At 45.4% G+C, this 142,174-nt stretch overlaps 5 protein-coding genes across 22 annotated transcripts in view; 2 read left to right on the top strand and 3 right to left on the bottom strand.

Moving 5' to 3' along the window:
* Nucleotides 1–12,269, top strand: part of CASZ1 (castor zinc finger 1) — a 267,041-nt gene extending 254,772 nt beyond the window's left edge. For 6 of the 15 annotated variants that reach the window (XM_087915046.1, XM_087915042.1, XM_087915041.1 and 3 more), the window contains 8 exons: nt 608–730; nt 1,807–2,133; nt 2,829–3,027; nt 3,176–3,347; nt 6,916–7,064; nt 8,304–8,538; nt 9,350–9,640; nt 10,998–12,269. In XM_087915046.1, coding sequence (XP_087771172.1) covers nt 608–730; nt 1,807–2,133; nt 2,829–3,027; nt 3,176–3,347; nt 6,916–7,064; nt 8,304–8,538; nt 9,350–9,640; nt 10,998–12,187 — 2,686 coding nt within the window. In that variant the 3' untranslated portion in view covers nt 12,188–12,269. Of the gene's footprint in view, nt 1–607; nt 731–1,806; nt 2,138–2,828; nt 3,028–3,175; nt 3,348–6,915; nt 7,065–8,303; nt 8,539–9,349; nt 9,641–10,997 lie in introns of those variants that run through there. The other 9 variants (XM_087915048.1, XM_087915047.1, XM_026715856.2 and 6 more) reach the window with 4 other exon arrangements.
* A 17,342-nt stretch (nt 12,270–29,611) lies between these two features.
* PEX14 (peroxisomal biogenesis factor 14) lies at nt 29,612–118,213 on the bottom strand. The gene is made up of 9 exons (XM_026715802.2): nt 118,107–118,213; nt 113,574–113,621; nt 78,619–78,703; nt 48,185–48,307; nt 42,335–42,420; nt 39,496–39,598; nt 37,199–37,296; nt 34,375–34,466; nt 29,612–31,018 (listed from the first exon to the last, which is right to left on the bottom strand). Exons 1-9 carry the CDS (start codon nt 118,140–118,142, stop codon nt 30,565–30,567), a joined length of 1,125 nt encoding a protein of 374 aa, XP_026571587.2. The 5' UTR covers nt 118,143–118,213; the 3' UTR covers nt 29,612–30,564.
* Nucleotides 118,214–119,806: 1,593 nt separating this feature from the next.
* DFFA (DNA fragmentation factor subunit alpha) lies at nt 119,807–126,101 on the top strand. Of its 2 annotated transcripts, none has more exons than XM_026715880.2 (6): nt 119,807–120,133; nt 121,083–121,238; nt 121,560–121,699; nt 123,242–123,431; nt 125,084–125,244; nt 125,337–126,101. In XM_026715880.2, exons 1-6 carry the CDS (start codon nt 119,857–119,859, stop codon nt 125,541–125,543), a joined length of 1,131 nt encoding a protein of 376 aa, XP_026571665.2. In that variant the 5' UTR covers nt 119,807–119,856; the 3' UTR covers nt 125,544–126,101. The 2 variants fall into 2 exon arrangements, with proteins under 2 accessions (XP_026571665.2, XP_026571666.1); XM_026715881.2 differs by having other exon boundaries at nt 119,955–120,133; nt 125,056–125,244.
* Nucleotides 126,102–131,009: 4,908 nt separating this feature from the next.
* On the bottom strand, nt 131,010–139,099 carry CENPS (centromere protein S). The gene is made up of 5 exons (XM_026715806.2): nt 138,995–139,099; nt 137,478–137,601; nt 136,651–136,684; nt 135,170–135,236; nt 131,010–131,343 (listed from the first exon to the last, which is right to left on the bottom strand). Exons 1-5 carry the CDS (start codon nt 139,010–139,012, stop codon nt 131,185–131,187), a joined length of 402 nt encoding a protein of 133 aa, XP_026571591.1. The 5' UTR covers nt 139,013–139,099; the 3' UTR covers nt 131,010–131,184.
* Nucleotides 139,100–140,356: 1,257 nt separating this feature from the next.
* The window catches only part of PGD (phosphogluconate dehydrogenase), a 15,984-nt gene continuing 14,166 nt past the window's right edge, over nt 140,357–142,174 (bottom strand). For all 3 annotated transcript variants that reach the window (XM_026715805.2, XM_087915089.1, XM_087915088.1), the window contains exons 11-13: nt 141,786–141,885; nt 141,515–141,637; nt 140,357–140,673 (exon numbers count right to left, since the gene is read on the bottom strand). In XM_026715805.2, the coding sequence (XP_026571590.1) occupies nt 140,554–140,673; nt 141,515–141,637; nt 141,786–141,885 (343 nt within the window). In that variant the 3' untranslated portion in view covers nt 140,357–140,553. The remainder of the gene's footprint in view (nt 140,674–141,514; nt 141,638–141,785; nt 141,886–142,174) is intronic.

The following is a 142,174-nucleotide window of genomic DNA, read 5'->3' as shown; positions in this document are numbered from 1 at the left end:
GCCACGATAAGAAAAGACTAATTTTTTTTCCAAATCAGACGGAATATATATATAGAGAGAGAGAAAGAGAGAGATGGCGTTGCTTTATTTCGGTAAAAAGGACACCTTCATCTCTTGTGTTTTTCAGTATGCAAATGTATTTAAATCCAGCCAGTTCAAAGCCAAACAGTTAATTAAAAGATTGACCCTCCTAGGAAATTATAGCAGGGCTTCTTCCTTGTCCAGCAGGCCTCCTCTTTCCCCCCTCTTTGTCCCGCCGTTATCTGCCCGATCAGTCGGGGCCATTATGCTTCGCCCAAGGAGGAAGCGTCTGTCCTTGTCTCCCCATTCAAAGACGAGCCAGGAACGAAGATTTCCTGCCTGCTTGCAGAAGGATTGGAAGGGGGTCTTTAAAATGGGGAGGAGGGGGGGGACTCTGGACCAAGGGGGCAGAGGCTGCTTTGCAGGCCGGAGGGGAGGGGTTACGGGGTGGGAAGGTCTAGGTTGGGCGGAGGAAGGGCCTGAACCACCGGGGGTGGAGGGGGAAGGGTATCCAGGGTGCAAGGGCCCGCGGAGCAAGCGCTTGCGGAGTTTCAGGCTTCCTCTCCTCCTCTTCCTCCTCTGGCAGGTTTGGCACTAAGGATTTCTGCGACGCCCAATGCGACTTCCTTCACAAGATGCATTTCCACTGCGTGGTGGAAGAGTGCGGTGCGCTCTTCAGCACCGTGGATGGAGCTGTGAAGCACGCCAAGTAAGTCCCGGGCATCGCTTCCCTCGCGGCGGCTCCGTATGTGTGCGTGTGCGTGCTTTTTAAATCCTTTCCGGCCTCTGAGAAGGAAGAATGGAGGTGGCAGAGACGGTCACAGGCAGCAGGATCTGTGTGTTGGTTTAAGGAAATGTATACGGACGCCCTTTCGCTCTCAGTCATGGAAATAAAAACTCAATATACACGAACAGTAAACAAAGACGGAACCAGTTTTTTGCCCCAATTCTGCCAGGTGGGAGGCATCGGTACTGGCCTGCCTTGACCCAGACAAACCCCTGGCGCGGCTCCTTCCTTGTAAGCATTTACGCTGAAAGAGCCACCCCTCCGCTTCAGTCACCTCTCCGACCGAACTTCAGCGATCTCTTGGTCTCAGTCTTCACACCCGTGAAATGGGAACGCGAGCACCAGGCCAACAACAAAGGGCGGCTTCGTTCCATCGTGGGTGCAGGCAATGCGTTAGACAGGAACGCGGCGATATTCTCTCAGCCCGGCTTCCTGGATGGAGGATATCTAACGAAGAATTTTTCCGTGGCTGGCGTGTGATTTGGGGTTGTCGGGTGGACACACCCGTGGATCCATCTTGGGTTTTGTCACACTGACTTCCGGTGGTCTTTGTGAACTGCCGTTCCTGATTGGAGCACTAAACAAATATGAGTGTGTGTGTGTAGATGAGAGGTCCCCAAACTTGGCAACTTTTAAGACTTGTAGACTTCAACTTCCAGAATTCTTGGAGTTAAAGTCTACAAGTCTTAAAGTTGTCAAGTTTGGGGACCCCCGGTGTAGATTCAGGAGTTTTGGGCAGCCCCCTAAATTGGCAGGTGAAGCTGAGGCTCCCTGAGATGAATGTCACCCTGTAGGTCATAAAGGCATTTTTTAATTTCTGTGAAGCTGCCCAGAATCCGTCTCAGGAATTCGCCAGAAGCACCCCTGTTTAGAAACAAGCAGGAGACCACTAAGCGATGCCTAAACAGGGCGACTGAATGAGCTGCTCTAGCTGTCCTCGTCTATGACTGATGGATCTCTCTCCGTCTCTCTCTCTCTTCCCTCACTCTTCTCTGTAGTTTCCACTTCCGAACAGAAGGAGGCGCCACGAAGGGAACCTCGGAGCACACCTTCCCGACTCCGGCAGAGAACAAGACCGCCATCCCCCCTTCCTCTCCATCCGCCACATCCGCCCTTCTGGCCACTGCCTCGGCCACGGAGGGGCCCACCGCGTGTCCGGCTAGTGTGCCGTCCGCTCCCACGCTCCTGGCCTGGAAACAGCTGGCTTCTACCATGTCTCAGCTTCCCGTCTCGGGGCCCGGGCTGGCCACCTCCCCGATGGCCACCACTTCCCTGGAGAACGCCAAGCCACAGGTCAAGCCGGGCTTCCTCCAGTTCCAAGAGAAGTGAGTGGCTCTTTTGGACGGACGATGTTGGGATCCAGGGGTTGGTTGACCTGGGCTCGAGGTGTCCCTTTGGCCACTGGGATGCCCCCAACTGGCTAGGGTGCTCCGGGAGGGGAAGCCGGCAACCGTCTGTTCTGACCAAACTCCCCAAACACGACAAACCCTCTGAAGTGAACTCAAAGGATTCCTTTATTAGGAGTAGCGGCAAAAAAATTCTCTCTCAGGATAACAAATCTGTCCATCCGGAAGATAAATAATTGTCTCCCACATCTATTCATCTCTGCCCCCTGCCTTTTATCCCCAGAGTCTGGTGGGGCTTCACTAGCGGCGGTAGCTATTCCTTCCCAAGGACCGGCCCATAGATTTCCACTGCTCTCCTCTCCTCTCCACTGCTTTCTGTGCATTCACAGTCAGGCACTGGACCCGGCTGTTCCTCCTCTTCTTCATTAGCCACCTGCAGGCCTGGGAGTCTCCATCTGAGGGCTGACGGACGGCCCAGGCTCCGCCTTTGTCCCTCTGCCAGGTCCATTCCCTCTTCCCCCTCAGGGCTCCCAGGTTGCCTTGATGCTAACCCCACGCCTCCTCTTCCTCCTCCTCCTCCTCCTCTGATTTGTCTGCTGGAGGAGCCATCAGCCGACAGGCCACGACACCGTGCCTGTTAGCCTCGAAGGGCTCATTTTGGGTCTCTCCTCCAGCGATCCTTGCCTGGCCACGGACTGCAAGTACGCCAACAAATTCCACTTCCACTGTCTCTTTGGGAACTGCAAATACGTGTGCAAAACCTCGGGGAAGGCCGAGTCCCACTGCCTCGACCACATCAACCCCAACAACAACCTGGTGAACGTGCGGGATCAGTTCGCTTATTACTCCCTGCAGTGTCTCTGCCCAAACCAGGTAAGCCCCCCCACGGAGGGTCCCGGGAGAGAAAGAACAGGAGGGGCTGGGATGCAGGATCTCCTGGAACACGGGGGCCTGGAGATGGGGGGAGGGGCTTATTTCACAAGCCTGACCCTCCCTCCCTCCCTTCCTCTCCTGCCTGCAGCACTGTGAGTTCCGCATGCGGGGGCATTACCACTGCCTTCGCCCCGGCTGCTTCTTCGTGACCAACATCACCACCAAGCTGCCGTGGCACGTGAAGAAGCACGAGAAGGCTGAGCGGAGAGCCGCCAACGGTTTCAAGTACTTCACCAAGCGGGAAGAATGCGGCAGGCTGGGTAAGCGGACGGGACGGGACGGGACAGACACCCATCGATGAGCCACCGCTCGCTCGCCTTCCCTTCCAGCTTTTCCTTCGCGCAGCTTAAGCAGACCCGCTGGGTTTCCCCCCGCAACTTCTTGCTCTCAGGTTGCAAGCAATGCAGGCGTCATAAAACAAACTCGATTCCTCAAAGGCTTCATTGTATTCTAGTTTAGCCTGAATTTAGTTTGGTGGTGGAATCGTTACGAGTTCAGCCGGACGCTCGTTTTATTCAACTTGAAGTCGTCCCTTGGATCAGCTGCTCCTCCTCCTTCCCCGATAAGCAGCTGGAGCTCAAATATTAAGTATCCCGGGCTGTGACGCCGGGCAAGGCCGAGCCCGCCAGCCTGTCTTTCCTTCTGGACTGGGGCACAAACCCTTTCTTGGACCCCGTTGGCCATCGCATCCCGAGGATGGAGAAGAGAAAAGTAGGAAACCGCTCCGCCGTTCTTTGCTAGTCCTTTGTGCCGAGAGCCCGGTTTTCACAGCGAGGCTCACCCGGGACATCCTAGAATAGAAATGTATTGTTGTCCCGGGATTCCCCAGGTGGCCCTGCCTTTGACTTGGGCTTCTGCTGGCAGTGAGGGCGACCCTGCCAACTCCCCGGCGAAGCAGAGGCACATCAAAGCGCCCAACATTGCATAGAGGCAGCGGGTGTGGCTGGCAGTTGCGTTGGCCGGTCATAAAGGCGGGGCCAGGCCTCCCCCTCCTGCCCCAGTTCACTCCAAGTTTTCTCCTGCAAGGGAAAAGGAGACAGCTCATCAGGGGAGGCTCAGAGGGACCCCAAATCTTCCTTTAACCTGCCACTTCTAGATACCGCAGGGTTCCGGAAAGATGGGGTGCCCTTCGCACGCCTGGCATCCTTGCCCCCCTTCTAAACCCCACTCAAGGCTGCGGATCAGGGTTAGGATTCAAACATGTTGACGACCGGTTCTGTGGGCGTGGCTCGGTGGGCGTGGCAGGGGAAGGCTACTGCAAAATCCCCCTTCCCTCCCCCTCCCCATTGACCTGCTTTCCAGCTCCGTTCTTCCTGGGCAGGGCAACCGAAGGAAACCCAGCCGATCAGCTGGGACTCGATGGGAGGCAGAGAAGAGATACGGGGTTGGCGGGTTCTCTGAACGACTCAAAATTTCCACTCCTGGTTCTCCAGAACCGGCTGAAGGCCACCTCTGGTGGGGATGGGACACGGGTTGTGCGCGAAAGCACCCCAGATGATTCAAAAGGAGAGGAGAAGTGGAAGAAAAAGGGCTACTCCATTTTGTATTTCCCCCAAAAAACAACCCTTGGTGGTGTTGTTTTTTCTTTTGAAAACGTTTGGCTTCTCCTGCAAGAAGCTCCTTCAGTTTTTTTCTGGGGAAAACCAAAACCGAAACGAAAGAAAAGTCCGTTGGCCTTTTGGGAAAAGGAGCTTTGGGGCAACCCTGACTTTGGATGACTTGAGTGTCTGCACGTAGACTCCCATTTTGTCCTTCGTCAAGCATTTTAGCCCTGGGGATGATCCCAAGGCACAGCTTGTAACCGGGGCAACAGGACAACAAGGCCCTGGGCCAGCCCTTACCTGGTTCCTGGCTCGGGAAGGCCAAGGGGCTTGGCGGTTGGCTGCCACTGTCCGGCACATCGCCGGGCCACGCAAAACTAGCCAAGGATACCCGACCCTTGGCGGCCCCAGCGACGAGCCAGCCTGAGCTCACCTGCCTGCTGCCAATCATCTTGGACAGAGCAGAGAGCAAGAAGGATGCCAGGTTTGGGGGGGGGTGTAACCAGGGCTGGAGGGAGGGAGGGGGCATTGTGTGTGGGGGGTGGGAGGAGGAAAGGATCTCCAGAAATGCCAACCGGGCGATGCCCTTCCGGTGGCAAAGCTCAGTTGGCAGGCTAGCTTGTAAACAGACCTGCGGTCAAGCGTGGCAGGAGAGCCCTCCCTGGCTGGCAGAGCCCATGGCTTCTGCATCAATTAATTCATCTCATTGCCCCCCAAAATACACCCCCAAGTCCATCAACTATTTGGGGTGTGGTGGGGGGAACCACAGGGGCCTTTTACGCCCGCCTTTTCCCTGGCAGGTTACATTTCGAAGCAGCTCCGGCTTTCGGGTGGGCTATGATAGAGCTTGTCGTGGGGAAGGAAAAGGAGGCTGTGTGTGTGTGCGGGGGGACACACAGACGGCTGGTGCCTGTTTTTTAACCTCCGCTGCTTTTTAATTGATGGCTTTATTATGCCGCTTCTGACGAGATGTATATGGATTTTGGATTTTATTTGTGTTTTCATTGTATGTCATGCTGAGAGAGTATTTGCTATAAGGCAACTAATAAATCTTGGAAATAATTAAATAAAAGTTATAGCAGGCAGCATCCAAGAGGGCCTCTTTCTCTCTTTCTCTCCCTCCCTCCCTCCCTCCCTCCTCTCCCTCCTTCTCTCTCTCTCTCTCTCTTGTGGGAAAAGAAGGAATGCCACTTTTTAAGACGGCCCCTGGCATCGGTAATTTTCATAAATTTAAAACGGCTTTCCAATTAAACCCTTTAAAAAACTGATCCGTTTTAAATTGTCCAACCTTGCCAATTAATAAATTCAATGCAGCGGGTTTGACTTCGGTCGTTCGGTAAGTCATTTGAGTTATCTCAGAAGTGTCCCTCTCGGTTGACCTTCGCGCCCACCGCAAAGGAGACAGGCCGCGAGTGTGTGTGTGTGTGTGTGTGTGTGTGTGTGTGTGTGTGTGTGAGCGGGTGGAGACACACATGTCGCTCAGCCTGGGTCCATCTAGGGCTGGATCCCAGGTCGATCTTCCTTTCAGGGATCTCCCTGCTTTGATTTTCTCTTGCGAGGTGCGGGAGGCATCCGTCTTTGCCCCCTTCAGATGTTGGTGCAACCGTGGGGAGGCAAATTCTCAGGAGGGGGAAAGAGTTTCATTCCCAAATTGTGGAAATACCAGGTCCCAGGAAATACCAGCTGATCGTCTGGGTCTCCTTGGGTCGCCCTGCCCAGGAGAACGGAGCTGGAAAGCAGGTTAGGGGTGGGGTGGGGAGGGGTTTTAGTAGTTGTCATAAAAAGGGGGGGGGAAAGCGAAAGTACATTCCAACTCTTCTCTTTAAAAGTTTGTAACTAAACTACCAGAGCTTTTGCCCATGAATATACTTAATTGGAGAACATGATTGATGACACCCAGCCTGTGAGCGTGCTTAGTTAGAGAATCTGGTGTATGAGACACCCAGGGGGGAGGGGAGAAACAGGGTCACAGGGGACTGTAAATGACGTATTGCCAGAGTCGGCTTCCTACAGGGCCGGGCCATTACATCGCCTCTAATAAATCCTTTGAAGTTTTTTGAAGTTTGGCTCGAGAATCATGATTCAATTAGGGCGACTGCTGGCATCCTGACAGAATGGAGATTTTGCAGTAACCTTCCCCTGCCCTGCACACCAAGCCACGCCCACAAGAACTGGTAGTAAAAGAACATTTTTGGAACCCCGCCACTTTGACCCCGTCTGCTCCCCACTCCCAAGACGTTGGCTGCCATGATTGTGCGACGTGTAAATCTTTTCCCCTCCCTTCCAGGCTGCAAATACAACCAGGTCAACAGCCACTTCCACTGCATCCGCGAGGGCTGCCAGTTCTCCTTTCTGCTGAAGCATCAGATGACGTCCCACGCCCGGAAGCACATGAGGCGGATGCTGGGGAAGAACTTTGACCGCGTTCCCACTCAGGTGACTCTCCCGGAGGATTTGCTCCTCCGTCCCATGGCTTCGGGGTTTTCCGGGACAGCAGTTGGAAGCAGGAAAGCCTCGGCTGTGTGGGCCATCCAGCTCCGGCTGCCCCCGGCTTTCCACCAGCGGCTGCCCCCCCAAATTGCCCTCTAGGCCTCCTGACCCGCGTTCGAGGGGGTGGGTAGGACCAGGAGCGGCTTCTCATGTAGCGGTGAAACCTGCCAGGATCCCAGAAAACGGCTTTTGGAGGGCAGTGGACACGAGGGGTGAAGTGCTCCCCCCCAACAAAGTCCCCCATGCCTGGACCCCAACATAAGTTCTGGTTTTAACGAAATCAAATTCAATTAGAGCTCAAGAAATGAAACGTGGCTTAATGGGATTACCACCCGCGTGCGTTTACTGTCTTTTCCTTTGTGGGATATTAAAAGTCACAATTCCTCAGCGGTTTCTCACAGGCCTCTGGAGGGGCTAATACACAACCCTACTCCGAATTTCAGGAGTGCAACACAGCTCTTGGGCTTCAGGCTAAAGCTCAGGATTCTTGCTACATACTCAGCTTCTTTCCTGCATGGAAAGGGCTGCTTTTGCAGTGTAAAGGGCTGTGCAGCATCTCCTGTCTCTGTTGCTGTCTCAGTCTCTCTCTGTCTCTCTCTCTGTCTCTCGGACTGTGTCTGTCTCTCTCCCCTCCTCTCTCTCTCTCTTGGACTCTTTGTCTCGGGCTCTCTCGGGCTCTGTTTCTTTCTCTCTCCTCTCTCTCTCTGACTGTCTCTCTCTCTCTTGGACTCTCTGTCTCTCTTTCTCGGGCTCTGTGTCTCTCTCTCTCTCACTCTCTTGGACTCTGTCTCTGTCTTTCTTGGGCTCTGTCTCTCTCTCTCTCTCTCTCTGACTGTTTCTGTCTCTCTCTCTCTCCCTGTGTCTCTCTCTCTCTTGGACTGTCTCTCTCTGTCTCTGTCTCTCTCTCGGACTCTCTGTCTCTCTCGGACTGTGTCTGTCTATCTCTCTCTCTCTTGGACTTTCTGTCTATCTCTCTCTCTGTCTCTCGGACTGTCTTTGTCTCTGGTCTTTGTCTCTCTCTCTCTCACACACACACACACACCATGCAGGGCAGGAGGTTAGGATCCACCTAATGAGAGGAAGGAATGCCTGCGGCTCCTTTGCTTTCAGGAAGAGAGGCAGAAAGCAGCCAGATCCCCCACCACCACCAAAGTCACCCCTGCCCCTTCCGTTGTCTTGCTGCAGGTGGTGGGCCACACTGCTAGGAAGGACAGCCTCCCACAAGTAAGCAGCCTGGCCCCCAGCCCGGCTTCATCAGGGAATCCTGCCTCCTTTCAGGGAGCCCCCAGCTTGATGGACCCCGAGACGGAGGAGTACCTGGATTACACGGGATGCAGCCCTGGCGCCATCTCCTCAGAGTCATCGAACATGGACCGCAGCTGCTCCAGCACCCCGGTGGGCAACGAGAGCACCTCAGCAGGTGAGTGTCCTACTGCACACAAACACACACACACAAAACGCACACACACACACACATACAGCGCCCCACCTCTGGGCTGGGACTCTGCGAGAGGCTGTGCCCTCTCTGGGTCAGGCGGTCTTCTTTGTCAAACATGGAGGGCTCTTGAGTGGCCTCCCACGTGGACTCTCTCGAGGTGGGACGAGGGATTTGTGGAGGAGACACGCCAGGTTGCCTCTGAGGGCTCGGAAAAGCCAAGCTGGGCCCCCGAAGAGGCTGCCAGGGACGGAAAGTCGATGCCTTTGACTGAAAATCTCCAGCGTTGCATTGATTAACATTCACCTCCAATGAATCACTCGCAAAAGAGGCCGATGGCCCCGAGAGGCGGCTGAAGGACCTGACCTTCTGGGAGGCGGTTGGAGTGTCCATCACCACCACCCCTATCCAGGGAATGCCACGGGCCTCCCCGGATGAGCCAGGCCCAAGAAGCTGCCGGTCCTTCCCTGACTTCCCATTTGACCATTCACACACACATACACAGCCCTCTTGTCTCCCTGGAAGACCTGCTGCCTGCCTGCCCCGGTTGGGGTGGTCCAGCTGCCCTCATGGAGACCCTCTCTCTGCTGCTCTGCTGCTGTGCTGCTGCTACTCATCACCCTTCTCCATCTTCTCCTCTGCTCTGGTTCTGTCATCGTACCTGTGAACTTGTCCTCCATTTTTCATCGTGTGGCTTACACTTCTCAGGGGGTCTTATTTTGGGGGGCTGTTTCCTTTTTTTTTCCTCTGGTGGTTTTTCTTTTCCTCCTATTTTTTTCTTTCCACGTTTCTCCAGGCTGCCTGGCTGCTCTTCCTCCTCCTCCTCCTGCCGCTGCTGGTGACGATGTTAGCCACAATGCACCTCCTCCACCATCTCTGCCTCCCTCTTTCTCACAAGCCCTGCTCAGATCTCCCCTCCCCTCCCTGCCCTACCTCTTCTCTCCATCGTGTGTCTCATACTCTCTGCTAAGTGCCACCCTGGGATCCAGCAGGGGCATTGCCTTGCCCACCGCCAGCTCGACAGGGCTCTCACCCATCCTTGCCAGTCCAGTCAAAAGCGACGTCCCGCTAGTGCAGGATGCAGCAGGTAATCCGATCTCCGCTTTTTCGTAGCACTGCTCCCAATATCCCTCTCCCCCAGCATCATCGTGTCAGGGTTCCAGCAATTGCCCTAATTAAGGTACGATCCCTGAGCCAAACTTCAAAAGAATTCAAAAGATTTATTAGGAGCAACAGGTCCGGCACTAACCCATATGAAGCCAACTCCGAGACACGTGTTTTACTATCACCTATGACTTTGTTTTCCCCCCCGAGTGTGTCATATATCAGATTCTCCAAACATGTTCCCAGGGCTGGGTGTCATCAATCACATTCTCCAATGAAGGATTTTCACAGGCAGGAGATCTGGTAGCCTAGGCTACAATCTCCACAAGATAAGCGTGGAATGTACTTCTGGCCTTCATCGGCCGCACCGCTCCCTCAGGCCTTTCCCCCCTTCCTTCTTACGGCAACTTGGAAACAGGCATAGGAATGATTTACGAGTTGACACATTGGCCAGTTGTCGATAGACGTGAGGCTCTAAAAATGGCCAGCCTGTCTGTGGTATTTCCAAAATGGCAGTGGAGTAGGAAGCAGCTCTTCAAAACCTTACAAAAGGTTAGTTGAGTTGGGACCATCCAGGTCTCAGGAGGACTTCCATTCCAATAGAGGAGAATATTTGTTGCTCAGGGTTCAAACAAGACCTCCTTGGTTCTCTCTTAAGCTTGCTTGTTTTCTTGCAGACATTTCATGACCCAACTAGGTAGTATCATCAGTGCTAGTTCCAAAGGGAAAGAAAAGACAGGGAGGGAGGGAGGGAAAGAAGGAAGGAAGAGAAGAAAGAAAGAGAGAGAGAGAGAAAGAGAGGAAGGGAGGAAAGGAAGGAAGGAAGGAAGGAAGGAAGGAAAGAAAGAAAGAAAGAAAAAAAAGAAAGAAAGAAAGAAAGAAAGAAAGAAAGAAAGAAAGAAAGAAAGAAAGAAAGAAAGAAAGAAAGAAAGAAAGAATATTTGTAGCTCAGGGTTGACATGAGGAGTCCTTGGTGCTCCTTCTTGCAGATGTTTCATTACCCAACTAGCAACATCATCAGGGTTAGGAGGGAAAGGAGTTTACACTCATTTTATATTCTACTAGCACTGAACATGTTACTAGTTAGGGTCATGAAATGTGTGGAAGAAAACAAGCCAGCTCAGAGAGCCCGAAGGACCCCTGACTCCCATCCCGTAGGGGAGCCCCCCCTCCTGGGTCTCGCAAGACCACTCTGCTTAGAGATGGGACTTGGAGTGTGCTCTACCACAACCTGGCAATTAAAGCAAAAGTCCACATCACCCAACACGAGGGGGGTCTGGAAGAAAAGGGGAGTTGGCGTCTCCACAATGCCTTTATTGCCTTTTGCCTTTATTCCTCAGGGAACACCATCACCATGCCAACGGCTGCGGGGGCCAAGAAGCGCTTCTGGATCATTGAGGACATGTCCCCCTTTGGCAAGCGCCGCAAAACCCCCTCCTCCCGCAAGATGCTGGACGAGGGGATGATGCTGGAGGGCTTTCGGCGCTACGACCTGTACGAGGACTGCAAAGACGCCAACTGCCAGTTCTCCCTCAAGGTCACGCACTACCACTGCACCCGGGAGAACTGCGGGTACAAATTCTGCGGGCGCACCCACATGTACAAGCACGCCCAGCATCACGACCGGGTGGACAACCTGGTGCTGGACGACTTCAAGCGCTTCAAGTCCTCCCTCAGCTGCCACTTCCCCGACTGCCAGTTCTCCGGCAACAGCACGCACTTCCACTGCCTGCGCTGCGGTTTCCGCTGCACCGACAGCACCAAAGTGACGGCCCACCGCAAGCACCACGGCAAGCAGGACGTGATCAGCGCCGCCGGCTTCTGCCAGTTCAGCTCCAGCGTGGACTGCGAAGTGCCCGAGTGCAAATACAAACTCAAGTGCTCGCACTTCCACTGCACCTACCCCGGGTGCAAGCACACCGTGGTGGGCATGTCGCAGATGGACTCGCACAAGCGCAAGCACGAGAAGCAGGAGCGGGGGGAGCTGCCGGCCATCTCTCCGGGGCCCGAGGGTCTCCCCGCCACCCCCATGGAGTACGAGGCCCAGAGCGCTTCTGTCAACCTGGACAGCTCCCTCAACCTGAGCACAGACGCCAAGAACTCCCTCTTCTTCCTGCAGAACGCAGCAGGCGTGGGGCTCAACGACTCCATGGACCTCAGCCAGAAGCCCCTCGGGGACACAGGCAGCCTCCCTTCCGCCCCGGCAGAGAGCCAGGCCCCTGCCGCCAGCAAGCTCTTCCTGGCCAGCTGCGGCAACGTGGAAGAAGAGGATGACTCTTCCCACGATGACGATGATGAAGAGGATGAGGAAATGAACGAGGATGAGGAGGACGAGGATGAGGATGAGGACGAAGAGGAGGAGGACGAGGACGAGGAGGAAGAGGATCTGAACACCGATTCGGAAGAGTCGCTCCCCGACGCGGAGGGCCTGCCTGCAAAAGACATTAGTGAACTGCAGGAGGCCGTTTCCTCCACCGCGGATCCCAGTGACACTTCCATGCCTTCCGGCGAGCCAGCCTCAGCTCCTTAAGGAGCAGCCACACAGCAGCGGTGGGCCTGGGGGGTTTGGCCTTGGCGAGCGGAGAAAGCAAAAAAAAACAAAAAAAACAAAACCACACAAAACAAAACTGCATGAACAGGAAACCGTGCTGTGTTGAGAGGGGAGAGGCAAGAACGAAGGCTAGAATGGCCAGCAAGCAGCAAAACGGACTCCATCCCAGAAGGTGCGCGAGAGGCGGAGGGAAGCACTGATCTCTCGGACCACACGCGACACGGAGACACGATGGAGCCGGAGAGGCGGAAGCAGCAGCAGCGGCAGCAGCGGCAGGAGCAACATCCTGGGGATGGGTGGGCTGGGGTGGGGGCAGCAGGAGGACCCATCTGTTGGGGTGCACATGTTTACAGGGGGGCAGGAGGAGGAGCACGGTGGTCCCGTGATGCAGGCGGACTGACCCTCCCGCTTCTGGATGGATGTGCTCCCCGTGGCAGGAAGCGGCCTGCCCCTTCCGAGCCCACTTCGCTCCGCGGAGGCGGGAAGGCGGGACGGGTTTTTATTTTAACCCTTCGACTCCAGTGTGTGTTCATTTGTCCTCTAATACTCCTCCCATTCTCAGGGAGACGGGGGTGGGGGGGGTGGGGGGCAGGCAGCTAGCATCTGGCGGGGGATACGAGGAGGGACGAGAGCGTTAAGTCATACAAAATATAGATATATCTATATATCTATAGATGTAGATATAGATATATATATAGCGGCAAAGCCGGATTAGGTTCTGCTAAGCTGCAAAGCCGAGTCCTTTTGCCACCGGGGGTTGGGGTGGGGAATTGGGGGAATGGGGCGGGTTCCGGTATCACTTATATTCCTATTCCTTTCTCCCCCTTTTCTCCGGAGCGTCACACGAGCAGGAGAAACGGGAGTCTCAGGCAGCTGGGAATGCTTGGAACGGGGGTATTTATTATCAGTTTTGTTTGTTTGTTTTTGGAAAGAAAAGCAAAAAAAGAAAAAAAAACACCCCAAGAGGTGTGGGGGAGGGAAAAGACGAGACGCATCGATCCAGGCTGGGAATGAAATATCAGTCGTAGTAATAATGAGGATGATAATAATAAGAAGAAAAAGTTACTAATTTTTCTAAGGAGAAGAAGGAACTGCTTTATAATGTCAAGGCTCTCCCTGAAGCTGGAGGTCTCCTTCTGGTGGAGCTCTGGCTTTTTTTTTTTAGGGGAGGGGGAGGTCATTGAAGGAAAGGAGGAGCCGCTCTAAGTGGTAGGTGGGGAGAAAACAGAGCCAAGGGCTGAGCCTGGAACTCCAGCCTGCAGACAGGGAGAAGAGCTAAACCACAGGCTCCCCCAGTGACTTGAAGGGCTTTCAAGCACCAGGACCCTTGGCTCCGTTGCAGGAGACCCCGGCCCGTTTCGGCGTCTTCCCCTGAAGGCCTCAGCCACGGCAGGGCGACCTCTGGCTTGCACTTCTGGACCCGTCTGGGTCTAGCACTTATAAAGTCTTCCCAGTCCAGAATTGGGAATTGGGAAGACCAAGCGTCCCATCCCCCCACCCCAATCGGCCTGCTCTCAAAACACCGGGGGGTGGGGGTGGGGGGGAGAAAGTCCCGGCCGAGGAGTCCTGCTCAAGCCTCCCAGAAGGGAACAGATCCTGGCTTTGCCTCGGGTGCAAATGGAAAGACCTCGGAGGCAGGGGTGGGATTCTGCCGGTTCAACCTGGTTCGAGCGATCCGGTTCTCTCCGAAGATCGGCTAGCAGTGAACGGGTTCGTTCAGAAGATCCTGTGGGCCCCTGCACTGTACTGACCCTTTATCTCGTCTCAGCTGATCAGCCGAAGCGCACGGCCCACCGGAAACCGGTTGTTATACCGGCAGCGTCCCACTCTTGCTTGGAGGTCTTTCTCTTCCAATACTTGACAGCTGAGGAGGGGTTTTGTGTCCGCGGTGGCCCCTGCTCTTCCCGTGTCTTGTGCGGTTGGGCTGCAAAAAAAAAAAGGAAAAGGAAAAGGGAAGGAAAAGAGGTGGGGGTAAAGGAAAACCAGAAATCACAAAAGGGTCCCTTCCCAGTGCAAAGAAGGAGAATGTAATCCGGGAACTTTCAGTTAAATTTAAGGCTAGCAAGGAAGGAAAAAGAATGGCCAAAACCCGTTTCAGGTGTCCCAGAGAAAATGGTGGCCGTGATGTATTTCTCCTTTGTAAAAGTTGCTATTAGATATATATATATATTGAATAGAGAGAGAGAGAGAAAAGAATTGGAGAGTTATAGCTAGAACAACGAGGATCCCTTCAGATGACACTCCCGAGTATCTGGCGGGAAGTTGGCTTGAGAACCAGGCCTTTGGTTGCCTTCAAGAACTCCTGCCGCCATCCGTGTTCTCGAGAGGGCAAAAGAGATCCACCTTCCCGTGGAGCGCTCAAATCTCTTCAGAATTTCGATTTGGCAGGCCTTGAAAGAAACCAAGAGATTTTGTCATAGAGTCCGATGAGGTGGCCAACCCCCCATCCACCCCGTGGATAGTTTATTGTGTGGCTGGTCAAGACAACGCATGAGGGCAGGGGATCCCCAAACGTGGCCCCTTTAAGACTCGGAAGCCGTGCTGGCTGAGGAATTCTGGGAGTTGAAGTCCACAAGTCTTAAAATTGGCCACGGTTTGGGAAATCCCTTGCACCAGATTGGCATGAACCATTTTGGGGGAGAGGAGAGGGCAACCCTTCCCAGTTCTGACTTGCTCACGAAAGGGCGGCCTGCCAAAAGTCTCCCTCTAGTTTGGCACGGCCTGGCGGGGCTCCCAAATTCTGGCCTGGTCCCCTCTTGGCAAAGGCCATTGCATCCGAAAGGGGCACCACGATGCCAGGCGATGGCACGGCCTCCCTTCTTCCCAGGCTGGGGGGACCAAGAGTCGGAGAGCAGGGCTCCCTTGGGAGATGCTCCTCGGCCCATCCTCTTTTTTTTAAACTCCTTGGGTAGCTTCCCAAAAGGTACCGTGGGAAACCCGTTGTTTTGCGGTCACATTTCTGGAAAAGGCGTGGACTTAAGATCTCCCCTCCTCCTCCTCCCCCACCCCCACATCCCCAGGTACCTTGAGCGAGGTGGTCCTCCAAAACTTGAGTAGCACACCTGTGTGTATGTGTGTGCGGCGTGCCTGTGTGTTTACAAAACTCGGTGACTTTTACATGTTTCTCTCATGTCTTCGGCAATAAAATCTCCGGCCGCTTCCGGTCAGTGGCCTTCAGCAGCCACGGAAAAGGGAGCAAGGGAGAGGAAGAAAGGGGGGGAGGGGCAGCCCTCCGGATTCAAAAGGGAAAAGGGAGATTGGGATTCCCCCCCCCCACCTCTTTAGATCAAATCTGCGTTTTCCCGGGGAAGCAGGGGTCACCTGAATCACATCCAAACGTACCTGGAATTCCCCCTCTCTCTCCTTGGAGGCGGAGGGCTGCAGAGGCCCTAAACATTAAAATGGTCTTGCCTGGCCACCTAGGTAAACTTCCATGCCCCCCCCCCCCACCTCAATTGGACGCGGTGCATCTATCTACTCTTCCCTGTGCCTAGTTCCAGAGATTGGCGCTTTTCCTCCACTTTAAAAAAAAAAGAGGGCTTTAAAACAAAATACAGTTTTGTTTGGAAATGGTTTAATCCACACAAGTTACCTTCTTGCTGCTGCATTCTGGGTGGAGAGTCGATTTCAGGAGAAAGCACTTAATATATATATCTCTGACCCGTAGGTGTTTAGTGGGAAATGTGTAAGACCAGCAACAAGCTTGTGATAGACTCGGGCTTGGTCATGTTACAGAAAAGTTGAGGAAGAGAAGAAAAAGATAAAGAGAGAGAGAGATCCGGCAAAGGCACTGAAGTTTATTTGATATATTTTTTTCCTCCCCTCTTTTCTTAATCCGTTGTGTCACCCGGCCTTGCCTGATCTAATTTAATTGAAGCTGAAAAGATTGACTCGCTTCAGTTACGTAGTGCAGAAGTCTCCAAACTTGGCCACTTTTAAGACTGGTGGACTTCAACTCCCAGAATTCTCCAGCCACCCGTGTCTGTCTCTTTTCTCTCTTAACCTCCTAAAGTGGAGAGAGATTGCGAGAGGAAGGGATGGCTGGGGAATGCTGGGAGTTGAAGTCCACCAGTCTCCAAAAGTGGCCAAGTTTGGGGGGGGAACCCTGACGTTGTGGATGTTTTTCGGCCCTGCCGAAAAAGCTCAAACCGGTAAACAGCCAGAAGGCATTGGGGACGCCCAGAGTGGTTTTCCCCGCACGCTTGGCACATCGGCTGCTTCCAAAGTGTGCCCACAAGGCCCTGGGCATCAGTTTTTTTCCTCCCCCCTCCCCAGCCCCTCTTGAAATGGAGCCAGGAAGGTAACAGATAAATCAAGAGTTGGAAGGGACCTTGTAGGTCATCTAGTCCAACCCCCCACCCCGCCCAAGCGGGAGACCCTACACCATTTCTGACAAATGGCAGTGTTTTAAACCTGAACCGTCTCTTACCCTCCAAATCCCGAATCTTCTTATATTCTGCTTTCTGGTTGAACAGGAAAACGGTCCCCGCCACTTCTTCCCAGCTAAGAAAAGTTTTCAAAATAAAATAAAATAAAATCCCTGCCCTTCTGAAAAAGGAGAACCCATATTTTCCGGGGGAAAAGGATCCTGAGAAACACCCACATACATAAAACAGACCTAAGGGGGAAAAAAAATTTTTTTTTTTTTTGTTGAGGGAAAAGACTTCTAGCCTTTGTAAAATCCATATTGCACACTAGGACTATAAGCCATTGCTAGCTCATTTTGAATTTTAAAAAACGTGTACTTTTCTTCGGTTGTTTTTAATTATTATTATTATTATTATTATTATTTTCTCCTTTTCTTTCTGTGTGGGGGTGGGGGCAAGGGGGAGGGGGAGAAGTGATGCTTGAACTACCAGTGCGCTTTTTAAATGTTTTATAAATATGTATGTGTATATATATATATATATAAATATATATATATATAAAATATAAAATAATATGTATGCACATATATATATGTGTGTGTGTATATATATATATCTATATGTATATACCTATATATATAGATATATAGCTATATATAGGTTTTGAGACAAAAAAATAATAATGCGGAAAGTGAAAACAAAACAAAAAACCCGAAATCCTACGACAGGACGGTGTGCTCTGATTTTACTTGAATCTGGTCTTCTCAGCACCTACGTTATTAAGGACTGAATATTTTTCCACTTGAATTTAGTGCTACTAGAAATTTAATATATGTGTTTTATTTATTTGATTTTTTTTTTTTTTGCATGACTGATGCAAGGTTTGACATTTTCACTCAATAAAAACTGGAAAAAGCAAAAACTAAAAAAAACAAAAAAAGAAAACGGACAAAAAAAAAAAAAAGAAAAGCCCAGCTAATCTTTCGGCTTTCTACTTGGATTGTGGATTTTGTCTCTTTTAACTGGTGACAGGGATCCTGCCTGGCTCTCTTTTTGGGGAGGGGGATGCGTGTGTGTGTGTGCGTGTGCGTGCGGTGGGGGTGCCCTTGAAAGCCAAGCCAGCATATTATTACCCATTTCCCCTCCAATGGGAAACCCTGGGGTAGCACTTAACTTCCCCCTGAAGGAAGCGGTAGACATGGGGAGGGGGAGAAAGACCCCCCACGCCCCTTATTTCCTCCTCCAAGGCAAGTAAGAGGAATGGGGAGGGGGGGAAGGAAGCATGGAGCATTTGGGGCATCCCCCCCCCCAAAGGAGGCACACAGGGTACCCACTTCTGTCCCCACAAGGTAAGAAGTAGGAGGGGGCATCTTTGGGCACCGCTCAGCTCCCCTAAGGAGAGTGGTGGGAATAGCTAGAGGGAGAGGAGGGGGGGAGTCACTCTGCCCCCCCTCCCCCCCCCCGCAATGCTAGGGCTGGGGGAGGTGGGGTTTCCAGGACCCCACCCCCTGGGATTCCTGGGTGGTCTCCCTTCGGCCTGCCCCCTGTTGGGAAAGGCCCAGGGAGGGAGGGATCAAGTGGGGATCAGTCCTGGGTCACTTGTGCAGCTGCAGGAGATCCAGAACGGACTCCCCGCTTGATCCCTCCTCGCTGGGCCTTTCCAAAATGGGGTGGGGGGGCTGAAGGCAGGTCACCCAGGATTCCCGGGGAAACCTTTGCACTTCCTGGAAACCCCGCCCCCACCAGCCATGGCATTCTGGGGGGAGGGGCAGGGGTTTCCGGGGGTCCAAAAAAAAAAAAACCCACCTTGACCCTGGTAGGGTCAGGGCTAAATGGAGGCTGGGCTTCCGGGATTTATAGTGGTGTGGTGTGGTCTCTCTCTCCCTTTCTGCCACCCTCCCTCCTGTGTTGGGAAGGAGGGAAGAAGGGGGTCAAACTTGACCCCCTCCGCTGGGCCCTTCCCAACACGGGATGGCTGGAGGTGGACTTCAGATTCCTGTCCCCAGGAATCCTGGGAGGGCACGGCTGTCACCATCTATGACATTGCTGGGGGGTGGAAGTTGGGGGAGGACATTTTATGGCCCGCAATGCCATGGATGGAGGCGGCCAGGCTTCCAGGACCCCTAAAGGCCCCTCCTCAGGATTCCTCAGGGGGGTTGTCAGGAATCCTGAAGTCTACTTCCAGCCATCCCCGGTGTTGGGAAAGGTGCCAGGCAAGCAGGCAGGCAGAGGGGGAGTCAAGTGAGGAGGCAGCCTTGAATCCTTAATGTAGCTGCGCCAGAGTTGCCAGCTTTCCCCTCCCCCTACCTGGCTGGGCCTTCCCCACCCCTCTTACCATTGGGGTGGCTTCCTTGCTCCCCACCCAGGGACAGAAGTGTCACACATCTACGCACAACCCCTGTGCCCTGGGAAGTGAGCGAGGAGTCCCAAGGCGAGAGGCCAGCTGGTCTCCCATCAAGACTTACCTGAAGAGCCGTCCTCTCGGTTGAGCGAAGGAGCAGCGGCGTCCAGATGTGACCGTTGTTGGGGACAGGACCGAAGATGCCACCATTCCTTGCCCTCGGCTACCCCTTGTCCCCCACAGCCCAAGTTTATCAGGGCCCCAGAAGCAAAATTCCCACCCCCTCAACCCTTCCGACCACCAGTGTGTGTGCTGACTCCAACGTTGACCTCCACGTGTAGTTGTGAAGTGCGCTCTGGCGCAGATTCTCCTAAAGATAATTGGAGAGAAGCTTGGAAAATGCGCTCTTAGAACAAGGAACGGGTTTCTGGAGCAGGCCAGGTAGGCTGGGATCTGTTGTGCGTGTGTGTGTGAGGAGGCACGACTAACTAAGAAGCCTTTCACACCTTCATCATCGGTGTACCTGGCCAGAAACCTGGAAAGGATCCCAAGCAGTTGGCCTCTCTCCGATGTCTTTAGGAGAAGCCGCGAGGGGCTACAGTGTGAAGAACCGACGCCAAGCGCTTACCTCCTTTAGCCCAGCCTCAAAATTCACTGGGGGTGCCTGGGTTGTACAAAGGGGAGGAAAAAGGCAACTCAACACATACTCCTTTCGCGGAGATGAACGTCCTACCTCAACCCTTCTCCGGAATGGATTAATCTGCTATAGGGGAAGGCCATGATTCAATCACAGTCAAGCTTTATTTCAACCAAAGACAGGTTCTGTAACACTTCATAATTTCCTGTAATCATTTTTTTTTTTGCTGGTTTTAAACCGGCCCTTCAATACAAACAAGGGTAGGATTCAATCAGACATTTTAGTTTCATTCCCCGTGTCATTTTTATTCTTCCCTTCGGAAGGAGAGCGGAGAAGAAAAAAAACCTCTCATATCCATGCAAATCATGGAGACAATTGTAATTCTAGGTCTTAAAAGAAAAAGAAAAAAACTTAGTTGTTACTCTGGCTCTTATCACAAAAATCACAAGGCTTTATTTTTTTTCTTTTGGCCCCGCTGAAAATTTAGACCCAGCTGTCAATCTTATGTGACTTTGTAGGTTTCAATCTTCCACGCTTATTAGTGATAACACCCCAAAGCAGACAAAAATGCGGCTTTCGGGAGGACAAAACTCAAATACGTCCAATTTTCACGCTAGCTCTTGGTTTGCATATCAAGGTAGCTGGCCAGATTTGAGGCTGACAAAATTTATGGCTTTTGTAAAGTATTTAGACGCTACGGAAGAACGAACCGATTCTTCCAGCAAAGAGCTTTTCCATTAAACTTTCCCCTAGCAGGAAACACACACGCTGCAAAGGGGCCTCCAAAGAGGCCCGGGTCGAAATCGTTTTTATTAAAAACGGCACCACCGGGCTGAATTGTCTTCGGCTGGAACGGAATTGGACCTCTTAGCCAACGCTGCAGCCGAAAGAGGGCTGGACTCCGTAGCCCATCTCGCGGATGCAAAGGAGATCCTGCCCAGCTGCAATTTCCCCCTTTCGTATCACCCCCCTCCCATCCCGGGGGTGGCTTTGCTGTCATTTCCCAACTACTGCCCCCAAATCTCATTACCTGAAGCTACAGATGGTATATTTGTAGCCCAGGGTTGAACTGTGGGGTTCTCATTGCTCTCCCAAGCTTGGAGACATCTCGTTACCAAACTAGCTAACGACATCAGGGCCAGCCTGCAAGAAAACCACTAAGTTCAGAAGGCCCAAAGGACTCCAGATTATCTGAACTGCTGCTATCCCCATCTCAAGAGATTTGTGCCTGCCTGTAGATGCACACACACAAAAACACCTCCTCCAACCTGAGGCCAGACTGCTCAAAAGTCTTTATTTCCTTCCTTGTATGTGTGTGCGTGTGTGATAAAGACAGAAATTAAAAAGGCCTGAAAGGCAAGGTTTACCTGTCAGCTTTTACAGACCAGCTTCATTCACCATCGGGGTCCAACGTTTCCCCTTTGAGGCCAGCAAGCTTGGGGGGAAGATGAACCTCAAGAGGTGCGTTTAAATTTCATTTTTAATCCTCATGCCTACACTGAGCTCCTGGAGGGGGGAAAAAACAAGCCCTCTTCTTCATTCCCACATATCCTTGGGACTTCCTCCTGCCATCTTTAAGACGGCACAGGAACTACACATTTCTACCCCAGAGCCAGGCTGCAAGGCAAGCAAAACATCTACCAAGGAACACACACACACACACACACACACACACACACACACACACAAAATCACAACGGGGTTTGAGGAAGGTGAGTCAGCAGCCAAGGCCCAAACTGTCAGAAATCCTGGACTGAATCTACAATCTCTTTTGCCAGCCTTGGGAATCCCAGCAGGCCGAAGGCCACTGGCTTGGAGCTTCCTAAACCAACCTGCTTTCCTGCCCAAAGGTCTTCGGAGACTCTTCCAGTCTTTGCCAACCAGCGAGAGGAACTGGGGAGTTCCCCCACCCCCTACCCCCACCTTAGAAGAAGGCTGAGCAAACTCCAAGAGGCTCATAGCCCGTTTGAGGGGGGGATTCGGACTCAAAAACCAAGGTGGTTTCTCTGTATTCAGTGTAGAGAAAAGGAAAGTCCTACACTTAGACAAGAAAAACCAAAAGGACACTTATAGACTGGGTGAAACCAGGCTCAATAGCAGTAACTGTGAGAGGAATCTTGGAGTCTTGGTGAACAACCAACTAAATAGGAGCCAGCAGTGTGTAGCAGCCGCCAAAAAAGCCAATGCAATCCTAAATTGCATTAACAGACGGATACAATTGAGATCAGGGGAGGTACTAATACCACTCTATAAAGCCTTAGTAAGACCACGCTTAGAGTTCTGCATCTAGTTTTGGTTACCACACTATAAAAAAGATGTTGAGACTCTAGAAAAAGTGCAGAGAAGAGCAACCAGGATGATGAGGGGACTGGAGGCTAAAACATACGATGAACGGTTGCAGGAACTGGGCCTGGCTAGTCTAGGGAAGAGAAGGACCAGGGGAGACAGGAGAGCAGCCTTCCAAGATTTGAGGGGCTGCCCCAGAGAGGAGAAAGGGGGTCAAGCTATTTTCCAAGACACCTGAAGGCCAGACAAGGAATAATGGATGGAAACTGATCAGGGAGAGATTCAACCTGGAAATAAGGAGAAACTTTCTAACAGTGAGAATAATCAACCCAGGAAACAAAAATTGCCCTCGGAAGTTGTGGGAGCTTCATCCCTGGAGGCTTTCAAGAAGAGACTGGACTGCCCTCTGTCAGAAATGGTGTAGGGTTTCCCACTTGGGCGGGGGGCTGGACTAAATGACCTATAAGGTCCCTTCCAATTCTGATTATCTGTTATCTGCCAGATGGGCTTTCCTTGTCTTTGAACAGTGAGCTGCCTTCTGTTACCCAGAATAGCTGACTACAATCTAAATAAAACACACACAGAGAGAAAGCTAGAAAGAGAGAGAGAGGCAAAGCCAAGCCTCTCCCAACTTTCCTGCCCAAATGTTATTTGCCACAGGAGATTGGATTAATTGCTATTTGCAAACTTGCATAGCGGGGCAGAACACAATTAATTAGTTGACAATTACAGCTTTGGAGGGGCCGTGCGATGTCCCTCGCCCCACCAAGCTTTGGAGGAAGCCAGCTCCTGACCAACCAACCAACCAACCAACCCCCACTCCCCCAAAAACGATGAGTCCGCTAGAAAAGGCGAGGAAGGCCTTCCTGCGGAGAGTTTATTATACACGCCATTTTTATCCCCCGACTGTCGAAATTCGGATTAACTCGGAGTGAATCGCAGGCCTCTGGGACTCAGAGCGACTGGGCCGCACGCAAATTGAATTTAAGCGGTCCACCCATCCATTCCTAGCAGTCTGGATAAACCTAACGCAGGGAACTCGACAGAAAGCCTGCTTCGGTCCTAGCCGTAAGTTTCTTGGAAAGGGTTACTAATTGTGGCAGAACAGCAAATATTTTTAAAAGCATGTAAATCTTTTTTAAGCTCAATTCATCAAAAGCACCTTTTTTTAATCCAGTTAAAAGGCTTTTTAATTGATGATCTTTTTAATTGATGATCTGTGCCGTTGCTACCAAAGGCTTCTTGTACCTTCCTGGGGGATTAAGTCCACTTTCGTGAAGTTGCTTCTGAGTAAAAAAAAAAAAAAAAAAAACCCTGCAAAGAGCAGCCTCCTCTCTGACCCAAACAGGCAGGCTCTACTCGCCAGTTTTGGGGGGTGGGGAAAATGAGAGAAAGGGACAAAGGAGAGCTGAGCGTTCGAATTTACCCAAACTCAGATTCCTTCCCAGGCCACCGATTTGCTTCTGTGCCAATAACAGGCGCACACACACACACACACACACACACACATGCAATTCCTTCCTCTTCCCAGTTCTGGCCCTTTGCTGGAATTTCAATGGGCGTGCTTGGCTTGGGAGAAGAATTGCACCAGCCAGATGCTTTGCCACTTTGCTTTCTTGCCAAAAGAAGGCGTTAGGCAATGTGTGTGTGTGTGTGTGTGTGTGTGTTTGCATGCACACAAAGGCCACGAAGGAAGCTCCCAGCCACACCTTAGAGGTGCAGGGCGATCCAGCTGGGGTTGAGGGCAGGGCACTTGTCAAGCATCTTGCTTGGCACAGGCTGCTCCTACACCCACGCCAGGCAAGGCGATGCGTTTTGTAACACCCTGGGAACCAAGAGAGGCTGTTGGGGCGCAAGGCATCGTCTCCAGAAGGAAACCCCCCCCCCCTGCCCTTGGCCAGGAAGGGGGCTTGGCTCACACCTTCAAGGAGTGAAAAGGGAAGTGGGGACGAAGCCCAAAGTTTGCCACCAAAGGTAAAAGAAATGAACTTGTGCATTGTTTCGTGTGGCACCTCTACAAAGGCAGGCGTGGTAGAACATTTCTAAATCTTTCTCGGAAAATTTCTAGGAACTTGGCTTCAGTCACCCCTTTCCTGCCTACCTACCTGGGTGTGAGGAGGGAACTACCCAAAGTCTACCACTCACCTGGCCTTTGCCGGAGACTCCTCCCTCGCGGTTCCTGCTCTGGATTTGGGGACCTGGAGAAATCTGTGGGGCCCAGACAAACAACTATTGCCACCCTCTGTAGCACCTGCCAAGGGGGTGGTGCGAACGGATCAGAATGCAGTTAGCTTTCAAATGAGACCTTTTTAAAAAACTGAATATCAGAAGGCAATTCTGACGTAGAAACACAATAAACTAATTGTGCCAATGCAACATTTGGTTGAGGGGAAAAAAAAAATTAAACCCAGAGGGGGGGGATTAGGCCCCCATTTGAAAATGGCCCAAACTGACTCAGAGCTAGCTGCTTTCTTCCGATGACAGAAAGTTAAAACTCGTGGAAACGACCTGGGGAAGCTGGCATCGGAGGGCACTGCGTTCGAATAATTTCAAAGTTTGATCTGCAGGTGGTTTGGGAGAAAAACAACCACAACCAAGGCTTGAGAAATTTCTGCGTAAAGACAAATCAATTGTCTCCTTGGGGGCAACTTGGAAAAAAAGCCAACTGAAATTAGCAAAAACTTCGGGAGCACTCAGCTGGACTGGAACGACTAAATCATCCCACCTTGAAAAATCTTTCTGCAGGATGCTATAAAGAGAGGGCAATCCTGAAAAGAGTCCAGGGTGATTTTACAGAAAATAATCCCTCTTTCTTGTATTAAACGAGCCATTTCATCAAACGTCTAAGGAGCTCTGTTCTCACCGTGAATTTTATGCCACGGAGACCCGGAAGCTGACTGTGTGTATGGCTCAGGAACGTCTTGCTTTGGGCGACTTTCCCTCAAGAAAATCCGGGCTGAGAAAAGACTGCACGGGCCACCCCCAAACTCAAGCAAAAGTTGGGGGCCCTTCCTGGCAACATATCCTATCCTATCCAATTCTTATTCCATTCCATTCCATTGCACTCTACTTTACTTCTATTCTACTCTGCTCTAATTCTACTCTATACTCTACTCCTACTCCTACTTCTAATTCTCTTCTCTTCTATTCAGACAGGGTGCCAGGTAGCAGATGGGCTAAGATCTGCCACCCAAGTGTGGAAAAACCAGGACCCCTCCCAGGGGTCCTGAAAGATTGTAAGCCTCCGTCCAGACTGACTTGATCTCCCTTGCCATTGCCATTGCCATTCCAATCCAATTCTATATTCTATTCTATACTCCATTGTATTCTATTCTCTTTCTTCTATTCTATTCCTAGTCTATTCTATATCAACACATCTGAAGGGCAGGTTTTCAAGGCCAGGCAAACTCCTCAAGTCCCAGCATGAAAGGCGGAAGAGGGGAAAGGACAGTTCTCCCTCTTCCTCTTTGGCGGGGGAGAAACGAAAGAAATTAAGCCACCCAAAGAAACAGGAGGATTTTGAGTCAACAGCCAGAGATCCCCCAAGAGGCCAGCCCCATCTTTTTGGGGATGACACAGGGCTCACCGTCTCCCCTTGCCCAAAATGCCACCTCTGAGCACCAGGAACAAATCTTCCCGGAATTCACGGTTAAAAAAATGGAAGAAACGGGGCAGGGCAACCACTCCAGCCTGTGAAGGGTGTTATGGGGTGCCACCCGGGCATGGAGAGGGGGAGGGAGGAGGCCTGGGCCGCACGACTGTCTCTTTGAGCCCCCATGAATTTAAATCCCTCCGCAGGACGCCCGCTCGGTCGGAGAGGAAGGACGGGAGGGTCGGTGCCCACGATGCCAGCAAAGCCTCTGAGCTTCTCGTGCCCAGAAGGAGAGCTGCGAAACGACCGAAATAAAGCCTTGCCGAGAAAATACGGGATAATCTCCTTTTCTAGAAGAGCCCTCGAGTGAGCGAGCGAGCTTCTGCCCCATTTCAAATATTTTTACCTTATTTGGGTGACAGATATTATTTTTCTAAGGAAAGGGAGAAAAAAAGAGCTGGACTTTCTCTTCCAGCCTGGCTACGGCCTCCTCCTTTCTCCTCCTCCGATTTCAAGGGGAAGGGAAGATTTCATTCAGGAGGGAAGGTCCCTGACCCTCCCTACCCCAGTTACGTATTAAAGGCAGCAGGCTGAAATCCAACTGATGCAGCCCTGAGGCCATGGCCGGACTGAAGTTTGCCATGGGCAGCTATCAAAGGTGCAGGGACACAGAGCACGTTTCTCCCTCCTTCCTCTCAGAGAACATCACACAGCCAAGCGGGGAGGCTCACCGTTTAAAACCAAAACAACCAAAACAACACAACGTTCAAAACCTGGCACAGCACCGCAGCCACACCTGGGGCTCGCAAACGTTACAACCTAAAGCCTGGCTGATGGACTTGTGTTTGTGGGTAGGTAAAACACACAAACACCCCATAAGAGTCAAGCAAGCGACACTTTGTAGAGCTGGCTTTGTTTCACAAAACCTCCCCCAACAAACTTGTGTGGTTTGGGCTTATAGCATAATTGTATCCACACGGTTTATCTGGGGCTTATCAACCATGGTTTATCGTTTCACCTCTCACGGCCTTAAAAGGCCGATTTTTGTCCCCCAAAAAGTAGACAGAGGGAATCCCAAGCAGGGATACAGAACTGCTGAGAGGCGAGTAACCAGCATTGGTCCTGGGGGCAAATTAAACTCAAGTTTAATCGATTCAAATGAGCCGGTCACTGTTTTTTCAGCCCCCAAACCTACCTCACAAGGTGGTTTGTTAGAGATAAAAAAAAAAAAAAACAGGAAAAGAGAGCGCTCAGCAAGTGGCTTTGAGCCCCTCAAGGAAGGGCAGCCTATAAGTCAACCGATGAAGATTTACAAGCCAAACGAACACCCCCCCAAATGCAAGAGTTTCTAGTTGGAAACAAAGCTGAGTGTTTTGTTATTATTATTATTATTATTTTGCCTGCAATGTAAACGGTTGCCTTTCCGGCTGACCACTTCCCCATCTGCGGTTTGACCTGACTTAAGAAAATGCTTCACTTTCCAGCGTGACATTCAAGGCTCTGCTTTAGGAAAGGGGAAATATTTTTATAAATAAAAATATCCCAATTGCACAGGTTTGTTTTCCAAGCCCAATAATTACGGCAGGGCCCCTTCCTAAATTTTTTTTATATATAAATATATATATATGTTTTACAATGAACGAAAGAAAACAGCCGACATGCAAGCAGCCAGAGCAAAGGCTGACTTTGGATTTAAAAATTTAAAAAATAATAATCCAAAATCAGAAACGAAGATGAGCAAAACATAGATGGCCTGGAGATTTTAATAATTCATCCAAAGGGCAGCCTGTGCCTTAAACTGGTCTTAAATTGGGGGAGGTGGAGAGATACAGGCCAATCTCTCACCCCCTCCAAAAAAAAAAGCCCCGTTCAGCTGGATCTTTTAATAAGCCACCAAGGGGGGAAAAAGCAACAACAACAGAGATTATCAAGTTCAACGATCTGAGTTTGCCCTCCACTTCCAAACTCTCCCTTTTTGCTCCTTCATTTTTCACCTGGACTGGACTGTTTCTTCTTCTTTTTTGGGGGTGACGCCTAATCTCTCCCTGCGCTTGAACCTGTTGTTTGTATCTGACAAGGATTCTCGGCTAAGCGGGGAGGTGAAGAAGAGAGGAGCGGGGGGGGGGAAACGTGCTTCCCGAGCCCTGTTCAAAAAAAAAAGAGAGAAAAAAGATTTGCCCTCTTTTAGCAAAATGTTTAACGTTCCTCGTGAACATGAGAGAGAGAGAGAGAGAGCAAGAGGGGGGAAATTGCCTGCCTTTTCATCCATTTAAGGAAGGAGAAATCACCACATTCAATAACAGGTCTAAATACAGTAGTGGGACAATCTCTTCTTTCTTGCCTTCTTTCTCTCTCTCTCTCTCTCTTGCACGTGTTCCCCCTCCAGTACCAGACTTGGGGCTGGCAGGGACAGGGGAATAACAGGCAGGGACACCCCTCTTTTCTCTCTCTCTCTCTTTCTCTCTCTCTCTCTCTCTCTCTCCGTGCAGGAGTAGTTCTGCAGAAGGAGGAGAGCACCTCACCTAGGCGGCCCCGTCCCGAGACCGAGCACAGTTTGCAAGAAGGGATTCATAAAATGATCCTGCCTTGCCCCAGCCAGCTATCTACAGGACTCGGAGATATCCAGAGCTTGGCCCGACAAGGCGGTTTCGGGGGAGAAAACCGTGGGGAACTAACTCCCCGGTGCTCGTATCTGCCGGAGGTCAAAGCAAGGCAGCTGCGAGATCAATGCTCCGGGATCAAACCGGCTGCAAGTATAATTCGAAGTGGGGGAAGGAAAATTAAAATAAATTTGGCCATTATTCTACCTGCCTTTGTGTGTGTGTGTGTGTGTGTGTGTGTGTGTGTGAGGGGTGTCTCTGTTTTTAAAGGATTTCCCCCCCTAAGTAATGATTGGACCTATTAAGTTGTGCCATCTCAGCAGAGGCTGGCTCCTAGTTGGTATTTTTTTTTGTGTGTGTTTTTTTTTTAAAAAATATGCTTCCCGCAATCTCCTAGCCAGAAATTTGCTTTTTGCAATTCAATCGGTTAGATGAGGAGCTGTGTGGTATAGGGCCTCCTTCCTTGTACATAGTTGCACAGGCAGGCAGGCAGGCACAGGCACAGGCACACGCACACACACAGACAGAGGGGATTTCATTTCCCCTTGCAGACATCTTCGTTGCTATGATAAATTTAAATAGAATCACCTTTGGGCTCCCCAACAGGTAAACTGGGTACTTTGCTTTTTAGAGAGTTAAAAAAGGGAATCCGCTTTACAGACAAATTTAAGAAGCCACCTGCAGCCTAAACCACAATTTAACAAACAGGTGAGTGAGTGGATGATGGCAGAGTTGACTTTGGTTCACCAACTAAGCAAGATTCTAAAATGGGCAAACTTACAATGACGGCTGGGTATGAAATGGGAACCAAGTCGCCACCTGGCAGACCAACACACATCAACCTGGTTAATTTAAAAGCCCCCACCCCCCCCTTTTTAATAGCAAAAAAAAAAAAAGCAAAAAATCCCAAATTCTTTGTCCCAGGTGAGAATAAGAGCTGTCTGTTCTCACAAGCTGACCCTTGGGGGGGGTGGGGGGGTGGAGGGAACCCTGATTTACGCCGCCTCGTTTTCTACGATCATCCAGAACCAGAAGAAAAGGAACCACAGAGTTAAAGGAGAAATAGCAAAAGAGAAGGTCTCTGTAAAGGAAGAGGGAGGAATTCCGGCTGTTGAGACTAAAATAATTGGTTTGCTTTCTGACGGATCCAACAGCGACACAATCCCACCTCCCCCAAGATCCCAAGTCCGTTTGCTCCTTTTCTCAAGTGAAAACAGTCAATAACTAAAGAAAGATAGAAAGAAAGAGGGAGGGAGGGAGGGAGAGAGAGAGAAGAAGGAAAAAAGAAAGAAGAAAAAAGAGAGAGGGAGGGAGGGAGAAGAAAAAAGCAAGGAAGAAAGGAGTGAGAGAGAGAGAAGAAAGGAGGGAGAGAGAGAAGAAAGGAGGGAAAGAGAGAAGAAAGAAAAAGAAAGCAAGAAAGAAAGGAGAAGACAGAAAAAAAGAAAAGAAGGAAAGAGAGGGAGGGAGGGAGGGAAGGAGAGAAGGAAGGAAGGAAGGAAATAAAAGAAAAGAAAAAAGAAAAGAGAAGAGAAGAAAAAGAAAGGAAGGCAGAGATAGACCAGCCACCACCGAGCGTGAAACAGTGTCAACTCATATTTATTACAATTATATACAGTCGTATTTTATACTGGAATCCTATACATGATCACACAGATGAGCATGTTTCGCTGGGCCCTCCTGCCGAGGGCGAAGAGCAATAAGAGGAGGCCCGCGATGTTTGTCACTGGTTTCGAGGGCTCTTTTAATGACGGGAACGGAAACCAACACCGCGGCGACACCTGAGGACACGACGCCAGAAAACTGGGGTTTCTCAAGCCCGCTTTCTTTCCTCCACCCAACCGGGCCAAAGATGGGAGGGTGGGAGGAGGAGGGGGAGGGTCTCACACACACGGGGACCCCTCCCCATCAACGAGGAAGATGGACCTAGCTCCACTGGGGGAACCGTGCCAAGCGGGGGTCTCCCTGGGCAAGAAGGGCATCCGTGGAGAGCGGCAGGCAGAGCTTCTGAGGGCGGAAAAAGCAAGAGGGGGAGAGAAAGGGGTGCAAGAAAGAGGGGGAAAGGGAGGGGAGGGTTGTCTTGCGCCTGAAATCCCCAAGCTGCCTCTCGGGCACCAGCAACCTTTCCGCAAGAGTCATCGGCAAAGCCAGGCAGAATGCAATAAATAAAGAGGGGGTTGAGGAAGACCAGAAGCCCCCGCCCCCGAGATGAAGGACAGGTGGGGGAATGAGGATCCCCACCCGCCAATGGAAATGTTTGTGCTTGCAGCTGGATGGGTGGGAGTCAGTTTGGGGACGGGGGGCGGATGGGCGGAGCGGCTGGGCCCACGGACGGAGGTCCGGTTGCCGAAGGAGAGCGAGAGGAGACCCGGACGGGAATGGGGGGGAAGCGGGGAGAGGCGGGAGGGAGAGGTAGGGCCCGTCACCTGCTTGGCGGGGTGAGATCGGGCGAACCACAGAAGTGAGGCAAGGGGACGATCGGAGCCTTGGCGAAGAAAGATCGAGATGGGGGGGAGAACGGTGGGAGCGCCCCGAGCTAGTCAATTTCGTTCTCGTTGCTGGCACCTTCGGGCCTCCGAAGCTTCTCCACCTGTTCGTTTATCTGCCCGTCGCCTCCTCGCCGATCCTCTGTCTGGACATCCTCCTCGTCCGGGCGATTGTCCTCTTCCTCCTCCTCCTCTTCCTCCTCTATACGGGCCTGCTCCTCCCGCTTCTCCTCTTCCCCTTGTACCTCCATCCGTACCTGGCCCGTCAGGTCGATCACGGGCTCCCCTTCTTCCGCGGGGCTCAAGAGGTGGCAACCCACCTTGGTCCCTTCGGGGCTGTGGCTCTCCTTGACGGGCGAAGGTGAGTTGGACTCGTTGCTGACCGGAGAGATATCACTGCTGGTGTTGTGGTTGTTGGTCACCGGGTTGGAAGGGGAAGTGGGCTTCACTGGCATTTGCCAGGAGAGGATTTTGGGGGCTGATGGCGAGGGAGGAAACTGTCTCCTGGAGGAGAAAGGGGAGGAAAAAGCTTATTTGTTTGAAGACAGAGAAGGAAAAAAAAATTTCTGGGAGGGACACTATTCAGTTACTCCAATCCAATTACTGCAATAGGAAGTCATCTCAGGGTCAACTACACACACACACACACATTTCTTTCTACAGCTTCCAGGGAAGGACGTCTTAAGGGCATTCAATCACATTCTAGAATCACATATGTACAAAACTGGAAAAACTGAAAAGTATGCCTACAGATGAAAAGGTATTAAAAACAACATTAGAATGTGCCGAAATGGACAGGTTAATGATGGAAATTAAGGATAAAGAAGAAACAGTATTATTTAACATGGGATCTACTGTACAAATGGTTAGAAAACAGATACAGAGATCAGTAACTCTATAATGGAAAAAGAATAACAAAATAGAAGTAAATACATATATAGAGATATAGATAAGTATATATGCTATAAGTAATATTACTAATGGATTGTATTTGACTACAGATTATTGTCAACTCATAAAACATTCCTGTGTCTGTTTTAGTAGTTGTCATTAAAAAAAAAGGGTGGGCTGGGGGAATCGGGAAGAGCAGTTGAAAGCGGAAGTACATTCCAACTCTCATCTTTAAAAGATTGTAACTCAAATACCGGAGCTTTTGCCTGCGAATATACTTAATTGCAGAATGTGATTGATGACACCCAGCCCGTGAAGGTGCTCAATGGGAGAACCTGATTGATGACACACCCAGGTGGGAGGCGGGAAACAGGGTCAGAGGGGACTGTAAATGACCTAGGCCAGAGTTGGCTTCATACAGGGCAGGGCCAGTATGTCGCCTCTAATGAATCCTTTGAAGTTTTTTTGAAGTTTGGCTCGAGAATCATGATTTAATTAGGGCGATTGCTGGAATCCTGACAATTATAGTCTATCGAGTGACTAGAGGTGAAGACTATATGGTATAACTATGAGAACAACGGTTGTTTAATTATGATGTAAAATAGTATGTATATTCAAAAGGAATTACATTGTATAATTATGAGAAAAATGGTAACAAATCAGGGTGTATAAAATTATGTCTATTTAAATGGGATTTGATACAACAGCACACTGGCATTTGCAGAAATGGAAACGTGAATGTAATAAACAAAAATATTTTTTTTTAAAAAAAAATGCAATATTGGAAAGCCCGCCACTGTATTAGTGTAACTCTTCTCTTGCAGTGAGTGGGCTCACGTTACAAGACAGGATTCGTCTCAGGGCATCCAGCCTTTTTTTTCTAACTGACCTTGGAGCGGTTCCATTCCTCAAGCAGGAATATTTATTTTTCCTGCTCCGGGATTCCCTGGAATTTCTGGGCATCACCCCAAAACTGTCCCCATGTCAGAATACTCTCCCCCCTCCCCCCATGCTTGACCCCTGAACCCCTCCTGATCCCCCCTCTGGGACTCCCCGTCCTCTGCCTGCGAAGAAGCAACGGCCACCACCACCCCCCATCCTTCATCGGTGTCGTCAATGCTATCAGAAATTCAATTTAGAGACTTTTTTTCTCGCATCCCGTGACACGGGCTCCTGGCATGGCAGCGAGGGAGGGCCGGGAGCCCTCTGTTTATTTATTTTAAGAAAATATATTTTCCAAGAGCACTTATCTCCCCGGCTGCATTAGCACAACAGCGCACATCCCCCGGTCCCACTAACAATAAATGAATTTCTCCTTAATGACAAGATGTCCTCCCGCGGACACACAGATACAGCACGGCTGCCCTTGTGCTAGCTCGCCTTGACGCTTCCAGCAAGGACTGAATATTGAAATGGGGGAGGGGGGGGGATTTTGTGGTGGGAAGGGAGAGGGGGGGGGGCTTGTCTCAGGGGCCCCTCTCTTCTCCCCACAGCTCATCAGCGCCACCTTCCCCTCTGAGGGAGTCGGTGTGATAGAAGAATTTGGCAAATAACAAAGGAGCCCTTTTCTGCTCTCCCCAAATACTACGGTGTCCCGAACGCCTTGGAGGTGCTACTTTCATTTTCAGCCTTTTAAGAAACCGCACTGCAGTTTTTCAGAGTGTCAGGTGGTCCTTGCACAGCAAAATGCACCTCGGATGTGGAAAAAAAATAATAATAATTGAGACAAGCCACAAGTGAAGCACCTCCATAGTTGGACATGAGTCCTGGTCCTCCACGGCTCCCATTGTCAGCCTGGGATTCACTCTTCAGCATGATAGGAGCAAATCTCATTCATTACTTTAATTAGAGGGAAACTATGAGTGGAGGGGTCCCTGAGGATCATCTACTCTAGCCTAAACTCCCAGTTGATTAAATCGAGCGCTGTAACATTCGCTGGTTCCGCTGGCCTCCTTGTTCCTTGTAGGGCTACTGGTGTCTATGGGTCGCTCACATTGCTTAAATTCCTTTGCAAGGTGGCTGTCCCCACGTCTTGGGGCACAGAGTTCCGTGGGCAAATTCTGTGCCCTGGACAGGAGCCCTTGCTCGCGTCAAACTAGAAGGTTCCTTCGGTGAAAAATCAACCTTATTCAGTTCTCCTGACAGCTAGAAGAATTTAATCAGGGGAACAGCCTGCCTCCAGAAGCTGTAGATGCTCCAGCACTGGAGGTTTTTAAGCAGAGATTGGATAACCATCTGTCTGAAAGGGTATATAGTTTCCAGCCCGAGAAGGGGGTTGGACTAGAAGACCTCCAAGGACCCTTCCAATGCTGTTATTCTATTCTATTCTATTCTATTCTATTCTATTCTATTCTATTCTAATCTATTCTATTCTATTCTATTCTATTCTATTCTATTCTTCAGTCCTCTTTCTCTTCTGTTCTGTTCTGTTCCGTTCCGTTCCGTTCCGCTCCATTCCATTCCTATTATAAGGCAACTACTTTTGTACATCTGTGTTGTGACCTGCATCTAATTTGTTTTAAAGCTGTTCCATTTCCAAAGGACAGACCATTTTAATTTCACCTCCTGGGGATTCTAGGAGGACCCCCAAAGCTGAATATATATCTAAAATAACCGGATGCATAAATGACCCCGAGAGCCTCTCGTAAACTGCGTAAAGCCGCTGAATCGGTAGCCCCCCCAAACCCGAATGGTGGATGACAGGCCAGCCCCATTGGCTGCTGCGAAGAGATTGTGTGGAAGGATTCAGAGGAGAGAAACAGGCAGACGGTCGAAGGGAACCTCTGAGTTGTGTTTTCAAAGGTTGAAGCCAGAGGAATCTGTATTTTGTTTTAGCTAGGTCGAGATGTGGCTCTATTACCTGGTCCTCATTTTCGTAGGCAACAAAATTTCATTTTAATGTATGCTGATTTAGTGTACATTCAAAGTGACAATAGCAGTTATTCTAAAAAGGTCCTTTTATTTCCTACCTGTTCAGGAGAAGCCCTTTTAACGAGTAGATCTCCGACTTCAGCTCACTGATACTCTGAGATTCCAAAATCCAGTTGGTCGATGTAGTGGCCTAAGAGGCAAAACAGTGGCTGGAGTCAAAACTCAGGCGTTGCATAATTCGACGTACCTCTGGACCTCTGATCTATCCATCAACCACACCAGCTCATTAGAATCTCAAGGTCCAGAACAGTTTAAGTAATGACCACTAAGATGATTAAGGACCTGGAGGCAAAAACGTATGAAGAACAGTTGCAGGATTTGGGTTTGGCTAGTCTAAAGGAAAGAAGAATTAGGGACGACGTGGTAGCAATCTTAGTAGTATTTGAGAAGTTGCACCAGAGGGCAGGACAGGAAATAATAGATGGAAACTAATCCAGGAGAGAAGCAACCTAGAATTAAAGAAATTTCCTGCTAGTTACAACAATTTAACCAGTGGAACCGCTTGCTTCCAGAAATCGTGGGTGCTCCACCACTGGATGTTTTTTCAGAAGAGTTTAGGCAAAGGCCGTCAAATTTGGCACGTTTAAGACTTGTGGACTTCAACTCCCAGAATTCCTGAGCTGACATGACTGGAGGAGGAATTCTGGGGGTTGAAGTCCACAAGTCCTAAAGCTGCCAAGTTTGAAGACCCCCCTAGTATCGGGTCTCCTGCTTCAGCAGGGGGACTAGAGGACCTCCAAGGTCCCTTCCACGTTAGGGTTTGCGGCAGAAATTCAAGTCCAGAAAACACACAGGTGACGGATTCAGCAGGATCATGAACCGGGGGCAGGCCTGAATTAGCAGGAGGTGCCATGGGAGGCAGGGCGCACCCGCCTGAAAAAAAAAAAAGCACCGCTCTGTAGGCCAAATGGAATTGGGATTTCCAAGCAGGGCTTCCACTTTGCGGGTTGCCGCTTGTACGGTTTAAACAGCTGGGCTCCAAGGTCTGGCGTTGACACAGCTGGCAAAGCAGGCCCAGATGTGGTTCCCCAGGGAATGCCAGATCTCCCCCACTCCGAGCCACCGTTTTGGCTCTCCCGGCGCTTTGAAAGCCTACGAAAGTACACGAAGGGGAGAGAGAGCGCTTTCCAACCGGCTGGGCTGCCAAGGCGCATCTGCTGCCAGATGCAGAGGATTTCAGAAAGAAAGCCTGAACATCTGGGCCTTTTTAAAGACAGCCTCTTTTAAACATAACAGGGAAACCAACCCAGCAGACGCAGACACACACACACACACACACACACACACACACACTGAGTGGAAAATGCATGTCTGGAGCCTGGCCTTCACCCCTTCTCCTTCACCTCCCCGCTTTAAAAACAAAAAACAAAACTGGGTGTAGATTTCTTTTAATTGCTTCAAGCCTCTCTCTCTCTCTCTCTTTTTAATGCTTACAACCTGCCGCTAATAAGCGGATAGAAAAACTTAACATTGCAGCTGAGAAAACTCTTATTTTCCCCCGTTTGTTTTTGACTCTGCAGTTGATGAGTTCAGCCAAGTCTCTTCCTCGATTTCTCTCTCTCTCTCTCTCTGTAGAAAGTTTTTGATCGGTGCTGCTATATTAAGATGTGTGTGTTTGTGTATTTAAAAAAATAACACCGGGGAGGGGGCAAGTCTTTTGAACTTTTCCCCATCCTTGAAGCCCCCCTGCCTTTTCCTTAAAGCATGACATGTGCTCTTAATAGTAATACTTCAGACCCAAATCCTGTTTCCTGCCTGGCTGCAGGCCACCCAAGACAGCTAAAAGAGGGCACGAAATGAAACACGAATGGGGTGGTGGTGGTTTCCTGGCCTGGGGTGTACCCCACCGCCTGGTGTACCCCCTCCGCCCCACGGACCGTCTCCTAAACGATGGAGGTAAGGCAGGGGGTCAGCAACCTGCTGTCAGGATCCCAGCAGTTCTCCCCATTTAAATCATGAGTCTCTAACCAAACTTCCAAAACTTTAAAGAAGATTTATTAGAAGTAAACATGTCCGGCACTGCCTTGGTGTAGCCGACTCTGAGGCGCATAATTCATTGTCACCCTTGACCCAGAATTTCCCCCACCCCTGGTGTATCCTCATTCATATTCTCCAATGGGAGACCGCCATAGCCCAAAGTCAACAATCATGTTCTCCAGTTAGAATGTTCCCCGACAGAAACTTCGGTCACCTAGTTACTATCTTTGAAAACATTTATGGAATGCAGTTTCAGGTGGCAAGCTGTCGCGCTGCTCTTTCAAACCCCTTTTCCCCCTCCCTCCCTTTCTGATGGCAACTCTAAAAGACCATAGAAATATTTTATGACTCGACACCTGTGGCTCTGGAGCCGCATGTGGCTCTTTCATCCCTCTGCTAGGGCTCCCTGTCACCGGTCGGCTCCACAATTCATTGGGCTTTTCAGTTAGGACAGGTAGAGGAAAAAGGACGCCGCGCTAGGAGGAGACTCTATGGTTGGGGGGAACTGCCATAGAGTCTGGTCAGCTCCAGATTCCAGAAGGTCCTCTGGTTAGGACCTTTGTGGTTCTGGGAGTGTTTAAGGTTGCCGACTCCTGAGGTAAGGGGACCACTTAAGTCACTTTTTGGCCGTTTCTCCATTAAAACCCATTCACCGATCCCTTGAGATTTTTTTTTCAGTCGGCGCTGGCAGTGAGCTAGACTGCTCTTGAACATGGAGGCTCCGTTCAGCCTTTCTGGTACAGGGCTGTCAATGGAGAATTCATTGGGGGGGAGGGGGCTTTTCCAGACATCTGATTGGGATTTGGGAGTGGGGGGAGAGGAAAGGCTCACAAAACTTTAGGTAACTTGCTGGAAAGATTGTACGGGCGTCGAAAAGCGAGATACCTTGGAGGTAGCCAGTTCTTGGGTTAACTCCTGGATTTTCTGCTGCTGTTGAACGAGCAGCTCCTGGACGGAGGCTAAAGTGGTCTGGAGCTGAGTCACTGCATAAGGAAAGAGGGAAAGGATGATTAAATCAGGAGAGGCACAAAAGGAAAAAAGAACAAGAGAGTCTCCTCGAACGCAGAGCGGCAGATCTCCGCATTTCTCGCCCGGTCTGATTTATTTCCCAGCTTCCACTTCCTCTAACTGCTTATAATTTATCTGAGCTCAGGGTAACCTACCTGCGCTGTATCGTCCCTACTTTATCTCCCCTTTGTAAAGGTGTCTATAGCTCACAGGGTATCCGTCTGAAACCTCTCCCTTCTAATTAGGACCGCCTGTGATTTGCACGGCTTCTCTGAATGGGTGCAGCGTCAGGGTAATTTATCTGCCTCCAGGGCAGGGAAGGAAAAACACTCTCGCTGGCTGCCCAGGGAGGAAGCTGGGGCCAAAACCCAGCAGAATCCGGGCCTCACTGGAGGGCGGAGATCCCCTGAAGACACAGCAGGATCTGTCTTCCTCACCCCCCAGAAAGGCCAAGGAGATCTTTCCAGAGGTTTGCTAGTTTCTTTCCGTCCTTCCTTCCTCCCTCTTTCCATGCCTTCCTTGCCCTTCCTTGTGTCCATCATGGCTGCATCTCTCCTATCCAAGTTTCATGAGCTGGCAATGGGACAACTGATCCTTCCTTCCTTCCTTCCTTCCTTCCTTCCTTCCTCCCTCCCTCCCTCCCTCCCTCCCTTATATCCGTCATGGCTGCATCTACATCCTATCCAAGCTTCATGAGCTGACAGTGGGACATTTGACCTTTCCTTTTCTTTCCTTTCCTTTCCTTTCCTTTCCTTTCCTTTCCTTTCCTTTCCTTACCTTCCCTTCCCTTCCCTTCCCTTCCCTTCCCTCCTTCCTTCCATCTGTCATGGCTACATCTTTCCTATCAAAATTTCATGAGCTGGCAATGGGACAACTGATCCTTCCTTCCTTCCTTCCTTCCTTCCTTCCTTCCTTCCTTCCTTCCTTCCTTCCTTCCTTCCTTCCTTCCTTCCTTCCTTCCTTCCTCCCTCCCTCCCTCCATTCCTTCCTTCCTTATGTCCGTCATGGCTGCATCTACATCCTATCCAAGCTTCAAGAGCTGACACAGTGGGACATTTGACCTTCCCTTCCCTCCCCTCCCCGATGGAAGACATGAACTATGTTTCTATCACCTGTTCAACTCTGCCTCTCTCCTCCAATCTCTCAGGTGCTCTTCCACCCCCTCCTCAGGTGGCTTCCCAGGCTGGCTGGGGAATTCTGGGAGTTGAAGTCTACCCATCACCAAGCTGCCCAGGTTGATGCTGCAGTGGGGGGGGGCCTCCAGTGCTGTGCGTTACAACGCAACGCCATCGGGGGAAGCGCGTGTCCAATTCTGCCAAGTTGGACCAAGGACGATCCCCAACATTGGGGCGAAAACTCTCATTTGGAGAAAAAGGGAGCTTTGTGGGTAAGAGGGGAGGATCTGGTTCAAAACTGTAATTCGGGAGTTCCGGTCCAATAACGAGGCTTGGAAGAGAAAACACTCCAGCAGGATGACAGAAGCAGCTAATCTAGGACCATCTCATGGGGCAGGGATAATAAACAGTGTCCTATAGAATCAATAACAGAGAAAGCTGAAGGGGTCAGGTGAAGCCTCATAATTGCAGACATTCCTGACCCTCGCTGAATTCTTGGAAGGAAAAATGTGACTTGAGAAGAGGGGGAAAAAGGTGCCGTTTTCATTATATCAATACATCTATATGAGCGTGTCTCTCTGTGTGTGCGTGTGCGTGTGTGTCTCTGTGTGTGTGTGAGAGAGAGAGAGAGAGAGAGAGAGAGAAACCAAAACACCCGACCCCAAAGAAAATACTCCAAGAAGCAGAAATTAAAAATGAACTTTAGAGCCCCTTCGAAAGGCTGTCATTTTATTCCCCTTATTAATATTCTGAGGTTGGGAGCCTTTCGGTAAAAACATAATTAATTGAGGCTGCGCCGACAGTAAACAAGCAATTTCAAATTAAACCGAAATGACGGCGGCTTCATTTGCAAATGTGAACAGATTTCTCAGAGCAGATAAATGAAGTCGCCACATAAAGTGAGGAGGGGTGTGTGTGTGGGGGGGTGGGGAGAAAGGTTGGGAAGAAAGGAAGGAAGGAAGGAAGGCAGGCAAGGGAGGTGGCGGGGGGGGGCGGGGGGGCAGACGCCGGGAGAGGGGCTGTGAGGGGCAGGAGCTGATGGGATCATTAATCTCTTACCTGTCTGCGTCACGCTGCCACTCATTTCGGAGATGCTTGACTCGATCCGCTGCAACTGTTTCCTGTCTTCCTTGCCTCCCACGATCAGGGGAAGGAAATATTTCTGCAGAGAAGGGGGGTGGGGGGGGGGAGAGAGACGAGGGTGGGTGGGTGCAAACAGGAGTCCTTTCAAAGTTCAGACCGGGCTAACCAAATCCCTAAATCGATGGGAGGAGGAGGAGGAGGAGGCAGGCAGGTTGCCTAAGTATATTACACCCCACGCGTTTTGTCCGGCTTCACCCCGGTGGGCAGAGGGGTAGAAGCATCAGCGCTAGCACTTAAGACCTGGCGGCCCTCTCTAAGCGGTTGACGGTGTCAGCCTTTTTGCCCCCGGCAGTCTGAGTCCCCATTTTACCTACCCCGGAAGGATGGAAGGCCGAGTCAACCTTGAGCTGGTCAGGATCGAACTGCTGGCAAGTGGGCAGAGTTAGCCTGCAATACTGCATTCTAACCACTGGGAGGGAGGGAAGGAAGGAGTGGGAAGAGGAAGGAAGGAAGGAATGGGAAAAGGAAGGAAGGAAGGAAGGAGTGGGAAAAGGAAGGAAGGAATGGGAAAAGGAAGGAAGGAATGGGAAAAGGAAGGAAGGAAGGAAGGAAGGAGTGGGAAGAGGAAGGAAGGAAGGAATGGGAAGAGGAAGGAAGGAAGGAAGGAAGGAGGGAGGGAGGGAGGGAGGGAGGGAGGAAGGAAGGAAGGAAGGAAGGAAGGAAGGAAGGAAGGAGTGGGAAAAGGAAGGAAGGAAGGAAGGAGTGGAAAGAGGAAGGAAGGAAGGAATGGGAAGAGGAAGGAAGGAATGGGAAAAGGAAGGAAGGAAGGAAGGAAGGAATGGGAAAAGGAAGGAAGGAAAAGGAAGGAAGGAAGGAAGGAAGGAAGGGGAAAAGGAAGGAAGGAAAATAGTAATACACTTACAAGACTTATATACCACTTCCCAGTGCTTCGCAGCTCTCTCTAAGCGGTTTACAGAGTCAGCCTTTTGCCCCTTAACAACCCAGGTCCTCATTTTACCGACCTCAGAAAGCTGATGTGACTGAAGCCACAATTAAGCACGCTGATTTGTGACACCTCGGTCATGGTGCCAAATCCCAGTTGGCTTTGAACTCAAGGTAACACATCCCATACTGGTTTTTTTTTCCCTCCATTCATGTTTTATTGGCTGAGTTCAAGCACCAACATATAAAAGCCACCGCAAAGTTCCTTAACTGAGGTTTTTTGTATGATATTTATGCGAAGATACACCGTTTTGAGTAACAGACAATTAAATCCTGACTTCAGAAGGCTCCCAGATTTTTTTTTTCCTCTGCTTTTATTTCTCCTCTTGTGCCAACTGCAACAAGCCAAAATGCCGCAGTGGGTTAGTTTCTCAACAACGCCAAATCTATGGCAAGTTGCTCTGAAATAAACACTAGGCTAATTTTAAAGGCAGCCAGGGGAGGGTATGTTCTTCATAAGGGTCTCTGCCCCACTGGGAATTTCAGCTCAGCTGTGCCAGCATTCACCCCCTCGCCCCTCACCAATAACGCCTGGATAATTTAGTTCAGAAAGCGAGCGGTTTAGTTCTTCATTCTAGAGCTATCCTCATTTTATAAAGGACATTAAAAAGTACAGATGTACAAAGAGTGTTTTAAAGGTAATTCTTCAAGAGACTTTACTATGTTAAAACAAAAACAAAAAACGCACACCAAATGGAAGTGCCCAAGGCTAGGAAATACGTTCTCCACTTTTAATAATACAGCTATTTGGTCTCTGCTTGTGTGTATGAATTTGCATAGCCCTTAACACTTCATGAATGGAAATGGGGAGGGAGGGGGGGGGGAATTCCTTTTACTCCACCACACGGGCACTGCAAAAGAGGGCATTGATTTGGCGGCGTGTGTTCCCGAGAGCGTGCAACATGCAAACAGGTACCAGGTCACCCAAAACTGAAAGCGATAACGCTGCCAAAGGAGAGGATTTGACTTGTGGAATAGCGTCTTATATCTTCGGCTGATCAATACAGAGGCGTATTTGGGAAGGTCTGCCAGTACGCTCCATAGAAACAGGAAAGAACCAGGTCCACATTTCCCCGAAAATAAGACCCTGTCTTATATATATATATATATATTTTTGGGCCACCAAAAAAGGCACCAGGTCTTATTTTCGGGGGATGTCATCCATTGACTAAACTCACTTGCGTGTGTCGCCCCCGGCCTCCATTTGCTGTCAGAGGCCTTCAGGAACTACTACTTCTGTGACCAGTAAGGCTTCCCTGGAGGCCTCTGGAGCCGATAACAGCTCTGGATCGACCCTGAGCTTTGTTCTCAGCTACAGAGGCCTTCAGGAAAGACTTGCTGGCTGCAGAAGAAATGGGCTGGCAAGGCAGGTGTCGGGGTGTGTGAGGCCTGGCTACAACTGCCCGAAGGTAAGTAGTAAGGCAGCTCCACCCCACCCGAGCCTAATTTTTACCCGTCCACTTTGAAGTGGGTGGGATCTTAATTAGGGCTTATTTTGGAGGGGTAGGGCTTATATTGGGCGCACGTGTAAAAAAATCAAGTTAGGGCTTACTTTCAGGGTAGGTCGTATTTCTGGGGAAATAAGGTACTCGGCTCCTGGCCCAGCCCTTCAATTACGACAAGAAGGAAAGACTTCCATCTTTACAGGAGAGGACGACAGGGGAGCGAGGATGGCAATGACTGCGAACGTGTCTCGCGAAGAGGCCCGTCATTTGGCGCCGCTTAGTCAGGAGGGTGGAACGAAAAACCCACTCGGAGGAGCTGGGGTGAAGGTTCGCTTTTGCACCACCCTGTGGAAATCAGAACCGCTTACCTTGTAAAGCTGGTGGAAACCGATTGCAATGCCAGTCATAATAATTGCTAGGGCACCATAATCTCTCCATCTGGAGCTCGGGGGACCTGAGGAGGAAAAGCAGGCAAACAAAGAAAGAAAGAAATATATCAGAGGCGGGGAAAGTGTCTTCAGAAAGGGGCCTAGGTATCTTCCTCGACCCCTTAAATGTTTAAATCTTCCCCTTAAGGAGGGATAGAAATATCTTAAGATTATCATCAGGAAAGCTGGAGACCCGAGGAGGGGGAAAAAAAACAGGGATGTGTCAACTTACAACCTAATTAATTTAGGAATTAATTTTCGCACGGAGGACGGTCGCAGCATCTCCATGGTCGCGCAATCAAAATCCGGGGGCTTGGCGTGTATTTACAGCGGTTGCGCTGTCCCGGGATCATGGGATCACCAGGAGGAGACCTTCCCGGCTGGCTTTGGGACGAGCAAAACCCAGGATGGAGGAATGGGGAAGATTCCCCTTCATGATGGCGTGGTTCACTTAACCAAGGGCAGGGATCCGCTCAACCACGGTGGGGGGGTGAAAGAGGCTATAAAACAGGGCAAAACTCACTTAGCAAACGCTGAACAACTGGAATTTGGAACTCCCTTATAGTTGGAAGCAGGAGTGGGCTTCCAAAATTTTAGCAATGGGTTCTCGGCCTGGTTGCTGGGTGGGTGGGGCCTAGTCAACCTCCTGCATCACAGGGGGGCGGGGGGGGGCTTCCCTCGAGCCTCTGGGGGGGCAAAAACAGCCTTCCTGGGCTCCGGCGGCTCTCTGGAAGACAGAACCTGTTTCCTGCCTTCCCAAACTTCTGCGAGGCCCGGTTTTTACCCTCCCCGAGCCTCCACGCGCACCCTACACTTACCTCCCTCCCAAACGGGCCCCAAGGGGACTCCTGGGAGGGGAGGGGTGGGCGGGGCCCAGCCAGGAGTGGGGTTTGGGGGTTCTCTGAACTGCGCAGAATCTTAGCTGGGGGCTGTACTGAACCCCTTGCAAACCCCCAGCAGCCCCACCCACCCCGGTTGTCAGTCGAGGGTTACCTGTCTTCCCATCCCTGTCTTTGGTTGCTAACATCTACCTCAATCCGGGTCAAGCGAAGGGTGGGTGTGTGTGACTCCTGACCGTCACAGAAGTTTGATATCTCTACGCAGGCGATAATTTAGGGATTCGAATTGCAGCAAAGATTGCTCCCCCACTCCACTTTCCCGATCTCTGCTGCTTTGACCTCCAGGAACACGCCCCCCCCCGGGAGACACCTGTGGGACTCCCCGCACCGCCCCACCCACGCTGGCCTCTCACCCCTTCCATCTCCCCACCTCCGTTCCCATCAGGCTCCTGCTAAGAACATTTTATTGCCCCCTGGTTTTCATTATTAATGAAAAGGGACGGGGATGATCTTTTAGAAAGTTCAGAGAGTCTATAAAGAGAAGGAGCCGAAATGCCATTTTGCGCATTTTTCGGGAGGCGTGAAACAATTTTGTCTGGTGGCGAAAAATAAAAGAGGACGAAGGAGAAAGGGAAGAAACTAATTGAAGCAGGGTGGGGATTGGGGGGGTGGGGGGGAGAGAGAGACTCTGCCATTTGCTTTCCCGGCTGCAACGGTGGGTGGGAGGAAGAAATCAAACCGGTAGCCCTGGATCGGATGCTGGGGGCTGCCCGTATAAGCCGCTCGCTGCAGGCTTTTAGAGAGGTAAAATGTAGGAGGTGAGGCTAGTTTCTGTGCCCAACTAAGCAAATCTGACTCGGTGTCACCAGGTTTTCGGATTCCCCCAAAAGAGGAAAAAAAAAAAAAAAGGCTTATTTGAATGGCAAAGTGGGCGTTTTTCATAGCTGGCAGCTGGAAGAGGGGGGTGGACTTCACCTCCCAGGATTCCCCAGCCAGTGTTGCCATCTTCGAGCCGCCAACCTTGAAAAACAGTTCACTTAGAAATGCAAGGCTTCCTTTCCGAGCTAGGAAGAAAGGCTACGTTTCCAGAGTTTCTGTCACGCCCTTGTTAGAGTCGGACTCTGAGGGAGAGGAGGAACAGATGGCAAGGAGTGGAGGTGTGGCACCGGAAGTTGTGGAGGAGGTGGGGAAGGGCAGAGGCCGGCTGGGCAGCCAGAGGAAGAACCAGGCCCATCCCCTCTGCATCCTAAGAGACACAGGGAGGAACGGAGGAGGGAACAACTTGGCTTATGAGAGAGGAAGCGGCCATGATCCCCCTCATTGGTTGCCGCTGGGGAAAATAGTATATAAGAGAGACGGTTAAAACACAGTGTTGCCAGAAGCAAAGCGTGTTTTATTCTGGGCTGAAGTTATCTTGGTTGGCGTCCTTCCAACAGACTGTGCCTTGTTATCTCCTTGAATTTGGTAATTACTTAACCTGGTCTGTTGTGGAAATTCCTTCACTGTAGTTTGTTTTGGTTTTTTATTTCACCTCTATCTGCTCATTAAGTTCGGACTGTCTTGCTTTCTTTTGAAGACTATTTTTGAGTACGTTTTATCTCCAACTGAGAATTATTGAACAGTGGGGCCAAGTTGGAGGCATTAAAGGACATTTATTTACGTTTTGTATTTTGTTATGTTTGTGTTACACTCTGGATCATCACAGTTTCAACCATGAATATCAACGCATTGGTGGGAGGGGTAAACCCTAATCCAAACAGCAACTCAGAATACTGTCAGAGGTGCCCAGGTGACCAACTTGCTTCCAAAATAATAATGCATGCACAGTGGCGTCCTTAAAGGGCCAAACGTCACCAACTCGATGCCTGCTTATAGGGCCAAGCTACTGCACTAAAAAAAAATGTGGAGACTCTAGAAAGAGTGAAGAGAAGAGCAACAAAGATGATTAGGGGACTGGAGGCTGAATATATGGAGAACGTCTGCAGGAACTGGGTATGTCTAGTTTAGTGAAGAGATGGACCACATGATAGCAGTGTTCCAATATTTGAGGGGCTGCCCCAAAGAAGAGGGTGGGGTCAAGCTATTCTCCAAAGCACCTGAAGGCAGGACAAGAAGCAACGGATGGAAACTAATCAAGGAGAGAAGCAACCAAGAACTAAGGAGGAAATTCCTCACAGTGAACACAATGAATCAGTGGAACAACCGGCCTCCAGAAGTTGTGAAGGCTCCAACACTGGAAGTTTTTAAGAGACTGGATAACGCGTTGTCTGAAGTGGTGTAAGGTATCCTGCCTAAGCAGGGGGTTGGACTAGAAGACCTCCAAGGTCCCTTCCAACTCTGTTATCCTGCCTTTTTGAGATTTAGAAAGATGATTTGCAAAAGACACCTGATGCAATCCCCGTCGGGGAAACAGCCACGAGGAAAACCGTAAAAATTCAGGTCATCTTGAGAAGGCTGAGCAGAGGCGAACACTTTTCTACACACACCTAGGCTAAGGAACTCCCCAGAATTTCTATGTAATGAAGTGGGTTGGGGGGTTGTGGGGGAGAGAAGACCATATAAATCCCATCAATCATTTAAATACTTAAAGCCATCCTTACACTGGGATGACAGTATTTCATAAATGTCGATAGCAGATATTTTTTTTTTCTCTCTCCTTGCCTCCTCCTCTTCCTTTCCTACGCCCCGCTCCAAATAAAGGGGTTCACTTTAGGAGCCTGTTGAAACTCGTCAGGTTGAGTGATGTTCCCTCCAACTAATCGCGTGTCAAATAAAAGATATTTTACGTAATAAATTACCGCTACAAGTAATTCGCTTGTCATTTATCAGTTTTATTATCAGTCAGCCCAAGTCTTGTTTCTCTATATTAATCAAAATCAAGGAGTTGAAGGTGGTGGGGGTTTTTTTGGTTTTTTTTTTTGAAAAGAAACAGTTTTGACACCTCTTGACAGAAAGGGCAGATGTGAAGAGGGGAGAATTCGCTTTGCAAGCTGGTGGCGCACATATCTTTGCACGCCCTGAGTGTGCTGGAGTGGCTAGTGAATCAGCGTCTGCTCTGGCCCCAAAGAGGGCAGGGGGTTCTAAAGGCCCTTTCTAGCTCTAGGGGGCACTGCTCATCTCCGTCACAAAGCCGAAGAGCCAGCGCTGTCCGAAGACGTCTCCGTGGTCATGTGGCTGACAGGACTGAACATCTTTGAAGATGCACGGAGCGCTGTTCCCTTCCCACCAATGGGGTCCCTATTTTTCTACTTGCATTTTTTACATGCTTTCGAACTGCTAGGTTGGCAGAAGCTGGGACCCGTAATGGGAGCTCGCTCCATTCCGCGGCGCTAAGGATTCGAACCACCAAACTGCCGACCGTTCTGATCAACAAGCTCAGCGTCTTAAGCCGCCGAGCCACCGCGTCATTTTATAGGAAGAAGCAACAAGTCACTTGTAGCTGCCAGACTTTTCACACCGCAACCCATCGTCCTTCCTGGTCCTAAAAAAACAGGGGAGCATTTGAGTCTTAAATCTAGGACAGGAACGCTTCTTGGAAATGTTTTTACTTTTGAAAGAATCAATCTTTCCTTCCATTCAAAGGTGCAGCTTTCCTTTGGAGTGAATTGTGGTGGTTTTCAGAAGTCACAAGAAATTCCAGTGTGTAAAGATCTGTTGTGCAAGTAGTCCCTGTATCAACAACTCATAAAATATTTCTATGGTCTTTTTAGAGTCGTCAACAGAAAGGGAGGGGGAAGCAGTGCGGCAGCTTGGAAACTGAACGTGCATTCCATAAATGTTTTCAAACTAGGTGACTGATGACTATTGGCTACGGAGGTGTCCTATTGGAGAATATGAATTACGATACACCCAGTGGGTGTGGGGGGGAAACCAAGGTCAAGGGTGACAATGAATGGTATGTCTTAGAGGAGTCGGCTACACCCGGGCAGTGCTGGACATGTTTACTTCTAATAAATCCTTTTGAAGTTTTGGAAGTTTGGCTAGAGACTCATGATTTAAATGGGAGTAACTGCCGGAATCCTGACTTAAAATACTTTGTTTAGTGACTGTTCAAAGTTACAACTAGTGACTTGTGACCGTTTTTCGCAGTTACGACCTCTGAAGCATCCCGATGGTCACACAATCAACATTCAGACACTTGGCAACTGCTCCATACTTATGACCACTGCGATGTCCCTTTCTGTGACAAGCAAAATCAAGGGAGAAGCAATATTCCCTTAACAATCAGGTGACTAGCTTATCAACTGCAGTGATTCAGTTAACAACTGGGGCAAGGAAGGTCTTAGAATGGGGCAAGACTCACTTAACAAATGCCAACCAAAAGGGTGGGTCGTAAATTGAGGACTGCCTGCCATTTTCAGCCAGATGAAATCCTGTCTTTCTACCTGCAGGCAGTTGGGAGGACTTGTCCAATAAGCTTTGTCGCTGATGGTATCATTGCGGCTCTACAACCGTGTGTTGAAGCAAAAGTGCGTTCTCACCGCCTTTCGCTGCTTTTGGATAAAACCCCACGGTAAGACGACGGTTTGAATGACTTTTTGGATCCAAAGGGGAGTAAACTTTACCGCACGTCTGAGTTGCTGCACACAATTAAATTCATTTCCTTCCTTTGCTCCCCAAGCACGGACAACAGCCAAGCTACGGCAAGGGGACAAAGTTATAGCTCATTTCACGACGTCTTTATTGGGGCTAATGAATTTGGTAAGGAGATTTCCCCTTTAAGCCTCTTCCTAGCATTCGGCCCGGAACAGGGAAATCGGAAGGAATTCCAACTTTGGAGAAAGGGAGAGGAAGAAGAAGAAGGTATTTTGGGATTGCCGGGAAGATATTGAGACTTTCCCTTCGATCAGAAGACAAACAGGCTCTTGGTTTTAGCCCTTTCAGACAAAATCAGAAGGCGAAATCATACCCGGGAATAAAGCGGCTGGGGGGCTTCTGGAAGGCTACTTACTGTATGATGCAAGCGGTGTGGACGGAATTGGCACCAATTGTGGGGGGAGATTGTAGGGCTGAGCTTCCTCTTTCGAGATGCCCGATTGCTGGAAGGCCAGATCTATTTCTTCATCAGTGAGACCTGGGAGTAGAAGGAAAGGAAAAAGTTTGTAGAAAATCGATCCGATTCCCGAAAGTTCTTGACTAAGGGACACAAGGTAAGATAACTCGATTGCCATTTGTTTTACTGCGAGCACACCGGCCCACGTTAAAAATGAAACGGTTGCCTGCTCTCAAAAGGAAGTGTATATTTTACCCAAAGACATACACAACCCACATATAGACATGCTATATACATAAATATATACCTGCACCATGCATATATATATAGATATTAATCACAGTCCATTTTGAAATAGTGGAAAGAAGTAACTTGAGAGGTTGATGCTATACGGAATTGTGACTGAATCTACTCACAAGGACGGAAATTAAGATTCCTCTACAGCGATTTAGCACCCCAATCCCATTTTTTTAAGAGGGAGGCGAAACCATCCATCATTCTTAGGCCAAGAATGTCTTCTCAGAAAATTTCAAGGCACTTGGGATGATCTTATTGCAGCCACACCAAAAGCAGTTAGATCACGGTTAGCTTCATTAGATACCTGAATTTATCACATTTATCTCATTGCAATTCCATGGCTCCATTATATGGTGATTTTACTCTGGTTTTATATTAATTTAATATTTTATCTCCTATGTTGTATTGTCCACATATCATCTCTAATCTCTCTCTTTCTCCCTCCTTCCCTCTCATCTTTCTCTCTGCCTGCCTGCCTGCCTGCCTGCCTGCCTGCCTGCCTGTCTATCTATCTATCTATCTATCTATCTATCTATCTATCTATCTATCTATCTATCTATCTATCTATCTATATTTCTATCTATCTATCTATCTATCTATCTATCTATCTATCTATCTATCTATCTATCTATCTATCTATCTATCTATCTATCTATCTATCTATCTATCTATCTATCTCTATCTATCTATCTATCTATCTATCTATCTATCTATCTATCTATCTATCTACCTACCTACCTACCTACCTACCTATCTAAAGATCCTCATATATAAATAAAAATCCTCACCCTCAAATGACAAAATTTCCTCTTTCTACTCATGAATGAAGGCAAATATATGTATCCCAGGATAACGTAGCAGGATCCAATCTGAGATGGTCACTGGGACCAAAGATTTAGTTTTAGAAAGCTTGGAAGACTAGTCCTGGTAACCAACTCAGATTGGATCTGGTGGGATTTCTACTGTCTAGATGTCAGAGATGTCACAAGGATATGGGACTCTCTTTCCACGAGAGCTGGAAGAACGGTTGCCAGAGGCTTCCAAAACATTTAACTGAACAGTTCATGGGACAGAATAGGGAAATTATTAAACAGCTGACTGGGAAGTAATGGTCATGAATTACAGTTCAACGCAAACACGAATGAAACCAAAGAATTCACTTGTTCCTTTTTAGAGGGTTTTGAGCCACAATGTAAGACGTTGTACATCACGGGCAAAATTTGGTCCAATTTATAGCTGGGCATCTTTCATGTATCTACTCTACCTTCTCTCCTCCAAGCTAAATATATCCGATTCCCTTATCGGAATTCAGTTCTGTTCTCTTCACCATTTGAATCCCCTTCGCTATGAAAATCCCTAGAAAAAATTCCTGGAAACCGTAGCAAACTATTTCAGGAAACAAGTGCTACCCCTGAATTTTGGATTCGCAGGGACAGGATGGGCAAACATATAATCTTTCACACTGCTGCAATTTAACCTTAAGCGATTGGCATATTAGTCTTCACTGCCACTTTCTGAATGTGGCTCATTCAATTTCCTTAATTTATCTTTGCCTTTAATGGCTGCTTTTGAAGTAGTTTTTCTATTGCGTTTCCCCCATTCTTAGTCTTGGGAAAAAAAATATAAACAACTGGGGGAGAAAAATATGCACCATCAACTGCAAATGTGGCTCATTTTAATCCGTAATGGGGTGGTGAAAAACCCAACAACAACTTGAGAGTGGGGAGAAAACTAACAATAATGTAGGAAAATAGACAGCGAAACAAAAAGCTAATTATTGGGTTAGACGACTAATTAGTCTAGATTGTTTCTGGAGATGGGAATAATTTGCTTCATTTTATGACAAATGCCGAAATAAAAAGGCAAATGGGAAAACAGGTCTGGCTATGATTAGAAACAACTGGGACATAGAGCCCTGAAGAATAAAACTGAAACAGACCGGAGGAAACGGGGCTCAAAAGTTTCAGAAATTAGATTGACGTGTCACGGTTTGGAAAACTCTCACTTGGGTCATCCTGCCCGGGACATCTCCCTGTCTGCTACAGTCAGAACATCTGGGAGAAATTTGGCCAACAAGAAAGAGAGAAGGGGGAAAAAGAAAGTAAGGGCACCAGCTGCTGACCAGCACATGTAAAGGAAGTCCTACAGCTGGGCTGGTTTAAACAAAAAGAAAAAGGCGAAGACACACGTTACAAATGAAAAGATAAATGTGGTTTATTTGTCCTGCGCACGAAGGTCCCTCACCATCGGTTTACAGGAAAACGTTGCAATGAAAGAAAAACCGCAAAAATGAAATACAAGCAGAGTTGGGGGAACGAAAACGGGATCCCAGGTTAGGTTGGAGACTCGGCAATGAAAATTAAGAGGGTTGGCCAAAACAGCAAGTTAACCAAGTTAGTTAAGATGAACAAACTAGTTCCAGCAATTCCTGGGTTCGCACGTAGAACTGCCTTCTTAGGTTCATGAGGTGGCAGGGGAACTTGAAAAAACCAAAGCCAAACAACAGATTCCTCGTGAAAATTAAGCATAAACAGGATTACCATAGGCACGTGCAAGCTTTAATCCCAGCCCTTAAACGCTAACTCAGATTTCCACATACATTCAGCCCTGTCAAGATTCAGCACCCTTCCCGTGATGCTTCAGATGTGATTTGGAGGAAGTGCTTCAGAAGGAATGGGACTATAGACACAAATCTTCCGTGGCTCATTAAAGCAGTCATTTTTAATCTTCCGGATACAGCTGCTTTAATGAAACGGTCCAGATACAGCTGCTTTAATGAGATGTTGCGGGAAACAAAATAGACTCAACATGTCAGACTTCCACAGTTTCAAGACTATACATTCATCATTTTCCTTGTACTTAAAGCAACTGGGAGGACTTTGCCAACTGGAGATAAGGGGTTAAGTAGTTAAATGGAACTGTTTTCTATTGCTGACTGGCCAGGCACTATGGTATTTGTAGTCCCAACCTGTCTGGAGAGGGGATGCTGAGATAGGAAAGGCTGTTTATTGGAGCGAGGTCTTCCACCTGTCATTAAGAGGGAAAGAATCTGCTCATTGTTATTAAGAAGCCATTTCGGTTTTATTTGCAATTCCCTCATCACAAAGCCCATCGTAAAGATGGAATAATTAAAAAGTTCCCAACCAAAAGCCCACTTCCCATTCAGAAAAAGCATTTGTGATAAATATTATCATTAAAGATTGCTCAACAAACCACAGAGAGATCCTTTGCTCCCGAGATCTCCCAAACTGGAAAATCAGGAAAAAAAAATACCCATTGTTAGTCATCCCTCCTCCTAGCTCAATTCACATCCTGTTCAGAGGGGATCAAGAGATAAATCTTTATTTCTGTGCATTAATCTGGTCATATTAACTGGCAACAATGGGATTAGTCAAAGCACTGTGGCTTTTATTGGGGATTCTCTTAAAATCTATGTATCCATGTATCTCTCTATCTATGTATCCATGTATCTCTCTCTCTCTCTGTGTATGTGTGTGTGTGTGTATGTATATATGTATGTGTGTGTGTGTGTGTGTGTGTGTGTGTGTGTGTGTGTATATATACACATATATATACACATATATACACACATACACACATATATATATATATATATATACCATACATATATATGGTATTCAGCTTTGTTTGGGTATTTTCCCACGTCATTATAGTTGTGCTTTTAAAGCTACAACTTTAAAAGCACAACTATAATGACGTGGGAAAATACCCAAAGCTGAATACCATACATATAAATACCCATGAAAACTTAAGATGTATGTATGTATGTATGTATGTATGTTGTGGCTCCGATTCCTGAGCCTGTGCTGTCAGAGGAAGAGGACTTGGAAGATGAGGAGGAGGAACTGGGAATGCCTTCCTCCCCAGGACCTTCCTCTCTGGCAATGCCTTCCTCCCTGATAATGCCTCAGGTTTCATCGGACAGCCGAGAGGAACAGCCTGAGATTAATCAGGAGGAAGGCATATCGGAGCAGCCCCTGACAGGGAGTCAAGAGGAAGAACGTTGGCTTGATCCTAGGCAGCGTCGTAGGGAGAAATGTGAGCAGCAACGTAGGAGGCGTGGGAGGGTCAGAGAGTGAGCTGAGTCATTGAGCCACACCCCACAGGGGGTAAAAGTGGGTGTGTTGTCGGCTGGAACTTTGTACGGGACAAAGTTTGATCTTACTTCAGGCTTTTCTTTGTGAATGATTCTTGCGGTCTGCCTTGTAATTCTCTGTAAGTAGCCTTTTACTTGTTATCAATTCGGACTTGGCAGGCAGAGCGTGTTGGAATGCCAAGGACATTATCAGTTCCAAAGAATTAACTCTGTGAAGTCCGAGTCACTTGCCTGCCTGTGTTTGTGTGAGTTTGTACTCTTTCATCTTTTGAGAAAGAAGAAAGGTGAGACAGAACATATATACGTGTGTGTTTTCGTAAGTTTTCGCGGGTATTTATATGTATGGTATTCAGCTTTGTTCGGGTATTTTCCCACGTCATTATAGTTGTGCTTTTAAATTTGTAGCAACGTTTCGGCAGAATCTCATCTGCCATCATCAGGCTTCTGTACTGTGTTCGCCTGTGAGTCAGACTTTCACAGCCGTTTCTGTTTTAAATTTGGTGCTGGCTTACTGCTGTGCCAGAATGGTTTTTTCTTCATCCTGATTTCTTCATCTCAAACCCCCGCAAACTTTAACTTTAAACTATCCACCATTGACCTCACCCCATTCCTAAGAGGTCTGTAAGGGGCGTGCATAAGTGCAGCATCGTGCCTACTGTCGCTGTCCTATTGTCCCCATTGATTCGTACCTATTCGCTGTATTCTTACTCATGTTTATGCTTTTTTTAAAAAAAAAAATCATTTATTTATTTTCAAAATACACGTGTATTAACATTTAACAGTTCTGTGCCAAGCGTTACATTTTATTTACAATTCTATTTCCTATCAAATCTTTCTTTTTTCTAAACATATATATATATAACATTTCCAACACTTCATAAAACTCCGATTCCTCTTTGCCTTTTAGTTTTCTCATAAGCCTGCCCATCTCGGCACAATCAAGTATTTTACTGATTACCATGGTTTCAGAAGGTGTGTCATTTACTTTCCAGCTTTGGGCCTAGGCGATTCTCGCCGCTGTTATTAGGTGTTGAACAATGTATTGGGCGGATTTCTCCAGATTTCCTTTAATCATTCCCAGTAAGAAGTTTTCTGGCTTGAATTCAGTGTTGTACCCTGTGATTTCTCTTATCCATCTCCTCACTTTTTTCCCCAGTACTTTTTGGCCTTGGGGCATTGCCATCACATATGGTAGTATGGGCCATCTACGAGCTTACATTTCCAGCACTGTGGATTCATATTCGGGTGTCTTCCTGGCCAATCTCGTTGGGAGTTAAATGCCAACTATGAAACATCTGGATAAGATTTTCTTTGTAACGCTGTTGATAATGTTAAGTTGCAGTTCATGCTTATGCTTATACCCATTATCCTGTAAGCGACTGACAAATCAAATAAATAAATAAATTCCCAACGAGCTTTGACTTTCTCCCTTCTGTCTCATCCTCTCCCCGTGAAGCCCCCCCCCCCAGTCTCCTGCAGAAGACCTCGATCCCTCCCCCCCTTCTGCCAAAGGTTAAAAGGAACAATACAGAAAAGCTGCCAATTTTGGCCTTGAAAGGCTCTCTCACACGAAGCCTTTTTCTCTGCCTTGTTTACCATCTACCCCTTGACTAATGCAGACTTTTTTCTTTCTTCCTTTTTTTTTTGTTTTTAAATAATCTCATGCAAATTAGACACACACTTCCTTCCAGTTGATTGCTATCTGCAAGGAATAATATAACCACCAGGACTGAGTCGGGGGAGAAAGACGGAGAGGAAAACAGGACGTGATTTCCACCCCACCCAACCTCCGACCCCTCCCTGGCTCAGTCTCTCCATCCATCTATCTTTTCTTCTCGCAAGATGCCGGGCTATGGACGGAGCGGCTTTTGCCCTCCCAGCACCTGGAAAATATTTGTTTTATTTTATTTTTCCCCACCGCGGAGGTGGCTGCTCGTGCACGCGCCATTTGCATAAAGGAGGCTGGAGCTGAGCAGCCTGGCCGTCTTTCGAGAAGTTGGCTGTCCCCACCAGACCGCTTCCTTTAAACCACAGGTGCCCCAGGAATGACATAAATGCCAGGTTCATAAAAAGCAGCCGCCAGAAAGCAGAAAGGCTGGGGAAAGCTTCAGGACGCATACAAATAAAAAATAAATGGAGCCCAAAGAACAACAGAACAGAATAACGGAGTTGGAAGGGACCTTGGAGGTCTTCTAGTCCAACCCTCCCTGCTTAGGCAGGATACCTTACACCACTTCAGACAAAGGGTTGTCCAGACTCCTCTTAAAAGCTTCCAGTGTTAGAGCATTCACAATTTCTGGAGGGAAGTTTTTTTTTCCACTGATTAATTGTTCTCACTGTAGGGGAATTCCTTCTTTCAGGTTGCTTCTCTCTTTAGTTTCCACCCGTTGCTTCTTGTCTGGCCTTCTGTGCCTTGGAGAATAGCTTGACTCCCTCTTCTTTGGGGCAGCCCCTGAGACATTGGGACACTGCGATCACGCCACCCCCGGTCCTTCTTTTCAATTAAGTGTTAGAATAAAGAATAACAGAGCTGGAAGGGACCTTGGAGGTCTTCTAGTCCAACCCCCTGCTTAGGCAGGAAACCCGACACCTCTTCAGACAAACATCTTTTTTAAAACTTCCAGTCTTGGAGCATTCACACAACCTCTGGAGGCGAGTTACTCAATTCTTTTCCTGGCTTTGATGCCTGGCTGGCTGGTGCCAGTCTGACTCTTTGCAGACGAATCTCACTGGAAATGGGAATAGGTATGTTTGAGAAAACAACGGCCTGTCACTCACCGTCTCTCCCACTCAGGCGCTTTTCAAGAGCCGTCAGCAAACTTCTCACCAATTCCTGTTTGGCACCGATTCGGCTACCGTTGTGTGCTTTCAAGGCCTGCCTAAGAGGCATCCTGGAACACCGTGTCAGCTCCGGGTTCTTTAGCGAGCAATCCCCTCCGTTTGTTTTCTTAGAAGTTCCAATTCCCTGGCTTATTTTTTTTTTCTCGTTTGTTTGTTTTAAAACCATTTAAACACACACACACACACACATCATGGAGCTTTTTACCATTTCAGGGCTGATTAATCAAGATGTTTGAGAGTTGTGGCTCAGGCTTGTGCACGAGAAGCACTGGAGACCTTTCTCTGGGCAGAGAGCGCCCGTTCCCAAACCGAGACCAGGATCCCCCCACTAGGGATGGCTGTCTCTGGGAGAAGGGGCTGCCTTTGCTGCGATCTTGACCTTCCCGTATCAAAAGGACAAGCCCTCTCTGCCCTTGGGAAGGAGGACAACCGAAAGGGCAGGTGGGCTTTTTGTATTTAGGACGCATGAAATTGGAGCACACAGATTGGAGAGCATTTTGGAGTGTGTGTGTGTGTCTGTGTGTCTGCATGCATGCTTGTGTGTATGGAACAGCCTTGCACTTGAGCAATGAATGGGCGGCTCCTGTTCCAAAAACTACAACTGAGAGCAGTGCCCAGATTTATAACTAAACGGGATCTCTTTTCATTGACCCTGGAATAAAAACATGGTTGAAAGCGTCCCTTTTGACGCCTAATCCCCTTTCTCATCATCATTTAACTTGCCCAGGGTGGTGGTGATGGAGTCTGGGCCACTGAATGGAGCTAGCAGAGTGTTTTAATGGCCGGATGTCCTTCCTGTCACCAATGTGGAGTTTTGTTCAGCAGATACACTCTATTTGTGCCCAGAGAGAGAGAGAGAGAGAGAGAAATAGCTGCCTCTACCTAGGATCGAACTCACAGCCTACGGATTGTGAGGCGAGAGCACCACCTCTAGGCCACAGCACCACCCTTTGTCAATTAAAAGCTGTGATTTAACACGGGGGCACAGTCAAGGCTTTTGTGGGAGGCTTATGATCTTTGGGGATGTCAGCTTCGCACCTCTAATGGACTCGCGTTTGTGGGAGTTTTGGATCAATTCTTGATTTGCATTTTTTAATATTTTTTTTTGGTCCTCTTCAGCCCTTGGTTTTTGGTGTAGATTAAAAGGAGATGGCCTCCAGTCAAGATCGAGTCCCAGCGGCTATACGGACGGGGCAGAGGTAAGGAAATCCCCCCCTGCTTCTTTCTGTTTGATTTTTCCCCAGTGCTGGTCTGCATTTCTGGATTTCCTGGTGGTCTCCGCTCCACCAGGCCTTGATAGGGTAGGAATAGGTATCTCCACTGGCCGCGGCCAATTTGGAGACCTTCACAGGTGGATATTGCAGCCGTTTCCATGCAAACTGGTAATTAATTGGGCAATTTTTACCCCCATTTTGGATTCTGCCCGATTCTCTACCGCATTATTAAATCACAGCAGTACCCACGGTGCTCTTCTCTGCCCTGCCTATAAAGAAAAAGGGGGAAAGTCTTTTGAGTTTGTTTGTTTTTTAGATCTCCTATTGATGATGTGCTACAGGGAACCTCTCGGGTTCAAAATTTGCTCAGCTGAAGAAGCAAAATCCACCAACCCCCCATGGCTAGGGGAGGGATTCAGATGGAACAATATTGCATTCCACCCATTTCCTAGGTAGGTAGGTATGTATGTATGTGTATATATAAAAGTGAAATACCACTCACACATCGTTACAAAATCTCCAGAACCGCAAAACCTACAAACTTAAAATTTGGCACCTATGTTCCTCTTGGCTTCTAGGTGCTCACTAAGAAATGATTTTTCAAAATGACCATCAGAGCATTTAGAGTATTTCCTATATTATTATTATTATTATTATTATTATTATTATTATTATTATTATTATTATTATTATTAACACGCTCTGATGCTAAGGAGTTCTACTCCCCCTCCCCACCTGAAAAGAAACCTGTTCCAAATGCAAAACACAAGCAGAGGAGAGGAGTTTCAGTTTCACACCACCAAGCAGCTTTAGTACAGAACAGTTGAGCTAAGCCACGCCCAGGCTCCTTGCTGTCTCCTTCTTGCTCGCCCAGCAAATACTCTTTCAGTTTCCAAGTTTCCAGCAAATACTCTTTCAGTTTGAGAGCCCTCAACTCTCCCACACCCTGACAGGACGCTAGCCAGATGAACACCGATGGATGCTGGTAAGCAAAGGCACATATATATATATTTTACTTTATTTTCCTCCCAAAAAACTAAGACCCACCGCATCATTTCGTAGGGAAGCACGGGTGCCGAGCTAGGAAATAAATAAGCAAGCAAACAGAGGAACGTGCAGAATTCAATTAAAAACAACTGGCAGGAATCCTCTCACGCTGGCCGAGTTTTCAAAGTATGTGATCCAAGGAAGCCAAGGTCTAGGGGGTGAAGAGACTGTCAAATATCCCCTTTGCCGTAGTTAGACGGAACACCCCCCCCCCAAAAAAAATAATGGATACCTGAAGAAAAGGCCCCCCGTCTTTCAAAACTGCAGCCCCTCCCCTTGTCCTAGAAGAGGGGCAGGCTGGAAAAGGGCCACCAACAAATAAAACCAGTGAGCCAGCCACCCCCCCCAAAAGACCCAGGCGAGAGGGCTTAAAAGGAAAAGAAAGAAGGTGGAATTTGGAGAGGGGGGGGTCAAAAAGAAGGACCTTGGCTTGGGGTGGGGCGCTGTTGTTATTATGAAGAGGATAAATAAATAAAATTAGCATTTTCAGGCTGGGAGTGGGGTGAGGAGGACGGGCATCGGGAGCACATCTCTCTCTCTCTCTCTCTCTCTCTCTCTCCCTCTCTCTCTCCCTGCCTCCACCCCAGCCGGGCGCTGGTGCCACCTTCTCCCGCAACCCGAACCTCGCAACTATTAAAAGTCGCCGGGTGACCCCGAGACCCCTATTTCCCAGAGCCTTGTATAAAATTGAATTTTTTAAACATAAATTACACGTAATGACGACACTGTAAAAACTAACAGTAATGGAAAGCTGTGCTGTATTTCATTAGCCTGTATTATTCCGTGCCACCTGATCCAAGCGGATCTTGTTTATGAGTTAGTGTGTTAGCAGGACGCCGATGGAAGCATTCGCTCCGACCTTGCGCTTCTCATTGGGGCATGAAATTACGACGCCAGCACCTTGATATTACGGCCATAAATACAGTAAACTGCAAATTTAAGCCAACGGCTCCTATTGTCTCTGAACATAAAGCTGATCGGTATTTATTTAAAAGGAGAATGAAAAAAAAAATATTATATATCACCTTGTTTATGGGTTGGGTGACCCTCTTCCACATCTACCCCGCAACACCCTTTTGCTTCGCCTACCCACCCCTCTCCAATCAACCTTATTTTGCTCTCCTGGAATTTAATTGTTCACTGGCGGTCTTTAATTAAAAGCAGTTTTTTTAAAAAAATTATTTTAAAAAGGGACCACGAAAGGGAACCCAACTTTTTCAGGAAATGCATCCCTTCGGCAGGGGGTAACCACTTCGCGGCTCAATCGAAAACATTCAGGAACTGACTTTAAAATATTTGACCCCCCTTTCTCCCCCCACCCAGAACCCCCCCCCCAGAACCCTCCCTCTGTTGCTTTCGCGCAGATGCCCCCCCAGCAAAAAGCTGTGGAAACAAAGTCTTAATTAAGAGTTCTCCAACAATCAGCATTTAAAATTTAGTTATTGGAGGAGTGAAAATGTGGCTGCTAGCAGCAGCACAACTCGGGGAGTCCCTTTGTTTGATTTATAGCTGGAGGGAAACTGGAAAGGAAAAAAAACATTGCAAAGAACTTCTGAATTATCCCTACATTGAATGCACCCGAAAGATATGGGGAACAGGCCTCGTGCCACGTTTTGGAGCCTGGTTGCAAAAAAAGAAAAAAGGTTAAATCAATAGAACCGCTGCGTTTTTGATCCATTTCGTGGCTTGGCAGAACCACAAGGCACGGAACACAAACTATGAAGACTATATTACTAACCAGGTCTGCATTTGAACCCCTTCCCCCCAAAAAATAATCCTATACCTGCTAAGCCTTTTTTGGGGGAGCGAAAGGAGCCAATGAGAAAGCATTCGCACACGGTTATCAGAGTGGCGACAAGCCATTCATCCACTGGCAGAAATGAACCTCTCATACTGGGAAGGAAGGCAGGAGATGTGTACGACCTGTGTGTCACAAACTGTTATTTTAATTTTCTAGATTACAGAGCCACTGTAACCAAAGGAAAAAAACAAACAAACAAACAAGAGGGTAAATTTGTTGTTGTTGTTTTAAGAGAAAAAAAATATACCCCCACATCAATAAAAGGGAATGTTTGCAGCTCGCGGTGGAAATTTAGGGGTCCTTGGTGCTCTCCGAGCTTGGCTGCTTTCTTGCGGGCATTTTGTTACCCAAACCAGGTTAATACTACTAGCACTGATGACGTTACCTAGTTTGGGTCACGAAACGTCGGCAAGAAAACAAACCGAGCTCGGAGACCACCGAGGACCCGTTCCACCCCACACACACACACACACACACAAAAAAGCATTTTTAGAAAAGGCAGTCAGGGAAACAGGAGTGCAGATGGCACTTCTTGTATAATGTCCATCTCTCGGCTGTGCCCTAAGAGCGCGCTCGCCTCAATTACATTAAATGTAGCAAGGGGAGGGGAGAGGAGGGGAGGAGAAGGAGAGAAAAAAAAAAAAAAAACCTCAACACAAAGGCAAAAGGACATTGGGATATCACAAACCGTAACATGGCATAAATCACAACATTACAAGCCCGGTGCAAAATAATATATTTCCTCGGCGCTTTAAAAGGCGAAGGAGTTGCGGTTCCTGCTTGTTGGGGGAGGTCAGATTCTACCTCCCCCACCACCACCACTCCCCCCAATAAGCTGGATGCGAGGAGAATCCTTGGGGTGTTGGAAATGAGCCACTTGTGAGAGGGAGGAAGAGATGGACCCCTTTTCCCACGCCCAGAGACTGGGCATTTCTGGGCGAACCTATTAGCACCCAGGAAGGGGAGGAAGCGCCCTTGGCAAGTGGATGGCAAAAGACTAGCCCTGTTCGGGGGCAAATACGGCTACTATGGGAAGATCAAAGGAGCATTATTATTGTTGTTGTTGTTATCTCTTTTATTCATTAAAAATGAAACTCAGTCAACTGAATATTATTTAAAACTGTATCACAAATATCATTGACTGGCGCAGATGGTTGATACGGGTTGCTGCCCTCCTCCTCCTCCTCCTCTTTTTCTTCTTCTTCTTCCTCCTCCTCCTCTTTTTCTTCCACTTTTTTCCTTTTCCTCCTCTTGTTCTTCCTCCTCCTCTTCTTTTCTTCCTCCTCTTCCTCCTCTTTTCTTCTTCCTCCTTTCTTCTTCTTCCTCCTCCTCCTCCTCCCTTTCTTCTTCTTCTTCTTCTTCTTCTTCTTCTTCTTCTTCTTCTTCTTCTTCTTCTTCTTCTTCTTCTTCTTCTTCTTCTTCTTCTTCTCCTCTTCTTCCTCCTCTTCCTCTTCCCCCCTCTTCTTCTTCCTTCTTTATATTATTATTGTTGTTGTTGTTGTTGTTATTTCCTCTCCTGCGTTTTGCAGGAATGAGGAAGGCAACAATTGGGATCGAAACTGAGAAAACGTGAAGTGCCAACATTTCTTTTGAAGGAAAAGGCTGTTTAAACAAAGGGAGAGGCTATCATCTGATATATATTTAGTAGATCCACAGAGCAGAATCGACTCTCGACTTCCCAGCCCACCGTCCTTCCTCCTGAGCTACGGGGGGGGCTAAAAAGAGAAGCAAACACGCTGTGTTTGAGTAGTCAAGTCTGACCGAAAGTTTCATCATGGGCCTCGCAGGATTCGCGCTGAATGCGGGCGCTGCCAGTCCAATTCTCCAGGGCTGAGCTTGGCACAACAGCCACAAGTCTTGGGGGGATTGTTAATGGTATTATTCTCTACATCCCCATCCCAAAGGGGAAAAAAGGGGGGGAGGGGGACCTTGGCGTGGGCTAAAAAGCCGCTGTTTGGGGAGAAGGGGCTTTTTTAAAATCATGACACCGAAAAGATGATGGATGAGTTTTCTAGAAGACTTTAAATATTACGTACTCTTTAGATGGGGATTGCCTGGGAAATTGGGGTCTCCTTCTCCAAGATCTATCCGGGGCAGCGTAATTCCAATGTCCAAAATTTGTTCCTTGTCTCAGTATCTTCCCTGGACACAAAAGGGAACGGTGGATTTCGCCGTTGCTACTTATGATTGGCAAATAACACCAAGTTTTGGGATTGGGCAGGTCTGACGCCCCCACTACCTTTTCAACCTCCTGCAGATGGAAATTTCAGACACAGACGTTCAAAACGTTTTGTTTTTTTTTAAAACACGGTGCGTCAAATCTATAGGCTTGGGTCAAATTCACACAGCCTTGAAAGCTTGTTACTTACAGTTTTCGACAAAGAAGTATTTGGAATACAAATCTACCATTTCTTGCGACCCCTGTAGCTCCGAAGAACAGAGGGCAGGAGGGAAAAGAAGAAAAAGTGGGGAAGAGGTGTGAAAACAAAAACCTGTGACGCTCATACTTTCTGTAATGATAAGTGAATCAAATATAAGGCCCGGGATTTCACAAATTTATGGGAATTTATGTGAATAGGCAAATCTTAAGTATGACATCTATGGAGTGCAGAAACTCAGCTGGGCCAGGATGAAAACATTGGCCTTAGAGCTCTCCTGGTTGAGGCAAGGGGTTGGTCCCTTCCACGTTTGTTAGTCTGCACCTTGTATTCTTTTTCAGGATGTCTCAAATGGGAGAAAGACAGCTCTTTATGGTGTTTTAGCTGGATTTTTATTTTACTTTTTTACAGAAAGCCTAATCCTGTTCTCTCTCTCTCTCTCTCTCTCTCTCTCTCCTTTCTCTCTGCTTATTTGCCTTAAAAATCCCCTGTTAAGTAACACCCACTGCTTTTTCGTAGAGCAATATTCTACAGGGAGTCCTCGACTTATGATCACAATTGAGCCCAAAACTTCTGTAAAGTGAGACAATTAAGTGACTTTTGCCCGTTTTACGACTTTTCTTGCCACGGTTGTGAAGTGAATCAAACGGCGGTTTGACAACCTGGTTGTTAAGTGACCTGGTTGTTAAGTGAATCTGGCTCCCCCACTGATTTTGCTTTGTGAGGAGGTCGCCAAAGGGAATCACGTTGTAAGTATGAATCAATCACCGACGCCTGAATTTTTAGCCACGGTGATCCTAGAGATGGCTCCCCTGGTCACAAATGTGTGAAAAGCGGTCGTAAGTCGCTTTTTTTTTCAGCGCCATCGTGACTTTGGCTGCTAAACGTACCGCTGTCACTTGAGGACCACCTGTATTTACAACCCGAAGAGTCCCTGAGCTTTAAAAACGCCGGGAACGGAAACCGATCCGTCATCTGTTCTTTTCGACGGTTTTGTTTTACTCGCTGGCATTTTCTGATGCAAGACAGGCCAAACAACAGGAACAAAGTATACGGTACTGAGGCTGGTGCAAAAAGAAGAAGAAGAGGCTAAAACTCCAGGGTATTCTAAATAAACACCTTCTCCCCGCCCCCCGCCCCCGCTGCCAACCCCTCAACATAGACGCCCGTCTTTTTAGCCGACACAGAATTTGCACCTCGCAAACAAATTATTTAACTGCTCTTATTCCCCTGGAGGATTTGCAGCGATCGTCTGAAGAACGCAGCTCATCTCTCGCCTCGATGCAACCACGTTGATAGGTTAAATGCCGCCGTTTAATTACAGTAATGGAAGCTGCTATTTTTTTGGTTCTTATAAACATAGCTTCTCTCTCTTTTTTTTTCCTTTCTTTTTTTCTTTCTTTCTTTTTTTTTCTTTTTAAAGTCAAAACCACAAAATCAGATTTTGCCTGACTAAATATATATTAGCAGGGTACCTGTGCTACTGTGGTCGGGCTTAGTTTTTGGGGAGGAAAATAAGGGGCGGGGGGGAATTCTGCCTCTGCCTACATCCATTGGTATTCATCTGGCTAGTGTCCTGTCAGTTTGTGAGAATTGAGGGCTGTTTGGAAACCGAAACCGTATTTGCTGTGTGAGCAAGGAGACAGCAAGGAGCCTGGGTGTGGCTTAGCTCAATTGTTCTGTACTAAAGCTGCTTGGTGCTGTGAAACTGAAACTCCTCTCCTCTGCTTGTGTTTTGCATTTGGAAGAGATTTCTTTTCAGGTGGGAAGGGGGAGTAGAACTCCTTAGCATCAGAGCGTGTTAATAATAATAATAATAATAATAATAATAATAATAATAATAATAATAATAATAATAATAATAATAATAATAATAATATACAAAATATTAATGGCTCTGATAGTCATTTGGAAAAATCCTTTCTTAGTGAGCACCTAGAAGCCAAGAGGAACATACATGCTGAATTTCAAGTTTGTAGACTTTATGGTTCTGGAGATTTTGTGACGATGCGTGAGTGGTATTTCAGTTTTATATATACATAGGAGGAGGAGGAGGAGGAGGAGGAGGAGGAGGAGAAGGAGGAGAAGGAGAAGGAGAAGAAGAAGAAGAAGAAGAAGAAGAAGAAGAAGAAGAAGAAGAAGAAGAAGAAGAAGAAGAAGAAGAAGAAGAAGAAGAAGAAGAAGAAGAAGAAGAAACAACAACAACAACAACCTCATTTTTGTATTACTAAGTTTCAGTGGGTTGCTGGCGGTTCAGGAATGCAAAGCAGGATCACACGCGAGAGGAGGAGGATGACAAAGGAAGATTTTTAAAATGCCAAATGGGTGACTGGGGATAAAAGTTGTGGGGAAATGACACTAAATGCCAAACAACTGTGAGTTCTTGCCCTTTTTTAAAAAAATCCAGGGAGATTAATCTACTTTATAAATGCCCAGAGCAAAGGCTCCACACTTTTAGAAAAAGCAAAAAGTTCATTCCCTTGGCTACAAGGCGGTGCTTAAATGAAAGACAGCCCCTCAAAACCCCATTTCTGTTTATGTCTGTCTCTCTCACACACATAATCACACCAACAACTGAAAGATTAGCTTTCTCACAGAGATGGGTCAGTGGACATGGAATCTCCCCATGTAGAGATTAAGATTAAAAATCAGGTGCAGGCTTAAAACAGTTCAATTTAGTGACTGCTCAAAGCTACAACGGCACTGGAAAAAAACGACCGTTTTTTACACTTACGACTGTTGCAAACCCCCCACGGTCACGGGATCAGAATTTGGAGGCTTGGTGACTGTTTCGTATTTACGACGGTTGCAGTGTCCCGGGGTCATTTGACCTCCTTTGGCGACTTTCTGAGGAGCAAAGTCAATGGGAAAGGTGGATTCACGTCACGACCGCGCGACTAACTGAACGACTGCCAACGATTCATTTAGCAAGCGTGGCAAGAAAGGCCGTAAAAAATGGAGGAAAGCTCACTTCGCAAACATTTCACTTAGCAACATACATTTGGGGCTCCCTGTGTTGGCTGGGCCACTTCTCTCATGCCCTCTCGGCACAGCTGGCCGGTTGAGTCCCGGCGACTCTGTGCATCGCCCACAACTGCACGACTGCAACTTTGAACGGGGCTCTTGATTCGAAATCCGCCCCAAGCCCCTCTGAGTTGGGTCGCAGCCTCCTTTCTCCACACTGGAGAATAAACGGACCAGTTTCCAATGACATATGGGTGTGTGGATTTTGGAAGGGTCTCTGTTAGCTAAGGTTGAAGTTGATTTAGCGCCCCCCACCCTCTTTCCCCTCGCCCCACCTGCCACGCAGCCCTGTGGATGGATCTTGACTGTTGAGAACTACTTCCTTCTGGAAGAGCAATCAAGTGTCCATCTTTTCAAGAATATCCATCCATTCTTGACATACACACACACACACACACATACACACACCGTCTGCAGAATCCCCAGGTTTGTGCTGACCAAGAATTCTGGGAGTCCAAATCTTTTAACATTTGGGGATGGTACCCGGATGGAGGAGGATGCGCGAGAGAAACTTTTATGCCTCCTTTAGAATTTTAAGCAGCGTTGTCAACACCTTGATGGCCTCTCCTTGCTCCGTTTGTGTCTAAGCAAGAGAAGAGTCTCACATCACAGAGCTGACGTTTACTGGTAACTGGGAAAAAAAACCACAAGATTTGTTCTTTTTTTTTTTTAATTTGCTCAGCGGTCCTCGCGCAATGAAGTCCCTTGGTAGCAAAAAACGATCCCCAACTGGCGCCTCTCGTCTTCCCCTTGCAACGACGTTGACCTTTAAGGTGAGGGAGGTCACGCCGTCGACGGGAGACAAATTTAATTTTGTTTATCACCATAAAAAGGGAGCGGGTTTTTTTTTTTTTTTTTTTTGCACGCGGACACCGAGGGGACATGAATATTGCCGGTCAGGTGGGAATGAAGCAAGAGACCAGCCAGGCGCGCATAGTACTTAAAAGAAATTCAATCAGCCAGTGCTAATGCGTAAGGTCAGCCACGCACATCGGGGAAGTGGGGGGAAGAATCTGATAGAGGACAGCATTTTTTTTTAATATAACCCATGTATTTGCAACAAAAAATAATAAAATAAAAAGTTCTAGGAAATTGTAATGCAATTGCCTGGGGAAGATCGGAGCACGCCCCTTACTGTTTTAGATGACTTGCACAAACGTGTATTTTTGCAGAGTGCAACTAAGTCTTTCATCAGGTGCACGGAGCAGGAAAAACTCTTTACAAAGCTGCGCGCGGGGGGAGGAATAGAGATATAAGTGGATTAGCGCCCTCTTTTTCTCCACGCCCAGCGGACTTTTTGCAAAGGGCACCAAACGTGGAAAGAACCACGTTTCACGTTAGTGTGTGGAATCAGACAACAGCCAAACTTTCACCGAAAATACAGAATTGTGGCGTACTTTGGGGTCAGGGATGTCAACTCAACATCTCTCTTACCTGCTCTTAGAAACAAGAAGAAAAAATGGGAGGGGTCTTTTAAGAGCCAGACTGTTAGATTTAGGAAGCGGGGTCGGTCAGCCTGTCCATACCAAATAATGCTTCTGCCAAATAAGGATTGCGATGAAAGAAAGGACCAGCTCTCGGCAGTCTCTGATCAATTTATTTTCTTTTTAAAGAAAACTCCTTCCTGTTTTAATTCGTTATTTCCTCCCACCCACATTTGCAGAAAGGAAGGGTGGCGGGGGAGGAATGATAAAAAGGTCTTGGAAAATCACGTGTTGTTTCTTTCCTCGTCCATCCGGAAAGGCAACAACAACAACAACAACAACAACAATAATACCCCGATTCTACAAAAAACCACCCTACTTGGAACGGCTTATATCCTCCGACGCTACCTGAACCGTTCCTAGGTCCTTAGTTAGGACTTGAGATGTTGAGCTACCAACCAGCCCCAAAGGCTTTGAATCTCACTAAAGATTAACCAATAATGATAATGATAGTAATAGTAGTAATAGTGATAATAATAGTGATAATAATAGTGATAATAATAATAATAATAATAATAATAATAATAATAATAATAATAATGGCATTGACAAATTTGCCATGGGTCAATTGCAGAAGGCAGCTTGACGTGGGACAGCTTCCATCCTGTGGCGAGAGCTGTAACACCATCAAACATCCAGATTTGCCTATCCCAGGTCCTTGGTAAGGACTCGATAGGCAGACAAAAATAACAAACCCAGTCTGAATAGCCGACTGACTGTGCGATGAATAATAATAATAATAATAATAATAATAATAATAATAATAATAACGACGACAACCCCTGCCTTTTCACTCAAATAACATAAACTTGGCTTGACAACCCAAACTTTGGAGACAAAACCTCCTTCTGCCTAAGTCCCCCTCTCTCTTCCTCCCTCCCGCTTTTTCTCCTGTCAACAACAGTACAATTTTGCCTCTTGACACCTAGCCACGGAAACCACAAAACAGCGAGAAGAGAAGCGCGAGCTGGCCAAGGCCAGGCCGAGGGTGGTTTATGACGCCAAGCCAAACCCTTCGGTTCCCAACACCGCAGCAGCGGAGGGAATGCTTTGGCGGACGGGAGAGGGCAAACGCTTGAGAGATTTAACTTGTTCCTCCAAAGAATCGGGGCGGTAGGGTGGCGCGATGGCTGTGATGGGAAAGCAATCCCGTGTCTTGTGGTGAGGGTGGGTCAGCGTGGGAAGAAAGGCGCCGAGGGCAGGGGAAAGAGATCTGCAGAATGGGCTGGAGTAGAACAATTCTGTCCCTCGGGGTGGCTGTGGAAGGAGGCTTAAGAGTTCGAATCGTGACTTGTGTAGCTCGGCTGCAGAGGAGGGGGCGTTAAGAGCACAGAAGAGATTCACAGAAAGGAATCCTAAGAACGGCAAATGGGGCCTTGAAAGATTGAAGCAGGAAAACCAGGGGAGGGGTCTACCGTTCTTAATAGGACTCAACGCCTTCAATTATGGAGAGGAGCCTTGGAGGGTCTTCATAAAACTATTAGAGGAGAGCAGGGGGGCCGTTCCTTAGACTGTCCTTTCCTTGGAGACCACCCACTCAAGAGAGAGAGTTTAATGCAATGCTTTGACACTTAAGAGGACTGAAAGTTAGCAAAGAGCCGTTATCACCTCTTTCTCTCTCCCTCTCTCTCCCCCCCCCCTCTCTCTCTCTCACACACACACACAGAAAAGATGACTTAAAAGAAGATGCTCAGGTTTTTTTCATGGATATTTAAAGGCCCGCTCTTTTGCAAAAAAAAAAAGAAGACGACAATTTTTGCCAGAAGTCTTTTTTAAAATGAGTAAGGCAGTGCTCACAGATGCTCTCCTTCTCCCCCGTTGTCTCTCTCGGCCACACACATATTGAACCGGACTCCCACGATGAGCTGAGCCGTTGTGTGGTTTTTAGCTGGTTTGGCTTAGCACGCTTCCACGAGCCCAACGCCTGCCGCCTGCACACCACGCTTGGTGGTGGAGCGTCTTGTGCGAGCCCAAGCCAACTGTGCGGCTTAGCCAACATGCCATGGTTAATCGAATCCTTCCTTAATGGGAGCCACACGTGCCTCCTTGGCAGGCTTAGCTACTGAAATCCTCTCTAAAGCACGTCAAAAGTTTAAGAGGACTTTGCTGACTTCCCAGGGGGATGGTCTCCCAGCGGGCTGGCCTTACCTTCGTGTAGCTTGCTTTGTGCCAGACCTGGCTAAGGTTTCACACACACAAACACCCTTTGACTCTGTCTTTGGAAGGCAAGCCCTTCCATTCGCAGCATTGCAGTCAAGAGTGCTCATTTAGGAAAAGGTTAGTAGTAACTATGAATGCTTCGTGTTTTCTGCTGGCTGTGTAATATTTGGAAAACACCTTTAGCATTTGAAGAGTGATTTTGTTTGTGTGTTTTAACTCCTTTCTAATAAAAAAATATTAGGGGTAACGAATAGGAAGGAAGGAAAGAAGGAATCAATCTCCATGCAGGCAGGATTCATTCGAGGCCTTTTACGTTTTTCATTTTGGGTTACAGATGTTTTGTGGCACCCTGTGCTATTTGGGACCACAACCAAGGTGTGACTGAATGCCTCTACCTGGAGTGAAAAGTCACAACGGGCACAGAAATCCAGCACATCGTGGAGCCTTTATTTTTGCTTTCTTTCTAGATTCCAAAGAGTTCAGTTCCATTAGGACTTGGCATGGTGCGGTTTTCCTTTTTTCCTCGCCTAACACCACCCGCCACTTCCTTATTCCTGGGCAGCTGATGTGAAATCTCAGTGGCTCCTCCCAGAATGCTGGTCCAGCTGGAGAGCCATTATATTACTTCAATACGTAAGTTTTTTAAAAAAAGAAGAAACTATATCTCTCCCCAAACCCAAGAGAGTCGAAGAAGCGAGTCGTGGACTTGTTGAATTTTTGTTTCTACTCCTGGCTGTTTCTACCTTCTCCTCCTGCTTCCTTTCCAGGGGTGAGAGAGAATCCTTTCTGTTTCCCAGTCTAAACAAATGTACATCCTGAAGGTTATGGAGGTTCTTAGTTTAAAATAAAATAATAATAGAAAAGGAAAAGAAAGAAAGGAAAGGAAAGGAAGGGAAGGGAAGGGAAGGGAAGGGAAGGAAAGGAAAGGAAAGGAAAGGAAAGGAAAGGAAAGGAAAGGAAAGGAAAGGAAAGGAAAGGAAAGGAAAGGAAAGGAAAGGAAAAGAAAGAGGAAAAAAGGAAAGGGAAGGGGAATCCACGCAATGCATAGCAGCTGAACAAGACGGCGTGGCTAAAATGGACAAGATGGCAAGAGACCTGCCTTTTTATGGTCAAACTCTGAAGACTTTTAAGACACACTTAAAGACTAAAAGGGCTAAAAGTCACAACCAATGAAGTTTTTGGATGAGAACGGAAACATTTTCTTCTTCTTCCTCAAGAAAAAAATAGTCCAGTTATTTAAAAAAATAATAATAGAAAAGCACCTTTTGAAACAACTATGACTGTTGAATTGACAACTGAGAATCTCCATAGACATTGAGCTAAAAGAAACACTTTTTGGAGGACAGGAATTCCCTCGCCCTGGCTGCTTCACTCACGGTATTTCTCTAGACCCCTAACCCTATTCAGAAGCCCCGAATGGCCCCTGACCAGGAGTAGCTTGGAAGGAGGGTCTTCCTGGGTTCTGGGCTGCTACGGAAAGGAAGGTGCTGTTTGATCTCATCCACCGGAGCTTTGCATCCACCCCCATTCTTCTCAGAAGCAGCAGCTTAACAAGTATCAAGAACCTTGTGGTTACGGAATGGAATGGAATGGAATGGAATGGAATAGAATAGAATAGAATAGAATAGAATAGAATAGAATAGAATAGAATAGAATAGAATAGAATAGAATAGAACAGGAGAAAGAGAATAGAATGAGATAGAATAGAATGAGAAAGAATAGAATAGAATGAGAAAGAATAGAATAGAATAAAATAAGAATAGAATGAGAAAGAATAGAAGAATAGAATAGGATAGGATAGGATAGGATAGGATAGGATAGGATAGGATAGATAGATAGAACAGAATAGGAGAAAGAGAATAGAATAAGAATAGAATAGAATGAGAAAGAATAGAACGAGAAAAAATAGAGTAGAATAGAATAGAATTCTTTATTGGCCGAGTGTGATTGGACACACAAGGAATTTGTCTTGGTGCAAATGCTCTCAATGTCCATAAAAGAAAAGAGACATTCATCAAGAGTCAAGAATCATAAGATACAACACTTAGCGATAGTCACAGGTTAGTAATAAGCAATCAAATCATACTAGGGAACAAATAAAACAATATAAATCATAAAGATACAAGCAACATGGTTATAGTCATAAGTGGCAAGAGATAGGTACTAGGAAGAATGAAAAGAATAATAGTAATACAGTCTTAGTAAACAGTTTGACAGTGTTGTGGGAATTGTTTCTTTCGCAGAGTGATGGCATTCGGGGAAAAACTGTCCTTGTGTCTGCTGGTTGTTCTGCTGTGCAGGGCTCTATAGCCTCATTTTGAGGGTAGGAGTTGAAACAGTTCTATGTCCAGGATGTGAGGGGTCTGTAGATACGATATGCTTCATTTTAGTGGGGCTTTTCCTGCAAAGAATGCAGGCACCTGGCCTTTATTTTGCATGCAGGGGGGGAAGAAAAGAAAAAAAAAAAGAGTGAAAAAAAAAGGCACAAATCTCCCCGTGACGCTCCCCAAAAATTAATTACGAAGCTGAAGGTGGAAAATTAATTTTAGAAATGCAAGAGGCCAACTCTCCCACCACGGCCGCCATTTCCTCCTCCTCCTCCTCGCCCTCCCCCCTCTACTTGTCCTTCACCCTCAACACCAGCGGCAGGACGCCTGGCGGGAGCCCTCGTTTTCATTTCCATCCGAAGGGGTGCAATCTCCAAGCCCTCCAGTCGATAACCTGGCCATCGGAACAAGCTCTGTAATTAAAAGGTCGGTGACCTGGAAAAGCAGGAGTCCTCCGCTTGCCGGGGCTTCTCAGCCGGGGATGGAGCTATTAAATTAAGGCGGTTATGAAATCAATGCTAAAAAAGCTTTCACAGTAACAAGTTTCCATTCAAGGGCATCTAAACGGCCGGGTGAAATGGAGTTAAGTTATGAAGAAGGAGGGAAGTAATGAGGGTTGGGCGCTTCAATCGGAATCTGAATTGGAAGCCTCTGGGCCTAGGCGTCCAACCTCCCTTTTGATGTTATATATTACCAGGGTGAGTCGTTTTGAGGAGCCCCGTACGAGGCGAAGCCGCAACTACAGCACCATTCTCACAATATTTTAAGACGCGGGTTGGGAGCTGAGTCTGTCATTATAACCACAGCCACCAGCCGGACTCCCTAGATGTAGAAACGCTCAGGGTCTGCAGAATTTCAACTTGGGAAGGGATATAGAAAAGGATAACAGAGTTGGAAGGAAGGTTGGAGGTCATCCAGTCCAACCCCCTGCCCTAGGCAGGAAACCCTACACCACTTCAGACAAAGGGTTATCCAATTTCTTGTTAAAAACTTCCAGTGTGGGAGCATTTACAACTTCTGGAGGCCAGTTGTTCCACTGATTCATTGTTCTAACTGTCAGGAAATTCCTCCTTAATTCTAAGTTGCTTCTCTCCTTGATTAGTTTCCACCTGTTGCTTCTTGTCCTGACTTCAGGTGCTTTGGAAAATAGCTTGACTCCCTTTTTTGGGGGGCAGCCCCTGAGATATTGGGACCCTGCTATCATGTCTCTCTTAGTCCTTCTTTTTATCAGACTAGACATATCCAGTTCTTCACATGTTTTAGCCTCCAGTCCTCTAACCCTCTTTGCATTGCTCTTCTCTGCACTCTTTCCAGCGTCTCCACGTCTTTTTATTTCTTTGCCTCTTGCTCAGTTCCGAGGTTATTCCCTTCAAAAACGAAGCGAGCATCCAAAGTGTGATATAATATACTCTCCTGGTACAGAAAGCGAGAAATGAAGAGAAGGGAACGTGCGCTCACCCATAAAAGATTTATTTTAAAAAGAGTCCTGCTTATAATGTCTACTTGGCCCCAATATACACCATTTATTCATTTTAAAAAAAATGTCGCAGCGGTGCAGAGCCTGGCCGAAGCAGAAAGGTTTGTGCTGGGGCAGATTTCAAAGAGGTTTCCATATTTGGGGGCTCTGAATTGATGGCACCTCTAAAAAATGGCTTTTTTTAAAGAATACTTCCGATTCGACTGAACCTCAAGGACTGAAGATCAGCGACGTTTCAGGACCGGAAATGTTAACAAAATACGGCACGGCGCCAAGCATGGCTTTCTTCCAAGCCAGCGTCCCCAGGACATCTCCGCCCCATCTTCCCGCTGCTCTCCGTCACAAGAGGAACATACTAAATGGGGAAAACTTTTGGGGGGCTGTTTTATTCTGACAAAATTGGCATCGGGCGGCGGAAGGGAGGTTGGGGGGGTGAAAGAAACCAAGCAAATCTTTCCCAAGCCTTTCACGACGCTTTTCAATCATTTTGAGGGGATGATTTGGGAGGGGAGACGTGGGGGGGGAATGGATACTTATTCCAAACATGAACTGCTCCCAATAATTAAAAAGGAGGCAAAATGCATTAGGTAATGCCAGAAGCAGAGACATGGTGGCTCAGGGGCTAAGACGCTGAGTTTGTCAATCAGAAAGGTCGGCAGTTTGGCGGTTCGAATCCCTAGCATTGCCGCGTAACAGAGCGAGCTCCCGTCACTTGTCCCAGCTTCTGCTAACCCAGCAGTTCAAAAGCACGTAAAAAAAAAATGCAAGTAGAAAAATAGAGACCTCTATTTTGGTGGGAAGGTAATCAAGGCGTTCCGTGCGCCTTTGGGGTTTAGTCATGACCCCGGGGACGTCTTTGGACAGCGTCGGCTCTTCAGCTTTCTAATGGAGATGAGCACCGCCCCCTAGAGCCGGGAACGAGTAGCACGCAGGTGCGAGGGGAAGCTTTGCTTTTTACCTTTAATGCTGGAAGAGAATTCATTCCTGAATCGGTAGCTGAACTATGCCAATGGTCCGCTCTCCTTTGGGTCTACCCGGAAGCTGAGGTTGAGGCTGTCATTGCCTTCAATGACTTAATGGCCAGACAAAAGTCCCCAAGGCCCAGGGGGCAACTGAACCACGGGGAGAGCTTCCGTCCCGCCTCCTCGGTCTCTTTCAGCAAATTAGGTAATGAACCAGATTAATGAAGCCAGCAGCCAGAAGGGCACGATTACCCTTGGCCTCCTACACATCTTCCCCAATAAGAGCCGGCTAATCCATCGGGAACCGTTTGCTCCGGCTATTACCCGCCTGACTCTTAGGTCTTCCAGGCCCTCCTGAGGATCCACATCACACATTTCCTTTCCATTTGGGCTTTAAATTCTAGCTGGAGGAGAGGCCCTGTGGGGAGGGGAGAGCCCACAAAAGACAGGAAGTGTGGGCGGGGTCGAGAGCCACTGAGGGTGTCCGCATTGGGGATTTATTCCCAAAGAATGCCCACCTGGAGAAAGGCCAAAATAGACAGGTGTGGTCAACGGGCAAAGTGATATTGTGGTCATTTGGCAGCCTGGACTCTGGGCAACTGTGCCCCCCCACCCCCGACCACCTGTGGACTTCAACTCTGGCTCAGGAATTCTGGGAGTTGAAGTCCACAGGTGTTTAAGGGGCCAAAGCTCCTCGCCCCCGTTCTAAAGTGAACCACAGGACTGAGGATGGCGAGTGGGACCTCGCCAAAATGTCGCCAAGATACTCTTAATCTTACACAGGAAAAGACCTGAACACACCTAGACCGACCTACCTACCTACCTACCTACATACATACATACATACATATATATATACCACGTATATATATACACCACACACACACATATATATATACCACATTAACACTTCGTAGGTACTAGGTGGACTCCCTCCCCATCTATTTTAATTAAAGCAACTCCCCGCCAACCCTGTTACACTGCACGGGGATTTCTGCAGGCCCCATCCCTGGAGGCAAAAGCGATTGTAAAAGTTCTGGCTTCATTTCCACGTTGATGCTCTTTTCTTCTACTCTTTAAAGAGGATGATGACCTCTTGTGAACGATAAGCCCAAAACGGCAGCTGAAACAAAAAGGGGGGAGGGGATGCATCGAACAGGATTAGGGGAGCTTTTTTCTTCTTTTCTTTCTTTGATAGTCATTAGCCCAGTCATTCGTTCATTCATTCTTCTTCTTCTTCTTGGGCCCTATTCATCATCGGACATTGGCGATCCTGTTGGCCACCCTATTTTTATCCACAGCCACAAGGAAAAAAGTGCCGCTGAGTTTCGTCCAAACCGGTCCCTTCAATTTTGAAGACACAATGTTCTTCTTCTTGCCTGGACCTCGTTTTCCTGCAATTTTTCCCTGGAGGATTAAGTGATGGATGCCGTATTTTTCAGGGTGTCGCATGCACAGGTCCGAAATATTGTAACTTCTAGCTTTTTACTGGGTTTTATTTCTCTTGGCTTTCCCAGGTGGATGATCCACCTCCTCATTTCTGATTTGGTCAACCTGACTTATACGTCACAGCTGCCTGTAAATCCACATTTCAAATGCTTCTCTAGTCTCTTCAAGTGGCTTTCCGTCAAGAATTCAATTAGAAACTTTTAATTGGGTCTCTGGTCTCTTTTCGATGCCGATTGGTCTCTCCCCCGCTAAGCCCACTTTTCCCAGTCAGAGATTTATTAAAATTAAACCATCGATCAGAAAAGAGCTGGAAGGGGCCTTGGAGGTCTTCTAGTCCAACTTCTTGCTCAAGCAGGAGCCCCTGGAATTAGTTTCCATCTGTTGTTTCTTGTCCTGACCTCTTGTGTTTGGAAAATAAGTGGACCCACTTCTCTTCTTTGGGGCAGCCCCTCAAATACTGGAATGCTTTCATGTCACCTTCTTTTCTCTAGACTGGCCCTGCGCAATTCCTGCAACCGCTCTTCGTATGTTTTAGTCTCCGGGTCTTTAATCATCTTAGTTTAGGGGTGTCCAACTCGATTTCGTTGAGGGCCACATCAGGGTTGTGGCTTGAGCTCTGTGGGCCAGGGTGGACGTGGACTGCTTGACGTCGCTCATGTCAAGGTGGCGAGCGCTCTGCATACAAAAACGGGCTCCCTGCGCTCCATTTCAACTGCGACAGCTTACTGCAACCCTCTGCCAGCGAAAACGGAGCCCCGTTTTTGCTGGCAGAGGCATCACGGGTTTGTCCTTTGCTGTTTCCAGTCTATCCCTGTGGGCCAGGTCTAAGCACCCCGTGGGCTGTCCCCAGATCCCGGCCCTCGAGTTTTACTGTCTTCGTTGCTCTTCTCTGTGCTTTTTCCAAAGTCTCAACATCTTTCTTTAAATAATACAGTGACCAAACCTGGATGCAGTATTCCAGGTATGATTTTACTAACGCTTTCTAAAGCGGTGCTAATACTGCTTTATAAACAGATTACGTGGAGCTCAGGGGTTGGTTTTTTTTTTCTTAAAATCACACACACACACACACACACACACACACACAGAGCATCCATGAAGCTGGTGGCAGGGGAATGCGACCCAAAACTTGGAGACGTTTGTCTCTAAATTGCTTTTAAATACCTTGCGCTTATGAAATCCTAGCCCCGTCCACGCTCAAATTGAAGCACTGAGGGGAATGGAGGAATGAAACGTAAGGAATAATAACTGGTCCTTTTGCCGAGATGTAAAGATAGTTTTATAATAGGGCATATGATTTCAGCGTCGGGGGGTGGAGAGAAAGGGAGTGTCAAAGGATCTCTTGGTAAGTATAGATTTTGCATCAGGTTACCGTAGGCAATCAGTATAGCTTTTAGGTTCAGCTTTCCTCTGCTTCATTGCTTCGATGATAGAGTAGAAATCCCAAAGCGTTTATGATTAATTACTCCCCGTGGATCCACATATTTCAAAGGAAAAAAAGAGAGAGAGAGAAAGAGAAAAAGAGAGAGAGAAGGCTATATGGCAAGGAAGAAGATCTGAAAAGTTGAAGAGCTTCAAAGGCCTAAATTTTGGAATGCAGAGACGAGGTTGAAGGCAGAGGAGAGAATTTTATACAAATTGTTAAGCACAACAGCCTGGCTACAAACTAACCTGTGGACGGACACACACAAATGAATTCCCCCAAAGGTGTTGCTCCTAAAAAAGCACAATCTTTGTGAGAACGCAATGCAAAAGTTGGGCGATGTTGAGGGAGGTGTGCGGCCTCCACGACGCAGCGCTTTAGTATTTGCTAGCCAGATTTGCAGTGCTGGTTGTCACATTTTCACAAGAATGTAAAGGAAACTGGCACGACGGAGCAATCGGGACACGGAGGATCTAGAAATCCTAATTTTCTGAAGAATGTTCCACAGAACTGGGTATCTGTAGCCCGAAGGAAGGACTAAGGGAGATGTTCTTGTTTTCAACCATCTCAAAAAGGGAGTTTACCTCTGGGTGGTACTGTCTCAGATATTGCCGGTGTGTGTGTGTGTGTGTGTGTGTGTGTGTGTGTCGTGTGACCTCAGGGCTCCCATGCCAATATTTGTGGCTGGTCACAATTATACAGGTGCAGGTAAGTGTGAATAAATACACCCTTTTTCACGAAGGAAACTAGCATCGCAGAGCATCTCGGCTGGGTATGGGAATTTTTCTTTCAAACGTTTTTCAAACTTTCTACACTGTTTCTACATGAGCCTCGGTGGCGCAATGGTTAGAGTGCAGTACTGCAGGCTACTTCTGCTGCCTGCCGATTGCCTGCAATTTGGCAGTTCGAATCCCACCAGGCTCAAGGTGGACTCAGCCTTCCGTCCTTCCGAGGAGGGTAAAGTGAGGACCCAAAATTGTTGGGTGCAAGAGGCTGACTCTGTAAACCACTTAGAGAGGGCTGGAAATCATTGTGAAACGGTATATAAATGCTATTGTTATTGATGTTTTCCTTCCTTCCTCTTCTCTCCTTCCTTTCCTTCCTTCCTCCCTCCCTCCTAGTGGCTAGAATGCAGTATTGCAGGCTGACTCTGCCCACTGCCAGCAGTTCAATCCTGACCAACTGGCTCAAGGTTGAACTCAGCCTTCTGTACTTCCGAGGTGGGTAAAATGAGGAGCCAAATTGTTGAGGGCAAGAGGCTGACTCTGAAAACCGCTTAGAGAGGGCTGGGAAGCACTGTGAAGTGGTATTTAAGTCCAAAGTGCTATTGCTATTGCTACATTGAGTGGGGTTTTAAAGAAAAACAGAAATATTCAACCGTACCAGTCCATACAGAAACCGCTTTTTGCAACAGTACAGTTAAGAAGATATAGGATTTATAACCTCTGTGAAGGTCTACTCTTTAAACCACCAAACAAAACTCACCTGGATTCTTGAGCTAACAATTTTAAAACTTCAGATGGACCCTTGAAGCTTTAGTGTCATTTTTTTTTTTAAAAAAAAAAGGCAATTCATTTAACCTTATGTTCAACAGATATCTTGCAAAGCCATGAACTGAGAAACTTCCACTTGCTAGAAACGATGATGGATTTATCAAGATGTAGATCTTTGTCTCTAAAAGAGCTCAGCCGTCAATTGCTTGCCCTTTCTGACTGTGAAAGGCAGAGTGACCCCAAATTTAACCCCGGTCTGCTACTGTCTATCTTGCACCCTTGCCTTTTACCAAATGGCTTCGCTCTCTTCTGAAGTCCCCGGCCGTTTCATCTGGCCGGCCTACAGTGAATGCCGTGAATGACTTAGAACCAAGCAAAGGAAGCCCTTCCATCGTCTGAAAGAAGCTGGCAGTTCAGAAGTTTGCAATACAAGCCATTTGAATGGGTCTCGTTTCGCTGGCTTTCGCCCTGGCTCGCCTAGGATCGGTAAATGTTCCCGTGCTTTTAAAATCTTTCACAGTTCAAGAGGGCAGCAGAAGGGAAGTGGTGGGGGAGCCAATGTGACAATTTACAAGGGAAAAAGCTGAAGAGGAGGGAAGAAAGGAGGGAGAGGAGGGAGGGAGGGAGGGAGGGAGGGAGGAAGGAAGGAAGGAAGGAAGGAAGGAAGGAAGGAAGGAAGGAAGGAAGGAAGGAAGGAAGGAAGGAAGGAAGGAAGGAAGGGAGGGAGGGAAGGAAGGTGGGAAGGAAGGAGGTTGGTTGGAAGGAAGGAGGGAGGGAGGGAAGGAAGGTGGAAAGGAAGGAAGGAGGGAGGGTGGGAAGGAAGGAAGGAAGGAAGGGAGGAAGGGAGGAAGGAGGACCCAGATGGAGAATTAATTGTTCAGATTGCATATTGCAATACCTTTTTTCTTCAGAAATGTTCTTCTGTTTGCAAGGGGGCTTTGGCGAACTCGGGGGTTTTGTAAAAACTTCACCGCTGTGGCAATCTGCAGAAGGTGGAGAAAAGAAAAAGAGAAATTTAAAACAGGGTTCATCAGAATTCAGATTCCAACCCAAGCGCGCTCTCAATGTTTTTACTCCAAATACCTGGCTACCAGTAAATTTAAGTATATCAGTAATTTAATTTTGAGGCAGATCTATTATCAGAGAGTTCCCAAAGGACATCTTTTGTGCTGTACAGCAGAGGTGTTGGAAAATGTGAATATAAACAATCAAGGAAAGAGGAAATGGAGGAGGGATGCGAAGCAACCATACTTACCGTAGGCAGCATTAAAAAAAAATAAAGAGAGCAATTTGTTGGCCACTAAAAGTCTAACGATCTAGAAAAATGGATATTTAACCATTCCAAAATGCTAAGATGAGCGCAGTTAAAATGGATTTCTTCAAACAACAAAAAAAAGGAGAGTAAGGTAGCTAAAGGCAGGAGCAAAAAAAAAAAAGCAAGGCAACATTTGACCTTTATTTCAGCCTCTCCGGTTTCTATCATTCTACACTGAGATCTTATACTCATTGCAAGAGTTTATGATCTGTTCTTCTCTTCTGCAAAAAAATATACACCCGGGGAATTGCTGCACGGCTTGCTTTGAAGGGAAAAGCTGGCCCAAACCCTGTTTCGATCGCTCAGAAACCACCTTCTTCAATCTGGCTTCCTTCCGACACGCTGAATTAAACACCTATTATCCCAAATCACACAGGATAAAAAATGGCCTAAAGTCGCTTTGTTAATTAGTACACGTTTTTTTTTTCTAAGGGCCCAAAAGCGGCATGGAAAGTATGTTTTAGCATGTTCAGAAAAACAGGTGGTGATGAAACGGGGCTAGTTTTCGGCCTGCAAAGCTTGCAGAAGCCTTCCTCAAGCCTTTGGGAGGCTGAAAATCAGCTGTGAGGCACAGTGCAGGTAGGCGGGTGGCAGGGGGTAGGTGGATTGCACGCGCATGCGTAGGGGGCAGGGGGGGGCACACAATGCCTTCTGGGTGCTGGCACATGAGTGCAAGTGTGCAAGCGCGTGCACAATTTTTGGCACAGGAGCCGAAAAAGGTTAGCCACCACTGCCTTAGGGTGATGGTATTGTCTCTTCCCAGAAGCCAACTGTGGATCATCAAGTGATCAGCTCCATCCTGACTGTAGATCGGCCTTGACTTCCAATTTTGGGCCCTGTCCTGTATCAGCCTTGGAAGGCATTTTTTAGTTGGGAGCTTTGAGGCTGCCACATTCAGTGCCTGGGAAATTGGGAGGGGGGATTTCATAGTGAGTAGAAGATTAGAGACAACAACATTCTTTCTCAGAGTCAAGGACAAGTCGCCCTGTACCTGGAGGGGAATGTCTGGAGCAGGGATCCCCAAACTTGGCAACTTTAAGGCTTGTGGACTTCAACTCCCAACTTCAATTCTGGGAGTTGAAGTCCACAAGTCTTAAAGTTGCCAAGTTTGGAGATCTCTGGTCTGGAGGAATGTCTCCAGTTGGGACGAAGATTTGATTGGGCCATGTGATGGACTGATGGGTGCAGGTGATGGATCTTTGATTTCTCTTTTGGGAAGGGAAAACCCAAAATGCTGAGATTTGGGTTTTCCCAGATGTGCCAAGAGAACAACGCTAATAAAATGGAACTGTGAGGAAAGGCTTGTTTCGGAGTTTATTGGGTTGGAGTTGGTTAGTTGGAAAGTTGACATTAACCTGAATCTGAGCGTTCTAGGTTTTCCCTCATCAAAAGAACTTTCTAAGAAAGATGGGTTTGGGAGACTTTGAGGTGGGGGGAGAGAAAACTCAACCCAGATGTTTTGCCGTAACTCAAGGGAACGTTGGCCTTCACCTGGTTTTCCAGAGATGCATCTTAGGTCAAAGAGTAAAAGTTTTGATGGCTTTTAATGGCTCTTTTGATGTACTCCTTGCGCATTCCATCAATGTTGTGTATGCATGTACAACAAACACCACTCCCCCATCTTAAATGGCATCTCTTATTTCTTTAAATACATTAATCAGTCTTGTGTAGGCAAAACTGATCCATTGGACAATGCAATAAACATGAATTATCATCTATCCAACATGCATAATGGCTTAAAAAAACATAATAGCAGGTGTAGTTTAAATGATTAGCTATTACACCTGCGGTGCGTCTGATTCAATTGGGGGAAATCATCTTTAATAGGTTAAAAGGTTTAGATCAACGGGCCTCTCCCTTAAAGTGGCTGTAGAGAGGGTATGATGGAGTATGCTGTCATTACTAATTCATTTTTTAAAAAAAGCATGGGGGGAAATATAGCAAGGAACAGCATTATAAGAGCCAATCTAATTTAGACATCAGGTAAAGCAGAGGAACACCTTTTTAAAAAGCATGATAAATGAATTTGAGAGGGGAGATGAAATTCATATCTCTTCTTTCTTTTTTTTTCTTTTCTTTTTTTAATTTTTAACGGGAAATTTGACCGAGTCCCAGCATACTTGGAATTGAAGAGAAAAAAAGAAGAAGGGGAAGAGGTGGGAAGAGAGAAAGAGAGAGAAATCCCGTCTCTTTAAAGTTTAGCCTTCCATCATTTCAAATCATAAAATAATATGAAGCCACCAACAAGCCCACCTCCCCGCGACACATAAAGCGCCTCTCTGATCTTGTTTATGCCTCCTCGTTGATCTGCCTCGCTGGAAATGCCAGCGATGGGGAAATTGCACATTTAAGCGGCAACGGGTATCGCTGCACAAAAGGCAGAAGGATAAACAGTACAAATTAATAACCTGCGGGGGGAAGGAAAAAAAAAAAGTGCTGAACCGGAGAGATGTCCGAATAAGCAGATACGGAGATGTGCCAGCGTATCAAAAGCGACTTTGCTTCCGTATTAATCACCGGCTCGTCCTCGAACTTTTTGATGGGCCTTGTTCTTTCGCAGCTGAAGGGGAGGGGGGAGAAGACCGAGACCAAAATGCTTGTTCAGACTTGGCAGGAGAAGGCAAACTTTCAAAAAAAAAAAAACAGGGGGGGAGGAAGCCTCCCCATTTGTACAGCTTCATTAACTTAAGTTTAACACTCCTTGGCTTGAGAGCAACAACATTTACGGACTATCAACCATTAAGGGATCATCGAATAAGGCCAGGCAGAGATTCCCAACTTTTATGGGCCACTGGGGGAGTGTGGTGATGGGGGGATAAGAAAGCCATTGTCCAGTTGGACGCGGTCCTAACCCTCCTTAATCAAACCCTCTTTCTTGTATTGTAAGAGTGGGAATGAATGGCCCAAAGAGGCGTATTTCCCCAACCTCGTTTAGGAGAACATAATCCCCAGAGTAGTGAAAACAGAGGCAAATTTTACAAGCAGGATGCCTGCACGGATGCTATGATGGGATAACCTTCCAAGTTTTCATCCTGGTACCTACCGTCTTTCCCCAAAAATACGACCCTGTCTTATATATATATATTTTTTGCCACCAAAAAAGGCACCAGGTCTTATTTTCGGGAGATGTCATCCACTGACTAACCTCACATCACCCCTGGCCTCCTTTTCGCTGTCAGAGGCCTTCAGGAACTTCTTCTTCTGAGGCCAGCAAGGGTTTACTTCAAGCTCAGGATCGATCCTGAGCTTTGTTCTCAGCTACAGAGGCCTTCAGGAAAGCCTTGCCGGCTGCAGAAGAAATGGGCCGGCAAGGCAGGTGTCGAGGTGTGCGAGGCCTGGCTACAACTGTCCTAAGTTAAGTAGTAGGGCAGCTCCACCCCACCACAGCTTAATTTTTACTCGTGCAATCTGGAGTGAGCGAGATCTTAATTAGGGCTTATTTTTGGGGAGGGGGCAGCATGTGTAAAAATCAAGCTAGGACTTACTTTCAGGGCAGGTCATATTTTCGGGGAAATAGGGTATAAGAAAGCCTATCTCAGTATCTGGCCAATATCCCCAAGACTTCCACAGGGAACGATTTGCTATCTCTTGTTGCTTTCAGATGGTTGCATGGCATGCCTTGAAAGGAGATTTTGCAAATATCCAATGGACCACGGCTTTAGTCCTTGTGAGTTGGGCCACGACTACACGGTCTCACCCGTCATCCCTTCTACAGCTCTGTCTACACTAAAATCGAGGGAAGACTCCAGAGATCAACAATCCTACGAGGTCAAAGGTTGAATGGATAAACTACTCCCTGGTGGATGCAATTCCAACTTGGGGGCGGGAAGAGTCTTGATCATGCTTTCTTTTAAACTTAGAAATCATCCGTAAGCAATCCGTTTTAACACTGGTTCCATCCACGCAATTCTTTTGGATGCCTTTTCTTGTTTGTTGTTACATATTGTTACTAATTTCATTTTTTTTTTAAAAAAAATCCTATGCATTTTTGTTACCATCTGCAGACACAACAATAAATGGGTACATTGATCCAAATGGCATTTTTTTCTGGGGCATTGGGATTAAAAGTTTTTGCAGTTATGGCAAGGATAAAATATTCTTTTCTCAGAAGGCAGATAAATAAACTTGTTCCCACCCTCCACTCTAGATTCTTCAGGTGTTCTGTATCAAATGAATTTACCTGGGTCCTTTTGGGAGACTGGAGGAAACATTCCTTATTTTTACCACTAAAATTCATACAGTGCCCGGAGTCATGGTGGAAATTTATCCTGAAATATGTTTTATAGGGTATTAAGTCCCCCAACTTTTTAAAATGGACTTTTCCAAGGTTTGTTTGTTCATCACATTGATACAACAGTTCATTTCTGGGCAGGGTACATTGAAATCCAGCCATACAAACCAACATTAAAAGTTGTATCATAATAAAAACATTGGATTGGATTGGATTGGAATAGAATGGAATAGAATAGAATGTAGGATAGGATAGGATAGGATAGAATTGATGAGTTGGAAGGGATTTTGGAGGTCTTCTAGTCCAACCCTCTGCTTAGGTAGGAAGCCTTATACCATTTCAGACAAACAGTTATCCAATCTCTTCTTTAAAACTTCCAGTGTTGAAGCATTTATAACTTCTGGAGGCAACTTGTTCCATTGATTAATTGTTCTAACTGTCAGGAAATTTCATTAACAGCTGCAAAGAATATTATAACTTGATATTCTTTTATTTGTACAGCTTAAGGAATGGCTATACAAAATACCTTTATGGTCACTCTTTAAATGCCTTAAAGTCTCTAAAAAGGTTTTATCAGGCAGACAAGCTCACTGCTAACTAACTCACACACAGCCTACACAGAGATTACAACTGATCTTAAAGCTTACACAGAACCCTTGGATGTCTAAACGGCTTTGCTGACCTAAAATTGAAGGAAGAGAAATTTTTCTGCCCCAAATTCACAATGTTATTTCTGATCAGCAGGCTGAGAGCTCAGCTTTGATTTCACACACACACACACAGGATTGTGGTGGGGTGGGGGGAACGGCAGAGAGGTTATCTTGAAGGGAAGAAGCACAGTGCAAAAGATCTACTTCCCAATAAAGCCATTCTATCAAAAAATGAAATCGCTCCATTAACAAGAGCTAAATTATTTAAAAGGTCTCCTCCATCATCTTTTTGCTAAAGGCCTATTGATTGAAAATGACATTACAAAATTATAGCAAAGAAAGAAGGAGGGATCCTCCTGCTACTAGACACAACTTCTACAGAGATATCCTTGGCTGCTATATCTGCAACACACAAAAACACACCCATTATCTATAGCCTCAAATTTCTAGGGACAATGAAAATACAGTGGGTATGAGGGATTTTGTCACGGTTATCTTAAAATCGTTACCGGCTATCCATTCTCTGGAAAAATCAGTACTCAAACATTATCTGACTCCGCTTCCTAGACCAAACCAATACGCCGACGTTGTTTTCAACCCAGAAATTAACCCTTTTGCTCAAGTTCATGCAAATACAGTGAAATATGAAATAGCCGCACAGGCTGAATACGTCAACTATCTTCAACTTCCCCAATACAGAAATAAAAGATCACAAGTCATCAGCCTTGGCCTGCTGTGGGAAAGGAGCTTCTAGATTGAGAGCTGCTAAGGCTTTCGCGTGAATTAAAGTGCAGTCACAAACTTTGTCACCAGGTTTTCATTCTGAAGAGTCGTCAGCTGTGAGATCTAAGGGCCCCCAAATCCTTCAAGGATATTCCTGGAAAGCTAAGAGTCCAGTCTTAATCCGAGACTACAGCCATTACATCACCTCCTTTGTTATCTGTGGATCTAATTCAGTTTCTAACTATATATAGCTGAAGTGAGAGAAAACCGTCTACCGTATTTCCCCGAAAATAACTTTCTGACTTATAATATTTTTGCCACCAAAAAAAGGCACCAGATCTTATTTTCGAGGAATGTCATCCACTGACTAACCTCACTTGCGCGTATCACTCCTGGCCTCCTTTTAGCTGTCAAAGACCTTCAAGAACTTCTTCTGTGGCTGCCAAAGCTTTCCCGAAGGTCTCTGCAACCGATAACTGAGCTCTGGATCGATCCAGAGCTTTCTTATCAGCAACAGAGGCCTTCAGCAAAGCCTTGCCGGCCTGGCTGGCTGCAGAAGACATGGTCCAGCGAGGCAGGTGTTGGGGTGTCTGAGACCTGGCTACAACTACCCAAAGGTAAGTAATAGGACAACTCCACCTTAGCTTATTTTTTTACCTATGCAATCTGGAGTGGGCAGGATCTTAATTAGGGCTTATTTTGGGGGGTAGGGCTTATATTGGGCACATGTGGAAAAATCAAGCTAGGTTTTACTTTCAGGGTAGGTCGTATTTTTTGGGAAACAGGGTAGCTCTGTAGCTTGTAGTCTATTCGGTTCAGAATTAACCACTGTATCCATTCTTGTGTTTCTCTGAATATCAGGGCACCGTCAAAATAAGTTACACTTAAAAACAGCTTTCAAATTCTAGACTGACATGGACTAGATGGATTAACTGACAGATCTGCTGGGATTTGAGTCAGAAGCAAAGCCCACTTCACAATGTCACCATGACCTCATGGTGAAGAGGGAGGGACACCCACTTGTTATTTTTTGGGGAGGGAAGGTGACAAAAATGTGGTGTTTTAAGCCAGGCAAGAAGGGGTGGTGGTGGAATCCCAACTCTTGTCAAGACTAGCTTGACAAATATGGTCATCAGTGGCACAAGGAAATAGTTGCAAAGCAGCTGTTAATCAGGGTAACACATTGAGGAACGCTGATGCTAGCAGTCGTGGAAAAATGCAAGAGGCTAATTATGAAACAATATATCTTGCTAAAGAGACACTGTGCCTCCAGATTCCAGATATAGCCTTTTCAGAATAAAAAATCTTGGGCTGGCTAGATTGGCACCCATTTATGTACACCGCCCTCTTTCAGATCCCTCAACCACGGGATCTCTTTTGATTCAACATTTGAGGAAGCAGGCAATTTTTTCTCCCCCCCGGTGCTTATTTGCAACTAAGACTGGAGCAGGGAAACCTGGGCTATTTCATCCTAAAACCCACCAGCTCAAAATATTAAAGTGGTTTTTTTTTTTTCCTCTTTAATCACTGGGTAGGAAAGTGCTGTTAAAAAAAAAAACAAAAAACAGTGCAGGTGTGATGAAAAAAAAACGCTGCCTGGGATGTAAGTCTACTGGTTTCCATGCTACAAAGCATCCAGGTGTTCTCTTTTGCAATACGTAAGTCACCCTACTGGTTCTGCCTCTCTTTTCTTGCAACTGGGGGAAAGGAGATTTAGGATGACTAGAAGGATTCAAGAGTATTAAAATATAAAAATTAAACATATCGGGGAGGAAGCTCGACCAAGAGCAGCCGGGAGGCACGTGCAGGCGCAGTGAGATGAGTTTGGCTAGGGCTCGCGGGCCCATACCAATGACTCCGCGAGCCACCTGTGGCAGGCGTGCCGTAGGTTCACCATCACGAGTGTAGGGTCTTGCTCGGGTGGAGGGTTGGACTAGATGACCTACAAGGTCCCTTCCAACTCCATCTGTTAATCTGACCACAATGGAATCCTGGGATTCTGGCCATGAGTCAAAGCATCATGTGACTGGACCTGAATTTTGCCACTTTTTTTTTTTTAAAGGACCACATCTGTGACAGGTAGCCATTTAAGAAAGGACCATCAACTCCTGGGGAACTGACTTTTGATAGAAAGTTCTTGACACGAGGAGGATTCTTCCTCCTAAGATCATCCTTTTGTAGAAGTGAAGGGGACCCAACCAACCTCTGTCCCGCTAAAAATGGGCCTTTTTTCTTTTCGCCAGCCAACGGTGAAGAATGAGCGTGGTTTCTTACGCCAAAGGCTGGAGAGAGAGGAGGAGTTTTGGGTGAATTGTAATAAGCCAAATAGGCTAATTAATAGTAACTCTCCTGGGTAGGATCCTCTGTATGTTTTAAGATGTTCTTTGCATCTGTAATCACCAATACTGATTCATTAGGTGTTGCCTGAAATGCGACCTGATCTTCTGTAACCTTCTGCCTCCAATCTGTTTTGAATTTCGACCTCCGTAATCCTCAGCAGGTCTTCCAGTCTCCAGAACTGATTCTAAAATGACATGACCAGATGCGTGGACCTACTGTTCTGACCTGGGCTTCCCAAAATCACGAAGCCGACTCCTTGTCTTGACAAAACCCCTTTTTATTTAGGTGACAGTGAATTCCTCACCAGCAAAGTCCCAGCAAACAGTCTTTCAAGAGATTGCACAACTACAGACCTTTATCAGGCTGGGAGAGTTGCCAGGCCGGTATCTTCAAAACGCCACGCTGTAGCAGCAATTACTTGGCAAGGAGTCAGGAACAGATCTTCACTCTAATGATCTGAACTAATTTTCTCCTGCAAACCCCACTCCCCTTTCACTCCTTTTTATTCCCTATGGGAGGGGGTATTCACCGTCCACCTGTGGCTTCACAAATCGGCCCTTGTTTCTTAATTGTTCCCTTCTTCTGGCAGCTCTGCGCATGCGCACACTGGGAAACAGGCTCCAGCTGTTCTTCTGCCCCACTGATCTCCAACTCTGAAGGCAGCTGATAACTGTCAGACGACCCTGGCCCCATCTCTGCCTTCGACACAGAGCCCTCATCAGAGCCTTCCCCAGCCTCCAGGACTGGCTCATGTTCCTCCCCAACCTCCTCACTGCCTCCAGCTCCTCTGGTTGCTGGCAGCCCACAACACCTAGAAGAATAACTATTACTGGTCTACGACCTCTCAACTCTACGTCATGGGTAAGATAATGAAGTCTACATATACAAGCTGCGGGGGGGTGGGGTGGCGGGGGAAGGCCTGGGATATCAATTTAAATACTACCATTACCCTGACTCTTTGCTGCCATCTAATAGTCGTCCCTATTTCTACAACCCAGATCTGGTGCGCGGAATATATCCGCCCTCTCCATCACCAAGCGTGTTAGCGTGCGCGCAGGGATAAACGAAGACGTTGAACCGCACTATATAAAGCAAAACGAACGCAGGAACTGAAAAATTATTTGGGACAGGGGGAAGAGTGGGATGTAAATGACGCCGTGGCGTTAGCAGCGAAAAGGGGGGAATACACCTATAAATAGCTCTGAAGAAGAGAAGGTTCATTAGTAACTGCTGAATTAGTATTCGGAGAGATGATTGCAAGAAAAGGAACAGGCTAAACAACATTAGTTAAAGAGATAGCCATAGAACATGCCAGTGGGGATTAGATTCCCTGGCTGACACCGCACCCACCCCGGCTGCATGTCCTGGGTGAATCCAGCCCCCTCCGTGGTTTGCAATCCGTGGCTTCAGAGAGCTGATCCTAACCGGTTCTCCTTAAACCTTGGGCTTAGCGCAAGGCAACTACCCACTGACGTTCATTTCAGGGAGATTTATTCCCTGCTAAGTGGGAATAGAACTACACTTTTATGGATCATGTAGTTTAAATCCACAGCAAATAGTGGCTTCAATATGTCATCTTCAAAGTGCCATAAAACTCCCTTTGTGAAAGCCAAGTGATATATCTATCAAACAATGCTTAGAGAAATGGGGCGTGTGTGTGTGTGTGTGTGTGTGTGTGTGTGTGTGTGTTTGAGAAACGGGGTTGGGTGGGTTATGAGGTGGGTGTTAACGTTGTTTGCTTTCCTGGGGTCCTTTTTCCCAACCAATAAATGTTATTAGAAGGTATTAGTGTTCGTTAGTCCTGCACACACCACCAAGCAACAGCTTCATTTTTGTTGATTGCCAGAAAACACTTTGGCTCAAGTTTTGGGGAACCAGGCCCTCTGTTAGAATAAGAGAGAGAGCTCTGAAACAGGCCAAATTCAACACTGGTCCAACAAGGAAGGAAAGAAGGAAGGAAGGAAGGAAGGAAGGAAGGAAGGAAGGAAGGAAGGAAGGAAGGAAGGAAGGAAGGAAGGAAGGAAGGAAGGAAGGAAGGAAGGAAAGGTTGGAAGGAAGGAAGGAAGGAAGGAAGGAAGGAAGGAAGGAAGGAAGGAAGGAAGGAAGGAAGGAAGGAAGGAAGGAAGGAAGGAAGGAAGGAAGGAAGGAAGGAAGGAAGGAAGGAGAGAGAGAGAAAGAAAGAAAGAAAGAAAGAAAGAAAGAAAGAAAGAAAGAAAGAAAGAAAGAAAGAAAGAAAGAAACGCTTAAAGGAGAGTCAAGAAAAGAACAATCCTTTCCAACATGGAGACAGGTAGGTGATATTTCCCAGTTAAGAATTCCAGCCTAAGGAGTGAATAACCTTGGGGCCGGCTCAGCCAAGGATATGCTGGAGACCAGAGAAAGAGCTAGTGTGCCATCTAGCTCGTGCCAGAGAGAACCGCCACGGTGCCTGCCACCCAGCCTCCATGCAAGAAAAACGCAGCCCAAATTAAGTGTTTTCACTCAGTGAAAATGAAATGTTTTTGCAAGATGAAACCGAAATAAAAAAAAATATATGTGGTTTTAGGTAATTACTAGTTGGCATTTACATATCACAGCCTAGTTCAACACCTATTCATTTTCCCCTTTTATTTTCATTTTTTTAAAAATTACTCATTAAACCCAGTGTATGACAAGGACAGGAGGTGGGGAAGGAGAAGGGGGGGGGGGATTATTCAAGTGTGTGTGTGTGTGTGTGTGTGTGTGTGTGTGAGAGAGAGAGAGAGTGGAGAGAGAGAGAGAGAGAGAGAGAGAGAGAGAGAGAGAGAGAGAGAGAGAGGCTTAAATGTAGTTATCTGCAGTCATCAGATACCACTTAACTTTTTCTGGGAATTTTGTCTGGAAAAACATAGATCGTTCCCCGTCTTCAAAAGTAAATAGACAGAAAAAAGGACATCTTAATTTGGAAAGCAGGATCCCGGTTTTCCTCGCTTTCTAAGAGTAGCTGGTTTATTTATTTATTTTAAGAAACGGGTCTTTCCTTTTCTTTTTGCCCAAGATGGTGTGACATTTAACGTATGCCATCTCATCCCCAACCGTTTTAACTTGTAATTGTTCCTCTGTTGTCTTCTTCCATCTAACTTTTCCCCCCTGACCTCAAACTAGTAGTAGGCTGTTAAAAAAACAGAAATCTAAAAAAAAAAAGACTGGATTTCTCCTCCCCCCCCTTTCCTAAATTAGAAAAAAACAAAACTGACATGCTATTTGGTGATAAACTAAAACTAGCCCGTAGCCAACTATCTAAGCCAGACTAAGTTTATCTCTTTGGCTTATTTATTTATATATTTATTTTGGCTTGTGGCAGCGATTCCCACGGGCTCTCTGGGGCGGCTTGCAAAACAGACGGTTTGAATAACACGCATTGCATGAAGCACGCCCTAACCGACATATCATCCCAGCACACCACCCACGGGGTCAGGATGAAAAGCCGATGTTCTGTCTCCACCCTGCCAATCAATCGATCCGATCAATCAATCAAGTCTCTTTTTCAGGCTCTCTCTGCCTTCTGGATTTGTCGGCCGGAGTCTTTTGCAAAGCTGCGATGCTTCACTTTGCAAAAGAGCGAAGTCTTTTTTTTTTTTTTTTCCCCACACAGCTTTTCTTGGGGCTGGGAATTAGGGATAGACAGAAAAAAATAGGACAGAAGGATAAAAGTCCCAGGCTGAATCTGAAAAAATAAATAAATTGTATTCTCAAATACTCAGCCTCTGTGCTAGGAATTTGGGGAGTTTTGCAGTCCGCGAGAATCGGGAAGACTATATTACATTTTAGATTATAATCTAGTTTTCTTCTGACTAGGCCAGCGTACCTTTTTTCTGCTATCAAGATCCTTTCAGTTACAGTGCCCTCTTCTCTGCTTTCGTTGAAAGCAACTGGGAAATATTCCGAGATGCAATTTGTCACTTTTATACAAAATAAAGACAGGTTGCCTTTTGATTTTTTTTTTTTAATCTGCTGCATAAAACATCCTTGGTAGAAATGTACAGAAGATGAAATGATGAAGTCATATATTTTAAGGCCTATTGTGCAAATATGTGGTGAGGGAATTCTAAAGCAGTGTATTATTGACCTAAGTTTCTCTTAAAACACTTTGATATATTGGGTACATCGGTTCTGACAGGGTTGGATTGCAGTGCAGTGGACCGGCTGCCGAATTCTTCAAAGAGAAACAGCAACGTTGAGGAAGACTTAAAAGTACTTCTTGGTCCTGCCAGTGGAGGAATTGGCGGAGATGCAACAGAAGGCCAAGTTAGGGGAAAGTTCATAAAATATTAGAATGATAGAAACAGGGCCTTCCAAATCTATACGCATGGCCTTGGACTTTGTGAATTTTTGTTCATTCCATAAATGTAAGTTGTTGCTCTGTAAAGCAATCTGGGGGCAGACCTAAAATATCTGGAGACCAGAGAATATCTACAGAATGCATTAAAAAACAAAACAAAACAAAACAGGATTGGACATTTTATAGAGAAAGAGCTTGTTTGAGCATATTATTAAAAGAGCAGAGAATCCATTCTGAATCCATATAGCAAGGCTGGAAAACCATGGAGAATTAACGTTATTTCTCGAGAACACCGATCAAGCGAAAGTCGGGGCTTGCGTCCCATGTTGTTTGAAGTGAGGGATCCCATAATAGGATCTCTAAGTTAAAACCGTGAAGCCTGTAATTCTATAAAAAATTGGCACTGCCAGTCTCTTCTGCTCCCCAACCACCTTGGGGTCGTGCCTTGAAATTACAGCACTTTGCAAGCCCAGGTAGATTCTAATTTCAAAGTTCTCTAGTCCTGAATGAGTGCTTGAAAAGGGCCCAAAGATTTTGGCAAAAGGCCGAAGGTAAAAGCACAGGGGAAAGATCCAACGAAGAGATCCAGTGAGAAAGATACTCTTTCGACTCCGGCCGTCGGAGGATTTAAATGACATTTATATCCCAGCGTTTCCCAAAACAATATTTGGTGACCTGAAACGGAGCCAGGAATTGGCTCACCTTGTGAGATCTAGATCTCGTTCAGCCCAACCCTGGTCTAAACTTACCATCACCGCCTATGATTTTTGGGGCACTAAGTTGCCAGCCTCAATGTCCTCACAGCCACCGGTGGACACGTTTTGTCTAGGCAAGATCCGGTCTGCGCAAATGCAACATCAAAGTAACTCCAAAAACAAGGCAAGGAACAATGAAATATTGGCTTGTAGGCTTGTCAGTCGCACCGTAAATATTCCATGAATGAATGGACTCCTTCAGCTTCCCAGGGGGGCCATCCAGCATCTTTTATGGCCATTATGCTTGACTATTTTTTTTAAAAAAAAAAAAAACCCAAAGACCTGTCATGATAACCTTACCAGGGGACGGAGTGGGGGAAAGAGAAAGGAGGGGAAGCGAGAGAGAAAGAGAGAGAGAGAATCCCATCCAAACGAAGCGAAACCAGGTTCTCTGGGGAGAAGAGGGTTGTACTATATCCTTCTTCCTTCAACTACCTCCATGGAAGCTGGAGTCCAGGGAGGGGGGGGGGGAAGAAAACTTGCTTTCTCACTGCCACCCCCAGGAAAAATGTCTGGCTGGAATCTCGGAGAGCAAACGGCTGCTCCATGCAGGTAGGACCAAACTCCATGGAATATGTGAGGAGAGGAAAACAAACACGGAAGAATGGCAAATTATGCAGGTGTCCTTCTTGTGGTGTTAATTTTACCCCTCTAGGGACAGAAAGTTGGTGTTCCTATCCTTACTTTAGTTTAATGCCTGTGGATTTTGGAGCCAGGAGTATCTGCCTTTTGTCTTAGGCAGAGAAGCGGATTTTCTTCTTGAAGGACAGGTAAAGTCCCTCCATTTCTTACATCAAGGGCCTTCAAACTTGGCAAGTTTAAGACGTCTGGACTTCAACTCCCAGAATTCCTGAGCTAAGGTGACTGGAGGAAGAGGAATTCTGGGAGTTGAAGTCCACAAGTCTTCAAGCGGTTAAGTTTGAAAACAAACCCGTGTTACATCCTTATAGAAGTAAAAAAATGTGTCTAATTTCCGATTTATCCCAACTGGTGCTCTTTAGATGCCCGGATTGGCTGAAAATTCTGGGTAGTGTAATCCCAACCTATCTGGAAGCCACTAGGTTGGGGAAGTTGGATTTTGTTGATCTCAAAGATTTAAAGCCCAGGTTTCATATAAGACGTCATGGATCTTCTCCATGTAAGATAAGTTGGGTGAAATGTGACTGGCTGGCCCGAAGTCAGATAATCCAATTCTCTGGCTGAAATGATGAAAGAGGCTAGGTTTCCCGGATGTTAGTCCGTCACCTTAACCACTATGCCATTCTGTCTTTCATCAGAAATGAGGGGGAAATCAAGGGCTGTCACTAAAGACACTCAGGAATTCTGACACAAAGAAAACTTGCCAATTGAGCTTTATAAAAACATGCTTCTTTGTAGGTTTCCCTCTCTCTCCCTCCCTCCCTCTTTTTAAAAATTTTCCTTAAACCTTGAAGTAGTCAGCACATGTCAAGCATTATTACAATTACACTTTTTCCCTACTAAAAAATTAATAACCAATTACCTTCTTTAGCGAAGGAACGGGGCGGGGTGGGGAAGAAAGCCAGTAGATTTTTACCTATTGCAAAAGCATCAGGAAAACATATCTATTGAAGAAAAAAAAAATCTCAACCTCTATAGAGGTAGTCCTCAACTTACAACTGTTCGTTTTAGTGGCCCGAGTAACAGCAGCCTTGACTGTTTTTTACGACTGTTTTTTTCCGCACGGCCAGTGCAGCATCCTCACAATCACTGGATCAAAGTTGTCCGTTGCTATGTCCCAAGCAGAGGTGAGTCTTCAGCCGGTTCTGACCAGTTCTGGAGAACCAGTAATGGAAATTTTGAGTCGTTTGGAGAACCGTCCAATCCCGCCTCTGACTGGCCCCGCCAACCCCATCTCTTCTCTGCCTCCCATCGAGTCCCAGCTGATTGGCTGGCTCTCCTTGGGTTGCCCTGCCCAGGAGAACGGAGCTGGAAAGCAGGCTAGTGGGGTGGGGGATGGAAGGGGGAATTTTCAATATCCTTCCCCTGCCACACCCACCAAGCCACGCCCAAAGAACCAATAATAATTTAAAAAAATGAATCCCACCACTGGTCCCAAGGTCATGTGATTCCTCCCTTTTGCAACTTTGGGACAAGCCGGGTTTCACTTAACAACTGGGTTACTAACTTCACAGCTGTGGAGAGGAGCGTTGTAAAATGGCAAAACTTGCTTAACAGCTGTCTAGTTCAGCAACAGAAAATTTTGGGCTCGATTGTGGTAGTAAGTCCATGACAGGAGGACTACTGGGCTGTACCATGTTTAACCAAAGATGGTGCCAACAGTTGGAAATAAAGTTTTGGAGAAACTGACTAAGTACAAGTGTGAGTAAAACAGGGTTGAATGGATCCCCATTCTTTCTACAAAAAGCAACTGAGAATAATTTCCAACCAGGTATTTAAAAAAAAGGGGTGGGGGGAGATTATAAAATACACACACACACACACACACACACACACACACACACACACAGACAAATTGGGTTTAGGCCTAAATGCAAACGTCTTCAGCTGCAAAATATATCAATCCAGTCCAGTGGTGGGCGTTCAAGATTTTTTACTACCGGTTCTGTGGGCGTGGCTTGGTGGGCGTGGCAGGGGAAGGATATACTGCAAAATCCTCATTCCCTCCCCGTCCCGCTAACCTGCTTTCCAGCTCCGTTTTCCTGGGCAGGGCGACCCAAGGAGACCCAGCCGATCAGCTGGGACTCAATGGGAGGCAGAGAAGAGATATGGGGTTGGCGGGGCCAGTTAGAGGCGGGATTGGCCGGTTCTCTGAACGACTCAAAATTTCCGCTACCGGTTCTCCAGAACTGGTCAGAACCGGCTGAAGACCCACCTCTGATCCAGCCCAACGTTTCTCTTGTTCAGGACGTGGAAAACCCAGCTCTTGAGAAGACCTGTTCCATCACAAACAGGGCACTTATGTCAGGTTTGGAAACATCTTGGCTAAGAGGTTTGCGATATTCTTTAAGAAGGAAAAAAGAAAGCAATGCGCTATCTTTTCCTTCCGAAAAAGGGCCTCGTGAAAGGCTTTTCATCCCACCCATCAATGGTAACCCAATTTGGATGCTTCCAAGCTCTCTCTGCAGGTCTGCTGAGGAAATCAACACTTTTTATCTTAAGGATTATGGATTAACTGCTTGGCTGAGTACCATAAAATAATAAATAAAATAAAATAAACACAATACAATAAAATAAAATAAAAAAATAAAATAAAATAAATAATAAAACAAAATAATCCACACCAAAGATCCTGTTCTTTGCTTTTCCAAGGCTGCCATCGCCCCCTGTTCTCCTCTGCCCAGCTCTGCCCATGTGAAGATTTATTAACATTTACAGTAAAAACAAATAATATAAATGCTCAAGTAAGAAATACAGTGAGGTAAGGGCTGCTTGGCTAGCACCATTTATCCGTGGAAATCCAATTAGCACTCAAGTGGCAAAGATACCTAGAAAAGAACTTCCAATCGAATCAAAAAACGAGACGAAAACATTAACCTGATGGCTAAAAATCCACATTTAAAACATTTAAAGTAATAAAGGCCCTTTTATTGAGTCTTTTCTATATTTCATTAGGGCTGCAATTGACCAAATGCACTTTTCTAAGGGCTGGGTTTGTTTTTCTGTGGTTTTTTTCCCCCCTTTCCCTCCATTTTTTTTTTTATAATTTGGTCTTCTAAATCTAATAGTCCACTCTTTTATTTCCTCTGTGATAGCTTAAAAGTAGAGAGAAAATGCAATTTTTGTTATCATGTTCTTTAAAGAAGAAGAAGAAGAACAAAAAAGAACCATCACGCTTCTCTCTACCAAGATGATGATGAAGATAATAATAACGATAAATAAATGAGGACGAATAATCCGAAGTACTAGTGAATAAGTAAATCATTTCTGGCTAATAAGGCCGATATTAATAACGACGGAGAAGAAGAGCTGTCACCTAATTAATGAAATCATCGTGAATTAATCGTTGGAGTTTTAGCTAAAAGGTGGGGTACAAATATGCTAATCCAATAAATCTGCGGAGCCCTTGAAATTTACATAAACTTGCATGTGAATGAGAAGCACTGAATTTTTCACATATAGGGAGAGGAGAAAATTGCTCATTCCTTCGCTCTCTCTCAGAATATATATTCTTATATATTAAAAACAATCCAGTTGGCTAATATGGCACATAGTTTAATAATCTTAGGGTTGTCTTCCATCTAAGATAGTAGATTCCTTAGCTTCTGGCAGCCTTAGAAGCCTCCCATTCCCATCTTTAGAGGTTAAGATCTGTGAACAAAGCCAAGCCCCAAGATCTACGGGCAACTGGAGAGTAGATCTTGGTGCTTTGCTCATCCTCTGCAGATGGAGAAGGGAGACCTCTATTCTCAAAGGCTGTCATAAGCCAAGGAATCTACTGCCTTAGCAGCTTCTTCTCAGTTCCCAGCCAAATATTTTCAGAAATGTGAAGACGCATGAGATTTAACCCCTTAATAGAGAGAAAGGGGAATGTTAGATAAGGGGGTGTGTGTGTGTTGGGGGTGTTAAATTTTTGCTTGCAAGGGAAAGCATAATTTCAACCTCCAGTAGAAGGGATCTAGCAAGGAAGGGCAGGAAAGGCGTGGCAGGAAAGAAAGCAAATGAAAGAAGGAAGACCGGAGAGAGAAAAATTGAGGGGACAAGGTAGAAAAAGAAAGAACTACTTAGAGAGACCAGGCTCCACCCATTTCTGAATATCAAGATTCTTCATCTGAGAAGTATTTGCGATGCTCAGAGTTTGGCAGGTGTTGTGTTTTTTTTTTTAACCTGCCCTCAGGCAGAAGCAGCTGCATGGACTACTTGTGTGTATGGTTTGTACCTCCCAAATCAAAAAGAAAAAAGAAACAACCAGGGCCAAAGCGGAAAGGCTGCTCAATGCATGGAGAGAGAGTGAAAGAAAATTTTTAGCAGGTCCAGAAGTCCTCCATCCTGGAGATCAATTCATTTAGCGCTGCCTCTATGCATTCAGAGGAAAATACGACCTACCCTGAAAGTAAGCCCTAGCTTGATTTTTTACACATGCGCCCAATATAAGCCCTACCCCCAAAATAAGCCCTAATTAAGACCCCGCCCACTCCAGAGTGCACGGGTAAAAATCAAGCTAGGGTGGGGATGAGGGGGTGAAGCTGCCCTACTTTGGACGGTTGTAGCCAGGCCTCACACACCCCAATTTCTTGGGCAGCTGGCAAGGCTTTCTGGAAGGCCTCTGTAGCTGAAGAACAAAGCTTTGGATCGATCCAGAGCTCTGTTATTGGCTCTAGAGGCCTTCAGGAAAGCCTTACTGGTCACAGTAGTAGTAGTTCCTAAAGGCCTCTGACAGCGAAAAGGAGGCCGGGGGCGACGCGCACAAGTGAGGTTAGTCAATGGATGACGTCCCCTGAAAATAAGACCTGGTGCCTTTTTTTTGGTGGCAAAAAATATAAGACAGGGTCTTATTTTGCAGGGAAACACATCAACATGCAGAAATTGGATTAGACCCGTTTCAAATTCCTGCCAGGTAGGTTAATTTTTTAAAAAAGTCATATTTTAATTAGCTGGACTCCCAACGAGTGATTCGATCGGAACCTAATGCATTCTCAGCTAGGTGGTCTCCACCTCTGCAGCAGAAAAGGTCTTCTGATGGAAATTAGAGGCCATTTCTACTTTATTCTGCTGTGCAGCATCGGGAAAAACTTGGAACTTTACTCAGGATTTTTGCTTGATCAAGTCCCAGGAATCTAGTTTAAGATCATCTGCCTTCTGGGTCAGTCCCAAAGGTTGGAGCAAAACGCAAACCCCAGCCAATCGTTTGTAGCCAGTTTATGCATGCCAAAATTCACCCGCTAAATATTTTGCCAGCAAACAGAACTAGCAATCCATAATTCAGCAATCGGGCATGTGCTCTGCATAGAGAAAGGTGCATATTCAGCCTCTGGTTTTATTACACAGAAAACCAGAGAACTGAGGAGGGAGGATGGGAACCTGGGAAAAAAAAAAATCTTTCTCTGGAGAAAGTAGAAGAGCAGATTCTCCCCCCACTTTACTTTCAACATTTCTAGAAATCTTATTCTGCTACGGGTTTTTTTTTTTCCTTACTGCTCTTTCCCTGGAATATTTCCATATTTCCCCTCCCAGCCTTATCAGCTTTCCTATCTTTTAACGTTCCACCTGAAGAAATGGGAGAAGAGATTTCTACAAATGCTGGGATGCTTTTATTAGAAGGCATTTAAAAGTGTGTCTTCTGAAATAAGGAATTTGGAAACATTCCTTGTAAGGGAAAAGCATTTTTAAATGCAACGTTTCGTTTTACTTGGGAGATGGGAATCACGAATTAAGGTTGCCAGCAAAATAAATAAATAAATAAACAGACAGAGGATTTTGGACTGAGCAACTAGGAAAGTGACAGAATCCGGATACAAAATCGATCCATCGGCCCCTCACTTATGGCTTGTTAATTAGAGCTATCAATTCCCTAATTACAAAGGGGCTTTATTTCAGACAGAAGATCAGAAACTCTGAATCAGGCCAGCTTTCTTGAAGAAGCCTTATGGCTTGTCCACAAAACATACGCTGGCTTGATCTTTTCCAACCTGTTGTGTAAGTCAACAGCCCTGCTGACATTTTCGGGCGTTAAGTAACACGGGGACTTTTTCCTGGTGAGCCCAAAAATACATACAAAGGGACACGGGGAGAATCTACAAAACATGGAGGTACCCCTGAAAATGGCGGATTGATCCAGAACAGGGGTCGGCAACCCGCGGCTCTGGAGCCACCTCTGATCCAGAGGGTGAAGGCGCAGATCATCTGGGAGCAATAAAGACTCCATCCCTCTCTTTGAGTGGTTTTATGTACAGGGAATATGGTAGGTGCAAGGAGGCCACCCAGACTTCTGGGCGAGTTCTGGAAAGGAAACCGTTCACTTTCACAGAACTTGGGGCGGCAAGAATAGTTGGGACAAAGAGACAAACGAAAGGCAGAGTGGAAATGGGGGACATTCTGGGATTCCTCTAGCCAAGCGGTCACTCCGCTTCCTCCAGCCCCCTCCTTTCCCCCTCAAGGGGAAAGCGGCCATCGATCTTGAGTCGTGCAACTTCCAGGGTCGTTCCTTATCTCAGAACAGCCTCTGCCGCGAATTCCTGCCTGCGCTTTAATGTTTAAATTATTAAATGCATTAATGTATTTACATTATTCAAGTCTTATGTGCATTTTTCTCGGATAATTTATGTATAAGAGTTTGAATGTCCATGACTGTTAATGTCTACAACCCTTCCTGTTCATTATTGATTCTGGAAAGGGGGGAAAAAGTCAGTGTTTTAATGCCTTATTTTTAATGTATTAAGAGTCTGAATAAGTGCATTCTCTTTTTTCTTTTGTAATTTCATAATTTAAGTAGTGCATTTATTAAACTGACACAGTATGAATTGTGGTGAAGGTTGGCTCCAGTCCAGCCTGCCAGAGCAGTTCGACCGACCATCACACTACTTTGCAAATCAAGTAGCAGTTTAGCTCCAGACCTCAACAATTTCTCAGGGAAACCAGAAGTGAATTTTTATTTTTTTCGAAACTTCTGACAATCACCTACTTATCTGCATGCCGCTGCCTTCCATTTTCCTTTTTTGGGGTGGTGGTGGTACATTTTGGGTACTGTGGGCATGTGAATCAACCAAAACTCTACCCAAATTTATGACTTCCTTTATAGATTTGAATTGGTTTGCCAAAAGGGATGAGCCAAAAGTCTATTGATCTCTGATCAATTCAATGACGGTTGAATTTGACAGAAGGGACTGATCCGGAGATCTGGCTGGAAGATTCAATTCAAAGAGGTGATTCCTCTGAATGCCTTTCAGTTCAAAGCCTCACATACCCTTTGGCAAAACTGAGATATAAGTGGATTGTTTTCCCTTTTTCTAACTAAAGCAAGGCTTAATGTTCAGGTTGAGAGAAGAGAACCACAGTAAAAGAAAAAAAACTCGCATACAAGAACGAGTCCATTTCAGACACCCCTGAGAAAGATTTTTTGCTTAGAATAAAGAGAGGAGGATTTACATTCAAGGGATGTGAAATTAAGTTGGGATCAAGAATATCGATGAATAGAGGGTATCGTAGCTTTCTGAGCTGTGAAGGAGTTTCAGACTGGTGGTTTTTCTTGCCAGACACTGGATCATATAGTGACTGGCTGCCATTTGAGAGGTTATACAGGAGAAAAAGCAGATTTTTTTTCCTCCAAGTAAGAGATACTGTACTTAATTGGATAAATGGCCTAGATACTTATTCCATTCTCATGAGCCAGTATATTTCAGAATGCAACCTATAACATATATAAAACTTCTCGTATTCCTCATCTTATAAAATTGGCTGCATATTTATCATATGTGCACTATAGTATTATAAGCTCCTTTGAGATATAGATAGACATTCTACTATTATCCATGTATTCCAAGCCATACAGATAGGAAGGAAGGAAGGAAGGAAGGAAGGAAGGAAGGAACCCTGACATGTCCAAAATATGACAGTGAAATCATATAAAGTTGCAATCAGTGTCCACCAAAACTACAAAGTTTGGTCTTTCAACAATATTTTCAGCAAACTCCATGGGCCATGGTGGAAACAGTTCCAAATATCTGGAGAATTTCAAGTCACTATTTTAGTACACAAGTGGATCGAAAGCAGGCGTTTTGATTGCCAATTTTTGGTATTCCTCAACAGCTAAACTATGCACATAAATAGACCCTGGGCCTGAATTTTAGTGTATGGTATTCACGAATGATTTCAAACTCTCAGAAGCGCTTTCCATGAAGTCCTATATAACCTTTAAAATCAAATGATCTCTACCCTATTGAATTAATCTACTCCAAGCTGTCTTAAAACCAACCAAAACGGCAACTCGGGATTGTATAAATGTTAAGGGGCCGTAACTCTTTGTGAACAGTAGATGCAAAAGGACCAGGCCAACTTGGCTCCTGTAATTATTTAGGATAAAACTTCCTGAGGACAAGATCAAGTTCCTGCCGACTTCAGGGACAGTCATTGAAAGACTTGTTTTATTTATTAGAAAAATTTCAGCCCTGTCCAAACAACCCCCCCACACCCCAAAAGAGGAAGGGGGTGGGAGGCAGGGCTTCCTTTTGGGGGAGGTGCAAAGCATCTCAAGGCAAACTTGTTTCCTGCAAAACTGCTGTTTTATTCATATGCAGAATTAATCAATTAGTAAACTAATAGGATTAATCAACTCGTATTTCTTTCACTGGGTGATTGCCCGCATACTTCCTGAGCCGGTCTTGGCAGCCTTTCCTGCAGGCTGCCAAGTGAGGACCACAAGCGGCGTGGGGGGTTCTTCCATCCGAGTGAGACATTAAATTATCTGTGGCCCTTCTTTAATTATCACCACTGGCAAGGATTCCACTTGGCTAGGTAAACTGCGCATTAAAGGAACCCACTGAAACTTTTAAGAACCTGGGCCAGAACTTTTCTGAGAGTGTTTTCCCCTCTTCTCGGTTCTTCCTTGTGTATTTTTCAGATTGTTAACCCGAAGGCTGTTTATTGCCAGCCTTTTATGATGCCAGGGTTGTTGTTTTTTTTGGTGAAGAGCTGAACCAAACTATAGCTTTGAACTGATTGATTCGTAATTGATGAGCAAGCATCCTTTGACTTTAAACTATTTTCTTACAGGTAAAAGAGAACAAAAGCGGAACTTCTCAATACAATTCCAATGGTTTAACCAAAAATCAACCAAAAACCTACTAATGTAGATCCTTTTTTTAAAAAAAAATCAAAATTGTTTTCCTGACTTAAAATAAAAATAAATAAATAAATGTTAAACAGAGTAAAATAACATTAGAAGAGGCCGCACTTTTCAGTGAATTAAATCCGGAATGCATTAATTCAACCTTTACCATGGATAGTAAACTAATTTGAAGGCTGTGAGCCGACAGATTTTGTAAGATCTTTTGAGAATCTAAAACCCAGCCCATCGTAAAATGGAACAAAACTCGCTTTACGAATTTCTCTAACATATACAATTGAGTTTAAAGGATTGAATATGACATTAGCCAGATATTAATAGCAACATCAATTTGGAGCTCGGTCGTGGTCGTAAAGGTAAGGACTACCTCTACACCACTGGAAGCGTCTTGGTAAGTGATCCATGTTCCCAAGCACAGGCTACTAAGTATTATTTCAGACTCTCCCGCAGAGTTTTCACAACCAGCTCTGATTGTTTCACTTCAACTTTGTCCCAGCTCTCACACACCACTCCATCCGCTTGATCGTAGCTTTGTGGGCCTCCAAGCAAAGGGGAGAATAACAGGCTAACAGAGTTGGAAGGGACCTTGGAGGTCTTCTAGTCCAACCTCCTTCTCGGGAAGGAAATCCCATACCACCCCATACCAAGGGGTTGCCCCAATCTCTCCTTGAAGACTTCCACGGTTGGGGCGTTTACAACTTCCGGTAGTAAGTCGTTCCACTGTTAACAGTTCTAAATTTCTGGTTTTCCCTACAGTATCTAAAATCCATACTAAACTGAGCCAATCTGAGGTGGGCACCATCAGGATAATTTGGGATCTGAATCTCTTGCAAAAAGAGGGGGGTGGGGGAAAGCAGGTATAGATTGAATGCCTGGGGGAAGAGGAGCGTATAGGTCCAGAGGTTACTCTTTGGGGGGAGGGAAACGAAGGGGGCCCAGGGCTCTTTGCTAGTACAATACTGACATCCAACTGCTTGTTAGCTTAACCTCTGGCTCCGTCTCCCCAGGGGGGAAGTTTCTTGTCTTGGCATCAAACCAGGAAGCAGTTAATTCGAGGGCCAACCCTCCCGTGGAATCCCGTTATCGGTGTGCGCGTGCGTCCCCGTTACACAAACAGGCAGTTGGGTATACAGCAGTTTCCACAAGCATATTTTGCGGGTGGCTAGGAGGAGGGGAAAAAAAAGAGAGAGAGAGAGAGAGAGGAAGAGAAAGTGGAGAGGGAAAAAAAAAAGTTGTTCGGTGCTGTTTTTAAGCGCTGACGCTGCCATTTCTAAGGTTAAGTTTGTGTTATTTTTTTTCCTCCCCCTCCCTCCACACACACACCCCCCCTTTCTCATTACCATTCTTTAACTGTTACAATTTATATCAGCATATAATGTTAAATAATTACAGGGAGCAGAGGCTCACTCTGGCGAGAATATAAACGCGCCGTGGGATTCTACAGATTTAAACAAATAACGCACTCGGCGGGGGGCGAGCAGATGAATTAGCATTAATATCCTTCTCGAGCGATCCCAATGCTGTGTTGCTGTTTAAATACAGATCCTTTCCTGTAACCGTCAAGATGACAGCTTACAAGGGCCAGCCCCCTGGTGCCGTTGGCTGGGGCAGTCTATGCTCTCGCAGACCGCCCCACCAAGGAGAGGGGGCTAAGTTGTCTTTTCATGGGGTACAACAAAATAACACTAATAACCATCATAATCATCACAAAAATAAATGAATCCGTGGATCTATCAGGGGCTGCAACAAAATCTCACACACTGATTCTTCTGCCACATCACAATCAGGTTGGCAAACTCATACATTGGAAGCTTTGCTGGAAGTTTGGGTACGAAGGCGGCCAAAAAAATGACTGGGAACATCCAAACTGACAAAGTTTTTGAAAATGAACAAGTCAAAGGGACTTGTGGGACTTTCGAATCCAAACAAGACAGAAATCTGGCCCATAACACTCCTGACATCACTATTGTGGAAAAGAGAGAGGAAAAAAAGCGTGGTTCATTGGTGTTGCAATAACCAGGGGATGCACGAATTGGGGAGAAACGACGAGAAAAAAATAATGAAATACCGCAATCTGCACATTGAAGTTCAGCGATTGTGGAGGAAGGAAGAAACCAACGGTTGTATCAATAGTAATAGGGGCCCTTGGAGCAATACCTCAAGGGCTGCCTAGATACATGGAAATTTTGGACTTATTAGACCTGAATATTCTGATTTTGCAAAAAAAAAACCGAAACACTCCACCACCTAACTCGGAACTGCCTATATACTCAAACTTAATAGCTCTTAGGTCCTTGGTTAGGACTTGAACTGCTAAGTTTTTACCAGTCCCAGACTGTGAATTGAAGATTAAATCTTAAATAATAATAATCGTCTTCTGTTTAGTAGTGTGGAGCAGCCAGCAACATTAAAACCTTCCCTTTTAAGGGTTGTCCCCACAACGGAAGAGCAAGCATTTGTCTTGGCCACAGGGAATCAGTGAAATCGAACTGGATCTACCATTCGCTGTCTTTTCAGCGATAGACATGAAGGAATGTTAGCAGCATTCATGCTTCTAACAAAAGGAGGAGAGAGAACCTAGATGAAGGAAAAAGAGGGAGGGAGGGAGAGAGAGAGAGAGAGAGAGAGGGAGGGAGAGAGAGAAAGCCAAAATAAATAAAAAGGAACAATGGGTACAAAACAAGATTCTTTCAGAGTCACAAGAAAAGTCCACAAACCTCTTATAAACGATGGATGTCCTAAACTACCACAGCACTTAAAAAAAAGACAAATGGATGAGTTGACAATCCTACAAAACGTTTCCAGAAAGTGTCTGTTTTTAATAACTAGATTGCAAATTCTTAAGCGGTGAAGTCTAAAAGGCAAGAGGGAAATCAGGGAGGTGCATTCATTCTCTGATGCACAAACAAACAAGCGCAGATTAAAAGTCATGCTAAAACTGAGCTTTCTACGATCTTCCTTCACAAGTCCGGTGCTTCTCACTTACAGCAAGCAGCAGCAATTCCACAACTTTGGTAAGGCTTAAACCAACAACCGCCAAAGGTACAACGTACATTTCAACTCTGCATTTCAAAGGAGTCCGAGGGGGGCTCCTTTGGTTTAAAGTGGGAGCAGTTTTCCTGGAGGTGCCCAGGCTCCCGGGGCTGAAATCCCAGGGTGACAGTTTCAACGGGAGTAAAAAAAAAAAAGAAGAAATGAGAGTGAATGGCTAAACAAATAATAAGAAAGTTAGAAAAATCCCTCCGCCTCAAATGACACTGCAAATAAAGACCATGTCAAGATTTAAGCTATAATAATGGAAGGACTATAAAAGGTCTTAACGTTTCTTCCACTGTCCTCTCTTTACGTTCTCTCCTTCACGGCTAATGCACGGGTTTGATTTATTTATTTATTTTTATTTGGGGGGGCGGCAAGTCTCCAGTGAGGAAATCTCAGATAGAGCGAAAGCATCTCACGCTAGAAAAATCCACGTGCTTTGTGGATTTCCCCCGCGACAAATCTCTTGTGAGATGTTCTTCCTTCCCAGCCTCCCCCCCTCCCCTTCTGTCTCCCCTCCCCAGCGATCTATACACAGGTCGTCTGCACAAACATAGGCACACACAGATGCATATACTTATAAGACCCTTATTGCAACTGGAGGAGGCCAACTCTAAACCTGGAGTGACTATACTCTAGCAAGTTATCCTGGAGTTATCCCATTGGATTACAACTAGGTAATGTCTGAATAGCATCTGGAAGACTTCAAATGGCTGTAGAAGCCTTCTTCTTAGTGTCACTACTCTCTACAGCTCTTTTTGTAACATTTTATTCCATGCAAAACTTCTGGCGAAGTTGGTTAGGAACCAACCAAAGTTGGTGTGCAACCAAAGCAAGACCATTACGTGACATGAAGAGCATAGGATTAGAAATCTCCATGGATTAAGTTATGTAACTTTGCAAATTACATAGAATTTGACCAGAGTTGCTGTAGGATGACAGTGTCCCCTACTAGTACAATGTCTGGCATTTCTTAAACAGTGGTTGCCACTACATCAAAAGTCACATGCCATGCAAAACACAGAAAGGGCCATGCAGTACTTTCTACAGCACTTGCTACTGTCCATTTCTCGTTAGACCTGCCTTCCCACCCACTCCTGCCAGTCCTCCCCTGCTCTGTTCACTTCTCCTGTCAAAAAAAAAAAATCCCAACGTCCACATTTTTGCCTCTTGAAAAAGGTGGTAGTTATTTAAAGCTGGATAAATCGCTGTCACTTTAGTTAAGAGATCAGAAGATGAATGTGGTCCTACACATTTCCTTCTACACTAAGTTTTGTATCTTCTGATTCTTGGTGGATGTATTTTATTTTTTCTTTATGTACACTGAGAGCTTATGCACCAAAGACAAATTCCTTGTGTGTCTCCAGTCACACGTGGCCAATAAAGAATTGAATTCTATTCTATTCTATTCTATTCTTCTCCGAGAAAATTTGGCCTTCCTGATTTTATTGGGCCCAGGCATTATATAGGCACCAGGTCTAACTGCAACTCAATTTTAACTAAATTCATTAATATGAACTTGGCATTTTGCTAACTAGCCATGATTAGTGCTACTCCTAGGACATCTGAAAACCCTAATGCCGTATTATAGGTAGCCCTCAACTTAGAACAGTCCATTTAGTGACCATTCAAAGTTACAATGCCAATGAGAAAAATGACATATACCCATTTTTTCACACTATTGCCAACATCCCCATGGTTCAAAAGTCAGATGCTTTGCAACCGACCCAGAGTTATGACTGTTGCAGTGTCCTGGGGTCATGCGAACCCCTTTTGTGACCTTCTGGCAATCGAAGTCAATGGGGAAGCCAGATTCACTTAACGACCGTGTTACTAAACTTAACAATTGCAGTGATTCACTTAATAATTGTGGCAAGGTACGTCCTAAAGTGGGGCAAAAACTCAATGCGTCTTGCAGACCAATGGAAAGTCGGGCTCGACGGTGGTCGTAAGTCGAGGATTAGCTGTAAAGCAGAGGAAAGAAGGATTAAATCGCAAGGGAAAAGAAAGAAACGTGAGGAGCCGTTAAGGCCTATGTCGAACCTATCTTTGCAAGCAGAATCCAGCCGGCTAAACCACAGAGAAAGGGTTAAAAACACACAAGGTGAAGATCCAAGGCGCAAGTTGAAACAGCACTAAACGAAAATCAGCAGCTTGCGAGGAAATTCTACCTCTGGGAAAGACGCAAGTGGAAGGGGCTGCGTCGCGTAGGTAACTACTGCCCTCTTTTGGATATATGCACACAGCAAGGAATCTCTCCTAAGGAGGGAGATCTACCTAGAGCTCACAGTGAATGAAGCCTGCAAAGGAGTTGTCGTCCCCTCATCTCTTTGCAAACAAGAGAAAAAGATTCCAAAAAAGAGGATGAGTCAGGACTAAGTGAGTACGTCTGCCTAGAAACTTGGCCCTTCCTTCTATAGACTATCGCAAAACCTTGGGTGTTCAAACTCCGTAAGTTGAATCCGGGTATTTCTTTTTCTCTTATTGAATAATAAGGCCAAGAAGAATAAACTGAGAAACAGGAGGATAAATTCGCCAGCATGCTCAAAAAATCCCAGTTACAAAATATATATATATATATTTGTTTTCTGAGGTTCTCGCGGGTATTTGTATGTGGATCTTTGGTTGTTCGGGTTTTCTCCTAGATACTTCAAATCTTACGCGGGAGAAAACCTGAACAACCAAAGATCCATATCTATCTATCTATCTATCTATCTATCTATCTATCTATATATATATATATTAAATTAAAAGATATAGGCCAGCATCAAGGGGGAGCTGTCTCTCCTTCAGTAAGGACGGATATGGTCTATGTTTATCGAGGAAAATGAACGATTAAATATAAAAATAAAACAAAGTCATTTGCATTGTTGAACAGCCAGTATGGTATTGCAAGAGAGAAGGGCTGTAAGGGGAGGGAGTCTGTATTGGAATAATGTGATGCATATTACTTTATTGTTATTCATCACCAAAACTATGACCAGCATCCATGTATTTGCAAATAGTTATCAATAAGAAATCTAGTTGTATGGATAAAAAAAGGACTAGGATCAGGGCAAGCAGCAGACAGGCTGCAAAATTTAAACTGAAGGGTCTTACGGGCACAAAAAAAGAACTATTTCTTTCTTCTACAAGGCACATGATTTCCAAATCCATAGATCCAAGACTCCTTCTTTAAAGGCACATATCTCACACTTAGGCAAGAAAAAACGAAAGTACATGTATAGATTAGGTAAAACCTGGCTTAACAGCAGTAACTCTGAGAGAGATCTCGAAGTCTTAGCGGACAACCAATTAAATATGAACCAACAGTGTGCAGCCGCCACCAAAAAAGCCAATATAATCCTAAACTGCATTAACAGAATCAAAATCGTGTGAGGTACTAATACTGCTCTATGAAGCCTTTAGCAAGACCACACCTAGAGTCCTTCATCCAGTTTTTGTCACCACGCTGTAAAAAAGATGTTGAGACTCTAGGAAAAGTACAAAGAAGAGCAACTAGGATGATGAGGGGACTGGAGGCTAAAACCTACGATAAGACGGTTGCAGGAACTGGGCCTGGCTAGTCTAGGGAAGAGAAGGACCAGGGGAGACAGGATTGCAGTGTTCCAGTATTTGAGGGGCTGCCCCAGAGAGGAGGAGGAAGGGGTCAAGCTATTCTCCAAGGCACCTGAAAGCCAGACAAGGAATAATAATGGATGGAAACTGATCCAGGAAAGATTCAACCTGGAAATAAGGAGAAATTTTCTGACAGGGTGAGCAATCAACCCATGGAACAGAAGTTGCCCTCGGAAGTTGTGGGAGCTTCATCACTGGAGGCTTTCAAGGAGAGACTGGACAGAAATAGTATAGGGTCCTCTGCTTGGGCGGGGTGGGTGGGGGTTGGACTAGATGACCCACAAGGTCCCTTCCAACTCTTGTTATTCGGTATGGTTTTTTTTCCAAACACAGTGCAGACCTGCTGACTGCCTCAGGTGCCAGCTGTACCTGCACAGCGTCGAAGGCAGGGAAGCACCGTCTTCGATTAAAACGTCTCCTTTAGACATACGAACAGTTTCAAGGAAACCCTCCAATTGATCTGAAGGCGGGCGATTTAAGCAAAGATGACAGCTCCCCTTTAAACATGTCCTCTTGAGAAGCAGATCGGCATCCGTGGACGGTGGGAAGACAGTATTTGTCCAGATCAACACATTAAAAGGAATCGATAGATTAAAAGAGTGCATTTTGCGCAAACCTCAAAGAAAGAAAAAGTAAGACGCCACTCAATAAACAGAGTCAGCAGGAAAGAGACTAAACCGAGAAGGGAAGGAGGGAGGGTGGACGGGGGCGGCGGGGAAAAAGAAGCGATTCGACCCAAAATCTCACCAAGAGGTCAAGCATAACAGAAAAGGCTTTGACAAATTAATGCATTCTTCCAATAAAAGTTTAATATATGGAAAAACTGACAGCGACTAGAAAGGTAATGAATACAGCGGAGAAGACAGGTCCTATGTAACTTATAGAAAGGGCTTTCGACAAACTTTTTCTTCTTTTTTTTTAATGCGTGCATACGGGCCTCTCGCTAAGTTTCTGGCCCACAATTATATTTCGTCAAACTCTAAAGATCAGAACACAGAAGAGGAAAAAGGGATAGAGCTGGGTCCCAATTCTGGCAACAACAACAACAGCAAAAAGAGAGAGTGAGAAAGGAAGGGGATTCCATTCGTAGGAGCGCCCAAAGCCACAGCAGGGCGAAAACAGAGCCTCCGCGGAAGGGGGTCGCGGTGGAGGGAGGGGAGAGGAAGGGAGGAGAGCGCGAGAGAGTGTCAGCGAGCATCTGGGCTCAAGGAGACGCTGATCCCGTGCCAACGGTGACAAACGTGGCTGTAAACGGCATTGGAGCGAGATGCTGACACCCTGCGAACACAAGGTTACCCTTCCCATTGTGAGAGGGAGCTTTAATAGGCCAAAACCGACAGCGGGGAAATGGGAGGGCAAAATTAATAATAATAATAATAATAACAACAACAACGATGGTCACTGTAGACTCTGCAGCTCCCCGCCGTCCTCGATCCATTTGCCACTGCTTGAGGACAAAGCGCGGATTATTTAAGCTCGGAGAAGGTTGTTTCAAGGGGACTGGGTGGCTTGCGGTATAAATTGGAGCGGGGGTCTTTGAGGGTGGAGAGGGGGAAGGGGGATAATTTCATAAACGGTTGCGGGTAAGTTTCTAGTCCTCATGGTCCCTGCCATGAACTCAATCGTGGCAATGTCTGCCAAGGACTGGGGAGAGAGGGAGGAGGGGGCTAAACGGATGCTTTCTGCTACCCGAGAGAGAAATCGTGCTTTTCTTTCAATCCTTTTTGAGTCTTAGGCATAGTTCCTATTAAGGGCTCTACCGTTCCTGAATGTTTCACCATTGAAACAAAGGTGAAAAGAGGAGGAGGAGGAGGAGGAGGAGGAGGAGGAGGAAGAGGAGGAAGAAGAAGAAGAAGAGGAAGAATAAGAGGAGAAGGAGGAGGAAGAAGAGGAGGAGGAGGAGGAGGAGGAGGAGGAGGAGGAAGAGGAAAAGGAAGAGGAGGAAGAGGAAGAGGAAGAAGAGGAGAGGAGGAGGAGGAGGAGGAAGAAGAAGAAGAAGAAGAGAAGAATAAGAGGAGAAGGAGGAGGAAGAAGAAGAGGAGGAGGAGGAGGAGGGAGGAGGAGGAGGAAGAGGAAAAGGAAGAGGAGGAAGAGGAAGAGGAAGAAGAGGAGGAGGAGGAGGAGGAGAGGAGGAGAAGAAGAAGAAGAAGAAGAAGAAGAAGAAGAAGAAGAAGAAGAAGAAGAAGAAAGAGAGGAGGAGGAGAAGGAGGAGGAAGGAGGAGGAGGAGGAGGAGGAGGAAGAAGAAGAGGAAAAGGAAGAGGAGGAAGAAGAAGAAGAAGAAGAAGAAGAGGAGGAGGAGGAGGAAGCATCCCCATGGTCATGTAATCGAAATTGAGACACTTGGCAATTGACTCGTATTTATGGTGGTTGCAGCCTCCTTGGGGGGGCGGGGATCATACAATCCCTTTTGCGGCCTTCTGACAACGGGGAAAGCCAGATTGACTTTAACAACCACGTTAGTGACGGGACAACTGCAGTGATTCCCTAAACATCCGTGGCACAAGAGGTCACAACATGGGGGCAAAAGGCGCTCAGCAAACGGTTAACTCGGCCACAGAAATGCTGGGTCAACTGTGGGTGTTAAGTCGAGGATTACCCGTGGATTATGGAAATTGGAACAGGATTTTGGGATGGATTCAGAAGTCTGTGATTATCCCTCCACCCCACCCCCAAAGAAGCCGGCCTTAAGGGCTCCCTAACTGGGTCTGCAAAGTCATGAGATCTAAAAAGTCTAAGATTAGCCTTTGGCCTACAGGGACTGCAATTGGGCAGCCCGACGCAGACATCAGGCAAGCGAGTCAAGCTACAACTGGGAAGTAAACGATCCAATTAGTTCAAGGTCTCCGCAGAGCCCAGGGCCGGTAGATTGGATTAGGCGATGCCTAAGCAGAAAAGGAAGAAGGGAACAGGAGAGTAAGCAAAAAAACAAACAAAAAAAAACCCCAAAGAAAAGATTAATTAAAAGAGGACGAGAGGAAGGAGCCCTCGCCCACAGAATGATACATGGCTTCCCCCCAAGGGCTCTAACTGGGCCCCTGTACGCAGAGGGGTCTCACCTCCACCCGAACAGGTTTTATTCCAGGGCACCGTTTTAGCATTGCGGTGTGCTCCTCCCGCTACCCACCCTTGCTTTTCCCAACGAATTATTTTTATTTTATATCTATGTCTATATATAGATATATAGCTGCTATGCGTTTCTCTTTCCTCCGAGCAATTACGCGGCAGTATATAAAGAGCAGGGGAGATGATGTTAATTAAACAGAAGATAATTTTCTGTCAGCCCAGAGTGGGGGACCAAGGGGTGTGGGGTGAGGGGGGAGGAGGAGGAGGAGGAGAGGAGAAGGGGGAAAAAGAGCAAGCTAGCTGGGCCTTGGCTCCGTGGAACATTTTCTCCGTTCAAAGCACAGGTATTGGTGTCAGCAAGAAAGGGGCTAATTTATTTAAATAATAATCGTAATAAACTTGACCAAAAAAAAAATAAAAAGATTACTGCTGGGAGATGTAGAGCAAAGAACAGGAGTTGAAAGTACTGGATGTGCAGCAAATACTCCTAGTCCACACACACACACACACACAAAAAAACCACACAAAGATGCCAAGGTGAAAGTGGACACACAACAGGGGTGTGACGTTTTAGGTCGGCAGATCCTTAGGTTGGGAAAGAGGGACTGTTAAACCAAGACTGGCTTTCTTAGCTTATTCCTGGTGTATCTGCAAAAGGTCAGGATGGGAAATTCTGGCTTAAGTGTTCACATGGGCGATAATGACGATGTCTGCAGGTTTGTTTGTTTTTAAAAAAAGAACAGTGAGGGGTTCTGGAACGTAGCAAATCGTTCCTCGACTTACGAGCACAACGGAGCACAACGTTTCTGTTGCTAGGCTGAATTTTGCCCCATTTTATGAGCTTTCTTGCTGCAAAAGGGGATCGTGTGACCCCGGGACACTCAATAGGAGTCAGTTGCCATCTGAATTTTGATCAGGTGACCTGGTGATATTGCAACAGTCGTAAGTGTGAAAAACGGTCATTAGTCACCTTTTTAGGGCCGTTGCCACTTGAAACGGTCACTAAATGAACTGTTGCAAGTCGAGGACCACCTGTCTTTCAAAAGTTGTACGGCTGAATATCGTATTACAAAAATGGCCAGTTTATAAACAGATGACAACTGTAGCTTCTCTGGATTATTTATTCATCCTGCCTCATTTCTACACACTGAAATTCGATGCACCTTTTTTCAAACAAGCCACAACCTGGTGAGTTTATACTTCCTACAAAGCCATGAACTACAGTCCACGAATCCTAACTGGGTTAACACAACACATTATGTTGTGACTTGGTGTTACAGGTGAATCTACCTACTGAATAATCCACTTTGAGTAAGACAAAAGGACTACAAACCTCTTTGCCCCAAGGCTGTTTGTTGACGAAACAGCGGAATATATATAAAAAAAATGCAAACGGAAAGGAAGGGAAGAAAGCAAAGGATTTGTCTAGGTAATTAGAACGGCAGGAAAAAAAAGACAATTAATACCAACCTGCCTTCCAACGAGGACCTGTGTACTGCAGGAGTCAAAAAGAGGGCTGTGAAAATATCTACAGACCCCTCACATCCTGGACATAAAACTGTTTCAATTTCTACCCTAAAAATGACGCTATAGGGCACTGCACACCAGAACAAACAGACACAAGAACAGTTTTCCCCTCATGCCATCACTCTGCTAAACAACTAACTCCCACAACAATGTCAAACTATTTACCAAGACTGCATTACTATTCTTCTTCTCATCCTTCCTATTACCTATCTCCTTTTCTACTTATGACTATAACCTTGCTGCTTGTATCTTTGCAGTTTATATGGTTTTATTTGGTTCCCTAGTATGATCTGATTGCTCATATAGCATCCTATGACTATCACTAAGTGTTGCATCTTATGATTCTTGATGAATGTATTTTTTATGTACACTGAGAGCTTATGAACTGAAGACAAATTCCTTGTGTGTCCAATCCCACTTGGCCAATAAAGAATTCTATTCTATTCTATTCTATTCTATTCTATTCTATTCTATTCTATTCTATTCCCATTCCCATTCCCATTCCCAGGTAAGGCTTATACTGCACACACTTACCAGGGCCTCTCGCGATGACGCTCCATTCTCAGTTCCAGAAGAGCTGATCTGTGCAAAGAAAAACCAAGGTTAGACTGCCACCCAATGGTCATCTCTAAGCAACCTTACAGTCGCACACCACAGAGGTGGGAGAACTGCCAGGAGCGCAAACCTATTACAGGTAGTCCTTGACTTACAACAGTTCATTTAGTGACCATTTAAAAGTTACAGTGGCCCTAAAGAAAGGGACATGACCGTTTTTCACACTCATGACTGCTGCAATATCACCCTGATCACAGGATCAAAGTTCAGACACTTGGCAACTGGCTCATATTTACGACGGTCACAGGGTTCGCATGATCCCCTTTTGCGACCTTCTGACAAGCAAAGTCCATGGGGGAAGCCAGATTCGCTTAACAACCGAGTTCTTAACTTAGCGACTTGCAGTGATTCGCTTAACAATGGTGGCAAGGTAGCAAACTGGGGCAACACTCACTTAACAAATGTCTCACTTAACAACAGAAATTTTGGGGCTCAATCGTGGTCGTAAGTTGAGGGTTACCTGTTTAAGCCTCTAGTCTAAGACTGTAATAAACGGATTGAAATTAAATAAACGGATATTATTGCAATTAAAAGGGCACAGTAATGGAAAGGCTGCAATCATTGAGGAGATTTAATCTGGAAATAAGGAGAAACTTTCTGACAGTGAGAACAATCAACCTTTGGAACAGAAATTGCCTTTGGAAGTTGTGGGAGCTACATCACTTGAGATTTTCAAGAAGAGACTGGGCTGCCATCTGTCAGAAATGGTCTATGGTCTCCTGATTGGGCAGGGGGTTGGACTAGATGACCTACAAGGTCCCTTCCAACTCTGATTATCTGTTAAATCTGATTAGCAATGTTAGAATAAATGGTCTGGTCTGGTCTAAAGTGGCGTGGCTCTTCATTTTAAGCATACGAACATTTCAAGCACAAATCTAATTCTGCTTCATTGCTGGATTCCTTGAGGACCAATGGAGAGTTAAAATGAGGGGCTCGTAGATTTTGCACCTGCATTTGAGGGTGCTACCTGGATATGAACTTAGTTTAATGCACTTGTATAGCTCAGGCTGCTGCTTGCAAACCGGCTCGGGGTGCGACTTCAGTCTGCGGCTTGGCAGAAGGGAGAGTAGAAAGTTGGTACCAAAGTAAGGCTAACTAAAACTACTCTGGGGTTGAGGGAGTCCTTGGCGCTCTCCGAGCCGGGTGGTTTTCTTGCAGGTGTTTCATGACCCAACTAGGTAACATCATCAGTGTTAGTAAGGAGGGGGGTTGCTGCCCGTTTATATTCTTTGGCAGTTTGATTGGGGTATTGCTTACTTGACGCTGGTCTGCTGTTACATTCTTAACAATAAAATACTTCCTTTCCCTGTATACCATATAGAGAGCCAAGATGGGGAAGTCTTGAGTTTCTTTAACACACTTTCCTGTTTCCTGCAGCTAAGTTCATCTTTCACTTTCACTCCCACCGTATATTTTCTTCAGTGGCTCTCTTTCTATTTGATCTTATATCACCAAAGGAGAACCATCCACTCACAAGCCCCTTCTTCCAAAAAGCTCAATGCAAACAAGATTGCTGACCCTGGAAAGAGGGAAGGATTGGTGGGGGGAACGGAGACAGAAAGCTGTGGGGAAGATGGGTGACTGAATGAATTAAAAAACAACCACCACCCAGGGCAACTGATAGACTAACAAACAGCCGTGCGCCACCACGTACGATGGCAAATCCAATTAATATGTTAGTATTTGTACAGTCTAAGAAATATTTTGACCTCCAGAGTCTGCAGGTGAAAAAAAAAAGATGAAAGGGCAATACGAATAGACTCCGATGAAGGTTTGTCTACTGATTAATATTCAGGCAGTTTGTTATCTGTCTTGATGTGGCATTCAAGAAGTTTGTGAATTGAAGAAGAATGGGGAAAGAATGGGAGAAGTAGCGGTATGGTGTGGTGCTTAAAGGAAACCCTTGGCAGCGATATCTCCAGGTTTTTCTGAAGTGAGGTTCAGAAAGTGTGGCCTACTAACCTTCTTGGCGGCCCCCCAAATGGGTGTGACCCATTTTTGTGTGTGTTTTTATAATTCGGGCAGGTTTAGTGGGGCAAATTTGGTGCTTTAAACTTGTAGGTGCTTAGGGAGCCTTTTTTGGGGGGGGGGTACCCCTTTATAAACTTCCTGGGAGCTCTTCTGAGAGTTGCTGGCCCATTAACTTTCAGAGAGTGGCTCTCAACATGTTGCACACAGTCTGGTGTGTCCCCTCGGATAACGACGATTGTCAAGCCCTGTGCTAAGAGAGTTGAAGAGAGTTGAAGAGCACGTAGAAAAAAAAGTACCTTCCTCTCCCAATTTTTTTTTTTTATTACGAGCATTTTTCTTTCCTGTAATGTTGTGATCCAAGAAAGATGCCCCAATGATTACAAGCCTGCCTCTTTCTTGCTTCTCAGCTTGCGTATTGAGCCGGAACTTCTCAGCTGCCCTCATCTATTATCTTCTCAGAAACCACAATTTTTTTCCCCCTTTTAAAGACTTTATTGAATTTTACATAAATGTACGGATTTTGTTTTTGTTTTTCTTTTAAAAAAAGCCCTTCCAGACTCCTCAGAGACACAGCCTAAATGATTCATCCAATTAGAACTTCATTTGGCTATTATGGAAGATTATTGAGCCATATAAATCAGTTCAGGTTAAGATGAAGGAGTAAGAAAACGACAAATGTTTATGGACGTGTCTAAAGAAATGGATTAAGAGAGAAAATCAGGAGAGAGAGTGTGTGTGTGTGTGTGTGTGTGTGTGTGTGTGTGTGTGTGTAAAAATCAAGGGCAGATAAACAGTCTTTCTGCAGAATAATTTTCTGGTACTTATTCAGTCTCTTAAATACATCAGCTTTCAACTGAAAATCACCAGACTCCTGCATCAAGTCAGTGCCAGTCCTGATACGGACCTATAATTGTGGTTCTGCACAGCTTAAAAATGAGCCCATGGTTCACTGATAGAAAGGGATTAAGAGAAATCATGCACAAATAGTGGGATTGCTCACACACAGACAAGCTGAAATAAATCAAAATAGGTACTGTGTAAATATAAACAGCCCTGTACAAATATCACAACTATTCATATGTACCAGAGGGGTTCCTTATATTTTTATTTTTTGCTACTATGAGGTGCTATGGATCAACGCCCTGGATAAAATACTATTACAAGACAAAGGTAATGAATGAAATGAGAAAGTTCTTCCTGTGTTCCTAGAAAGGAATCCCCAGCCTTTCTAGGCATCTCTCGCAACTGGCAATGCTGGTTGTGACTTGTGGGCACCCCGGCTGACCCAATGTCAATCAGCTGATTGAGATGCCTGGATTCAAATAAGAGGAATCCATTCAGGAGGACATAAGAATTTTAAGTATGATAAAGAGAAACATGGTTTTTATTTCTGTCCTCAAACGTTTTGCATCCCTCTTACTCTGGACCTCAACTTTCCCAGGCTGCGGGCATGGAAAGGTAAACCTCTCGTGCCTTTTCCTGGGAGAAAGTGGAACCTGCAGGTTTGCAGGCTGTGCCTGGGTGCCCTACTGCCCTGTCAAAGCGGGACCACAACTTCCATCTAAAGAAATTCCAACTAAAGAAAAGTCAACTGATCGCCAGAATTATCAACCCTATTTAGAAACGGCCCACCTCTCTCAAAAAGGGACCCCTCCCAGGACCTCCTTTCCCTCTCTGCTGGAATGAGTGCCCACCCTCCCCTCTGGAGAGGTGGGGAGAGAGAGAGAGAAAGAGAGAGAGGGGGCTGATGCCATGTGAAGAAAAAGATCCCTCTCTACCTTTTTTTTTTTGCTGCTTTTAATTTCAGACAGCCACAAAGGCTAGGGGCTTTCTCCTTGCCCTGCCTGGGTCCTCTCCGAAGGAGCAGAAGCTAATTCTCCTCCACCCCTTTGCCCCTACACCATGAACCAGGATTCTCCCACTCCCCAAGTCCTCTCTCCACCCCCTTTGGGGGGGGGGATTCTCCCTTGTCTTTTTCTTAAGGGAGGGGGAGGATGGAAGACCTCACTGCTGCTCGCCCACTGCCTTCATTGGTGGGATTCCCCTCCTTCCCCCTTCCCATGATGACGCAAAACCCTCTGCTCCCCCTATTCCCAGGGTATTCCTAGGGATTTCTCGGCTAAGAGCCTACACGGGGGGATGGAGGGGGGGGGATGGGAAAGAAAGGGGCGCCCCCTCCTCTCCTCCCCTCCCTCTTCCTCTATGGGCAAAGGGCAAAGAAAGGGGCGCCCCCTCCTCCCCCCTCCTCCACGGGGCAATGAAAGGGGCGCCCCCTCCTCTCCTCTTTCTCCCCCCCCCACTTTATGGGGCAAAGGGCACCCCATATCTGCCCTTCCTCGGATGGAGCTGGGTTTCCCCCCCCGCTTTGCAACTCCAAAGGGCCGAGGGCCCCAGGCGCCCCTCTCCACCTCCCGGGGATGGGAGACACCCCCCCCTCTTCCAGGTCTCTGCCGACCCCCGCTCCGGCCCAGGGGTGCTCACCTGCCCAGGTTGCTCAGCCTGCTCCGAGGAGGCCATGTTTCCAGACCCGGCTAATCGCGGCGGGGCTGGGAGCGAGGGCCGAGGAAGGCGGCCGGACCAGGCGGGAGCAATCGAGCCCCGAGGCGCCGATCGGGAGAAGCGCCGAGGAATGGAAAGGAGGGGGAAGGAAGGAAGGAAGGAAGGAAGGAAGGAAGGAAGGAAGGAAGAAAAAGAAAGAAAGAAAGAAAGAAAGAAAGAGGAAGGAAGGGGAAGGAAGGAAGGAAAGAAAGAGGAAGGAAGGGGAAGGAAGGAAGGAAAGAAAGAGGAAGGAAGGAAGGAAGGAGGGAGGGAAGAAAAAAAGAGGGAGGAAAGAAGGAAGGAAGGAGAGAGAGAGAGAAATGCTTTTGCAGTCAGGGGTCTCCCAAATTAGGGGCTAGTGACTGTTGGAAGTTGCCACAATGGCAATGGGAAAAAGGGACTTATGGCCGTTTTTCGCACTTATGACCATGATCCCCATGGTCACGTGGTTCCCTTTGGCGACCTTCTGACAAGCAACCTTCAATGGGGAATCCAGATTCACTTAACAACCTGGTTATTAACTTATCAATTGTGGCAAAAGAAAGAAGGTCCTATAATGGGGGCAAAATTCACTTAACAAATGTCTCACTCAGGAAAATAAATTTTGGGGTCAGTTGCGGTTGTAACTTGAAGACTACAATCCTGCAACTGAAAGATGTACACAAGTCTATTTAGGGTGGGTATGTGCAGCCTTGGTGACTTTTAAGACTTGGGGACTTCAACTCCCAGACATCCTGAATTCCCCGAATTCTGGGAGTTGAAGTCCCCAAGTCTTAAAGTTAACAAGCTTGGACAACCCGGATTAAGATATTTGTTATATTTACTTGATTTGTGCCTTGGTTTCTAAGCAGCCCACAGAATTAAAGCAAATAGTGAAAAATATGAATTTTTAGAAAGAACATTAAAATCGAGGTTAATCAGACATTCTCTGGAGGAAGGCAAGAAGATATTAGGAATTTTGAAAAACTTAGATTCACTCGATAAGAACTATGTAAATTTATAGTTGAGTCTAATAATGATACAAGAATAATACAATATAATATAATATGTATAGTTGACTTACGTAATATGAATATTATGTTTAGAAGGGGAAGACTGTTGATATTGTGACATTGCACAAAAAAAATGTACCAACCGACATTGTATTTTGGAACATGGTTTTATTTTGGTGTTTTATGTTTGTGTTTGTTAGTGTTTGTCTTTAAAAAATAAAAAAAACTTTTACAAAAAAAAGATATTAGGAATTTTTTTAGCAATGAAGTGAGAGTCTGATGTAAAGGATGTTTCGTTCTGGATAGCATCCGCACAAAAACACAACTGCTAGAATTGCACAACCTCACCTAATGATTTCTACAGCATCCTGACCTGTTTTTTTTTAACTCGCTCCTGGTTTCTTAAGAGGCCTTGAGAGTCCTTTGCAATGTCATCCTTCTTAAGATAATGTGTGTAAGGAGTTCATGAAACGCTAAAAAATATTAAGAAGTGCCCTGCCTATGGTAAGATATGTAGTGTATTTTAAAAAGTTAAAATGTCACCTTATGAAACGTAAACATTTTGGAATCCATAAAACCACACTCACAAACTCAGAATGATGTTTAGGCGGGGACTGGGAGGATGACTAAGCAGTACAAACAAACCTTTTTCCTTCCAACAAAACTGAAGTTTGAGCAGGGATGAAACTACATCCACCATCATGCCACAAGACATGGGGGGAAAGGGCGCCTTTCAGACTGAACTACATCTCCCAGAGTGCCTCAGAAAGGTTTTGCCGGACCCTGATTGGTTCCCTGCAGTGAACGGGTGGTTGTTCCACAATAGAATTCAAACCCAAGAAAAGTGGAAGCAAGAAAAGGGGATGGCAGAAGGCGGTTCAAGGCTACCCCTGTTGAAGCAATGCCTGATCAGGCGGACGGGCCAACAGGAACAGCTTGGAGTGGCCGCCTCCAGCCTCCAGGAACTGAAGAGGAAAGGTAAGACTTTCTGCTCTGGGGGTCATAGCAGGCACATTTGGCCGTGCAGGCAGTGTGGCCTACCGTACTACTGCTCTACACCGAAGGGATGCAGATGTTCTGTTTCCTGGGCATTAAAGTATTCGCTGCTGGAGAGAAAGAGAAGAGAAGGACCAGGGGAGACAGGATAGCAGCCTTCCAATATTGGAAGGGCGAGGGAGAGAAAGGAAAGGAAAAAGACAGAGAAAGGAAGGAAGGAGAGAAAGAAAGAAAGGGGGAGAGAAAGAATGAGAGAAAGAGAAAAACAGAGAAAGAAAACAAAAGGGAGAGAAAGAGGGAGAAAGGAAAGAAAAGGAAAGAAAGAGAGAGAAAGAAAGAGGGAGAGAAAGAGAGGGAGGGAGCGCAAGAGGGAGTGACCGGAGGCTAAAACCTACGATAAACAGTTGCAGGAACTGGGCCTGACTAGTCTAGGGAAGGGAAGGACCAGAGGAGACAGGATAGCAGCCTTCCAATATTTGAGGGGCTGCCCCAGAGAGGAGGAGGAGGGGGTCAAGCTATTTTCCAAGGCATCTGAAGGCCAGACAAGGAAGAATGGATGGAAACTGACCCAGGAGAGATTCAACCCGGAAATAAGGAGAAACTTTCTGACAGTGAGGACAACCAACCCATGGAAGAGAAGTTGCCTTTGGAAGTTGTGGGAGCTTCATCCCTGGAAGATTTCAAGAAGAGACTGGACTACCCTCCGTCAGAAATGGTATAGGGTCTCCCGCTTGGGCGGGGGGTTGGACTAGATGACCTACAAGGTCCCTCCCAACTCTGTTAATCTGTAATCTGAAAGGCTAAATCTGAACCCGTGGTTTTTTGTTTTTTTTTTAAGGGCTGGTACAAAGGGTAGGAAATAAAATTTAACCCGAGAAACCTTCTCGGCCGATGCAGAGAAATTATTCCGCCTTGTCCTCTTTTTCCACAGCCTGCCATCTGCTAGCAATTGACTTGGCCTCACAGCCTGTCACTTTGGTACTGGCTGAAGACGGCACCATCATAGATGACAACGATTACTTTTTGTGCCTGTCCCAAAACACCAAATTTGAGGTGGTAGCCAAGAATGAGAAAAGGACCAGCACAGGTATGGAATTGATGCTTTAGACGTTCAGAGCCAAAGAAGCGCAAACAAAGTTTAGATAACTTTGATCGACATTCAGAGGATGAATTCAAGGATCAGTTGGTCCTCTGAATGTCTTATTATTACACTTGGAGAAGTTTGTAGGTGTTTGTTTGGGGGATGGGGAGAGAAATTTTAAAAGGCAATCATGAAAGCTTATGCCTTTTAATAAACCCTGTTAGCGTGAAATGGTGCGAATAGACTCTTTCTGACATTGGGTGATGCCCAGTGTGTGAAATTACACACATCTCTTAATTTTTAATGTCACAATTCTATCCCTTTCAGGTGAGGGCACAACTTGGCTAGAGGAAGAGATCACAAACAAAACTGAAGTGGACAGCAGTGGAGAAAAATGGAAAGTTTTGGCCAGGCAGCTGAAGAATGATCTGTCTACCATCGTACTGATGTCCGAAGAAGACCTCCAGGTATAAAAAGGTCACGCCTACAATATCACTTGTTCCAGCCTCTTACTCTTGTCACCTTTGTTTTATACAGAATGGATTAAAAAATGATGATTTAATTTTTATTTTTATAAAAATTATTTTAATGGAATGCTTTTGGAGTAAAAAAAAAAATCTATCCTAACGATGGTTTTCTATTTAAGATACATTAATAATTTAGTTTATTCAGCATGAAATGGTTTATGTAGGACAAGGCTGTATATTCTGCAATATTTACATTTTTGGTAAATTCATTCAATGAATCTCAAGCTCTGCAAACTGAGATAACGTGCACTGCATTGATGCATTCAGACAATTTCACAGTACCCATGAGATAAATCATAAAACAAAGTTCAGGAACGTTCTTTTATCCCGTTGTTTTGCAAATCTATGTACATTACAAACTCTATGATGGTTTGAAGAGAAATGCATCTGTACCACCAGATTCTAAGAGTGAGGAGGAAGGGCAAGCAGTAAAAATGAAAGTGAACCCTTCTAAGCTGCTTATAAATATCATTAAATATCAAATATCATATCATATTCAGACCCATCCTGGCAGCGCCTGTTAGCGGGCATCCACTCGCCTGCGGTTTGCCACATCCCTCACCTTGTTATATCACTGTCGCTTCACCAGCCAACCCATTGAAGTTGAATGGGACTCTTGGTGAGTCAACAGTGAGTCAGAGGAGGAGCCGCTGCAGGATAGAGGTGACAGTTGCTCTTTATGGTTTAAATCGAGTTGATTTAAATCAAGCCAATTTACTAGTTTACTACTTTAAATCATATCATGATTTAAATTGAGTTGATTTAAATCAAATCCAACCTGGTTTTATATACCGATTGAAATAAATCTATATATATAGAAGCGAAAGACCCATCGTCACAAAATCTCCAGAACTGTAAAGCCTACAAACTTGGAAATTTGGCACGTATGTTCCTCCTCTTGGCTTCTAGGTGCTCACTAAGAAAGGATTTTTTGAAATGACCATCAGAGTATTTAGAATATTTCCTATATTATAATTATTAACACGCTCTGATGCTAAGGAGTTCTACTCCCCCTCCCCACCTGAAAAGAAATTTGTTCCAAGTGCAAAACACAAGCAGAGGAGATGAGCAGCAACCAGCTTTAGTACAGAAGAGTTGAGCTAATGCCCATGCCCAGGCTCCTTGCTGTCTCCTTATTGCTCACACAACAAATACTGTTACAGTTTCCAAACAGCCCTCAACTCTCTCACACACTGACAGGAGGCTAGCCAGATGAATACCAATGGATGCTGGTAGGGAGAGCCAGAATTTTTTCCCTTATTTTCCTCCCCAAAAACTAAGCCCGACCAGAGAGTTTTGTAGCGAAGCAGAGGTATCGAGCTGGTAGATTTATTTATATGGCCACCCAATTTCTGGAATCTTCCACCAGCGAAGCTGGCATTCCTTCTAATGGCCACATTTAATGATGGCTTCGAGCTAAATGGGGGAGCCCTAAGCATCTCTCACCTTGGCTACCAAGTGCTGGGTCCTCTCTTCTTCCAGGCACTCGTTGATGTACCGTGTTCAGATCTGGCTCGAGAACTTGCAGAGAATCCGCTCCAAACCCAGAGGTTACAAGCCAGCCTTCAGGAAACCCTGGATAGGCGGGAAGAGGAGCGACGGTCCCGTCAACTTCTGGAACTTTACCTGCAGGCCATAAAAAAGGAGGATCAGGCTACACCCACAGCACAAGGTAATAAAGATTATTTGGAGAAATACTGCCTAGTAACGAAGGTGTCAGCGTCCAGTGAAACTCCCCATTTCATTCAGTGCTCAGAAGCAAAGTTCATCCAAGTAAGAAATTTATTAGACGAGTCAATGGGGAAGGAAGGCCAGATTCACTTAACAACCATGTTACTAACTTAAGAACCGCAACGATGCACTTAAGAGCTGTGGCAAAGGCGTGAAATAAGAGTAAAACTCACTTAGCAAGTGTCTCGCTTAACAACAGGAATGTTGGGCTCAATTATGGTCGTAAGTCGAGACCAATATACCTTCCCCTTCAAATAGCAACCACAGAATTTTTGTGGTTTTTGGTTTTTTTACTTGGTGCCAGCACAATGCTAGATGCAGTATGAGTTCCTTGACATTAATTGATGGAACTTTTTCGAGCAAGCCATGATGAAAGCACGGTTGATAAAACTGGTTTTCTTTGTGAGCCAAATTCAGTGGAATGGAACAAGCCATTCTGCACAGGTTTGAGCATGTTTCAAATTAGTGTAACACTTGAACAGGGCCAATATTTGTACCTTACAAACATTATGACCTTGAGAGAGCCTCTAAACTGATTAATAATTGCTGGTTTGCCAGCTATAGCCAGACAGGGAACATTTCTAATTCTGAGCCAAAGTGCTATGTATCCCATTGATTGTATGCTGCCACGGAGTGGACATACTGCATGCATGTTTTCTTTTATTTCTTTATCTGATTTGGTTGTTTACTGAGGCTTATATATAAAATAATAGGGACGTGGTGGCTCAGTGGCTAAGACGCTGAGCTTGTCGATCAGAAAGGTCGGCCGTTCGGTGGTTCGAATCCCTAGCACCATGTAAGGGAGTGAGCTCCTGTTACTTGTTCCAGCTTCTGCCAACCTAGCCGTTCGAAAGCACGTAAAAAATGCAAGTAGAAAAACAGGGACCCCTTTGGTGGGAAAGTTAACAGCGCTTCGTGCACCTTTGGCGTTTAGTCCTGCCGGCCAGATGACCACGGAGACGTCTTTGGACAGCGCTGGCTCTTCGGCTTTGTGACGGAGATAAGCAGCGCCCCACTAGAGGCGGAAACAACTTGCACGTATGTGCGAGGGGAACCTTTACCTTTATATATAAAAGTGTTTTTTTGAAAAGAAAAAAACCCACTACTGGTGGCAATAGTGATAGAAAGGTTTGCAAGGGACTCTTGTGTTAACCCTGAAGCTCACCTGACCGAAACCATTTTGTCCGCTTCAGTGTTGCCACACTGGAACTGAGGGTTAGGGAGGGTTCCGGATTTGAGATAGAGGGATTTTTCTAGCCAAAACAAAATACTTTCTTTTGAAAACCAAGGACATTTTCACACTTGGTCGGAAGAAAGTGGAGGGATGGCACCCGGTTGTCAGGACTGCGCAGTGATTGGACCGTGCGACTGATTGTTTTGAGGAAGTAGAAAATCTTTTACTTTTAATAAGTAAATAAATCAGAGTTGGTTTTCACCAGATATGTGCTCATATGATATTTCCAATGAAAGCGATCTTTGAGGAGTTCGAATGCCTTGGAGTCTTACTTGCAATGGATTTGTCACTTTGGAACCCTGACACCTTGCTTCAAATGTCTCCTTTTAAGAGGCACGGACTCTTCTCTTTGTGTCTAGCATCAGAAGCAGAGAAAAAATCCGGAGGAGGCACCGATACCGTGGACCTGGGGAGCAGTGGCCCAAGCTCAGTCGAAAGGACTCGGCTGAGCGCCTGCGTTGTTGCTGTGCTGAAAGAAAAGCCTGCCCCAGAACTCAGTCTGGCCAGCCAAGATTTAGAGGTGAGTGAATGAAGACTGATTTTTTTTTTTCCCCTACCAGCATTTGAGTTAGAAAAAGGGGCATTTCTAAATCTCTTTGTTTTCTGTCGCAGCTGATTTGCAAAGAGGATTCCGAAGCTCTTTCTCGGACCCTAAGCTGGGACAAACCCAAGACCGAAGCCTTAAAGGAGGCATGTGGGCAGGAGCTTTCAAGGCGACTGCAACAATTGCACTCTCTAAATTCACTGAGGAACTTCTCCAAAGGAAAGAAAAAACTACCAGAGCCTGAAAGATGGTTGAGGTCAAAACGCCGGAAATAAAAGGCCCTGGAAGCCGGAATTTGAGATGGATTAATCACCTTTTTGGTTTTCCTGAATGGTAATGCATCTCTTTTCCAACCGACCAACGAAATATAAAAAGCAAAAGGCATTTGATGGCTCTGTCGTATCTCACATCAGCAAACTATTTATTTACAGGAGGTGTTAGTCCAAAGCAAAAGTATTTTCCTTTAGAACCTTTGAAGATTTATGGTGTATATTGAAATACAGTAGTGGTGTTTTGAATAAGGCCCTTTTTTCAAGGTAGGATTTTGAAGCGTCCAAGATGCACAAGTTTTACCCAAAGGACTTCTCCTGCTTTTAAATTATTGTTAATTTTGTAGGGATTTTTTTATATATATATATATATATATGGAAAAGTATCTGGAACGTGTGGCTTTGAATATGAAGAGCTGATAATGGATACAGAACCATGGGACAGACTCTATGTCACTGATTATATTTTTTAAAAAAATATGTTTATATTCAAGAAGTAAAGGCTTTGTATTATTGGCTAGCATTTTGACTGCTGATTGAGCAATTAAATATCGCTATTACATAGGCTTGCTTTGGGACACGTGTTCAAGTAGGACAGCCTTTTGCAGGAATGTGTAAAAGTAGCAGGAATTTGTAAAATAAAACTGAAACACACACACACACTCATAGTGATCCAAGGTTAAGGCCAAACATACTTGTCCCTACCTGAACCAGGTTTGTCTATTGAAGCACTAAATAAAGAATACATCCAAAACCACATGAGATATTTCACTGTCAGTTGAAGGCAGCACACAAAGGTTAGGTACATGTAGTAATATTTTATTTCAGCACGGAACAATTGGATGGGGAAACAACTCGGCACTGGCAAAAAAAAAAAACAGGAAAGACGAGCTGGCACACAGCATTCTTAGCTTGCTCATAAGCCTCTTTGTGGAACTCTTAAAGGTGTCTTACAATGTGTTTGTTTCTCTTCTATTCAGAGGATGGTCATGCTGTACATATCGAGAGCACAGAAAACCTTCAATCATGACAATGGACATAATGGTGTTATCCACCCTGCCCCCTACGGTTTTCTTGCAACAGCATTTCAGATGCTGCAATGTTGAATCGGCATACATGCCCAAATGTGGCTTCTGCCTTTGTTCCTTTGCCAGCCCACTTGCCAAAGTGGCACGCAACAATTCTGTCAATGCAAATAGGGAAGTGTCTGCTTTTAGCGACACTTACCCAAAAATGCAGTCAGGAAGGGTTTGAAAGTGGCGCTGTCTCAATTCTTGCAAGCCTCTTTGAAGCTTCGTATGTTTTAAGTTTAGAACTTGGCTCCCTGGCATTTCCAATATATTTGCTAAAAATACAGTCAAAATCATGAATACAGTGTAGCTTTGCAGAAGTCCCCACAAAAACAGCCTCAGCATAAAATATTAGCTTTCTTCTCTTTTCTGTATCTTTTTTTTTTTAATAAAATCACATTCTCAACTTTTGGGATAAAAATGTGCCTGAAATTTGATAGTCTAAGCCTGCATAAAACTCAGGAGCCTGAGATAACCAGAATAAAATTGTATTTGAGCCACTCAAGCAGAAGGAAAAAATGGAGTGGCAGCTTGCAGAGTTCTGAATTCTTTTTGTATGCATCCTTCCTTGATCTTACAGTATTTAGTTATCCTGTTGTTTCTGTTTATACAGGTTGCTGGTACAACTTTAAAGTAAAATTATGTCTTTCACAGAAGTCCTTAGAAGAAGGAATAATTTCGATTTTTCCCTTTGGAAAATGGCTTTGATAGGAATTTTACAAGCATGGGATTCATATTTTTTTTCCCCTTGTTAAATTAAGCAGAAGCCTGAAGACGTTTACAAGCATGTTTTGCTGATGGATATTGTCAAAATAGAAGAGCAAATTGGAAATGGTTTGCTTTGTATACTCTATGTACAACCAAAGTACCTTTAAAACATGAACAAAGTTGTGTTTTGCCACACAAGAGATGGGTGTGTGTGTGTGTGCGTGGGAGTCAGGAGATCCAACAATATAAACAAAGCTTTCGGTAGACACACTTCTAATACCAACAGAAGGGAAAGTGGAATTGAATTACAGAATTACTCCCCAAAGTCACCAATCAGATCCACCCCTTGAGTCCATCCATGCAGGAACCAATCGGTTAGCAAGAGGAGAAGGTTTTCCAGAAGAAGTTTTTACAGGGTGCCTTTTCCTGAGTTGGGGGTTGAGGAGCCCGGGGGCCAGCTCCAATTTTCTCCTGCCTTGACAGATGAGACGTGTTCATGTGCAACGCCCGTTCAGTCAGCCCCGAGAGGAGAACCAGTAACTCCTTCTTCTCGAGGTCTGCTGGTGCCTGGAAATACTTGCAAACGAAGCAAAAGCGAATTAAGCATTGTGGTGGGAAGAAGCGAGGAAAACCGAGGCTTTAAAAATTTAAGGCTGGGAGATTTAAGCTGCCTTGCCTTGAGACTTGGCAAGTAAATCCTGCTCAGTTTCATGCACAGACCCTCCCTGGAGATTCCTGAAGATCCTTTCAACCGGACATGGAAAAGCTCAAATATACCCTATAAGAGCAAAGGATGTTTGAAATGGTCCTTGATGTAATGTCTGAATCTGCAAGCGGAAGCATTTGCACCAAGACAAATTCCTTGTGTGTCCAATCACACTTGGCCAATAAGGAATTCTATTCACTTATAATTTAATCCTAGCAAATAAAATGGCAATTAAAAATGTGGCGAGATATAAAGCATGAGGCTTTGATGCTTACTTTTCTCATGTTCTCAAGAAGGGAAACCTGCCTCTGTGACGGTTTCAAAGGGTGCTCCCATCGCTAAAGGACTGCCTTGATTCACTATACATAGAAACGAAGTGGGTTTAGCGGTCTTGTATTTTGAAGTAGAAAATTAAGCGGGCAGGACTCCTTTTTGCTTTCCTTGAAACGTAATTTCACTCTAGTCCGTTTCATTTAAAAGTGCTCTATCAAAGCAACAGCTATTAGCCGCTAAATTTATCAGGCTGCCGTGCTGCAGCTCATACAAGAATTTGGAAGAAAAATAGGTTTTTAATGGTAGATTTTATGGAGTGATCTTTGAATCTTTCCGAGGAGAGTAGCATAAATCAAATATCCTGAGCTAAAAACTTTTAAAACAGCTTTTAAAATTATCTTTCTGACAACCTACAGCAATTATTTTGATGAAGGTGAAGATGTAGTGGGTCTTTTTAATGAGAGGTATACAATGGAAATTCAAGAGAAAGCGTAAGGCCCCCCGGAGCTATTCAGCTTGGTTTCTGGAAGGCTATTTCCTGATTCTTTGTATTATTTTCTCCCAATTTTTGTTTTGAAACCGTATCACTTTAGCTTTAAATTATCCCCCCCAAATTAAAGTTATTTTCATTAAAATGTTTCCAAAGCAGGAATCTTATCAAAGTGTAAACACGTTTTAGCCACATTCAGGGTACAAGAAAAAGCAAATCATTTAGCCAGTAACAACCCCTCCCAAGTTAACCAGTGGACTTCAATTCAGATTAAACAGAGTTGGAAGGGACCTTGTAGGTCATCTAGTCCAACCCCCCACCCTACACCATTTTTGACAGAGGGCAGTCCAGTCTCATCTTGACAGCTTCCAGGGATGAAGCTCCACAATTCAAGCTTATTTTAAAATACTCCGGACTGCAACCTCCATTGCTCCAACCTCTATAGCGGATTAATTTTCTGGCTATATTTTACCAGCAAAAGAAACAGGATTTCTTCTGCCCTTGGCTTACCTTGTTCTGTTGCCTCATCAGCCCTTCGGGAACAGGAAGTGCAACCACTCTGTCACCCGCCATGGGCCTGGGGAACAGGGCCAGCCCCAGAAAAAACAGGCAGAGTGGGGAGAACACTTGCAACGCCATGTAGCTCAGATGTAGTCTGAACTTCACCTGCTTGCAAGTGATATGTTGTGCTTTTTAGACTTGGGGAGGGAGATTTTCTGTTTCCAATCTGCTACGTTTTATTAGAGGAGCCATTCGCAGCTACCCCCACCTCACCCAACCATCCTTTCTTTCTTTCCAAACTCTAGCAGTGACGCATAAGCTGGGGCGCAATTAAGTCTCCAAATTGTGCATTTTGCACGCTTTAACCCTTAATTAGAGTCTCTGGGTGTCAATCCCATTAAAGTACATTTGCCATCAGTTTAAGCTGGTGTGTGCATTTTTATTTGCTAAAAAAAACCACCCTCTTTATCCCACTGAACCTCATTTCCTCACCATTATTCCCACAATGACTAGGACGTTTTGAATACAAAATAGTGTGATTTAGCAAAGTAATGATTCACTGCGGCAAACTGAGCAGAGGGGAGCAAGAAAGCCAACTCAAGAGAACCACAAGTCTTGAGAAGGTTTTATAATGAGAAGCAAAACTAAGTTTACTATTAATAATGAAAAAATCTCCAAGCAAAAATAAAAATCCCAAAGGGCAAAACGTTGGCAAAAATAGTACAGATGAAACGTATTCAAAATTAGAATGAACCTGGGGAAAAGGTTCAAAATAAAGGCAAAATTTGACTACTAGTTCCCTTCGATAGAATGGGAATGACAAAGTTATTAGGTAGAAGCAAATGAAACAGTCTATAGTGGGGAAGATATATTACAAGTTGCTAAAATATTAGGAGGCACACAGAAAATCAATACTTTGTTTCTCATAGTACTGGATTGCTATATCACCCAATAAAATTGGTTGTCAGGAAATTCTGTAAACAAACTAGCGCTATCCCATATACAATTTAGAACTGATTGATGACATTTACTGTCATACCATGCAGTGAAGGATACTTGGATGCCTGGTTATGAGAGGACAAAACAAATTCATTCAGGATGGAAATGTTTATTAACTTTGTTCCATTATTATTAATAAAATGTTTTATTAACTGCAATATAGAGCTGTCCAGTTCAAAGAGAAAATGCCATTCAGTGATGGGCAGAGATCACATATATCATTTTAAATGTATAATGTGGTTTGACCAATTTTGTGAAACCCTGATCTTCTTGTCTTATTCAATAGAATCCAGTTTAAGAACTGTGGCTTAGTATGATATGGAATATCAGTGCTGAAGAATGAAATAACTGAGTTTTTCAACAATATGCTCAACTAAATATTAGGATGATCAGGACAATTCGAATATGAAAATATATCTAAGGTATTTTCAAGAAGGGGGAGGAACTATTCCTGTGTGAACTCAGGAAAGGTCTCAAGATCTGTATTTTTTCCTTATTCTTCTCCAGTGCCTGTAGCTTTATAGCAGATGCTATTACTTGTCCAATTTCCAGCCAACTTCCTACGAAAATTAGTACAATATAAAGCCCTGAAGATTTGCTCTTCAGATTTCCAAATATTTTGTCCAGTGAGAACTAAATGCCCCTTTGGCTCTTTATAAGTTATATAATCATCATTCTTCGGGTGGACCACTCTCATCTTAAATAACTCACTCCAGGCAATCATCCAAGTTCTCCATTCAGATATATTTTTCTTTTCCCAATGTTTATTGCTTTTATTTTCCAAATACACTGTGCTTATTAAAAAAAAAAAGAATTGTAATCTAGGCAAGATGACACTGAAGATCTGGGCTCCATAACGAACGTGAGAAATCCCCATCTTGATACCAGCAAGAGTGAGTTTTATGCCATGTTGGAATCTTCATTCTCGATTGCCGCAGGTTCTTCAAGCTCATTTGAATTTTTTCCTCCTTTCTTAGCAGCCGATTTCTTTTTCCTTTTCTCTTTTTGTTCCAGGTTATTCAAAGAAAGCTTATCACTCTTCTGAGTAATATACTTCAACTAGAAATATAGAGAATGTCATCAGTCACCTATACTGGCATAGGTCCACCAGGCAGGCAGTGAAACACATAGCAATGCAGAAACACATCCAATGTATAGATAAACATGAAGATCTGTAAGCAGGATGACATCCAGTGGTTCCTCAGGCCTGGACCAATAGAAAGTCTAATAAAAGAAGCAACTAACTGCTTGTAGTAAATAGATAGTAAGCTGTGATTCAAGATAAAAATCTACTGGATATGTCAATGATTAAATCTCTGGCTACCGAAAAGTCAATGCTGTTTAATCATTTCTCCCACCCAATCCAAGCAGAGTTGTAACAGTTAGCACTTATCAAATTCAAGTATCTTTCTTCTACAAAAAAAGAGAAAATGGAATGTTTTCCTCCATTCATCTACTAGTTGATTTTAGCCAGACTTTTCATTTGTTTTACAATGTTCATCCGAGATAGAAAGGACAGTAGATCAATGTTTGCACACAAATTACTATATAACTTTTTCTCCCACCTTTGTTTTTATTTGTTGCAGGATTATTTTAAATGGTTGTTAGATAGTGGTAGGAGAACTGTTCATAATACGAAGATCGCAATTTGATCCCCAGCAATTAAAAAGGGCTAACTAGCAGATGACGTGTCGGGCAAGGTGTAACATAATGAAACTACAACTCTGAACATTCTCCATCATCAGCCATGCTGCTGGCTAAGAAAAAAGAAGATTTCAACAATGCTTAAACTTCTGGCCTGAGTTGGTTTAAGGCATTTTCCTAATTGTAAATATGTTTATATCCTCTTCAGATATGGTAGCAAACTGCTGCTCAATTCATTTTTGACAAAGAGAAAAACAAACCTACCGAGATTAGCAAATTCCATACGTACTAAGTGTGAGCCAAGAGTGTTTATAGGAATTTGGTTCAATTTATGACTCCCACATATAGCCCGATCCATACACTTCAAAGCAAAATAAATCTCATTTGTTTTTGCCAGTTTTACTGATAAATCTGTTGTTAGGATGACTGCATCTTGTTTCAATTTTCTTCTGTATAAAAAACAGCTTATTGGAGCCATTTGGCCCATGACAACTCATACATTTTTTTTTCTTTTACATTACTCCTGTTTTATAGCATCTATAGATTCTCTTCCATTTTCAATTTATTTGCTGTACAAATGAATGATGGGGTAAGTGCAAATGAGTTCTATCAGGATATAACGTAGCACTATATTCTCAACAAAATGTAGCTTTAAATACAACAGTCCAATCAAAGGGTGGTGACTGAAAAAGCAGTTCTATATAAAGAACGGTATCCTAATTTGTTCTCCATAAGCAAATTCCTCCAACTTTACTAAGAGTTACCTTTCAATTAATTTGCAGATAGATTGCTGACTTTTGGAAGTAAGGAGAGGAAGATGAGGACGATGGCTCAAATGTTACTAGATCCTTCAGATTCCGATAGAGGTAGTCCTTGCCTTACAACCATTCATTTAGTGACCATTTGAAGTTACAACGGCACTGAAAATTGAGTTATCACCATTTTTCACGTTTACAATTGTTGCAGCATCCACATGGTCACGTGATCAAAATTTGGATGCTTGGCAACTGGCATGCATTTCTGACAGCTGCAATGTCCTGGGGTCATGGGACCCCCTTTTGTGACCTTCTGACAAGCAAAGTCAATGGGGAAGCCAGATTCACTTAACAACCAGGTTACTAATTTAACGATGATTCACATAACAACTTTGGCAAGAAAAGTGGTAAAATGGGATGACATTCATTTAAACCTCTCTTGATTAGTAACGTAAATTTTGGGTTCGATTGTGGTCATAAGTCAAGGACTATCTGAATGTTTTTCTTCTCTGATATTCTACTGGCCCAAATTTTTTGTAAGAAAGAAATTCACCAACTATATATAAACAAGTGACTTTGGTACAATTGTAATCCTGGAGCACTGGAGTAGCTATTTTGCTCTTCCGGTTCTACGTTCAATTAAATTGCTCTGCAGCTGTTGGTTCAAGGACAACAGAATTCAGCTGAAGGCTTCAGCCCCCACCCACCCTGCCTTTCAAAAATAGCTAAATATTGCGTGGTGGTGGTGAGAAGCGTGCCCTGCTGGGATTTAAAATTAGCAGAAACACCGGCTCTGTTCATTTGAAGCTGAAGATCTATTTTAAATAAAAGAGAGGCTGCATATCTCAGTAGCTGATAGGGAAGCTTATAGACAACGCATATTAAACACGGCAAGAGAAATGCCAGGGAGCCCTTTGTGTTCATCAGGAAACTTGACAATCTGCAGCAAAAGGTAACAGTCTCACATTCACTCACAAACAGAAACACCACCCAGACCAGGTACCATCAAAGGCATCAAAGCAGGACTATTCGCCGTCCTTGATTTTGCAGTGGGGTTGTTATGAAAATTAGGACTGTGTACTAATTTTAGGGCTGTGTACTAAACAAAAACTGAAACACAAGAAACCACCGACTTTGCACTGCTAAGCAGGTGGAAATGAGAAGACTGAGAAGCAGGGCACACATCTCTGGCAGGTAGTGAAATGCTAACTTTTCAGCCACCTATTCTGGCTGACTGGAAAGTCACTGTTCTTGAAATAAAGTCAAGTCGGAGGGAAATTCCAGGCTGAAAGCAGAATTTACTCCTGAAGTTCAGTTACCTGGCTTATGAGTTAACTGAGAAGCCTTCTACATTTATAAATTCCTTTTACAAAAGAGGGGAACATTGTGCCTTTCAGTAAGAATTAACATTACAGGATCAATATCATCATCTGAGTTTAAAGCAGAACGTCAGAAAGTACGCCACTTGTATCCCATGGCTGTTTCTAAAGGCCAGGAGTAAGTCAAGAGAAAAGAGGCTTGTCTTCTTAAGGCTACAGCATCATAAAAGTAACAGACACAGGAATATAACATTTCCAAGCTACTGTTTGTAGTGTTCAGTACACTACAGAGAAAAGTACATTGTGTGACGACAGCTCTTTAAGCCTGTAATACGGTTTAAGTTCTTGTATGTGTAAACCTGTAAAGTGCCACTAGCTTTTACAATATGGTGGCCTTCGGCCAGATTTCCAACCGTTCTGATATCAAAAAACAGCCCCTAATATTCTGAGACCACCAATAATGCTGTTCTTGTCCTCCAAAGCTATGTTAGTAACTTCCAGAACTTGAGAAGCAATGTAGCAGTTCAATCAGTTAAACCCAAGATGCCAAAAAGTTCCTGTATAGATATATCCCCTAGGACAGTGACCCCTGTGGGGTGTATACTCTATGTATGCATGTGTATGAAACAGGCGAAATGACAATTGCAGCATTGTAATTGTCACAAAGAGCTAGAACTTTAATTACAAGGCTGCAGCCACCATCTTGCCTGTTTTCTCCCTTCTGTGGAGATGCCACTGTCTAAAGATACTGAGGATCAGTTGTTTTTAGGACACTTGTATTGGCCTACAGTTACTTCTATTCTACAGATAGTCCTCAACTTACAACAGTTCATTTAGTGATCATTCAAAGTTACAACAGCCAGATTCATTTAACAACTGTTACTAACTTAACTGCAGTGATTCATTTAACAACTGTGGCAAGAAAGGTTGTAAAGTGGGGCTAAGCTCACTTAACACATGCATCATTTAGCAACATAAATTTTGGGCTCAGTTGTGGTGGTAAGAATACAGGACTACCTGTATTCTGTCAAATATACTGCCAGCCAGCCTCCGTAAACCAGCATATCATTACCATTCAAGCAGCCTCCAGCATTTAAAAGAGACATAACAGTAAACAAGGCTTTCCAAGTGAAACAACAGACCCCAAGGGGAAGGATCTCATCTCACCAATGAGTTGCTCCTTCGAGCCAAAAGCTTCACATCTTCAACATTGATTGTACTCCGTTTTCCATGCCTATGAAAAGGAGGAAGTGATCAGGTTACAAGAAGGTTGCAGGAAAATTGTCTAATCTTAAAATCTTATCAAAAAAAGTTGCTTGAGTGTAAATCATTTAAACTTTTTCTACAACTGCTAGGTACATTAAAAAGTGAGCTTTTTTACATAATGGCAACTAGATTATGTTGAAATACTTCTGGGATTTTGATTTGGCTAGAAGACCTCCTGATTTTACCAGCCTTCCTAGACTTCTTTTCAAGACCAAATTGACAATTTATCTATCAAACTTTGAATGATAAATAGCAGGGGCATTTTTGTTCCTTCTGTTTTGATGTTTATCTATGTAAAATGGAATGTTCCCTTGGCAACTGATACACTGTGGACAAAGTTATTAAATTACTTCTCTGTACTACAGCAATTTTCATTGATAATAGGAAAATGACTGTATTACTTTGTAATTCTGTAATTGTATTCTATATACAAGCAATATTGTTTGAACCAAGGGAAGGGAAGGCCTTGAAATATTTCCTGGGCACTAGTACAGTGTTTCATCTGATTTTCTCATGGTTCTTGAGACTCTAAAATGAAATTATGATAAATGGAAATGAGGGGGTAGAGAAGGAGAGAATTATCTCAGCAAACTCTAGGGAAAAAAATCTCAAAAGCTGGACAAAGATACCACTGGATATTAAAAACCAGGTTCTTTGCGCGTCATTCAAGTCTCGCTTGATTTATATATTAATACACCCATTATATAAAGACATTGATTTAGGACTGTAATTTGCAAAGTGAAAGTTGACTTTCATTAACCCAGAAAAATGGACACAAAAGCAAATTGTAAGTGGAATGAAATAATGGGGGGGAGATGAAATTATGACTAGCTAAAAACAGATACTGCAAGGAGAGATCTGATCTTGTGGCAGTTTTATATTTTTAGACAAAAAAACCCAGATGTACAATTTTTCTACCAGTGGCAGATAGAAGAGGGCAATAGAAAAGCTAGGTAAATACAAGAGGAGGAATTGAGGACAGGTCTCAACCTGACAAAAAGATTAGAAGATTATAACACCTTCAAATCCAAACATTATCCAGTTACATCATTGAAGTCTATGGAATATTTTGCTGCTAAAATCTGTATTCTTCTAATATAATACAAAAGCATGCTCTCTGTTCATTAACTAGCACCATTCTTAGTCCACCCTTTTTTCAAGAGCTTGGCGCCAGATATGCAAGTAATTTAACATAGTCATTAAATAAAATACAAATTAATGCAGTGAAATAAGAGTCTCAGAATTAATTTTAGACCATCCTTGCTAAAAGCCAACTGGTTGAAAGCAAGAGGCTAAGAGTGTATGTGGATATGACATACAACAGAAAACAAAGGAAAGATACATTCCGATTATTGTTGTGTTACCTCTTTCCACGTACTTACTTGGCAAACATTTCAAGGTCCTTGGCAAAAATTTCTGAAAGGGAAAAATTAAAAGTTTCTTAAAATGTTTTCACTTGAAAAGTAGAGCCAATCTCAACAGTTATAGGTAAATCATGGCTATTTAATGTAACCTAGCCAGCTTCCAATATTATCATAAACAGATTTATTTGTAAACAGCTCCAGCTTGTTAGTTAGGTGGGGATGAAAAGAATGGTTATAGAACAGCAATTTTATAAGCTAAGGAAAGATCTAATAAAACATTCCAGAAAAATTAAAGGCAACCTATCAAGGATAACAGGATGAATGAAGGGAAAAGAAATATACCCATAAAAATAAATATTATGAGCTAAAATTCTGGATCTTATTAACCAAATAGTTGAAAGTGCACAGGAGAATGAATATAGCAGCTACCTAGAACTCCTTAAAACAGCTGTTCCCTTTTGGATTTTACTATTGAAAATGTTACATTTGCTCTCCTATGTGTTGCAAAACACATTTTTAAAGATCAAATCCAGTCTGGGAGGAGTGTATAACAAAATGTACATGATGATGTCACACAAATGTACATGATGATATCACACAAAGGCCATGATTTGTCTCTTTGTGTCAGCCATCTGAAAGCAAATACATACTAGTATCCTGTATGGATTAGAAGTCCCTTCTATGCAACTGGAAAAGAAATCTAGAGTAGAATTGCTGTCTAGTTTCAACTGATTTTGCTGAAGGATCTGTGCATTTTCTCTAGCTTTACTGAAGTTATCTCTAAGGTTATTTCCAGTTCCTTTTTTAAAGAAATACTACAATATTGAAAACATCAGGAAAAGTACCGCATTGTCTAAAGGTGATCTCAGAAATAGCTGCGATGGTCTGTTTGCTAAACTGAATGTTTTTCTCTTCAGCAACTTCCTGGCACAGGCAGGCAACAGTGTAATGAAAAGCCGCTTTCAACCTCTAGGAAAAACATAGTTAAGGAAAAAAAAGTTACAAAATTATTCTATGCACTGGTCTCTCTCTCTCTCTCTCTCTCTCTGTGTGTGTGTATTATACCAGGACTTCAAACTAACTAACTAAACAGAATACATAATAAATAAATGAAGTACGATTACCAAGCCAAGGTTTTTGAAATCTTTGAGAAATTTAAGAACTTGGGAGACCCAGAGTGATCAGGAATTTGGGATTTCATATCCCCTTCAGCATTTTATAACGGCACCTACTTGTTTCCTAAATCTTAGACAGCTTTCCATTTTTTCAGGAAAATCAGCATTTTTTTACAAGTTTCTTAACTGCCTTGTGTGAAGTATTTGAAAACCAGTGTGTATGTACATAATTAATCCATATCTATATATAAGGTGTGTGTGTTTTTAAATACACAGACACACCCTATATATATATACATATGTATATGAATTAACACACACACACAAAGAGCATATTTTGGGTATATCCATATACATATGTATACATAAGGTGTGTGTGTTTTTAAATACACAGACACACCCTATATATATACATATGTATATGAATTAACACACACAAACACAAAGAGCATATTTTTGATATATCCATAAAAAGGTCAGGCCTTTTAAACAATTTAATATATCAATGACACCAACTATTCAATATTTATTTATCATATTTCCATTCTGGCTCTGGACGGTTTACAAAAACAATCCTTTTATTGTCATTTTCTCCTCAATCTTTCTTTATTGAGGCCTGGCCTTTGAATGTGCTTAAGTAAAGCACCATTTTCTCTGAACAAAGCATTAATAAAACAGGGTGCCAGGCCAACAGAGCTGACTCTGTGTTTATTACAAAAAAGTGTATGCGTCTCTATGTTTATACGTATGTATTAAGTGAAAGGGGGGGAAATGTCACTCCAACCACTCTCATTCCTGATATTCCGTCCCCAAAGCACTCTGTACACGCTCAAAGGACATGGCCAGTTTGGCAGCAGCAGGATTACCCTTCCCTCCTCCTCTGGAAACTCTGCACATGCTCAGAGACCCCTTCCACCACCACTACCGCCAAGGCTTCCTTCCTCCCGCTCCCCCGTTCTCGTGGAACATTTCAACAGCCCAAGAAACGGCGCTTTGCACGTGCTCAGAGGCACTACGTCTCGGGGGTTGCTCATTTCCCCCTCAGGTCCGCCAGCCGGCGAACTCCCTCACGGCCGCGGCGCATAAAAAAACAAAAAAAAAACAATAAAAGCCGAGTTAGCGGGAAGCAAGCGAGAGAGAAAAAGCCTCGGCGGAGAATCCAGAATTTTAGCCATGCCCGCCCCTCTGCACATGCTCAGGGGTGCCCTTTTTCCCGGGCGGGGGAGGGGGAGGAGAAAGGGTGGTACCTGCGCCTCAGCTTCCATAGCGGCCAAAATGGCGGCCGCTTTTCCCGCCTTTTATTTTTCGCCTCAGGCGGGCGCTGTTGAGGGGCGGGGCGAGGGGCGGGGCCGCCAAGCGCATTCTCCTCCCACCCGGTCCTTTCAAGCGTCGGACTACAAACCCCATGAGGGAAGGAAGGAAGGATGGGGCTTGTAGTCTCACTATGGAGAGCAGCGCGGGGAGAGGGGTTGAGGTCGAGCGGGTGGGTGGGGGAAGGGATGTGAGTTGGCCTGAAAAGGACGTGAAATAGAAATAAAATGGAAATAAAAGTGTAATATTTAATAACAGGTGCCAGAATAACAGAGTTGGACGGGACCTTTGAGGTCTTCTAGTCCAACCCTCTGCTCAATTTCTTCTTAATAATATAAGGTAGAATTGAATAAAAACCAAAAAGAGAAAATGAAAAGGATGGAAGTGTAAATGAAATCTGAAATATAGATTGTAAAGAATATGAAAGGATGTATATTTTTTGCACATTCTTCCGTAATTTCTTTATATTTTCTTTTACTCTTTTTTAAAATCCTTTTGTGAACAAATATATTTTCCTGCATCTAAAAGGAAGAAAGTGAAAATAAATTAGGAAAGGATGTAATTTTTTTTTAAAAAAAAGGATTAAAAATATAATATAAAATGTAAAGAATAAAAATGCATGGCAAATAAAAACCAAAAGATAAAGGTATGTATATATGAATGCAGAAGTAAACAATATAAAATAAAAATAATTAAATTTGCTTTTACTTATCATTTAAAAAAAAATATTTTTTCCAAATTTGCTCTCAGCGAACTCCCTCTTAAATAAAACCAAACAATTCTTTTTAATAAGGATCAGCAGTCAAAAAGGAGATATAAAAACTGAAGGCAGCTTTTTCAGGATTTGTTTTCTTTTTATTATTTTTAATTTTTAATTTTTGTTGGGATCATGAACATGTTTATTCCAGGCATGTTACTACTAAGAATAGTATTGTAAGTAATTAACTTTTATCAGTATTTTTTTTCCAAGAAACCCGATTCCTATTTTTTAAATTTTGTTTGCATGATCCTATTCAAACAACACATGGGTAGCAATACATGCTCCATCATCCTGGGCCACCTCTGGCAATAAATGGGGAGCTGTAGTCCAAGAAATTAGAGAATACCAGGGCTGACGACCAGATAACAGGATCTGATATGCTAATTGATAGGCTAATAAACTGGTACGCTAATAAACAAGCCAGCCAGGACTGGAGGGGCGAACTACCAACCCCATCATCCCTGCCCCTCTGACCAGATATAATTCTTGCTTCTGTACATCAAATTGCTACGATCTCAAGGGATTAAAAAAGCGAAGATGAGTTGGAAACGAGCATTTATTTCAGCAGAATACCATTTTAATTCCATCAACTTTATTCTGGCTTTTGCCTAAGACACCATAAGACTGTCTTTACAAAAAGAAAATAGAAAATAACAGCTAAAAACTGGACATCTACAGGAATGCCCCAAGGTTTGGAGACTCCCTCTATGCAGCTTTCATGGGGTTTTCTATCCTCTAGGCGTTATAGGACGAAGACGAGACGTTGCCCCCGTGCCCTGTCCAGTTGGTGTGGATGAATTCGCCCGGTTTTGACAACAATTCGTAGGTGTGGGCCCCGAAATAATCCCGCTGAGCCTAAGAGAGAGAACGCACAACATTTTGAGTTGACAACTTGAGGCTTAGACCGTTCACGACGGAAGAACTAATACTGATCAAGATTGCATTCACACAGCCACTCTTGCAAGCTAAAATTGACCACATGGTGGCTTCTAAGAGGTCAGTTTCTATTCCCAGAATTCTTCGTTGGCTAAGGAATTCTTGGAATTGAAAGTCCACACCTCTGAAGGATGCTCTGTGGTTTATGCAGCTTTTTAAGTGGGGTTTCTAGGTTTACTGTGCTATACTATTGAGTCTTTGAATTTTACATCCCTCCTCGCTTTTCTTTGGGCTAACAATTAGACCCCGAAAGACACACTGCAAATGAAGGAAATCAAATCTCCCAAAATATAATTTATAAAATAAGGGACGTGGTGGCTCAGGGCCAAGATGCTGACTTGTCGATCAGAAAGGTTGGCAGTTTGAATCCCTAGCGCCACATAATGGAGTGAACTCTTGTTCCTTGTCCCAGCTTCTGCCAACCTAGCAGTTCGAAAGCACGTAAAAAATGCACGTGGAAAAATAGGGACCACTTTGGTGGGAAGGGAACAGCATTCGGCGTTTAGTCATGCCAGCCACATGACCACGGAGACGTCTTCGGACAGCGCTGGCTCTTTGGCTTTGTAATGGAGATGAGCACCGCCCCCTAGACCCGAAAATGACTGGCACGTATGTGCACGGGGAACTTTTACCTTTACAATATAATTACACTTCTAGTGAAAATCGGAGTTAAGCTGGGATTCAATAAGTTGTGAATGGAAAAAAAGAAATTAGGAATCAAAACAAGTTTATGATCAGACTCCGTTCATAAGTTACTCACTTGGATCAGGTTAGCGGGCAAAGTGCCATGTCTATACCCATCGTAAAACGCTAATGCTGTGGTGAAACAAGGCATTGGGATTCCCATCTGGACCCCAGTGCTAACTGTACGTCGCCATGAATCCTTGGGAAAAGACAGAAGTGCAGAAAAATTAGTTTATCTGTCTCTCTCTCTCTCTCGACTGATGTTTCTCAATTTCTGCCACTTTTAAGATGGGCAGATTTCAAGTCCCAGGATTCCCAGCCAGAAAAGTCTTCATGAAGATACCCACCTGAGAGTTTTCCACTGCTGTCTTAAAAAAGACATCTAGGAGTAAATTTTGCAGGTCAGGTGTTCGGTCAAAAGCTTCTTTGATTTTGCCCAAGAAAACACTGCCCAGGAGAGAACACAAAAATAGCCATTAACAAATATGGAAATGAATAAGGATCAGAATATGAAACCGATGAGGGATTTAATTGGGTTGGCATTTGATGCCAGCGGGAATTAGGACGAATCCGTTCTGTATTGATCGAGACACATTTTCCCCAGATTCAGGTTGATTCAGAGTTATAGCCAGAGAACGACGCTGCACTAATTTAAAAAGAAATGACTGTGTGCGTTATGATGAAATCTGTCCCTGGATTTGTACATCCCTTTCTGGGGTCTCAACTGAGGCAAATA

This window comes from Pseudonaja textilis, chromosome 18 (assembly GCF_049901715.1).
Source record: "Pseudonaja textilis isolate UNSWEBS1 chromosome 18, rPseTex1.2, whole genome shotgun sequence".
Taxonomy (NCBI): Eukaryota; Metazoa; Chordata; class Lepidosauria; order Squamata; family Elapidae; genus Pseudonaja; species Pseudonaja textilis.
This window is presented reverse-complemented; position numbering and strand designations above follow the sequence as displayed.

Excerpts from the sequence above, each read along its gene's own strand:
- CENPS (XM_026715806.2), bottom strand. Across the intron at positions 136,685-137,477 it reads GATCACCTTTAGACAATGCG|AAATTTTTGCCAAGGACCTT; the intron begins GTACTTTTCCTG and ends TTTCCCTTTCAG. Across the intron at positions 135,237-136,650 it reads GACCTTGAAATGTTTGCCAA|GCATGGAAAACGGAGTACAA; the intron begins GTAAGTACGTGG and ends TCCTTTTCATAG.
- PEX14 (XM_026715802.2), bottom strand. The coding sequence starts at position 118,142 with ATGGCCTCCTCGGAGCAGGCTGAGCAACCTGGGCAG. Across the intron at positions 113,622-118,106 it reads AGGCTGAGCAACCTGGGCAG|ATCAGCTCTTCTGGAACTGA; the intron begins GTGAGCACCCCT and ends TTCTTTGCACAG. Across the intron at positions 39,599-42,334 it reads GTTTCCACCAGCTTTACAAG|AAATATTTCCTTCCCCTGAT; the intron begins GTAAGCGGTTCT and ends CCTTCTCTGCAG.
- DFFA (XM_026715880.2), top strand. The coding sequence starts at position 119,857 with ATGCCACAAGACATGGGGGGAAAGGGCGCCTTTCAGACTGAACTACAT. Across the intron at positions 123,432-125,083 it reads GGCTACACCCACAGCACAAG|CATCAGAAGCAGAGAAAAAA; the intron begins GTAATAAAGATT and ends CTTTGTGTCTAG. Across the intron at positions 125,245-125,336 it reads TGGCCAGCCAAGATTTAGAG|CTGATTTGCAAAGAGGATTC; the intron begins GTGAGTGAATGA and ends TTTCTGTCGCAG.